Source organism: Symphalangus syndactylus, chromosome 15 (assembly GCF_028878055.3).
Source record: "Symphalangus syndactylus isolate Jambi chromosome 15, NHGRI_mSymSyn1-v2.1_pri, whole genome shotgun sequence".
Taxonomy (NCBI): domain Eukaryota; kingdom Metazoa; phylum Chordata; class Mammalia; order Primates; family Hylobatidae; genus Symphalangus; species Symphalangus syndactylus.
This window is the reverse complement of record NC_072437.2, coordinates 86368828-86513006: the sequence shown is the minus strand read 5'-3', so window position 1 is coordinate 86513006 and position 144179 is coordinate 86368828. Positions and strand designations below refer to the sequence as shown.

The 144179-nt window shown below is 40.0% G+C and overlaps 2 protein-coding genes across 13 annotated transcripts; both read right to left on the bottom strand.

The window, feature by feature from the left end:
• Positions 1 to 22347: 22347 nt before the first annotated feature.
• LOC129463657 (proteasome activator complex subunit 2-like) lies at positions 22348 to 23124 on the bottom strand. The gene is given in 2 exon segments (XM_055244370.2): positions 22348 to 22708; positions 22711 to 23124. Coding segments are annotated over 2 exon segments (729 nt in total). The 5' UTR covers positions 23102 to 23124; the 3' UTR covers positions 22348 to 22370.
• Positions 23125 to 83432: 60308 nt separating this feature from the next.
• Positions 83433 to 143753, bottom strand: CYSLTR2 (cysteinyl leukotriene receptor 2). Of its 12 annotated transcripts, XM_063619177.1 has the most exons (8): positions 143630 to 143753; positions 119038 to 119840; positions 108525 to 108722; positions 103357 to 103446; positions 101146 to 101218; positions 99858 to 99986; positions 98025 to 98125; positions 83433 to 87898 (listed from the first exon to the last, which is right to left on the bottom strand). In XM_063619177.1, exon 8 carries the CDS (start codon positions 87895 to 87897, stop codon positions 86854 to 86856), a length of 1044 nt encoding a protein of 347 aa, XP_063475247.1. In that variant the 5' UTR covers position 87898; positions 98025 to 98125; positions 99858 to 99986; positions 101146 to 101218; positions 103357 to 103446; positions 108525 to 108722; positions 119038 to 119840; positions 143630 to 143753; the 3' UTR covers positions 83433 to 86853. The 12 variants fall into 12 exon arrangements, with proteins under 12 accessions (XP_063475247.1, XP_063475248.1, XP_055100328.1 ...); XM_063619178.1 differs by lacking the exon at positions 99858 to 99986; XM_055244353.2 differs by lacking the exons at positions 98025 to 98125; positions 99858 to 99986 and having other exon boundaries at positions 143630 to 143752.
• Between the last annotated feature and the right edge of the window lie 426 nt (positions 143754 to 144179).

Genomic DNA, 144179 nt, shown 5'->3' with positions numbered 1-144179 from the left:
TCTATGCAAAGAAAATCGTAGAAAATTATTGGCAAATTATGATATAAGAGCTCCAAATGGGAGAGTCACATCATACATGTATTCAACTTGAGCAAATTCAATTATACCCTTTGGAAGGTGGGAAGGGGGAAAATGAGAGAGAAAAATAGCTATATTTAAATCTATAGTGTTTTTTTTCCTCACCATCCCACTCAATGAATGTATGCTTGTTAGAGATGGAAAGTTGAACTGCTTTTCCTTAGCTGGTCTGACTTTTAGTGTGACTTTTCTGGTGTGAATGTCTCATGCTGATTGTGGTGCTAGGTTTTAGCATGATTTTCTTTCTTTTTTTTTTTTTTTGTGAGACAGAATCTTGCTCTGTTGCCCAGGCTGGAGTGCAGTGGCACAATCTCGGCTCACTGCAACCTCTGCCTCCCAGGTTCAAGCAATTCTCCAGCCTTAGCTTCTTGAGTAGCTGGGATTACAGGCTTGTGCCACCACACCCAGCTAATTTTTGTATTTTTAGTAGAGATGGGATTTCACCATGTTGGCCAGGCTGGTCTTGAACTCTCAACCTCAAGTGATCCACCCTCCTTGGCCTCCCAAAGTGCTGGGATTACAGGCATGTGCCACAGCAACTGGCCTGTTTTAGCATGATTTTCATACTTGATGTCTCCTAGACCCAAGACAACACTGATACTGTGGGCCATTATGAGAGCTGTTAGATCTGCATTTATAAGTGATGTTCAAGGATGATTTCGGTCATGTGTGAGATTGCCTTCCTATCCAAAAGTTTGTGGAGAAAAATGACCACATCAAGTTTGGTCTGAGATAGCGTCAAATGATATTGTCCAAATTTTTTTCTGTTGAGGCTTGTGGTGTTGCTATTAATTAAATGGTTTTCACTGATACTGCACATGGTGCTGTCTCTGATCAGGACACCTTTCCTTCTGTTTGCCTGGCAAATGTAGGCCCCTCCTTCAATGCTGAGCTCAAACCTGAAGGCTTCCCAGATTCTTGTTGGCACATTAGGCCATGGTGTCCAAACCACAGTTGTACAGGTCTCTACCTCAGCAGTTATTGAGGTTTGTATGTCTGTCTCCCTACTGGACTGTGAGCTCCTGTAAGTAGATGCTGTGATTATTAATTTTTGTAAGCCCAGTGCCTAGTAAAATTCTAGGCATATAGCCAACACTTCATAAATACTGTTGAATGGATGAATGAGGGATGGAAAATGAGGTAGAAAGAGTAGTATGGCATAGATGTGTCACAATATACCAAAAAAATAATTTAAGAATGAAAACTGGCTGGGAAGAGTGGCTCACACCTGTAATCCCAGCACTTTGGGAGGTCAAGGCGGGCGGATCATTTGAGCTCAGGAGTTCAAAACCAGCCTGGCCAACATGGTGAAACCTCCTCTCTACTTGGCTGACTGGTGCAAGAGGCCTAGCTTTTGGCCTATGTCAGCTTTCAACATGCCTTCCTCACTAAGCTTAATCATTTCTAGCTCTTGATTTTAAGTGAAAGGCATGCAACTCTTCCTTTCACTTGAACACTTAGAGGCCATTGTAGGGTTATTAACTGGCCTAACTTTAACATTTTTGGGTCTCTTAAGATAGGGAGGTGTGACCAGGAGCGGTGGCTCATGCCTGTAATTCTAGCACTTTGGGAGGCCGAGGTGGGCGGATCACCTGAGGTCAGGAGTTCGAAACCAGCCTGGCCAACATGGTGAAACCCTGCCTCTACTAAAAATACAAAACAATTAGCCGAGTGTGGTTGCAGATGCCTGTAATCCCAGCTAGTTGGGAGGCTGAGGCAGGAAAATCACTTGGACCCAGGAGGCAAGGTTGCAGTGAGCTGAGATCATGCCACTTCACTCCAGCCTGGTCAATAGAGCAAGACTCCAGCTCAAAGAAAAAAAAAAAAGAAAAAGAAAAAGAAAGAAAACTGGTAAATAAGAAAAACGAAAAACTATTAGTTATTGAAGACCCACTATATTCCAATAGCTTTGTATATGTTATAATCCTCAGAAATGCATAAGAGATCTTATGCATCATTTTACTTAATTTACTGAAGAGGAAAAGTTAGGCTCAGCAAAGTTTAATAACTTGCCCAGGGTCCCATGGCAAGTAAGATGAGAACAAAGGTTTGAACTCAATTTGTATATTTCCACTACTCTCTCCTGCTTCCCTGATTCAACCCTGCCAGAGGTAGAAGAGAGATCGAACGGGAAAATTAAGAAGCATCCCCTGATTTTGGCTCTTAGGAGGTTATTGTGAACCATGCAGATTTCGAGGGGGTGCATCCCTGTGTGTCCAGTTTATCTCTAATCCTGGTGGCAAAATTCCTGATCACAAAGTGTTTTGTCGGAACATATCTCTTCGTTAAGAGAAGTGCCAGTGAGTATCCTTTAAAAAGACCACCAGGACCCCTGAAGAAAGTCCATTTTCACTACGGAGAAGCAGGTCGCAGTGTTGTTATGGGCATTCAGGCCCGGGACTCATTATTGGGAGAGCTTGGGGACATGTCCTCATGTCAGACTGAATATGAACCTCTAGAGCCAGGCCCCTGAACAGAACTTTTGGTGTGTGGGGCAGGTGTGGAAGAAGAATGTGTATGTCATCTTTTGAGATGAGCTCCCAAGGATTGATGAGAGCAGGAAAAACTGATCTCTGAGCTAGCGAGGATGCATCTATTTATGTAGCATTGGAACAATGACTAAAGTCCACTTCCTTGCTATATTAAAATATTATGCTGATGCGGTGCTAAATGGAGGCTTGCTAAGTGTGAGTCATGATGACAAACCACTGTAACAAGATATATTGAAATACCTTCCCATCCTCAAAGTCATTGTTGACCACATTGGTTCCAAAATTTAAACCTCTCCAGTTCCTTTATTTATAACTTCACTAAATCAAATGTAGCAGGTGGTCTTGGCCAAACCGGCATGGTAATTGAACCTGTGGAAACAGAGAGTGCCTCCCTGGATGCCCACTCAGCCATAGGATGATAGGATGAAGACTTCCTTCCTGGCTGAGGAGGAGAAGGAAAGGCTGGAGATGGGCAAGTTCCCCATTTCTTTCTATGGGGAAAGAAATGGAGAGAAGAGACCACAAAAGGTAGTTGGTGTTCAGGTCCCAGACCAGCCCACACCAGGGACCATGTTTCATCCTCCAAAAGAGGGTCTCCAGGCAGAAACCAAGGAAGCTTGATCGAAGGATCTTTGCGTAACTTGGGGCCCTTACAGTTCTCCTTCAGGGACCAGATGATAAAGAACAATGCACAGCTGGGGAGAAGGGCACCAATGCCACAAAGCTCAGTTATCCTGAGGCTCTGTGCAGCCTCCATAGAGAGGTGCAGTGCCCAGGGAGGCAGAGGGAGATGCCAGGGCACTGAGTCCTGTTCTCCTGAAGACCCAGCAGCTGTGATGGGGGAAGGAGGCCCCATTGCAGGCAGCAGATTCTGATGAGGAGGCTGGATGGAACAGCATAAAGGACTGTCATTGAGCACACGTAAGATACACTGGAAGAATCCCAAATTGATGGGAAGACTGTGTGGGACGCAGTGAGGGGAAAGAGAGCCTACAGTTATGCAATGGATGTTAATGTAATTCCATTTGAAGGCATAAGCTAGTGAGATCTGGAAACACTGGGTGGCATCAATATGGAGAGGAGGGCTTCAGAATATTTATGAGCCCTTCAGTGAACACTGGAGCTATTCTAGTAGATAAAAATAATAGTAAGACCCTATATTTCTGTAGCGCTATGTATTTTAGAATGAACTTGCCCATGCTTACTCTTATTTGAGCCCCTTACAAGAGGTAGACGAGATTTCCATTTTGCAGATGAAGAAACTGAGGCATAAAGTAATGAAAGGATGTGTCTAAATCCACCCAGGTGGCATGCACCAGTGCTTGGGCTCAAACCTCAGTCTATATGCCTCCACATCCAGTGCTCTTTCCACTAGATGAAGCCGTTGCACTGCACAACTGAAATGGCGCCCCTGGAGTTGTGCAGTGCCCAGATGCTGTGCCTAAACAAGAAAGCCCTGCCACCGGGCTGCACGATGCAATAAGAATGGAATAACTAGAGTGTGCTTTGAGAAAGGCCTCCCACTGATACAGACTTTGTGAATGTAGGTTGAAGCCCTTTATCTTTTCACGTTAGAATTCACATTTATTGAAGTAGGAAAATCAGTGATTCCTTCTGGCTTGTATCAGTTTCCTGGCTACAACATAACACCTCATCTGATATATTTTGGATATTTGTGCCTGCCAAATCTTATGTTGAAATGTAACACTCATTGTTGGAGGTGGGTCCTGGTGGGAGGTGTTTGGGTCATGGGGGCAGATTCTTCACAGCTTGGTATCCTCACACCTTGTGAGACACTGGCTTCTCCCTTCACCTTCTGCCATGACTGAGAGCTCCCTGACGTTTCAGCAGAAGCCAAGCAGATGCCAGCACCATGCTTCCTGGAAAGCCTGCAGAACCATAAGCCAACTAAACCTCTCTTCTTTATAAATTACCCAGCCTCTGGTACTTCTTTACAGCAAGCTTTTCCAACCTACAGCTCACATGCTGCATGCGGCCCAGGACAGATTTGAATGCAGCCTGACACAAATTCTTAAACTTTCTTACAACATTATGAGATTTTTTTTGCCATTTTTTCTTTAGCACATCAGCTATTGTTAGTGTTAGTGTATTTTATGCATGGCCCAAGACATACTTCTTCCAATGTGGCCTAGGGAAGCTGAAAGATTGGACACCCCTGCTTTACAGCAATGCAAGAACGGCATAACACTTCATCTTATTTTCAGAGCAGGAGAATATGTGTTTCAGAAGACAAGCTTGGTCACTGGTTCTTTAACTTGAGTGCTTAGCATGCAGGCAGGAATTTAGGTAACACCTTCCCTTCCTAGCAGAATTCTGCCTTTCAGCCTACCCTAGATGGAAATGTGTTCCTTCCTCCTTCGTCCTGCCCTCCCTGGTGCTCCATGGTGATTTGTGCCTTTGGGATGATGCTTTCTGTTGTATCTGAGAGACATCTGCATGCTTGCCAACTCTTTCCTGGATCCCAACTTTTTGGGGATGCATCTCATTCATCTGAATCCCCCACAGTCTGTGCAATCCCCATAGCAGGTGCTCATTCAATCAGTGTGAGTTGACCTGAACAGGGATGTGGAATCCACAGCACAGATATCACTTCAGCCTGACCCTCATCACTGGGAGGCAGGTGACAGCAACTGAGGTTCCTGCCCTGCCAGGGAAAGAGCTGGGCTTCTACTGAATCCTACCTCTCCCATGCTTCCATCCAGCCCGCTGCTCTCCATACTGGGGAAAATGACTGGGTTTGTGAGGATTGACTTCTGCTTTCCTGCCCCCTTTAGGACTCTTGCAGTTTTTGTATTGCTGCCTTCTCCTCCCCTTCAATCCCCCTCAGCTTATAGGGTTCTGGGACCTTCTGAGGATACTCTCTGCAGGCCCAGGTCAGCTTTTCCCCTCTGGTACATGTACTGCACTTTGGGCCCCTGGTTCTCTGTTTACCATTCCCCCTTAACATGCAGAATCTCTCCAAGGTCGCACCTCAGCAAGACTAGACTAGCGCTTCTCAACCTTGACACCACTGACATTTTGGGCTAGATAATTCTTTATTGTGGGGTTGTCCTGTGCATTGTAGTATGCTCAACAGCATCCCTGGCCTCTACCCAGTAGGGTCTGCACCATACCCTAGCCCCCCGCCAATTTAAGACAACTAAAATTGTCTTCAGACATTGACAATTTTCCCCTTGGCAGAAATATCGTACCCAGTTGAGAACTGCTGGATCAGATAATCCTCCTGGACTTTTAAGATGACAACTTCCTACTCTGTTGAACTAATTTGTGCTGACATCCTAGTCAAGGAAACTAGAGGACATCCCCAAGGCCGAATGTAGTAGACATCACTGCAGGGAAGACATAGGGTTGAGCTTGAGGCAACCTGGGAGGCCGAAGAAATAAAATCAATACTTGATAGGTAAGACTGCGTGTCTGTAGAACTCATCTACAAGGATCGATTGCATTCCAAAGCCCAAAACAGGAAGAGAAGGGCTTCTTTCTAGCCCAGAATTTCTCAACTTTAGCATCACTGACATTTGGGGACTGGATAATTCTGTATTGTAGGGTGCTCTCCTATTCATTGCAGGATATGAAGCAGTATCCCTGGCCTCTATTCACTAGATGCCAGTAGCACTTACCCCTGCCACTTATGACAACCAAAAACATGGCCAAATATCCCCAGGGCAGTATAGTTGCCCCCAGGTGAGAAGCAATCCAGTGTAATCGATGTTTCATTAAAGACAGATGAATAGCACAAAGCCTGGAAATGGAAAGTCCAAAATGCAGCACTCGTAGTTTTGGTCCAGCATCGGGCAGAATGAACTTGCAAAGTTCATCCATCTCTACTCTCAGATTACTACAGTGAGAATCAGAACAGGAGATACCCTGAGGCATAAAGTAATGAAAGAATGTGTCTAAATCCACCCAGGTTGCATGCACCAGTGCTTGGGCTCAAACCTCAGTCTGTATCCCTCCACATCCAGTTCTCTTTCCACTGGATGAAGCTGTTGCACTGCACAACTGAAATGGCACCCCTGGAGTTGTGCAGTGCCCAGCTGCTGTGCCTAAACAAGAAAGCCCTGCCACCAGGCCGCATGATGCAATAAGAATGGAATAACTAGAGTGTGCTTTAAGAAAGGCCTCCCAGGGCATCAGGAGATGCCCTGATCCTCACTGTAGTAATCTGAGAGTGAGACGTATGCTTCAGACATCACAGTCCACTATCATTCGCTATTGTTACCTTCTTGCTCTTTTGTTATTGGCTATTGTTATCCTTGCGGCTCACTGTAGTGGACATTTACATTCATTTTGGCTGTCTAGGATCTGAAACCCCTTTCTGGGGGTGAATTGGAGAAATTCATCTATTTGATGAATGTGTCTTTCCCTGAAGAGCTGAAAATACTAGACACCTACTTTTCCAGCCTCCCTTACAGCTAGGGACCAGGTATATGACCTAGGCTCAGCAGACTAGATGCATCTGCAAGTCATGAACATCACAGGGAACTCTCTTTGGGGACAGAGCAGCAGTAGCATTTTCAGAAAAATCAAGTTTCTCAGGCAGCAGTGGCATGACAAGAGTGACAGCATGTCATACAGAGGGACAGCAATGTGGAAGGTACAAGTGCCAGCAGCTAGTGCTCAGCAGTGTTGGCCATGTGAACTCACAGGGCCCCCTCTGAAGTGTGATTTGGGGTATTATTCTTGCCTGAGTAGTTCTGAACCTTGTTTTCCAGCCCTCTTGATAAGTTAGAGAGTTGCCAAATAACTTTTTAATAAATTATTTGTTTGCTCCAATTAGCTAGAGTTGGATTATGTTGCTTGCAATCAAGAACTCTGAATGGTATGAAAATCAGCACTAGGAATGGGAGGCTTGTTTCCCATGGTCTGGACACTTACAAAGAGAAACTAACAAGTTCCAATTCCTGATCTTCAGTCCATGCTTTAAGCCAATAATTTAGAATGACAACAACAAACAAAGAATAAAAGCAAAAGGAATAAACCAACCAACCAAATCAATGAACAAAGAAAAGCCCTCAAAATTTGACACGAAAGGGTTTTTGAATTATAACATGAGTTGAAGTCACAGTTTTGCCAGGTTTCTTGTATGAGAATTCAGGCATCATTTGGGAAAGACTGGAACCCAGAAAGCTGGAATGAAGGAACGTTGGAGCACACTGTAAAAAATGAGTATGTTCCCCCATATTTAGAGTACACTCCACACCAAAACCCCACTGACACTCTCTCGTCAGCGGAAGCAGGCTCTCTTTACACCGTTATGAGACTATGGCTATTTTGCTTGAAACTTTAAAATGACCTTATCTAAGGTAATTACCTGGAAAGGGTTGACTAATTCTCCTCAAACCCCATCTTCCCTCCTCATTATTTCTACACTTCAAACCAGGGTCAGAACCCAGAGTGACCAGGAATCCGATTACAAAGTCAAACCCAGAAGGAAAAGACTTCATAACTAAACAATTGCAAAAGATTACCAATTTATATCAGCAAATATTTTGAATATTTGTGGAAATAGATGTGGAGGTACTAAACCAAAGAGTAAAGAATATAACTTCAGATCAAGCTGAATTGATCTATACATTTCGTTTGGCAGAAACACTGGATTCAATCTACCGGTTAAAAAACACACACACAGGGAGCAACAAAAAGCCAGACAGAGGAAAGGGGAGAAAGAATAAGAGAGAGAGAGAGAGAGAGAGAGAGAGTCTTCCTTTTCTTATAAGGCCACAGTTCTACAGCATTAGGACTCTATTTTTTGGACCTCACTTAACCTTAATAATCTGCTAAAGACTCTATCACCAAATGCAATCACATCGGGAGTTATGGCTTTAACATATGGATTTTGGGGGAACACAATTCAATCCATAGTACTTGGTAAAATTAAAGACATAAATTCCATCATTATGGACCTGAAAAGATACACAGTCAGCCCTCTATATCTGTGGGTTCTGTATCCATGGATTCAACCGGCCACAAATCAAAAATATTTGAGAAAAACTGCATCTGTATCGAACATGTACAGATGTTTTTTCTTGTCATTATTCTCTAAACAATACAGTATAACAACTATTTACATGGCACTTATATTGTATTAGGTATTATAAGTAATCTAGAGATGATTTAAAGTATATGGGAGGATGTGTATACATTATATGCAAATACTATGCCATTTTATATCAGGGACTTGAAGATTCAGGGATTTGGTATCTGCAGGAGGTTCTGGAAAAAGTCCCTCACAGATACCAAGGGATGACTGTACTTTTACATACCCTTTTGACATTTTGGCCAGTATTAAAAATGAAGAGATTTGGATAATGACAGAAAGTTATTGTAACCTCAATCAGGGAGTGATTCCAGTTGCAACTACTCTTGTAGATATGGTCTCTTTACTGAGACACATATAGACATCTCATGGCATGTGGTATGTAGCTATTGATCTCTACCCCCAAAAGCAGAAAACACTGGAGGTAATCTGCTTTTACTTAGTGGGAAGACAGCATACCTTCAGTGTATTGCCTCTGGGTTACATCAATTTTCTCACCTTGTGCCACAAGTTAGTTTGCAGGGAACTTGATTATCTCATCATCTCATAGAAAAGCATCGTGTCCCACGACATGGATGAGATAGATGTCGGGCGAGCAAAGAGTTGCTGTAACCCAATATATATTGCTATGACTGAGGATGCCAGCTGTTGGGAGATAAAACCTATAAAACATTAGGCTTGATACCTCAGAGAAGTTTTTTGAGGCTAAGTAGTCTGAGGCACATTGAGATAACCTTCAAAGTCAAAGACTAGTTGCTACATCTTGTAACTACTACCAATGGGACAAAAGAAACTACTTGGTGGAAATGTTTGGGAATTTTATTGTAAACGTATACCATGTTTGGGGATTTTGCTTCTACCTATTACTAGTTGAAAGATAAGCACTTTGAGTGGAACCTGGAACAAGAGAATTGTCACTGGTCAAGGATGTAATGACAGAGTAACAGTGCCCAAAGTATCTGTGACAGATTGTGATGTCCATTGAGGCCTGTAGAAAGTTGCAGTGGTGTTTTTACAGGGGATTCCCCTAAGGTTTTGAAGCAAGGAAAGGAGCAATTGACCTTTGAAAAATATCTCTTGGCTTGCTAGGAGGCCCTCTTAGAGACTGATGGTGGGACCCCCAAGTAAGCATCCATACTGAACTTTTTGGGGTAATTATGCATTATCTGCTCATTCTAGCTGTGAAACAAAGAACAGGAAGCTGACCTAACTTGTGCATGTCATCAGCCCCTTTTTCAGCCATCCTAAATTTTGTTCACTGGGCTCATAAACATAGTGGTTGGGGGTGGGGGTGCACTCCCATACTCCAGTAAGGATAAAGGGAAGCCATTCCTGATCCTACCTCACAGGTGACCTCATGGAAGTCTGCCAGCTAACTTGAGCTGCAGTCTCAGGTTGAGAGATGCTCCCAAATGATATTTGTGAAATTATCTTGGGTGAGGACTAACCCTGTTGGCCAGAACCAAGGGGCGAGTGGGAAGTATGCTATCATCATGGGCATAAAAGCTGGATGCCCCACTTCATGGGTGGACCAGGAGGGCATGGCCTGACAGTTGCAGTTTCTGTCTTTATGGGGAAGGCTTATGGCCTGGGGTAATTTTGAGTTCTGAGTGCAGGCTGCCTGGAACCCAGCTAGCTGCTGTAAGCAGAACACTGTGTGTAACCTGCCTTGCCAAGTGCGTGGGAGCTGAGTGGGGCTTACTGTACCCTGCTACCCCTTGCTCCCTTTGTAGATATTTTTGTGGAACAGAGGCAGCTGCGCTCCTCCCTGGAACATTACCCTAGCTGCTAGAGAATGCCACCTGACCCCCTTTGGGGCTGCATCTTGTGCCTGCATGTGGGGAGCCAGAGGAGTGTTGACTTATCTAACCCAGCCTCAAGCTAGCTTTGCCCCTCCACCCCTCCCCCTAGCTCCCCAATAATGTAACCCCATGGACAGGTACATTTGGGAGCTCCATGGCCCCACCCTTTACCTGAGACACCAGAGTACCTTCACTGGCTAACATAAGGCAAACACAAATTCCACCACTACCACTGCAGATGGTGCTGTTTTGCAAACACTACTTCCCGGCTGGAGGCCAACTGGTATAGCCCATTACAACATCTGCAGGCACAATAACATAGCACTCAGGAAGGAGAAAACTTTTGCGCAACTTCAGCTATCGTCATTGCCTGCATCACCCTGGCTAACCAGGAGGTCTTGAGTTGGTTCACGTGTCCAGTACATTACTGTTGCAGCTGGCATTTGAGAAAGCTAACACACCAGAGCTATTTATAACCAAGGAAATATCAGAGTCTGCGTCACTCACCTATCACTCTTATCAGAGCTGCTGCTGGTACCCACCGCTGGAAGACTAGAGGACAGGTCACATCACTAGATCCCTTGCAAACATTCTCCAGCACCAGCCTGGAGTGTGGCAGCTCCATTGGGTAACCAGATCCAGAAAAGCAGCAGGATTCACAGTAGTCTGGCCCTGAGGGACTGCCATTCCTAGGGAAAGCGGGAGTGTACCACATTAAGGGAGCACCCTGTGAGACAAAAGAAACCAAAGTACAGGCCTTGAGTCCCTGAACTTTCCACTCATGGGAAGTTTCTTTCAGTAGAGACACAGGTACGGTTTTGGGCTCAGTGAGGAAAGTGTGTGGCTTTAACTCAACAGTCAGGTAGCCCTGGTACTTGTAAAGGGTATTGGAGAAGGGGACTCCTCCCCCTCACCCACCACTGCAGACAAAGCTCAGGCTTCTCCCGTGGGAGCTCTGCCTGGGTGCGTCTGTAGACAGCCTTTCTGGAACACTGTATCCCCACAGGATGGGTGCTCTCCAGGTTCAGGCTTGCATAAGAGGTAAAGTCACAATCCCTCTCTACACAGAACATCAGAATTCTTGGAGAGGAAAAGAGGTGACTGTCCAATGAAAATAGCCAGGACGCTGTCAGGAGTGTGACTGGGAAGCAGATTGTTTTCCTGCTAGCCTGGAGGGAGAACTGTGGTGGCTTCCTCCCTTCCCTCAGAAAAGACCTCAGTGCATTTCGCTGAGAGCTCCTCCAACCACCTCTGTCAAGGCTTGGACCTCTGCCAACCACTGGAGTATTGCATTTACCCATTTACTTTAGCCATAGCTAGTTTTTACCCATGGGCACTTTCTACGGTCCTGAAGCCTGAATTGTTCAACCCAGTTAATAAAAGACAGAGGGAAAAAAATTTTTAAAGTGCACACCACTGGGGTATGAAATAAGCTTCTTGAGATTTCTGCCTTTCCAGCCTCACAGGAGATGTGAAACTGCTCACACACCTAGCACATCACTACTACAACCAGCATGTGAGAAAGCTGTCACATAAAGATTTTTTTTTTTTTGAAACAGAATCTCACTCTGTCACCCAGGCTGGAGTGCAGTGGCATAATCTCAGCTCACTGCAACCTGTGCCTCCTGGGTTCAAGTGATTCTCCTGCCTCAGCCTTCCAAGTAGCTGGGATTACAGGTATGTGCTACCATGCTCAGCTAATTTTTGTATTTTTAGTAGACATGGGGTTTCACCATGTTAGCTAGGCTCGTCTTGAACTCCTGACCTGAGGTAATCCACCTGCCTTGATCTCCCAAAGTGCTGGGATTGCAGGTGTGAGCCACTGCACTTGGCCAAGATTCTTTATAACTAAGGAACTCATCCAGAGTCTTCATCACTGAAAGCACTCAGAGCTGAAGCTAGGTGTCAATAAACTATAAACATTGAAGTCATGTCTTCAAGGGGGAAAAAAAGCAATTAAAGTCTAATAAAAAATAAATTAAAAATAATTAGAAGAAAGAGTCCACCAAATGAGAAAGAGCCAGAAAAATAATCCTGGAACTATGAAAAAATGAGATTCTATAAAACCCCCAAAAGATCACACTAACTCTCCAGCAGTGGATCCAAAACAAGATGAAATGTTTGAAATACTAGATAAAGCATTCAAAAGATTATTAAGTTACTCAAGGAGATACAAGAGATAGGTGAAAACTAACATAAAGAAATTAAAAAAAAAATTCAGAATATCAATGAAAATTTCTCTAAAAGATAGATATTTTAAAGAAAAACCAATCAGAATATCTGGAAATGAAATATACATATAGGGAACTACAAAATGCAGTGGAAAGTTTTTAAAATAGACTAGACCAAATAGAAGAAAGAATTTCAGAACTTAAAGACAAGGCTTTTGATTTAACTAATCAGACAAAAATAAAGAAAAAGAATGAAAAAAAATCCAAGAAATATGGGATTATATAAAACAGCCAAATATAATAATTATAAGTATTCTTTGTTCTTTAGTACAAACTAAATAGCTACTGCTTAAATAAATTTGGATTTATTTGAATAGTTTGGAAAAGCAAACAGTTTGAACAGTTTGGAAAACCTATTTGAGGGAATAATGGATGAAAATTTCCTGGCCCTGCTAGAGATTTAGACATTCAAGTACAAGAAGCTCAAAGAACTCCTGGGATTCATTGCAAAAAGGACATCATCAAGGCATATAGTCATCAGGTTACCTAAAGTCAACATGAAGGAAATAATTCTAAGAAGAGTTAGACAAAAACATCAGGTAACCTATAAAGGAAAACCTATCAGACTAACGGCAGGCTTCCCAGCAGAAACCTTATAAGCCTGAAGGGATTGGGGTCCTATCTTTAGTCTCCTTAAACAGAATTACTGTCAGCCAAGAATTTTGTATCCAGTGAAACTACATTTCAGAAATGAAGCAGAAATAAAGTCTTTCTCAGACAAGCAAGTGCTGAGGGAATTTACCAATATTGGACCAGCCCTATAGGAAATGCTAAAAGGACCTCTAAATCTTGAAACAAAAAGTTAATACAAACCAGAATAGAAACTCCTGAAAGCATAAAATTCACATGTATTATAAAAACTAACACAATGAAGATAACAAATTCACTAGGTAACAATCAACATAATGACTGGAACAGTACCTCACATCTCAATATTAATGTTGACTGTAAATGGTCTAAATGCTCCACTTAAAAGATGCAGATTGGCAGAATGGATTAAAAAAATCACAAACTAAATAGCTACTGTTTAAATAAATTTGGATTTATTTTTCCATATCTGCCATTGTTTCTCCATTACCCCATCCATGGTCTTACTGAGTGTCTTTTTGTCCATCATGATATCCCATACAACCTTGATTTGGAGAAAGGAACTCATTTTACAACAAAAGAAAAAAGATTAAGTGGTTGAATTCCATGTGGTTTTGTTTTTGTGTTACTTATTTTTACCATGTATCTAATTGCTTAGAAGTACCTAGATTTAGAGAAAGGGAGAAAGATCTATCAAAGACTTGGTTATTTTGGCAGCAGGGAGGCAACACTTTGCAAGGATGTAGTACTTTCTTACAGGATGCACTATATGTTCTGGCCATTTATCCCAGGCAGAAATAAATATGGAACAATATGTGTGTTCATAAATCTCACTACTATGCCCACTGACTAACTAACAGATTTTTGCTTCTTGTCCCAACAAGTCTGGGCTTTTCTGGTTTAGAAGTATTGACCTCCAAAACAGGAATATTTACACAGAATAACACAATAGCTCCTTTGAACTGAAAACAGATTGCCACATGGTCGTTGCAGGTGTCTCATATCACTGGATGAGTAAGTAAAAAAGGAGGATTGATATGTTAGCTGGGGTGATTGATCCTGACTATAAAGAGGAAATTGGTTGCTACTACACAATGGGACAAGGATCAATATTACTAGGATGCATCAACCCAATGACTATCTCTTAGAACTGCCATGTTCAATGGTAAAAGGTAAAGAAAGCGTTTATCTATGCCATATATACAGGACCACCAAGGAATCAGATCTTTCAGGAAAGCAGGTTTGCATAACACCATGGCAAAGAGAAGGTGGAGTGGATAGTAGAGAAAAGCCATAAATACCTATTATACTTTGGGACAAATTATATGAAAAAAAGGGCAACAACATCTACATGTTTTCTTATAGTGTCATGTTTATATTTTAATAATTTTCCTCTTTTCTTTTCCTCCCATTTTTATACACAGAATGAGTTAATAGTAGTTTCAAGTTTAAGTATAGAATGTTATAGAAATTGTAGAACGTGAAGGCAAGAAGACATACAAATGGATAAAAAATATACGAAAAAATGCTGAACATCACTAATCATTAGGAAAATGCAAATTAAAAGCTCAGTGAGAGATCATTTCACATTTGTCGGAATGGCTATTATACAGAAGATGAAAGATCTTATCTTTTTATTAAACACTTACTTTTATTTCCTTGCTAAGTGTTGGTGAGGATGTGGAGAAAAGGGAACTCTTGTATGCTGTTGGTAGGAATGTACATTATAACAGCCTCTATTGAAATCTGTATGGAGGGTCCTCAAAAAACTAAAACTAGAATTCCATATGATTTGGCCATCCCACTTCTGGGTATTCGCCCCAAAGATTTGAAATCAGTTTCTTGAAGAGAGGTCTGCACTCCAATGTTTATTGCAGCACTATTCACAATAGCCAAGACATGGAATCAATCTATGAGTCCATGAACAGATGAATGAGTAAAGAAAATGTGGCATGTGTACACAATGGAATACTATTCAGTCTCTTAAAAAAGAAATATATTTTGTGATTTGTAACAACATGTGGCAACATAGATTGGAGAACATTATGCTAAGTGAAATAAGCCAGGCACAGAAAGACAAACACCACATGTTATCACTTCTATGTGGAATCTAAAATAGTCAAACTAAAATAAGCCAAAGAGTAGAGTGATGATTACAGAGGGAAGGGCGGGGGTGGTGGTGGTGGGAGAATGAGATGAGAGCCAAAGGATACAAAGCCTCATTTAGACAGGAGGAATAAGGTTTTTCTTTGAGCTCTATTGCATGGCATGGTGACCATAGTAAATAATAAATATATTGTGCATTTCAAAATCACTCAGAGTAAATGTCCGATGGTCTCACCACAAAAATGATAAGTATTTGAGGTAATGAATGTGTCAATTAGCTTCATTTAACTATTACACATTGTATTCATAAATCATATCACTTTGTGTCTCATAAATATATGCAAATATAATTTGTCAGTTTATAATTTTATGTTTTTGTTTTTTAGTTCATAATTTTAAAAATTAAAAAAAAGAATATGAAGACCCTTATAGGAAGAGAAAAGGGGCTCATTGAGAGATCTAGGACATGAAGCTGGGTGCAGTTATCTGATGAGATTTGGGGTTGTTGCCTTTTTGAGAAGGGGGTGAGAAATTGCATAATTTTAGGAGGGTTGATTGCATTTTGTTAGGCAGGAGCATTTACAGTATGAAGAAGAGTGTTAATGCTGCACAGAAAAGGGGGTGGACTGTGGTGGGCATTCACCATCTGTACTGACCAGACAGTATTGCAGACTCCTCACACATTTTGGTGCACTTGCAGTACCTAATGTCCAGTGGCTGAAGCACAGCGTCTTCACCACACCAGTCCTGAGGCGTGATGTGGGGACTTGCTCTTGGCTAAGTTCTCAAACTTGACTCTATAGCCATTCATGATTCCAAATATTGTAAATATAATTTTAATGAATTCATTTTCTACTTAAATCCACCATAGTTGTTTTCTACTGTATGTAACAAAGAATCCTAGCCAATCATCTCATTAAAACTATTACCTTCCGGCCACCATCATAAAGGAAGAGGATTCCTTGGGTAGTAGATACAAGCATTCATATCATTGTAAAGAGATATCTTCCACTATATATTAATAAATTGACATTCTGATTCAAGCACCTCTTGTAAGTTTTGTTAGCATGAATCCATCCCTGCCAAGACTAGTGCCCCCTGGTTACACTAATACAATTCAGTAACTCTTTAACAGCTACCTATGAGGTTCTGGCTTAGTGGTTATCATTGATCCTCCATCTCTTCCCTCCTCATCTCAAAAATCTTGCCATTGTCCACCTCAAGGACTTCATATCTCTATAGGATATTCACATGCATTTCCTCATTTATTTTCCTACAAAAAACGAGGTAGGCAGGCATTTTTGTCTTCAACCCAAAAATAAAAGAACTAAAGAGAGAAGATACAGTCAACTAGCTAGTAAGAAGTGAATGAGAAACCAAAACCCGGGTCTGTGGCTCTGCCTCATTACCTAATCCAGAGGAACCACCTACACCGGGGATGCCTGTGTGTGAAGCCTGGTGCAACTGCACCCATCAGCAAACACCTGTGGAAATCCTGGGAGAGACCCAAGTGGGTGAAATTCATTTCTAGAATTGAGGGTTGAGGGTTTCTACACTTTGTGTCTTCTGCTTGTTCGTGTTTGTGAACATTGTGTTTACTCTGGTGTCTGGTGTCTGGTATCTTTAATTCTCGTTCTCATGTAACTTCAGGGCTGTCCTCCTCTTAGCCAGATTCAGACATATGTGAATGCAGTGTTCACACTGAGCCTATGTGTAATATGGGCGATTTAACTCTTTCCAGAACATGGGGTAGTGAGGCACACGGCCAGTTGGTTCAATGGGGTCTGTGTCAGCTAGTGAGAAAATTTTATTTGTTCACATATATAATGTATATTGCCAAGTAGATATTAGCAAGTTTTGCAGATCACTACAGGGACAAAATTCTCTCGAAAATAAACGTTTTATTGAAAGGCTCATTTTCTGAGAGGTACACAGAAAAGGAGCCTCAACCTTTTAGGCTGTTCATTTGTATGTTGTGCACATATGTGGTTTCATCCCTTTTAAGTCTGCTTTTTAATTCCTACTCTATGACTTTGTTCTGGGACCCAATTTGGTCTTCTAACTTGAAATTATCACTTAATTTACCTTTCCACCTCATCTGGAATTTACTGACAGACCCTACTGCTGATGGTGCCCTTTCAGAAACTTAGAAATCCAAAATATTTCTTTCCTTATTTTGCTCTTTTCACAGCAAGTAAAAATCATTTCCAGGGTTTTGTATATTGTTGATACTTCAAAACCAAAATAAATAGGCTTCTATGATGCCTGAACTGTTAGTCATCCACTAAAGAGGACAAACCAAGGAATTGTAGTAACTTTTAACCCTTGTCACTCCCCTCACAATGGCAATGCTATTTATTCACTCATTCATTCATTCATTCATTGAATATGCATATATTAATCTACCGTCAAGTACTCAATCTCATATAAATGCCATTAATTATGTTCAAAAAGTAGACAACATGACCCCTTCTAATCAGGAGGTTGTGAGAGACAGCTAGAGTTTATACATAATATAATGTAATTATAGAAACGTGTCCGTATGTGTCCGGAGAAATACAAATTATCTGTGGATGCTGTTTTATTATTTATTAGGTACGCACTTTTTTAGAAAAATGTAGAATTTCCTTACTTAGCAGAATTCTTGAAAGTCTAGAATAGGCTCAATTCTCTGAGCTGCATGCTGATCACTGACAACGCTTGTAGTTATCATGGCCGTGAATTCTCTATCTACATGCCTGGGGATCCAGGACTTCTTACTCAGCGGGTGATCTCTTCACATTCCTGCTAACTGCTCTGTCTCTTTTCTCTTCAACTCGAATTAGTTGGGCAAACTTCCCAATGATGCAGATGACAGAAGAGCAAACCACAGAACCTCATCCCCATGAAATGCAACAAAACCACATGGCTGTCTTGTTTCCAATCAGAGGGGAGTAATTTTATTTTTCCAAAAAGGAAAGGAATCATCTTTGTGAAGGAATGTACTAAAGATCTTTTTGATATCTTCTGGATGAACTATTTTTCTCATTTACATTAAATATTAGCGTTTCTCTTAGCAGCAAAAGTTACAACCTGCATTTTAGATGAACTTGATTGAGGAACACACTCTATTAATTTGAAATCTCTGAAATCGACATGGGTGGAAGTGGAAAAACTGTGTATTCACATCTGAGGATTTTATACCACACACTTTAGGCAGAAAATTTACTAGCTTAAACAGAGCCTTAAAGAGCCCTAGCACATTCTCCTCTAATATTACGGGTAATATATTACTTTTATTTATGAACTCATCAACCCATCTTTCCTCTCCTTAAAGTAAAAGTCAAACCACGGGGTATGTAAATGGCCTGCGGTTTACCACCTGAGTCTGTTTCTTTCCAAGGTTTGACTCATGTAGGAAGATTGAATTGTTTCAGACTTGGAATCTATGTTTTTCAAGTAAGAAAGTCTTCTGTTCATTTTTATAGTCTCCCTAAAAATGATGATCGAAGCCAGAAATCCTGGGCCTCTGCTACCAGGTTTTCCATGCGGCTGTTAGAGGCTGTTATATACTACCTAGGAGGATCTCACATACATGCCTCAGTTCCAGCAAAGGTGAAGTCTGTCTGTCTCTATCTATCTATCTATCTATCTATCTATCTATCTATCTATCTATCCATCCATCCATCTCCTTCTTTTCATTCTCCGCTCAAACACGTATTGATCACTCACTTGCCAAGCATAGTGCTAGGCACAAAGCTACATAGACGAAAACAGACGTAATAGTGTCATGTGGGAGAAAGTGGTTTAAGTAGACTAATTACAATATGGCATAGGTGTATGTTTTTGGTTATATCTTCACCATTATATTTCTAGTCCTGAGAGTGGTGCCTAGCACAGAATAGACACTCAAATACTTACTGAATGAATAAACCACAGAGGCCAGTGTGGCTGGAGCAGAGTGAGTGAGAGGGAGAGCAGTGGATGAGGTCAACGAGATTTCAGAGTTGGGGCTGGGCAGGTGGGGTATGGACGGTGTGAGGCCCCGTGAGGACTGTGGCTTTTACTCTGAGAAAGATGGGAAGCCACAGGAGAGTTTGGGCAGGGAAGCGTCATGATCTGACCGAAATTTGAAAAGGATCCCCTGGCTGTGTTGGGGAGAGAGCCAGCAGGGGGTACAGGCAGAAGCAGCGAGAAGTTAGGAGGCTACTGCAATCACCCAGAGGGAGATGATGAGGCTTGGACCAGAGGTGGAGGAGGAGGCAGTGAGCAGTGGTCAAATCGGGACCATTATAAAGGTCTAGCCAATGGGATTTGCTGATGGGTTGTATATGGGTTGTGAAAGGCAGAGAAAGCGTCAAGGATGACCCTAAGCTGTTTGGGATGGGAAGCCAGAGAAATGAGTCCCATCCTCTATCTACCAGCTAGCTCCTCACTCTCTTGAGGTTTCTGTTCAAATGTCTCTTTATCAGAAAGGACTTCCTTGATTATGTGTATAGCAATCATTAGGGCTATTCATACATGTTTGGTTCTCTTGCCTCTCGGGCAAATAGAATTGCTCTTCCATGTCCTGTTGAATGCAGGTGTGGCCGTGTGACTCATTTTGGCTAAAGAAATGTGAGCAGATATGATGTGCCATTTTCAGGTAAAACCTTTAACAGCTGGTGCATGCTTTGCTTCATTTTCTTTAGTCTCTGCTGGGGCAACTAGAAATGTTTGCTTAGGCCTATTTCTGGAGTGGGGCTAAGCCTCAGCTGACCTTCAGTGGTCATGAAGCATGAGCTAGAGGCAAATCTTTGTTGTTATAAACTACTTAGATTTTAGAGAATTGTTTGCTATTGCAAACTATTCTGCTGATACATCATAGTTTACATAAATAAGATGGCTCCCTCATCCTCTTCCCCAGATTTCCATCCTCTTCATTTTTGCCATTCCCTAACATAGTATATATTGTCTTTCTTTCATTTTTAGTCCCCGCCATTAGAATAAATACTCCATGAGGGCAGAGAGTCTGATTTGTTCACTGCTATGTCCAGGACCTACAACAGGGTCTAATTCATAGTGGGTGCAAAGGAAATACTTGTTCTATGAATAAATGCCTGGGGACATCAGGGAACACTTTCACAGCAGGAAGCATTGATGCTATACCCTGAAAGATGCATAGAACTTTTCCAGGGAGAGGAAACAGCTAGTGAAAAGACCTAGCATATCTCAGGGACTCTAAGAAGTTCAGCACCATTAGAATATAGGATGAGTTAAGACAACTGTGGAAGAACTGGGGTTTGGGGAGATGGTGTAATGGGAGATGAGACCAGAGAGATAGGTTGGATCCAGCTTATGAAGGACTTTCTATGCCCTACTAATGTGCTTGGGTTTTATTTTTGAGCAATGAAGAGCCTCAGAGTTTTAAAATCAGGAAGTGCCAAGATGAGTTTTGATTCTGCCTGAACAAATTACTTCCAGAGAACAATCTCTGCTCAACTAATATTCTTGTTTTTCTCTGGCTGCTGTAGCTCTGTCACCCTTCATCAAATCATTCATTCATTTTTTTCCCCCAACAAATGTTTACTGCTTGCTGTAAACAATATACTATGTAGTGTGTGTGTGGGGAAAAAAAGCAAAAGACAGTCCTTGCCTTAGATGGGCTTCTCTAATCTGCAGTTCAAAACTAACACACATAAAGGGTGACTAATTACACAAGCCACGTGAGCAAAATCCTGCTTTGGGGCCTCTCTTCTGTGCACCCTTTTTTCCTGTCAGCACAGATACCCCTGTTCCACAGCTGAACATATGTAAAGTTCACTCACCATTTCAAACCACTTTTTCTAAAAGAAACCCGTCATTATCATTGTTATCTTTGTCATCACCATCATCAAAAAAACAGCAAAGGCTAACATTTATTATAGCACTTCACAGTTTACAGATCACTTCAATATATATTATCTCATTTAATCTTTTCAAGAACCAGATAAGTATAATCTTCACCTTTCAGATGAAAACAAAACTAAATAAAATGAAAACCAAAAAAAAAAAAAAAAAGTTCTGAGAAGTTGTAAATTATCCAAAGTCACATACTCAGAAAGGCTTGGAATCTGGATCACACAGAATAGACGTAAGTAAGACGTGGTCCATGCTCACTTGCAGATTTTCTACCCTGTAGTTTTCCACTCCATTTGTTTCTCCCGCAGGACAACTAATATTTTCTGAGTATCTATAATGTTTCAGATACTGTCTTGGGACTGCAGACACAGTGGTTAAACACACACACACACACACACACACACTCACACACACACACTCTCTGCTTTCTGGGAACTTAATAGCAGGCAGTAGAGCTTTTAGTCTAGTCTGTACCACAAGTGAGCCCTTCCTCTCAAATGTTTCATGGACAGAAGGGGTGCCTGCCACAGTGACTCTACCTCTGCTGCAGCCCCTTCTTGAGCTGATGTGTTTTCTTCTGGTTGAGCACAAACATGTTGGGCTCAGTTATTCCTGCCCAGGTCCTGCAGTTGGCCTGCCTCACTAGCTGCTGGATAGTAGCCCTTCCTTGCTGGCAGCGGACATTAAGCTGACAACCTTCAGATGTCCTGACTGTTCCAGGCAACAGACAGAAGCTCCTCAGAAATTCTGTATTAATTCTCCCTTTCTTCAACACAGCTTCCTCTCTGTGGTCTTGGCAACCTCCAGGGCTAATATGCAGCTAGTTAAGGTGCTAAGCTCAGACAGGGACTAGAAGCACCACAGGCAGCCGATAGGCTTACTATTCACACTGGGCACCCACCTGAATGCATGTTGCAGTTTTTACCTTACAAGTGCCTCCCTGTCAGGGCTCAACGCTTCATGTGTTCTCATTTATAAACTCAATATCTCTTGTTCCTTAGCGTGCCTGTCCTCCTGCTCTTTCCCTCTGGGCCTAGGCTTCCAGAGGGTGCTACATTCTGTAGTTGCCCAATCAACAATTCCTTGTCACTAACAGGGGTATTCTTTTTTCTTTTTTTTTTCCCACACAACATAGAGATCATTTATTTTCCTTCTAGTCCTGGGTTCGGTACATAGATGGCTTCTCGTCACCCTTTGGGTTGACAGTTTTCTCCAGGTTGCTGTTGATGATATGATAAAGCTCAGCATAGAAGGCCCTCAGGTCCAGTACCATGGCCCTGAGCTCCCCATAGGCTGCCCCTTCTCGCTCATGCACCAAGGCCCAGTAATCCATTACATGAGTCTCCTCGGAGGCCTTGGCCACAGCATCCCCATGTTCTGAGAAGTATTTGGAAATGGTTGTCTGGAAAGCTTCCACTTTGGTCTTGACGGCATTCACCCTCTCCAGCACCTTCTCCTGGATTGCTACCCCAAAATCATTTCCATCTTCAATTTGGGGATTAAGTGCTAGATCCATGTGATCACCAGAATGAATTTCTCTTTGAGAGTCCAGACTTCTGGCTTAACCAGGGCAAGCAGGGACAGGACTTTCTCATTCCCAGGGAGAAATCCACACTTAGGGACTTCTTTCTTCTCCTGCTTATCTGTTTCCATCTCATCATCCTTGGGTGGAGGGTCTGGGATGGGGATGTCCAGTGGGGCCCGGAGGGAAGTCAGGTCAGCCACATTGAGGGAGCCCTCTCGCAAGAGCTGATTCAGGTATATGATTTTCTGTGTCAAGAACCTGTAGAGGAATTCCTCAGTCTCCTGGAAAAGATTCTGCCTGAAGACCTCCACCTGTTTGCGGGCTTCCCCACTCAGGTGCGCCCCACACGGCTTGGCCATGCTGCTTCAGTCGGTAGATCTCTGGTCTCTAACGGGGGTATTCTTGATACCCCTGGAGATTTCTGCCAGTGACAACACAGCCTTATGACACTAGTTTGCAAGGAGCTCACTGCTCTGGTACTAGGATACTGTAATATTTGTATTCATCAGGGTTCTCCAGAAAAACAGAACCAATAAAATATATACCTATAGATATATAGATAGATAGAGATAAATATAAGAGGAGATTTATCATAGGAATAGGCTCACATAGTTATGGAGGCCAAGAAGTCCTACAATCTATTGTCTGCAAGCTAGAGAACCAGGAAAGCCAGTGTGTAATTCAGTCTGGGTTCAAAGGCCTGAGAACCAGTTGGAAGTGGGGTGATGATGTAAATCCTAACCTGAATCCAAAAACTCGAGAACCAGGAGCACTGACAGGAGAAGACAGATGTCTCAGCTCAAGCAGAGGGTGATTTTTTTTCCTCCTTCCACTCTTCTGATTATTCAGGCCCTCAGTGGAGCGGATCTGCTTTACTTGGTTCATCAGTTCAAATATGAAACTCTTCTGGAAATACCCTCACACATATACCCAGAAATAATGTTTACCAGCTCTCTCGGCATCCCTTAGCTCAGTCAAGTTAATACCTAAAATTAATTGTCAAACTATGTAAACTCAAAATAGGAACACAAAATGTCTAACTATGAACTGGGATTTTGATTCAGAAAGGTCAAATTCACAATGACCAAGTAGGCATGAATTCCAAGATTGCAGTGGATCTGTCCTAGTGACCTTAAATGATAGTAGCAGAGTAGTCCTGTGGGTAACAGGTGGATCCATGAGTATCCTTGAGGGGAGGCAGTCTCATAGTGATCCCAGCTCCTACCATCTCACTGTCTATTTGATCTACTTAATGACTCTTGGGTGGCCTTTGAAGCTAGGAATTGGGAACTCAGCTGGATAGCACTGGATATCTCCCGACAAGGAAGGTGACATAGGTATCTGTGGGGTTCAGACCATGCCTCTGCATAGAGTTCATCTCCAAATATGCCCTCCCACCACCCACCCATGGCCTTTGGCAGTGGGGTTAACGTTGAGCACCTGAAAGCCTTCCATCTCGAAGTCCTAATGGCCTGATCATCCCCTGGTGCCGGGGTGAGGAGTGGGAGAGAAGAATCGAGCTACCCTCAACAGAAGCAAAATGACTTCAGATGTGAAGAACAAGATGGAAACAGGTAGTTGATAACATAACTTTTTGTCTTGAGAAAGAAATCAAACTCAAACCATTGGCATCAAAAGTAGTGGAAGATGAGGATCATGAGAAAGAAAAAGTGTGTGTGTTTCTTTTTTTTTGTTTAATGCATATTACTGTGCTTCTGATTATAAAAGTTAGAGGAGAAACATCAGGAAGAGGGCAGGACAGAAAGCCTTAGTCTCTTCTTCTCCCACGGGACACAAAATTAGCAACAACAATCAGACCAAATGCCTCTGTAAGAAAACCAAAAGTCAATTAAAAGGTTCTTATACTGATCATGAAGCCAACCACATTGAAGCCCAGTAGAAAAACCTGTGGCATTCTCCATTCTTTCTCACCAGAACATCCCTCCCACTCCAACATGTGATTGGGAGGAAACCCTCAACTCTTGTCTTCTCCTTGAGGTGAGAAAGGAGTGGAAGGGGTATCAGACCTCCTGATTTTTAGAGATGCTGCTCAAGGGACTTTTGTATGCCTAAGACTGCACTGACTGGAATAGGGCACCTAAGGATTGCCAAGAGCAATGATCAACTATGCACCAGAGTCAGTAGTACCAAAGATAGACACTGGGTGGAGCTCCAGTACCACGATTTACTACAGCACCAGAGAGGCTGCAGTATCACAGACAAACACCAGGGAGAGCTCCTGAATAGATGTTGGGAAACCTCTTCAAACAGATTACACCCACAAGCCGAGGAAAGACACCCAGAAAATGCTTGAGAAGTTTCCAGAATTTCTAGCCTGGCTGACTGCAGAAATTCCTGTATGTATAAAACCAGATCATAGGAGAGTTGGCTGATTCTTAAAATGCTGAAACCCCAACAGCAAAACAACAAAACATGCAAAGACGAGAACCATGACACTTTTAAAGGAACAGGTTAAATCTCCAGAAACTGACTTTAAAGAAATAGAGATATGTAAATTGCCAGACAATTCAAAATTACTATCTTCAGGATGCTCAATGAATAAAAAGAGCACAGACTGACAACTAAACAAACTTAGAAAAGAAATGCATGAACAATGTGAAAATATCAATAAAGAGAATTTATGAAGAAGAATAAAACAGAAATCCTGGAATACAATAATTGAATTGAAAAATTTACTAGATGGTCTCAACAGCAGGCTTGACTAGGCAGAAGAAACAATCAACAAACTTGAAGATAGAAAACTTTTAAAAGGCAGAACAACAACAACAACAACAACAGAACAATGAAGAGAGTCTAAGAGATTTCTGAGATACCATCAGGTAGAATAACATATGCATTATGGGAGTTCCAAAAGGATAAGAAAAAGAAAAAGGGGTAGAGAATCTATTTGAAAAAATAGTGGCCCCCTGTTTTCCAAATCTATGAGAGAAATGAATACGCAAATTCAAGAAGCTCAAAGAACTCCAAACAGAATAAATCTACACTGACATGCATCACAATCAAATTTTCAAAAGTCACAGATAGAGAATTTTGAAAGCATCAGGAGAAAAGCACTCATGATGTACAAGGGAGCACCAATATTATCAGCAGATTTCCCAGTGGAAACCTTGCAAACTAGAAGAGAATGGGGTAATATATTCAACGTACCAAAAGAAAAAACCCTGCCAACTAAAAATACTATGTCTGGCAAAGCTGTCCTTCAAAACTGAAGGAGAAATAAAGACCTTCTCAGATAAACAAAAGCTGAGGGAATCCATAACCACTTGCCTTGCCCTGTAAAAAATGCAAAAGGAAGTCCTACAAATTGATACAAAAGAGTGATAAACAGCTGCAAAAAGCCCTATGAAAATGTTAAATTCCCTGGTAATGGTAAATATATAGAGATATATAGAATCCCATAGTATTATTATACAGTTGAGTAAACCACTTATAAATCTGGTGTGAAAGCAAACTAAATATAGCCTGAGAAGGTCTCTGTACTTTTACATTTGAGTCCTTGTGGATGAAATATAACCTAGCTTAATAGACAGACACAATTGTAAACCTAAGTTAGTGGTATGCAGTTGTAACAATAGCTAAGTCTTGGCCAATCCCAGTGGCCATACTTCAGCCATTCATATACTACTGAGTGTTCAAACTGTGTTCAAATAAGGCATATGCTGCGCTGTAACAAATCCAGCCACTCTGTACCTCACTGCCAATTTCTGTACATCATTTCCTTTTTTTTTTTGTCTATAAATCTTCTTCCACCACATGGCTGCACTGGAGTCTCTGTGAATCTGCTATGATTCTGAAAGCTGCCCAATTCACGAAGTGTTCATTGCTCAATTAAACTCCTTTAAATTTAATTTGGCTGAAGTTTTTCTTTTATCACTGGCATAGAATAATTTTTAGCAAGCAAAAATATAATTATAAATATGTTAATGGATATATAATATAAAAAGGTATTTTGTGTCATCCACAACATAAAAGGGGACAGAAATGTAATGCAGTAATGTTTCTTTACATGATCATATATGCAAATGAGTTTATCAATGTAAAATAGATTGTTATAACTTTAAGATGTTTTATGTAATTGCATTGTAACCACAAAGAATATATTTATAGAGTAACACAAAAGGTAATGAGAAGGGACTCAAACAAGACACTACAATGTGAAAGGAAAATAAATCTTAAGACCCCAAAAATCACTAAGCCAAGGGAAAAGTCAAGCTGGGAATTATGTCAGGCAAACCTGCCTCCTATTTTATTTCTAAATAAGATAGCTACAAAGATAAGAAGCTACATACCTCTCTCACAATTTGCCCATAAGGAAATTCCTTATGGACAAAGGACAGACAGAAATCAAAGTCATCCCTCCAAGGCTCACCTGAGGCAAACGCATATCCAATTGCTTCCTCTGCCCTATTGTTTATGTAAAAATGCAGATTCACTGAGCCAGACTAAATTGGATATTCAGTGGAAGGCTGATCAAGGACTCAAAAGAATGCAACCTTTTGTCTCTTATCTACATGTGACCTAGAAGCTCCCACTTCTAGTTGTCCTGCCCTAGTGGAATGAACCAATGTACATCTTATACATATTGATTGATGTCTCATGTCTCCCTGAAATGTATAAAAGCAAGTTTTACCCTGAACGCCTTGGGCACATGTCATTAGGACCTCCTGAGGCTGTGTCACAGGCACATCCTTAAGCTTGACAAAATACACTTTCTAAATTGACTGAGACCTGTCTCAGATATTTTAGGTTAACAACAACAACAAATCAACAAAATGCAAAGGAAATAAGCAAGAGACAAAAAGAAGTACAAAAAAGCTATAAGAGAGACAGAAAATGATTTAACAAAATGGTAATAGTATATCCTTCCCTATCAGTAATTACTTTAAATGTAAGCAGATTAAATGCACCGATTAAAAGACATCGACAGGCTTAATGGATAAAAAACAAGATCCCACCATATGCGGTCTACAAGAGGCTCACTTTAGATCTAAGAACACACATAGGCTAAAAGAGTGGGAAAAGATATTCCATATAACGAGAACCTAGAGAGAGTAGAGTTGGCCATACTTACACTAGACAAAATAGACTTTAAGAAAAAGCTCACAAGAGATGAAGAAGGACATTATATAAAGATTAAAGGGCTGATTCACCAGGAAGATATAGCATTTATTAATGTATGCCCACCTAGCAGCAGAGAACCCACATGAAGCAAACAGCCACAGAAATAAAGACATAAAATTATACAAAGTATTTTTCTCTTACCACAATGAAATAAAATTAATCAATAACAGAAGGAAAACAGAAAAATATACAAATGTGGAAATTTGGCAATACACTGTCAAACAACCAATAGATCAAAGAAGAAATCAGAAGAGAATTTAGAAAATATCCGGAGCCAAATAAAAATGAAAATACAACATGCCAAAACTTATAGGATGCAGCAAAAGCTCTACTAAGAAGGGAGTTTATAGTGATAAATGTTTACATTAAAAAAAAGAGTTCAAGTCAATAACCTAAACTTCCACCTCATGAAACTAGAAAAAGAACAAACTAAACCTAAGTTAGAAGAAAAGAGACAATAAGATTAAAGTAGAGATAAATGAGATAGAGAATAGCAAAACAATAGAAAAACCAATGAAACTGAGTTTTTTTAAGATCAACAAAATTGACAAACCATTAGTTGACTAAGAAAAAAGAAAAGACTCAAATAGATACAACTAGAAATGAAAGAGAAGGCATTACAACTGATATTGCAAAAGTTAAAAGGATTACAAAAGACTACTATGAACAATTACACCCAATAAGTTGTATAACCTAGCAGAAATGGATAAATTGCTAGACACAACCAACCAAGAGTGAATCCTGAAGAAATAAAATATCTGGACAGGCTTATAACTAGTAAGGAGATTGAAGCACTAGTCAAAAACCTCCAAACCTCCAAACAAACAAACCCAGGACCAATGGCTTCACTGAAGAATTTTACCATACATTCTTTAAAACTTATCAATCCTTCTCAAACTCTTCTAAAGAATTGGAGAGGAGGTAACACTTCCAAACTCATTATATTAGGCTAGTATTACTCTGACACCGTGGACAAAGATATTAAAAACAAGAAAAGAAAATTACAGACTAACATTCTTGATGAATATCAGTGCAAAAATTGTCAACAAAATACTGGTAAACTGAATTCAACAGCACATTAAAAGGGTCATGCACCATGACTAAGTGGCACTTATACCTGGAATGCAAGGATGGTTCACCATATAAAAATCAATCAATGAAATATACCACATTAACAAATTGAAGGACAAAATCACATTATCATCTCAATCAATTCAGAAAAAGCATGTGACAAAATTCAATGCCCTTTTATGATAACACTGAACAAACTAGGAAGAGAAGAAAACTACCTTCAATATATATAATAAACAATATAATAAAATCCATATATGAAAAGCCCACAGCTAACATCATACTCCCATCCAAGTACTAACCAGGCCTGACCCTTCTTAGCTTCTGAGATCAGACGAGATTGGGCGTGTTCAGGGTGGTATGGCTGTAGACCATCATACTCAATAGGAAAAGACTGAAGGCTTTTCATCTAAGATAAAGAATAAGACAAGGATACCCACTCTCACCATTACTATTCAATGTAATACTGGGAGTTCTAGTCAGAGCAATTAGACAAAAACTAAATCAAACTGAAGGCATACAAATTGGAAAGGAAGAAGTCACATGATCTCTCTTCACAGATGATATAATTTTATCTGTAGAAATCCCAAAAGATTCCACCAAAAAACTGCTAGGGCTAATAAACAATTTCAAGAAAGTGGCAGGATACAAAGCTGATGCACAAAAATCAGTTGCATTTCTGGATACATTTTTAAATAACTTAAACGAATTATGAAAACAATTCACTTATAATAGCACCAAATAGATGCTTCTTTCATGGGGCTGTCTTTCAACAGGTTAGATAGAGGAGTAGCACCCTGGGGAGGATAACAGAAATGTCAGAGTTCATAAAAGTTCAAGATTTTTGCATGGCTTCTTTCTCTTGTGTGCTTATACCATTGCATTTTCAAATTATAGTTGACTTCATAGAGAAAGAAGTTATATAAAAATCCATGTGATTCACAATTCTATCATTTTCCTTTAACCTGATTTTATTTGGAAATTTGGCCAAAGTGTTTATTGCCTGAATTATTATTGTGTGTATTGAGAGCTCAGCATGCAGCCCAACCCTTTTCTATCATAGCAAGGGGAGGGTAGAAAGCTAAAACTGACATTTCCAGACTTCCTTATAGTTAAGCTTCTGGATATGGGTTAGAGTCTGCCAATCAGATATGCTCATGGTAGAATGAGGTTTGAAACTGAACCAGCAGGAAGAGAGGGAGAAAAGGAGGAAGTAAGCATTCATTTTGCATTACAAATAAGGCTCAAATTCACTTTGCCCACTCCCTGCAATCCTGGTCCATTTCCCACTCCAACAATGAAGGTAACCACTGCTATTAGATTGGTCTGTATCCTTCCATTCTCTTTCCATCAATTTTGCAAATATACATATATGCATATATGATAATGTTTGAAGATGTGGATTTTGTGTAGTATTTTATTGTGTCATACTACCATCTGGTACCTCTACAGCAACATTATGTCTTTGAGAACTTGACAGGTATGCACTATTCCGTAGCATGGATACAGTATCACTTTTTAAAGTGATTTTCCTTTGGAAGGACATAAACCTAAAAATTGTTTCCAGTTTTCTGCTATCACAAACAATTTTGTACACATGTGCAAGAATTTTTCTTGGGCTAATACTAAGAAGTAGAATTTTTGAGTTGTAGGGTAGGCACATTTAAATTTTCATAGATGCTGACAATGTCTTTTAAAAGGGCTGTCATAGTTAGCACCCCCACTATTTTTACTGGCTTTTGGTGTTAGTAGAGAAGCTTAAATTTTGGAGTCAGTCTGACTGCAAGAGTCATTTACAAGCAGTGGGCCTAAAAGAAGTCATTTAACCTCCCTAAACCCCTGCTTCTTTATACTCAAAATGAGGATAAGTGTCTATGTCATGGAGTTCTTGCAGGTAATCGAGCTGAGGCCAGTAATACTTAGCACAGTCCCTGGCACATAGTAAGTGCTGATGAAAGGTGACTCCTACTCCTCCTCATCTTCCTTCTCTAAGATCTAAGCTTATCTATAAATGGGGCTATTCTATTATAATCTTTGCTAGGTTGAGATCGTTTTGTTATTATTACTGTAGGATGTTTCTCCTTTTGAGAGGTGCTGACATGTTCTGGGCTGCATTTCTAAAGTGGTCCTCTGAAAGAAACTTACCGTGACATGGATTCCTATCTAATGAAACCACTTAATACTTTTAATTTAATGATGACACTGAATATGTGCATGGGCCATACTCAAATTTTTCCTGAAAGAACCACTTCCCTGTGCACTTAAGGATACTTACACTCTTCAAAAGTTTTGCATATGAGAGACTAAAATTAAGTTAATATCTTCAGAATGGCAATTTCGAAATGAAGTGATTTGTGCTTGTTAGCATGTTCTATTTAAGGCAAATGAATATATTGTTCTCTTTTACAGGAAGCTTTTAAGGTAACTCAGCTTATCATGGAGTGGAGAGAGAATGTGATTGGGAGTCAAATAGATCCAGGTTTGACTTTGAGCCCTGTCTCTTATTACCTAAGCGTCGTATTAAGATCCTTACTACTTCTGAGTCCCAATACTCATATTTATATTTACCTTGGAAGGTTGTTGAGAAGATTTAATGAGATATGTGCAAGTGCTGGGCACATGGGGCATCCTTAAGAAATGCTGATTCCTGTCTATCCCCCCAGTGTTATTTACACAGGTTTCTGAATTCACCATCTATTGATTGAGTACAAGCTATGTGCCATCAGGAACTTCTATAGGCTGTGAGAGAGGGACAGATAAGAGAGACAGTCTCACCTTAAGGGGTTTTTAGTCTAGTGAGAAAGCTAGGCCATGGCTAAGAGACCTCAAGAGAACAATAAAAACAATAACATTATGTCCAGGGCTCACATCTCCTGATATGAGAAGTCAGAGGAACCTTCACAGAAGTATCTCTTGAGCTGGACCTTGAAGGATGAGGATGAGTTCACCAGGCAGGGAAGAAGAGCAGGTGGAAAAGCAAAGATAGAAAGAGCAAGGAGTGTTCTAACACTGATGCGCATTTCTCTTTCATCTCTAAAATGTTTGGCCCGGCATTCTCACAGACTTTCCTGTGGCTGACATCTCCTGTGGTTCAAATGGACATTGGACTCACTAAAGAAGGGCACTGTGCTCACTAAAGAAATCAAGAATTATTAATGTTCATTGCAGACTGGAACTTGGAATGATGTAAATAAGCCCAGCTCTACAAATCTGTCTGGAAAATGCTTAGTTCATGTTTGCTGTTTGTTACTCCCAAGGGAGGACTGAGGAAATCACAATGGTGGTTTCTGGCTGGAAATAGGTCCTATCTGTCACTATTGATCCTAAACGATTTGTCTCTCTGGAATCAGATTAAAATAGGTCCTATCTGTCACTGTTGACCCTAAATGATTTGTCTCTCCAGAATCAGATTATTTAACCTCATTTCTAAAAGTTGTACTCAGGTGCTGGGTTAGGTGGATACTGCTAATAACAGCAGATGATCAATGATTCTTCCAGCAAACAGAGAAGTAAGTCGCCTAGTGGGCAGAAAAGCCTGTTCCTCTGTACCCATTTAATAATAAAAATTATCCAGAGCACAAATCAATTTGTCATTAAAAGTGGCCATTCTCAGATATAGTTCTTACATCTTTTGTACTGTTTTATAAACTACAGGCATCTGCCAGCAGCTGCTGGAACGGGAAAGTTTATAACCAGGCCGAGGGAAAAAAAACATGGTAGAAAATGAGCAGGCTGAAACCAATAGAAGAAATACCGGAAGAAAAAATGCACAGTCAACTTTTGTTGTGTATTTTAAAAGAAACTCTCCAGTCCAGTTGTAGCCGAGAATGACTCATCCCATCCACAGAAGCACCAAAGGGAACGGGGCAGGAAGGATGAACAGAAACAAGATTCTGTTTTACATAATTCTCATTTTCATGCAAAAAGTTATTCAAAGAGCACATGAAATTGGCCAGCAATGTACCTCACTATTTACCTCACTATTTACAATGTCAGACAAAGTGCAGGAGAGTTTGCTAGATAAGAATTACGACAGCTGGTCAATTAAAAGACTGTCATAGATCATATCCTACCATCCAGAACACCACAGTGTAAGGTTCTTGTATCGGTTTGAACCCCAAGAGCGTGCCAACAGATAACACGAGACGGTGTGGAGTAACATGCTGTTTTAACGAGCACTTGGGTGCAGGGGGGCTGAGGCCTAAAATGGCGTCAGCCCCAAGTGAGGACGGGACAAAGGTTTTAGAGTCTCCTGTAAACAGGAAGTGTCCTAGTCTGACATAACTGCTACGTTGTAGCCGGATGGCTTCTTTTTCCATCTTCAGGGGTACGTGTCTTCCCTCCTGGGTAGGTGTCTTCCAGCAGCTCTTTTCCTGCTTCTGCTATCTTGCTGGGGCACGATACTGGCAAAACTAGCCTTGCGGCTTGGGACTGGGCCTGAGAAGGGAGGAGTTATTTATCTCTTTAAGCTTTCAGGCTCCTGGGAAAATCTTACACATAGAAGTGTCAAAGTCCCTTTGGGACGAGTGATGCATAAGGATCTACTGGTTGCAACAGAGACCTGCTCAAATGACTTCCAAAAAGGGGGAAAGGACTATCAGTGATTTTCAAACTTGGTGACACATTGACCTCACCTGAGGAGTTTCTTAAAAAACTACTGAGATCTAGTTGTCACCCCAGAGATTCTGAATTAATCAGTCTGGAATGTGACTTGGAAATCAAGACTTTTGAAAACATTCTAATGCCCAGCAAAGTTTAGCCACTGATAGAGATATATAGCAATTGGAATTGGAACAGAAAGATGCCAGGAAGCAAGACAATCAGGGCTACTGCATTGCACTGCTTCAGGAGGCGCCAGTCACAGGTGTCCCATGTGAATGGCGCCCCCCTGCAGCACAACTCCAGATGTGCAACCCTGTGGCGCTGTCGATGACTGCTATTTTCTCCAACTCCTTCCATTGGGGGAACTCACAGATTGTTACTTAAATCTTAAATGCTGCCTCGTACCCTTTCATTATAGCTACGTTCCTAACCATCCAAGTGTCTTGATTTCCCAAGTTCAAATTCTCAAGAGAAGAATTTAATAGATCTAGCTCATCTTTTTGAGAGATATGAAAAAAATCATCTGTAGTTTATTATGAACGGGTATACCTGAGGTTGGTGGCCACTGGTGGGGGGACTGATGGTCTTGGCCATGGAGGGATAAGAGCTCTCAGCATGGCATATCCCCTCAGGAAGTGTGAGTAAGAAGGTGATATGGTTTGGATTTGTGTCCCTGCCCAAATCTCATGTTGAATTGTAATCCCCAGTGTTGGGGGAAGGGCCTGGTAGAAGGTGATTGGATCATGGGGGCAGACATCCCCCTTGCTGTTCTCATGATAGTGAGCGAGTTCTCATGAGATGTGGTTGTATAAAAGTGTATGGCCCCTCCCCCAACTCACTCTCTTTTCCTCCTGCTTTAGCCTTGTAAGAACTGCCTGCCTCCTCTTTGCCTTTCGCCATGATTGTAAGCTTCCTGAGGCCTCCACAGCCATGCCTCCTGTACACCCTGCAAAACTGTCAGCCAATTAAACCTCTTTTCCTTAAAAATTACCCAGTCTCAGGTATTTCTTTACAGCAATACAAGAACAAACTAATACAGAAGATGATGACTGACATCTTAAACACAGTGAGTTTGGCAAGAGGCTGACCAAATTCATTAACAGAAGTGACCATAGAATTAATTGTCCAAATCAGGACATTTATGATAGTGAGAAGCGGGCTATTAAGAAGAGCATTAGGACAGTAGTTGCAAACTGGAATAGTCCCAGGCCAAGCAGCACATCTGGCCACCCTGATCCAGCTTGAATTTTGATAGAAAAAGAGAGAAAAGAGCCTAGGTGAATTTCAAAACCTGATGACATGAAAATTAATCACGTGTTATAGATATGGATAGAAGAACCATAGTGAAAAGGGGCTTTGAAGAAATGCACTCAGGCAACTTCTCCTACGTAGGATAGAAGTCTGTGGAGATGAGAGTCCCCTTGTCCTGGCAGTTCTACATATGCAAATTGCCAGCCTAAGACAAGCGTATTTGTTTCCTAGGGTTTCTATAAAAAATTACCACAAACTTAGTGGCTTAAAACAATAGAAATTTATTCTATCACAGTTCTGGAAGCTAGAAGTCCAAAAATCAAGTTGTCCTTCAGGCCACACTGTCTCCAGAGGCCCTGGTGGAGAAACTTTCCTTACATCTCTTGCATCTTTTGGAGGCTGCAGGCTTCCTTGGAACATGGCTGCATAACTATAATATCTGCCTCCATTTTCATACAGATTTCCTCTCTTCTCATCCATGTCTTAACCTCTTCTGTCTCTTATAGGACATTCATCATTGGATTTAGGGTTCATCTGGTTAATTCCATATGATCTCATCTTAATTACTTAATTACCTCTGAAAGACCCTTTTTTCCAAAGAAGGTCATATCCACAGGTTTTGGGTGGACATATCTTTTGGTGAACACTATTCAACCCACTATAATAGGTAACGACCTTAGAGCCAGTTTCACTTAGAACAATATGACCTGAAAAAGAGGAGGTGCTCAAGAATCCACTTTCAGATCCTATGTGTTAGACTGTATGTTACAAATAACAGAAAATCTAAACTCTAAGTAATAGAGGAAATGGATAGGTTCATAAGAAGTTAAGATACTGATCTAGCTTTAGGTAAGGCTTGAGCCAGCAGCTCAAGCATGTCACCAAGGATCAGATCCACTCCAGCCTCCACTGTGACCTCCATAGAATTGTTTCACTTATGGTCCTACACTGGCAATCTGTGGGCTGCAAATATTCTTGATCATGACCTTCAGGGAAATAGTCTACTTGCCAATGATGCAAACTGAACCAACGAAATCAAAACTATTGTCTCTCATTGGTCTGACTTGGCTATGGGGATGGGATACTATGGTGAGTTTAAGTCACTTGGGACTCATTCTCAGAGCTGGTGTGGAGTCAATCCAACCCAAACCACATGCCTAGGATTTAAGATACTATTAAGAAACAAAGTGATAAGTATGCTAGAGACACAACCAACATGAGAGAACCACTACAGCTATCATCAAATAATGAAAATGAGAAACCAACACTAGAAGCAATATTAACAGAGAATGTCTATCGTGCACCTTGTACTATGCATGAATTATCTTACATGTTTGCAGCAGCTATAAGTGACACTGTGATTATCCCATTTTACAGACCAGGAAACAGAGACACAAGATGTTAAATAGTTTACCAAAGACACACAGCTAGTAAGTGGGATATCTGGGATTTAATTTAAACAATTTTTTTTGTACTCATAAGACTATACGGATGTGTGTGTGTGTCTGATGGAGGGGGCAGCAGTGTTTGGGGAGAAGGAGTTAGGAAGGTAGAAACATGGTTCATGAAATAGTGGATAGTTGAGTGTGATTAGAACAAAGAGGATGCTGAGAAACCAAGCTGAAACCTGGAGAGGTGAGCTGCAGTGGGGGAAGAGGGGAAAGAAAGACAAACATATTAACAAATCACTGTATTATTCTAAGGGCAATGAGGACTGTCACAATCACATTTATTTTAGAAATTTCATTCTGGCAATACCATGGAGAAGGAATCAGAAGAGAACAGGAGTACTGCTGGGAGGCCAGTAATCCAGATGAGCACTGAAGAGGACCTGAGCCCAGGCATGGGCAGCAGGGATGGGGAGAAATAACAGGAATGAGAAATATCAAGGAAGTAGAATCAGTGGGCTTGGTGACTGCATATGGAAGGATAATATAGAAATCAATGATGAGCCCCAGGTCTCCCACTTGAATGACTCAGCTCATTAACTGCTGTTAACTAAAATTGCCATAATAGCTTGCTTTTGTAGAGTACTTGCTTTCTACCAAGCACTTCACAAGGACATGGTAATTTAATCTGCACAATATCTTTATAATGCTACATAGGAAACAACTACAAAAATCTCAGTAGTACTCATCAATAAGGATTTATTTAGCTAGTGTACATGTGCAACTGGGAGGCAGAGGTCAGCTGAGGAGGGCTAGCTCTGTCCCACACATCTCTCATACTCCTCTTGAAACCAGTAGGAAGAAGAGACCTGCCTTACCAGATAACAACACTTCTTGCAAAGATGCATCTAATCTAAGAAAACGTGATATTGGCTGAGGGATAGATAAATAAATCAGTGGAATTTTTCCCCCAAAAGTGTTGGTGAGTGTATTAGTTCATTTTCATGCTGCTGAGAAGGACATACTCAAGACTGGATAATTTACAAGGAAAAAGAGGTTTAATGGGCTCACAGTTCCACATGGCTGGGAAGTCATCACAATCATGGTGGAAGGTGGAAGGCACATCTCACATGGTGGCAAACAAGAGAAGAGAATGTGTGCAGGGAAACTCCCCTTTATAAAACCATTGGATCTCATGAGATTTATTCACTATCATGAGAAAAGCATGAGAAAAACCTGCCCCCATGATTCAATTATCTCCCACTGGGTACCTCCCACAACACATGGGAATTATGGGAGTTACAATTCAAGTTGAGATTTGGGTGGGGACACAGCCAAACTATATCATTCTGCTCCTGGTCCCTCCCAAATCTCATGTCCTTACATTTCAAAACAAATCATGCCTTCTCAACAGTCCCCCAAAGTCTTAACTCATTTCAGCATTAACTCAAAAATCCACAGTCCAAAATCTCATCTTGGACAAGGCAAGTCCCTTCTGCCTATGAGCCTGTAAAATCAAAAGCAAGTTAGCTACTTCCTAGATACAATGGGGGTACAGATATTGGGTAAATACAGCCATTCCAAATGGGAAAAATTGGCCAAAACAATGGGGTTACAGGTCCCATGTAAGTCCAAAATACAGAAGGGCAGTCAAATCTTAAAGCTCCAAAATGATCTCCTGTGACTCCGTGTCTCACATCCAGGTCACACTGTTGTAAGAGGTGGGTTCCTATGGTCTTGGGCAGCTCCATCCCTGTGGGTTTGCAGGGTACAGCCTCCCTCCTGGCTGCTTTCATGGGCTGGCATTGAGTGTCTGGGGCTTTTCCAGGTGCATGGTGCAAGCTGTCGGTGGAGCTACCATTCTGGGGTTTGGAGGACAGTGGCCCTCTTCTCACAGCTCCACTAGGCAGTGCCCCAGTGGGGACTCTGTGTGGGGGCTTCAATCCCACATTTCCCTTCCACACTGCCTTAGCAGAGGCTCTCCATGCGCACCCCACCGCTGAAGCACACTTCTGCCTGAACATCAAAGCATTTCCATAAATCCTCTGAAATCTATGTGGAGGTTCCCAAACCTCAATTCTTGACTTCCATGCACCTGCAAGCTCAACACAATGTGGAAGTTGCCAAGGCTTGGGGCTTGCACCCTCTGAAGCCACAGCCTGAGCTGTACCTTGGCCCCTTTTAGTCACAGGTAGAGCAACTGGGACACAGGGTACCAAGTCCCTAGACTGCACACAGCAGAGGGACCCTAGGTCTGGCCCACAAAACCATTTTTTCCTCCTAGGCCCCAGGATCTGTGATGGGAGGGGCTGCTGTGAAGACCTGACATGCCCTGGGGACATTTTCCCCATTGTCTTGGGGATTAACATTTGGCTCTTTGTTACTTATGCAAATTTCTATAGCCGGCTTGAATTTCTCCTCAGAAAATGGGATTTTCCTTTCTATCCATTGTCAGGCTGCAAATTTTCTGAACTTTTACGCTCTGCTTCCCTTATAAAACTAAATGCTTTTAACAGCACCCAAGTCACCTCTTGAATGCTTTGCTGCTTAGAAATTTCTTCTGCCAGATATCCTAAATCATCTCTCTCAAGTTCAAAGTTCCACAAATCTCTAGAGCAGGGCCAAAATGCCACCAGTCTTTTTGCTAAAACATAACAAGAGTCAGCTTTGCTCCAGTTCCCAACAAGTTCCTCATTTCCATCTGAGACTACCTCAGCCTGGATTTTATTGTCCATATCATTATCAGCATTTTGGTCAAAGCCATTCGACAAGTCTCCAGGAAGTTCCAAACTTTCCCACATTTTCCTGTCTCCTTCTGAGCCCTCCAAACTGTTCCCACCTGTGCCTGTTACCCAGTTCTAAAGTCACTTCTGCATTTTCAGATATCTTTTCAGCAGCACCCCACTCTACTGGTACCAATTTACTGTATTAGTCCATTTTCATGCTGCTGATAAAGACATACCCAAGACTGGATAATTTATAAGGAAAAAGAGGTTTAATGGACTCACAGTTCCACATGGCTAGGGAGGCCTCACAAACATGGTAGAAGGTGAAAGGCACATCTTACATGGTGACAGACAAGAGAAGAAAACTTGTGCAGGGAAACTCCCCTTTATAAAACCATCAGATCTCATGAGACTTATTCACTATCATGAGAATAGCATGGGAAAGACCCGCCCCCCATGATTAAGTTATCTCCCGTTGGGTCCCTCCCACAACACATGGGAATTGTGGGAGCTACAATTCAAGGTGAGATTTGGGTGGGGACACAGCCAAACCATATCAGTGAAGGTATGAAGAAATGGAAACTTTGTTATTGTTATTGGCAGTATAAATAAATACAAGCACTTTTGAGAGCAATTTGGCAATATTTAGTAAAGTTAAAGATGTCTGTAAGCTATGACCCACCAATTCCACTCTTGAGTCGAATGAGCAGAATGCTAGAATAAATATAGAAACTCAATATATGACAGAGATGGCATTACGAATCAGTGGGGAAAGAACAAACTCTTGGATAAATGGCACTAGGATATTACATATGGAAAAAGCTTAACTAGATCCCTATCACACACTATCACAAAAATAGATCTCAAGTATATTCAAGATTTAAATTATATTTATCTTTATGAGAATATCTTATGACCTTGGGGTGGAGAAGGATTTCTTACAAAGATTACAAATTACTAAGGGAAAATTAGATATATTTGAATATCAAATTAAACACCTCTGCTGCATAGCCAAACGTTATAGCTAAAATTGCCTTTAACTGGCAATTGTTTAGTATCCAGAATATATCTAGAACTTGTATATACCTATAAAAATTGTAAACAATATAATAATAAATCAGGCAAAAGATATTAAAGAGAGAATTTTTAAGAAGGAAATTTTAATTGCCAATACGCATAGGAAAAACATCTCAACTTCACTAGTAATCAAAGGAAAACAAATTAAAGCCACGATGAGATGTTATTTCACCCTGATCAATTTGGCAAAGATTAAAATGTCTGACATTATCAAGAGTTGGCAAGGATAACAAATGTCAATGTTATGAAACATTCTTTTAAAAGATGGGAATTTTCTAGATTAAAGAAGATTAAAGGAGACTAAAGATACATGACAATGAAATGCAATACAGTATTTGATCCCTGATTGAATTCTGGACTAGGGGAAAAATCTATAAAAGGCATTATTAGGTCAGTGGAAAAATTTGAAACTGGCCTGCATAATAGTAGAATTGTATCAATATTCAGTTTCTGAGTGTGATGACTGCATTATTTTATGTAGGAGAATGTCCTTGTTTAAAGATATTTATATCTTTAAATATATGTTTTATTATATGTATACATGTTGAAATATGGGATACCAAAGGCCAAGAAAATTTTGGAGAGAATAAAAAAGCAAATGTAGCAAAATGTTAATAACATCGAATCTAGATGAAGTATATACATGTGTTCATTGTACCTTTCTGGCAACTTTTCTGTAAATTTGAAATGTTTCTCATAAAGAGGAGGCAAGAGCATGGAAAAATGAAAACTTTACCATTGTTACGGATGGTATAAATTGACACAGCCATGTTAGAGAACAATTTGACAGCGCCTAGTAAATTTCAAAGGTGTCTAATCCTGTAACCCACCAGGTCTACTCTTGAGACAGTTCTCCAAAGTGCACAAGTGGACATGTATAATTCTCTGTGGCATTGTTTCTACAGAGAAAAAATGGAGAATAACTAAATGTCTACCAACTACGAAACAAAGAAAGCATTTACTACCATAAAGTGAATGAACCAGATCTATGTGTATCAATATTTTAAAATCTCAAAAATAATACTATTGAGTGAGGAAAAACAATTAATGGAAGGATCAGTATAGTAGGATATCATCTCTATACTATTAAAATAGTTCAAAGCAATACCATATCTGTTGCTTGAGCCCGGAAGATGGAGGTTGCAGTAAGCTGAGATCATGCCACTGCACTCCAGCCTGGCAAACAGAGCAAGACTCTGTCTCAAAAAAAAAAAAAAAATTGGGGATGGTAAACATCAAAATTCAATAGAGTGAAGAGAAAGAGAGAGAGAGAAATGTGATTGTGGGCCCCTCCCTACCCCCAACTGCAGGCATCAACTGTGCCTATGATTTACCCCTTTAAAAAAGAATCGGAACAATAGAGCAAAATTTTCACACGTGACAAATCTGGGTGGAGAAGAACAGATGTTTGTGATATTATTCTCTCCACTTCGCTGTAAGCATAAAATATTGACAATATATATTTGAAATTTTTGGCAAGACAAGACCTGGAAATATGCATTTCACTTTAGTTTTACAAGAAGCATGCTTTAAAGTCAGGGGCTGCAGCTCTCAGCGGAGGCTGACTGCAGAAGGTATTTCTTGCAAAACAGCAAGAGCACTGCTGTGGTTTTGTGCCCAGGGAGGGCACTAAATTGACACTGTGAACATTGAGTTGACACTAAAATGCTACAGCTCTATAGTTTGAAAAATGTGTGCACCTATATCTGCAAGGGATTTAGGACAGTGAATGCAAGCTTTAGCCTTGTAGCTGCACAGCTAAAGGAAAACAGCCCAAAAGTTCATTGTGAAAAAAAATCAAATCTGCTGTGGCCTGGTGTCCTCTTGGGAAGAACCCCTTGCTATTAGGTTGCTGCAAAAGTAATTGTGGGTTTTGCCATTAAAAGTAATGGCAAAACCCACAATTACTTAGAACCAAAGGAAGCACCAAGGCAGGGTCTGGAGGGACTGCTCTCCTGGCTCCTTGCTGTAAACAGGGATCTCCAGTCGGGCACCCACAGGCTCTTGAGGAAGCCCATGGGTGATGTTTGAAGACTTCCTTTTATTTTCTATTTATTTATTTTTTAAGAGACAGGGTCTCACTCTGTTATCCAGGCTGGAGTGCAGTGCTGCAATCATGGCTCACTACAACCCCAAACTCCTGGGCTCAAGTGATCCCCCTGCCTTGGCCTCTCGAGCAACTAGAACTACAGGCCTGCCTAATTAAAAAAAATTTTCAGAGACCATGTCTCACTTTGTTGTCTAGGCTGGTCTCAACCTCCTGGCCTCAAGCGATCCTCCTGCCTCAGCCTCCCAAAGCACTGGGATCATGGGCAAGAGTCACCACACCAGGCCAGGGCCACAGACTGCCTTTTAATAGCCTCAGTAGTAGCGTGTCCCATACTCTTGTCTAGCCTTGGAACATAGCTGCTCAGATGCTGGCTCTAACTGGGAGTGCATAGAGCCTGCTCCTGCTTTTAAGTAGGAACTAATTTTATGGCCTAAGGTGTTGCACTGTGTAACCTGAGAGCAGACAGGGTATTTCAGAATCCATTCATTTGGTAAACATGCAATGGACCTCTCTTTCGTTCCAGGCACTGGGCTGGACTGAGCAGCTAAAGGTGAACAAGAGTGAGTCCGACCCTCAGGGAGCTCATAGTCTAGTGCTGAAGTCTGACAAATAGGTGAACAACAGTAAGAGGAGTGCTCCGTGCTGGCTTTTACAGAGCCCTCTGAGGGTGAAGAGAGCACATGGAACTCTGAGGGTGGCCGGTGTGGTTCTGCAAAGGAAGCAATGTCTGAGCTAAGTTTAAAAGGCACATCTGCCATGATAACACTGCCAAGAAGGCACGTGCCAGGCCTCAGAGTAAGAGAGAGTGTGGGGAACGCAGGGCCCTGCCCTTGAAAGAAGAAAGCTGGAGAAGAGAGATTCCCAAAGCTTTCAAGGCAAGCAGGACTGCATTTTATTAATAATGACCATCGGCTGAAGCCTGTTTAGGCTGGGAATTTCTAAATCTGGGGAGGCTTCTATCTTGGAATAGTGAAAGTCTTGGCTGGTATTCAGCCATGGAGGGCCCAGGGACGAATGCCTGTTTGATGGTGCTGTTTATCCTTTGGTCTCTTCTTGGTTCAGTGGAACCTCGCAGCTTCAGGAATGTTCAGCTCAACCCAGAAAGCTGCTTTTCTGCAGCTCTTTAGCTCACCAAGAGTCTAGCTGGGAGGAGTGAAGGCAAAAAGGAAGGAACGTACCAGAGCAGTCAGGAGTCTCGCCAAGCTCCTCGGATGTCCTCGTGATCGCTCCAATGTCAGACTGCTGAGGTCTGAATCCTGTCTCTGGATTCTAGCTATGTGCCTTCGGACAAACCATTTAATCTCTCTGAGCCTCAGTTTCCCTAGTTGTCAAGTGGGAATATTAATAATTCCTACCTCATGGGCTGATTGTAAGGACTAAATGAGATAAAGCCTATAAGGTAGATAGCACAGTGCATATCAGGTACTTAATACATGTTAATTAACATTATTGTTATTAATTATGCCCATGTTTCTGATGCCTTTTTGAAAATCCATGTCCTTTCCATGCCTTTTCACTCTATCATCTGCATATTAGCACCAGATAGAGTCCATCAAGCTTTACTCTCTGCAGTTTGTATTATGAAAATAGGAGGTGCATTAAATGTTTCTTTTTTTATGCTCCCCTGGAGAGTCTGACACCAGTCTTACCCCGCGTGCAACCCACACATGCAGTGATTGAGAAACCTGGTGGGGCCAGTGAAGGCTTTTAAGCAGGAGAGACACACGACTAGATGAGGCTGCTCGCAATATCACTTAATTATCTTGGGATCAAATTTATTACAAGCACCTAAAATGGTTTAGAAGTTTTTGTCTTCATTTGTCAACCGCCCTAATTCTTTTATTTCTGGGGAGATTACTCTTGGGCTTACTGGGTCTATTGTACTCCTCTGGGCATGGGGATGTGATATTTTACACGTTGTTGAATTAAGCCCTTGTCATTTTCTGGGCTAACACTCCCCAGATGAGTCAGATGTTCGCTTCTCAGCGGTGTGGCCTCTGGTAGCGGCTCTGCCTTCAAAGGTCAGTTCGCTCTTTCCTCTGAGGGCCCCTGGCTCGGCTGCCACCTAATGGTGAGTTTTGTGATGAGTAAGAAATGACTCAAGAAACAGTTCGAATGCGCCCTTGGACATGAGACCCTCTGCTGCTGTGAGTCATTCTGGATGACAGCGTGAGAGATATTACTCATTATTGTGAAAGATGATTTTCTTAAGTGCTTCTGCTGGATGGGAATCTGCCTTTGAAAAACAATTCCATTTTATTTTCATCAAATCTAATAATTTTTTCTCTTCAAAATGGACTCCAGCAGAAGAACCTGGCATCGGGGGAGGAGAGGTGTATTGCTAATATTCGCCCAGCCTTTGGAATGTGCTAAGGTCTATTTTAAGCACTTAGAATATCTCACTTAATCCTTATTTCAATCCTGAGGTAGGTATTGCAATCATAACAAAATTAATAAGCATTATCATTGTTGCGGTTGTTATTTTACGAATGAGAGAATTCAGCTTTGAGCTGGTCTAACAACACTTAGCTACTAAGTGGCAGAACTAGAATTGTAGCCCAGGCCTGTCTGACATCAGTAACTGTTCTTGAGCACACTGCTCCTGAATGATGCACGAGTCTGCACACCCGCTAGGTTCCAGCGTGAGCTCATCCCACAAGGCATTTGTTGAGCCCCAGAATTGGGCACTGGTTATCAGCCATGATCTAGACACGGTCCCTTTCCTCCGGAGTGTACAGTCTAGTTGGAGAGAAAATAAAAGTAAACAAGCAATTGCAATAGAGCTTGATAAATCCTATGGTGAAGTGAACAGGAGGTGCTGAGGGACCGCATATGTATAAATGGCCTATCCTGTAACCTTGAGGCAGGCAGTCAGACTTCCTAAAGAAGGTCACCAAGGTAATTCCTATGGGATGAATGGGAATCAGGCAGGTCCAAGGAAGGAGGGGGTTAGAGCAGAGAGCAGTATATGTCCCACAGAACAAGCAGCAGGTGTGAGGGGCCAGAGGTCCCAGGTGGGTGCTGAGTTCTGGGAAAACACTCTCATGACTGAATGGTGTCATGAACGGACCATGCAGTTGACTCATTTGGCTGCTGACTTTTGCACTCTATCCCTGGCAGGGCGCTGGCTATCCCATTTTGAAAAAAATACTGCTTTGCAGAGAAAAGGCTCTGAGAAGGAGGAGAGAAGACAGATTTTTTTTTCATCCTTTCTGTGGCCTGAAATGGGCGTATTACAGCTGTCCTGGGCCCTGGGGGGAAGCCTGGGAATGCAATCTGTTTTAGCTCCAGGCTCAGCCCTGCCTGGCCTGGTGAACTGGCCAGGGTGGCATGGTCAGGACATCGCAGCACCACATGTTAGATCCTGGTGCAATCTCAAAGCTAACATTTCAGAGGATACATCGCATTTTCCTATTAAACGTAACAGCAGTGAAGAAGGAACCCACTGTAATGGAACAGACTGAAGAGAAGGCTACCAGTTGTGTGCTTGCTAGTACCTTCCACAGGCGGTATGAAGGAATTAGGGGCTCTTCTCTAACCTCTATGACCTTGGGAGGGCCTCCTTTCCCTTCACTTCTCTGAGACATTGTCCCTCTAACGGTCTTCAGTACGACTCTGCTAGTTGGGTGCTTAATAGGCAAAGCCATTTTACCAAAGGAGTAAACCATGAAGAAGGTAACTCACAGGTATGCAGCATATTTTTGTTAACTGGACTTGGCTTCCTACCATGATTGGTCTATGGCCTGATCATTTTTGTTTCTTCTGTTCATTACCAGCCTAACAGGGTCACTTCACCTGGGCCCTTGGAGACACTTTGGACATTCTTGTTAGACTTTTCAGACCTAACCCTTTGGTTCAGGTTGAAATGATTGTTCCAGAGCTTGCTGAATCTCAGCCTGTTGTTTCTTCAGTATTTTGTTGTGCCCCTTAATCAAGTCTCCACCCCCAGGCTCTTTCTCTCCTCAGAAAAATTCTCCCTTAGTGATTGCATGCCTTTCTTTAGGTTTTTGTGACAAGTTAATACCATGGGAGTCTTCTAGTCTTGATGGCAGTGATGAGGACCATTTTGCAAGTCTAATACATGGGACATTCTTGTGGCAGTTGCTATGGAAAGTGGAAGGACTTAGCACCAATTTTTCTATTCCCTGCCTGATGTGTAGCATTTTATTAAACCTCTTTCATAGTGTGGTAGTTATCACCTGTAATCCCAGCCCCTTGGGAGGCCAAGGTGGGCAGATAACAAAATCAGGAGTTCCAGACCAGCCTGACCAACATGATGAAACCCCGTCTCTACTAAAAATACAAAAATTAGCCAGGCGTGATGGCATGTGCCTGTAATCTCAGCTACTCAGGAGGCTGAGGCAGGAGAATTGCTTGAACCCAGGAGGTGGAGCTTGCAGTGAGATGAGATCGCACCACTGCACTCCAGCCTGGCGACAGAGCTAGACTCCGTCTCAAAAAAAAAAAAAAGTGTAAGAACCTGGACTCTAGTCCTACCACTGGCTAATCTGAATAATATTAGATAGTTTATCTCACCTCCTTGTGCCTCATTTTCTTCATGTATAAAACGGCATCATGATAATAATTAGTTCATGGGATTGTCCTCAGGGTTAATGAGTTGGCACCTGTACAGCACTGAGACCTGTGACTGGCCCAGAGCAAGTACTATTGAGGATTTGCTTTCTTTGGTCAGCGGCTGTTCTCTTTGCAGACCACTTCCTGTGGTCCCCCCAACCATGATCAAATCACCATTCATTTCTCCCATGTCTTATTTAGATAAGATTTGCTTCAGAAATGAATTGCCAAGACATTCACAATGTTCATTTGGGAAGTGGCATTTCTTCACAGTGACTTCCCCAAGACTTGCGAAAGCCCATATGGAGTAGGAAAGACTCTGGGTACACCAGATCCCAGCTCATTCCTTTTACTCCACAAAATCACAGCTTTTTCCTATTGCTTCATTCCAAAAGCCCAACTGTGGACTGTTCTGGCTGCTGTGCCCATTTCTTCCTCTGGTATTAGTTCTGAATCCTCTCAAGTAGTCTCAAGTAATAGGTATAGTAAATTTATTTTCAATAACCTTCCATTAAAATTTGTAATGTATGCTTATGGAGACCAATGTTCTATTGCATGCTATTTTATACTTTTTAGTCTTGGAGTCTGCTCCGTCTATTTGAATGAGGTTTGGATAGTTGTTTGCCTTGATGTTTCTCAATATATTCATTAAGACTGAACAAAAGCCTGACATGACAATGCCCACTCATCATTTTCTTCTCTTCAGGAATTGTTTTGTGCAATAATAAAATGCTATTGCTTCTTAGTGATTTGTTTGTGGCAAAAGAGCCAAAAATTATATCTGCTGGATCTTGTTTGCCTTAAAAACAAAATTCTGTTTCTTTCAGGCATAATATAATTTGATTTGTCTTATTCTTCACGTATATTACATTTTCGTCTTTGTTTTTCTGAATTCTGACATAGTTGTCTGTGTTGCATCATGGGAAAGGTGAAAACTTACTTAAAACAAAAATTCTTACTATTTGAGTTCAGTTTTATCTTTGCAAACATTACAAGACATAAAATGACCTTTGCTGATACTGGCTCCTACGGCTCAATGCCCCATGGAAGGGACCACAATGTATTTAACTGGGAGACATGCCCTACTGACTTTGCAGTTGGAAAAATGGTAAATAATCAAATTCTCTCTTTGTCTTTGTTCACCATCATGATTTTCTGGCAGCAAGGAGAAGTCCTCTGAGTTGGTTAAGAAGAATATATTAACACAGTGGGTGTGATAGCTGAACAGATTGGGATGAGCACACTTTCTATGATTGAATTTCTAGTTGTTGGATAATTTTAAATTTATGTGCATCAACTTTCCATAGTTGAGTGGGAAACTAGGATCTCATATAGGGTCTTCTTGGTTAAAGGATTTGTGGGTTTCCTGCTTAGGAGATCACAAGCCTCTATTCCTCCCCTGAGCTGTTACTGGCTCTGGGTGTTCCTTGACAATACTATGAAGTAGGGGAAGACCATCTGGGATATCTCCCCTACATCCCTTTCATGGACCCTTCACCTCCTTCTGGGCTCCCTTCTCTGTGGAGTATCTGGCTGCCCAGAGCCCTGTGCTGTCAAACTTCACCCTTGGCAGCTCTCACTTCTTTCCCTTCTTGTTGCCCTGGGGCAGGGGGAAAGATAAAATGTGCACCATTTGCTTTCGGTACCTAGATCCATTTCAAATCATTTGTTTTTTGTACCTGGTTCCATTTAAAAAACTTACAGATATGTCTCTATACTTATCACCTATATCAATGACTTAAAATTACTGTATTCGATTTTTCAAGTAAAATGTGTACAAGATTTGTATACTGAAAACTGCAAAATGCTGATGAAAGACATCAAAGAAGCTCTAAATAAATGGAAAGACTTACCATATTCACAGATTGGAAGACTCAACATAATAAAGATGTCAGTTTTCCCCGTACTGATTTATAGATTTAATGCAGTTTCTATCAAAATCCCAGTGAGAATTTTTTTGTAGTTATAGACTAGTTTATTCTTAAATTCGTATGGAAAGACAAATGAATTAGCATAGCTAAAACAATTTTGAAAAAGAATAAATTGGAAAGAATCACTCTAGTTTATTTTAAGACCATGTATACTACAGTAATCTTGACAGTGTGGTGTAGGTGAAGGAATAGAAACGAACATAGATCAATGGAACAGAATAAAGATTCAAGAAATAAACTCGCATAAATATGCTCAACTTATTTTTTATTGTTCTAAGTAAAATACATATAACAGAAAATTTACTATATTAACCATTTTTAAATGTACATTTTAGCAGTATTAAATACATTCATAATGTTGTGCAAATATCACCACCATTCATCTCTATAACTATTTTCATAGTATAAAACTGGAACCCTATACCCATTAAATAATTAATAATTATTTAATAATAATTAGTTATTAAATAATAACTCCCTCCCCTCAGTCTGTAGCAACCACCCTTTTACTTTGTCTCTATGATTTTGACTACTCTAATTCCTTCATAGAAGTTGAATCATATAGTACTTGTATTTTTGTGACTGACTTATTTCGCTGAACACAAGGTTCATCCATGTTGCAGCATATTGCAGAATTTCTTTCCTTTTAAAGGGCAATATTCCATTGGATAGTGTTTTAGTCCAATTTATGCTACTATCACAAAATATCACAGACTAGGTAAATTATAATGAACTGAAATTTATTTGACTTACAGTTATGGAGGCTGGGAAGTCCCAGAACATGGCACTGGCATTTGGTGAAGGCCTTTGTGTTGTGTCATTCCATCACAGAAGGCAGAAGAACAAGAGAGGGTAAGAGCGAGGGAAAGAGGGCTCATACTTTACCTGGGAACCCTAACTGGATGATCATGCAATTACTCAATTGGTTATTGGATAATCCTGCAATAAGCCAATCCTTATTATAACAGCATAAATCTATTTATGATGGCAGAGTCTTCATGACCTAATCATCTCTTTAAAAGTCCCACCTTTCAACACCGTTGCATTGGGGATTAAATTCCCAACACATGAACTTTGGGGGACACAGTCAAACCGTAGCATATGGGTATACCACATTTTGCTTTTCCATTCATTCATTGATGTACATTTGGGTTACTTCAACATTTTAGCTATTGTAAATAATGCTGCTATGGGCATGGGTGTACAAATACCTCTTTGAGACCCTGCTTTCAGTTCTTTTTGGTATATACCAAGAAGTGGAATGCTGGATCATATGGCAATCCTATTTTTCACTTTTTGAGGAAATACTATACTATTTTTCATAGCGGCTGTGCCATTTTATGTTCCCACAAACAGTGCACAAGTGTTCCTATTTTTCCACATCCTCACCAATCCTTGCTATTTTTGATATTTTTGATAGGAGTTGTCCTACTGTGTGTGAGGTGGTATCTTATTGTAGTTTGATTTGCATCTCATATTGACCATTTGTACATGTACTTTGGTGAAATGTCTATTCAAGTCCTTTGCCCAATTTTGAATCAGTCTGTGTTATTGTTGCCGAGTTTTAGGAGTTCTCTATATATTCTGGATTTTTATCTCTTGTAAGCTATGTGATTTCCAAATGCTTTCTCCCATTCTGTGGTGTATTAAGCCGTTCTTGTATTGCTATAAAGAAATACCTGAGGCTGTGTAATTTATAAGGTAAAGAGGCTTAACTGGCTCATAGTTCTGCAGGCTGTACAGGAAGCATGACATCGGCAACTGGTCAGCTTCTGGGGAGGCCTCAGGAAGCTTACAATCATGGCAGAAGGTGACAGGGGAGCAGATAGTCACATGGTGAGAGTGGAAGCAAGAGGTGGGGAGGGGGGAGGTGTCACACACTTAAACAACCAGATCTTATAATTACTTGCTATCTTGACGACACCTCCAAACCATAAAGGATCTATCCCCATGACCCAAACACCCATCCCCATTTCCAACAGGGGATTATAATTAGACATGAGATTTAGAGGGGACAACATCAAAACTGTATCATGTAGGCTGCCTATTTATTCTGTTAGTAGTGTCTTTTGATGCACAAATTAACTGATTTTTGACAGGTGCAAAAGCAATTCAATGGAGGAAGAATAATCTTTTCAGCAAATGGTACTGAAGTAGTTGACACCCATAGGCCAATAAAAAGAACTTTAAACTAAACCTCACATTTTTAAATGAAAAATAACTCAGAATGGATTATATACTTAAACATAAAACACAAAATTATAAAAAGTTCAAAAGAAAACATAGGAGAAAATCTTCAGGACCTAGGGTTAGTGTAAAGTTCTTAAGTGTGATATGAAAAAACATGATTTATGGAAGAAAATCAATAAGTTGGACGTCATCAAAATGAAAAACTTTTGCTCTACAATGAACTTTATTAAAAAGATGAAAAGACAATATCTGGACTGGAAGAAAGTATTTTCAAACCAAATATCTGACAAAAGAGTTATATCTAAAATATATAAAGGACTCACAAAGCTCAACAATAAAAAATACCAAAGATCAAATTAGAAAATGGGCAAAAGATATAAACAGACATCTCACCAAAGGGTATACAGGTGGCAACAAAAGAACATGAAAATTTGTTCAACATCATTAGCCATCAGGGAAATGCAAATTAAATATCACTATACACCTATTAAAATAGCTACCATTTAAAAAATAGGAATAATATCAAATGTTGACAAGAACTGAGGAACTGGCACATCCATACATTGCTGATAGGAATGGAAAATGGTACTGTCTTCCTGGAAAATAGTCCGGCAGTTTCTTAAAAAAATTAAACATACACTTACCTTATAAGCCAGCAGTTGAACTCCTGGACATTTATATCAGAGAAATGAAAGGCTATGTCTACACAAAAATGTGTACACAAATGTTCACAGCAGCTTTACTTTTAATGGCCCAGAATTGGAAACAACCCACATGTCCTTCAATGGGTAAATGGTTAAACAAAGAGTGCTACCTCTGTGCCATGAAATACTACTCAGCAATAAAAAGAAATGAACTATTGATACATGCAAGAACTTGAATGGATCTCAAGGAAATTATGCTAAATGAAAAGAAAGCCAATTTCAAGAGGTCACATACTATATACTTTCATTTATGTAACATTCTTGAAATACAAAATTCTAGAAATGAAGAACAGATTACTAGTTGCCAGGGAACAGGAAGTAGGAGTGGGGAGGGGTGTGACTATAAAGGGGTAGCATGAGGGATCTTTGTGGTGATAGAACCATTGTGTATCTTGATAGTGGTGGAAGTTACATAAATCTACACATGTGATAGTTTTGCATTGAACTATATACGCACACAGGCACACACACATGAGTGGATATAAAACAAATGAGATCTGAACAATGTATATGAATTATACCAATGTTAATTTCCTAGCTTTTATCATCATGTAAGATGTTACCACTGGGGAAAGTGGATGAATAGAACACAGGATTCTCTGTACTATTTTTGCAACTTCTGGTGAATCTGGACTTATTCCTAACTAAAAAGTATAAAAGAAAAATACAGGCTCATAGTAACCACTTATAATATACAAAAGTCTCTCTTTAAAAATGTGGTAATTATCTACCCTCTTTTAATTCCTGTGCCTGAAGAAGCCAAAGTCTGGTGTGGAGCCCTTCTTATCTTTCATATCAACACATATGAAAATTCGTAGGATTCTTTTTCCTTTTTTTTTTTGTTTCACAAATATATGTATCATCTACATTATCCTGAAACTTGCTTCTGCCCTTTCCCAATATGACACAGACATCCTCTGACGTTAACTCAGCTTACATGCATAGATCTTGCTGATTATGTTTGCCAGCTGCACTGTTCACAGCAGCCATGCCATGGTTTATTCACATGTTCCTTTATGGATGGACTGTTGCCAATAATAATGCCTCTGCTTTTATTTCCGGTAGGCCAAATCTGCCATTCATTTTCAAACTTTATTTTAGTAGTGGAACCCTTGCTTCAAACTCAATCCTATCACATCACCAAGTTCAATAAGTAAAAACTTGTTAGGTTGAATGGGAGTGAGGGAGCTTGGAGCTCCTCTGCCCCTTCAGCAGCCCCAGATGCATCTTGGTGAACCATTAGGGTTTAGAGAACAACAGCAAAACCATTGCCCTCCACCTTCTGATGACTGCTCTTCTCCTGGTCTGAACTCTGATCCTGTCTGCTCCCTCTAGTTCTTTCTGGGATCCTGTTTTAGATGGACAGACCCTCAGAAGCCAAGATCCTTGAAGTCCAGCCTTCTGACTGCATGAGTTCTGCCCCAGCCCACCTGCTTAGACACCTCCATGTCAGTATCAATCTGAACCAGTCTTACATTTGCCACAACTCTAGGAGGCCAGCCTTAAGCCAAAATAGGTACCTAGCCTGTCCTTTCCTGGCTTACCGCCCTTTCTCCCTCACTCCCACCCCATCCTGCTACCAAGAGCCCAGTGTACCTTGTTAGGGAGTCCTCCTTTCCAAGATTAAAACCGCAGCCTGTTCTCTTCATCCCATTGCTCCTGGCTTTTCAACCTTGCTCTTTCCATTCTCCTTAATCTCTCTTAGGAGTGCAGTATCTCCCGCGGTCTTCCCCTTTGTTTTAAATCTCACACAGGCACACACAACTGGAGAAAAGCCATCACACCTGCAGCTATCCTTTCCAATCAAATCATGCCCAGATCACGTTTGCAGCCTGGAATTCAGTCCAGTGCTCTGCCTCAAATCTCAAGCAATTTACCAGCCATTTTGACCTTTCACTTGCTGACTGTCTCCACAGACCTCAGATTTGACTTGTTTAAGCAGACAATACATTGTCCTGCCAACAGGCTCCAGATTTTCTGCCTTTGACCTGTGATGTCGTTGCTTCTCCTGTCATTCCTTCAAGTCCATATCTGCTTGCTCTCCAATTTGTGTTGAACCCATCCCTTATTTCCCTTTTCCTCTGTTGTCATCCTAGTTAGAGTCCTAATGATTTCATATCAGTTCGTTGCAAGCCCTCTAACGATTCTTATTACCTGAAGTCTCTTCTTTTACTCCTTAATGTCACCCCCTCCAAACACCACTGCTGATAAAATTTTTCTGAAACACCACTTTCAGTGTCCCATTTGTCTTCTCAAAAACTTTCAGCGACTTCACTACCTAAAGGAGTAAGACCAAGCTCTTTAGCTTAGAAGTCGACCTCTCCAGTTGTCTTTACAAACTTGACTCCTACTATTCTCCTAAAATAAACAGACCAGTAGGCTGATAGCCTTTCAGTGCCTTAAAGATGCCAGGCCGATTTCCACCTCTGTCTTTGCTTGAGCTGTTTCTTTCGCCGAGAATGCTTCCCCATGTTACCCTGATTTTTTAATCCTTATAGATTTTTGAACACCCCTCACTTCATTCTCAGCTCTGAGAAACCTTCCACAGACTGCACACATGCTGACTGACCTCTCATTTGCCACATTGCAAACACTGACCAGGTTTACTGTCTCCATTTCAGGGCGTTATGTCATTGTGTGTGGCACTCCTGCAGGCTCCCTGCAGGCAGGGTGCATGCCATGTATACACTGCATGTATTTGCTACCTTACTTAGCCCAGGCTTCTGCATGTAGCCAGAACTCAGGATTTGGCTCAGGCTCACTTATGTGCTTGAATGATAGACATTATCTAGGGGCCAATTGCTTTATCATGTTTCCTTCTTTCTCTAACTTTGGGTCCATAGAGACTGTAACAACACCACAGAAAGCTGGAGATAAAGTCATGAACACTCATGCTGATGAGCTGGTGCTTTCAGGGAATTATTTAAACAGGAAGTGCTGTGGTTTGGCCAAATAGGGCCTGTATCCATCCAGACTGAGAAGGGAGCAACCCGTGTTCCCAGAGCATTGGCAAGAGAAGAAAAGCTTTTGGCAGAAATCGATTTGATAATGACGCAGGACTTAAAAGCTGCACTTTCAGCAATTGCATAAGCAAAGACTAAGAAGTCAGCATTCTCAGCTCTGAAACAGGGAGTGGACATTCCAGAAGAAGCAATGAGGGAAAATCGAACATAAGATGTAAGAGGGCCTGGAGGGCTTGCCAGACATTATGGTGTGGGCCTCTATATAGCTTCCACCACACCAGGGCAACCACTGGTCCTTAGTGAGGAGAGACAGGAGTTTGATACCAGAATCTTGCAGGGGTCACCAGACAGAAGTGTCTGAACATTGTTCTTTTTTATGCATTCAGGTTCAGCCATTTTTATCAAGTCACTTTGTCGTCTTCATCAGTTCCTGAGCTGAAGAACACGTGCGGGTGAGATTTCAGAACTGGGCGGACCCAGGGGACTCTTCCAGAGCAGGCAGAGCCCCTTGTTCTTGACAGAGCCTTTTTGACAGAATGCACCTCTGCCTGCATGTCTGTTACAGATGAACACCTCTAAATGTGGGCCTGAGGGAGAGAGGGCAGAAGAGAAACAGGAGAACTAACACTCACTGAATCCCCACTTTAGACCAGGTCCTTCATTAGTCATTTCATTAACATTATCTGCAATCTTTACAGGAGCCCTGAAATATGGACGTTGGTAACTGCATTATACGAATAAGGACATGGAGGCTTAGAGAGGTGAGGCCAACCTGGCCAATATCACAGCCAGGAAAGGATGAAGCTGGACTCCATCCACACCAGGTAGCCCCCTGTAAATCCTACAAAAGGAGCCCCAGAATCTGCAGTGACATGCTGGCTTCCTTCCACTGGTGCCATCGGGGCCTGTAGAGCAGGAGCTATTTCTGTGATTAGCAAAGTTGTTTCTTAACACAAACAATGGCCTTTTCATTTAAGGCAGCTTCTCCATGAAGAGCCTTGGAAGCGCCTGCAGGAAATGACAGGTGCATCTCTTGCAGCAAAAGACCTTCAGAACAGCAGGGCAGCACGGCAAAGCTGCTTGCTGTGTGCGTGCCCCGGCAGTCATTACTGTGTTCCTCAGAGCTATGGGGCTGAGAACGGGGAAGCAGGGGAGCCTTGACTCTCTGGAAGAGAACACAAAAGTGTACCTTCTTTTTCCTGGCCTTGCAGTCCACACACACATTATCTCATTTAATCCCTGTTTTTCAAGGAAGATAGCAGAGTCCCTAAGATGGTCAGGAAGTTGTCAAGGTCACACAACTCCTAAGGAGCAGGGCTCCTCAGACTCAGGTGTTCCGCCTCCAGAACTCATGGTTTCCCTGCTGTGTTGCTAATGCAGCACTCTCCAGATGAACCTGTTCAGTTCCCCAGAGGGTTGAAGTTGTGCTACCAGAAGCTCTATAGGCTGATTTTCAGAGACACTAAGGGGGCTACCCATTGCCCTCTAGACTCTCTCTCCCACTTATTTCTTGATGCTTGGAACTATTTTAAGACCAGAGAACAAGTCCTTTTATTCTATAATTAGAGACGTAGTAAAATGCAAATAGTATACAAAAGGTAGCAGCATTGACTTAAATTTTCACTAAAGTGAAAATGACTTATAGGTAGCCTAGCCAAATGAAAAGAACATGTGTTTAGAATTCAGAAAGAGCTGAGTCCAAAATTGGCTTCACCAGATGTGAGGCTTTGTGGCCTGGGCTTGTTTCCCCTTGCTGAGCCTCAGACTCCTCATCTATAAAATGAGAACTAAGCTACTTACCTCTAAGAGTAAAGAGTAAGCATAAAGATTACACAGAAGTGCACTTAAGCGCTCCAAACAGTGTTTGGCATAAGGTATATGCTGAAAAAATGATAATTATTCTTTTTATAACTATTATGATTTCTCAGTAGTTTTGAGCTACCAAGAGATGTAATCATACAAAAGAAATAGCAAATGTGGGGTTTTTCAACTGTTATTTTAAGTTCCGGAGTACATGTCCAGGATGTGCAGGTTCGTTACATAGGTAAACGTGTGCCATGGTGGTTTGCTGCACAGATCAACCCATCACCTTAGTATTAAGCCCAGCATCCATTAGCTATTCTTCCTGATGCTCTCCCTCCCCAAACAGGCCCCAGTGTGTGTTGTACCCCCCGCCATGTGTCCATGCAGTTCTCATCATTTAGCTCCCACTTATAAGTGAGAACATGCAGTGTTTGGTTTTCTGTTCCTGTGTTAGTTTGCTGAGGATAACAGCTTCCAGCTCCATCCGTGTCCCCACAAAGGACAAGATCTTGTTATGTTTTATGGCTGCATAGTATTCCATGGTGTATATGCACCACATTTTATTTATCCAGTCTGTCATTGATGGGTAGTTAGGTTGATTCCATGTCTTTGCTATTACAAATAGTGCTGCAATGAACATACACATGCATGTATCTTTATAATAGAATGATTTATGTTCCTTTGGATATATACCCAGTAATGGGATTGCAGGGTCAAATGGTATTTCTGCCTCTAGATCTTTGAAGAATCACCACACTGTCTTCCACAATGGTTGAGCTAATTTACACTCCCACCAACACTGTAGAAGCATTCTTTTTACTCTGCAACCTTGCCAGCATCTGTTTTTTTAAAAAAATTTTAAATAATCACCATTTCCACTGCCGTGAGATGGTATCTCATTGTGGTTTTGATTTGCAAGAAATAGCAAATGTCGATTGGGAAGAGCTGGCTGATGCCAGCTCCACCCAGTTGGGAACTCCCTAATCTTGGACACATTACACTCTTAGCCTTAGACTTTTCACTTTAAAACCAGGCTGTTGTGAGGATCAAGTGAAATAATGCATGTGAAAGTGCTTTGTAACCTGTGAAGGTATATATCAATATCCAGTTATGGTGGATGTTGAAAAATATAGGGTGAATACAAAGGCATTAGTCTCCAATTATAACGTTATTGACCAGAGTACTGATCACAGGTTATAAAGTGTTGAGGGTACAATCTTGCTGGAGCTGTAAAGAAATTGCACCTTAATGCTATGTCTCTATGGGTGTGTATATATGTAAATAGACACATAAATTTTATAGACACTTATGATCATATGTTGTATGATAGATATCACTCTAATTATGTATCACATAAACCCAACAATAGGCTTGTCCTTTTATTTTGAAGCACTTTCTAGAACAACCTTGGGCCAATCTGGGCATAAATGCTGCTGTCCATGTCAATGCATAAAAATAAAATATCAGACCCCCAAACACCCTGATGGGGGTCTAAGGAAGTTAACCCTGAAGGCAGCATTCAGGAGATCTGAAATGGTCGGGGTTGGCATGAAAGCATCCTCAGACATGGGCTTCCTCTAGGGCAATGGGGAAAGAAATATGGAGAGCCGTGTGCCAGGTTCCCCACACAAATAAGGCCAGACATAGGCTCTGCAAAGTGAAAGGCACCTTTAAAGTTGTTTGAGGGCAGATGCTGTGTGTAACTGTTTCTGCTCTGGGGTCTGGCAGCCCAGAACACTTCTCAGGATCTTAAGGGAAAGGCGCTGTCTCCTTCACAGATGCCTTCTCCCTTCCATTCTCTCCCATCAGCTAAAACAATGTTCTGAGTGTGCATCTGTTTATCTGTTTGCCACTAATTCGAATTCTTGAGCTGTGCTTTACTAGCGGGTTCTCTCCTCTCCAGCGAATTTGCCAATACGACCTGGCACACAGAGCAGTTTTACTCTAGAGAAGTAAGTGTAGCCTTTTAGGATGCAAATAAACGCAAGAGGGAAAAACACAGATTGTTTCACAGAACTATTGGCCAAGTGCATATGTGCTATGAAGCTCTTGAATTATGAAAATTAATTAAATTCAGTTTGATGAATGAGAATAATCACTTCAAATAGGATAATGTGATAAATAGCCCCTTCCATAAGGAAAACAATAATTTCAATGCCACAGGTGCTTCATTTTGAGGAATGCTAAAATGCAAAATTCCAAGTTTATGAAGCAAACAGTGCTAATGATAATGAAAAGCTGGCTTCTGGCTCTGATGCACTCTTGTGAGGGACAGGGGCCAAGATCTTCAGTTTGTCTCGGCACTGCTGCCCAAAATTACTGGGTCTAAAAATGGATGAGAAGGTGAAGCCTGGGGTTCCCACACAGCTCCCCATACGGTTGGCTTCTGGCACCTCAGCCCAGCCTCAGCCCTTTAGGAGCAATGGCTTCTGATTCTCTTTGTGACCCTCAGAGACCCTGCAGTCCCAGCCCTTCCCAGACATCTAACTGCACCCTCTTACCCCCAAAACACACAGAGATTTTCCCACTCCAACAGCCAGGACTTCAGTCTGGCCTCTTGCTGGGGCTGCTTCCCGCCTACCACAGATAAAAACAGCAGCAAGCACAGTCTGAACGCCTCCCATGTCCTGGGATTTCTCCAGGCCATTTCTATCCCCAACCTTGTCTGCTCAACCCTACTCTAAGTAGTACCCATTGGGGCTCCCTGTGAACCAGGTACTGTGCAAAGAGCTTTAGATACTATGCCATCTGACCCTTATAGCAACCCCACTCAGATAATAAAACACGATCCTCATCATACAGATGAATAAACTGAAGTATAGAAAGATTAAATATGTAGCTTCATGTCATATAGCTTATAAGAGGCTGAGTCAGGATTCAAATACAGAGTAGTTATTCTCCCAAACCTTCACTTTTAACTATCACTCTATTTCTTCTAAAGAGAAATATTATTTTCCCGATAGGACACATGAGAAACAAAGGCTTATAGGGGTTAAGTTACCAGGCTGAGGGTACAGAGTAGTAGGACTGGATGTGAACACAAGTCTTGCTCTCATCAAACCTCATGTTCTTTCTACAACAGTTGATTTAAAAAAATGGGGGAGGAGGAGGGATTGAGCACACAGAAGTCAAGATCTTTTACTTGCTAGTTTTTGCTCTTGGTCAAAATTAAACATGGAGAGTCTCAGTGTCTTCACCAGTAAGATTGGAATAATAATAGTGTCTACCTCTTAGAATCATTGTGAAGATTCTATGGGACAGGACGGGCACTGCTAGCACAACTCCCAGCACATAGAGGATGCTCAGCAAATGTCAGCCACCATTCCTATCAGTACCCTGTGTGGCCTCCATTGCACTCCTTTGGTAATGGCCTGTCTTCTCCTGAATCTTCACTCTGACCCTCTCTGTCACCTCTGAGAACTCCAGGGTCTCAGAACAGCCAAAGCCATTCCTCTGGCTTTATCGCCACATCGCTGCAGCATTCATTGCACCATCTGGGAGTCTCTGTGTGGCCCAAAGTTGCTGACAGCGTGGTTTCTCACTTGTGGTCATCACAGCTAATCAAACTGGCAGTAGCCATGAGTCACCTCACAGCCCAAGTGACCATGCTAAGGCTCCCAATGACCCACACAGAGTTCAGCCAACGTCTGCTACTGCTGCCCTGAAGGCCCCAGCTTCTCTCTTCTGGGTTTGCTCTCACATTCCAGCCAACCGGGAATGGTGTGAGCTCCAGAGGTGCATGCCTCTCTGAGCCTGTATTAGCTTCTTATTGCTGCTATAACAAATCACCACAAATCAGTACCTTAAAATAAAGCAAATTCATTCTCTTACATTTCTGGAGGGCAGAAGTCCAATCTGTATCTCACTGGGCTAAAATCAACATGCTGGCTGGACTGTGTTCCTTTGGGAGGCTCTCAAGGGGAATCCAATTTCTCTGCCTTTCCCAGCTCCTAGAGGCCACCTGCATTCCTGTCTCATGGTCCCCTTCTCCATTTTCAAAGCCAGCAGCCTGACAGCTTCAGATTTGTCTTTGACTCTGACCCTTCCTTCTGTCATCATCGAGCCTTCTCAGACTCTCCTGTATCCTAATGTCACTTGTAAGGACCCTGGTGATGACGTTGCCCACCCCCCACCTGGATAATCCAAGATAATCTCTGCATCTCAAACTCCTTAACTTCATCACATCTGCGAAGTTTCTCTTAACTTCATCACATCTGTGGAGTTTCTCTTGCCATGTAAGGTTCTGGAGATTAGGACATGGACATCCTTTTTGGAGGCTGGATTATTTTGCTTATGGAAGAGTCTCTCCTATGAAAGAGCTCCATGTAACCCACTTCCTGTATTAGAAATACATGTGGCTGAGAAGCGGGAGCCACCAAAATGACCACCAAAAGCAAGTTTTGTGCCAGGGAGTCCCTGGGATGAATCACCGGTCAGATGGCGCCATCAGGCTGAAGTGAGATTACCCACCCCCCAGCCCCATGAGCATTTATCTGGGCCAGACTAGTGGGTGCACCTCCAAGGAAAGACATACAATTTAGCATGTTCAATAGTCTTTTAATGGTGAACACATGTCATTATACATTTGTCCAAACCCATAGAATGAACAACACCAAGACTGAGCCTGAATGTAAACTATGGGCTCTGGATGATAAGGAGGTGATTTGAGGTCAGTGTCCCCTGTCTGCTTGGGGATGTTGAGAGTGGCTGTGTGGAGGGAGGGGGTAAATGGGAAATCTCTGTACTTTCCATTCAATTTTGCTGTGAACTTAAAACTGCTCTAAAAATAATATTGTTTAAAAAGTCTTTTAAGGGAAGAATGATCTGAGAAATGTTCTAGCAAAGTTTGGGTACCACCACATTAAACTGTAAGCCCCTTGAGAGAAGAAACCATAACATCCTTTATGTCCTGAGAGTCTCACAAGAGCCTGCCCTGTAGCGGGAGCTGAATGGCTGACGACCGGAAGGAAACCAGGCTTGTGGTGAGAATTCGTGCAGCTTAAGTGGCCCTCAGTGACAGTGACTCCATTTGCAGTGGAACGACGGTTCCTCCCGTAGCCCACAGCAGACATGGGAAACTGGAAACCGACACCATTCATTCCTGTGCCAAGTGCTTTAGGCGCCCAATAACCCTACAAGGTAAATACTAGCATTTCCATTCTAAAACTGAGAAGAGTGAGGCTCAGAAAGGTTAAGTCATTTGCAGGGCAGAGGGCCTGGATTCAAATCTAGGTTTGTGTAAGTCTGAAGCTCACACCAGGCTTCCTTCTCAATGACAAGAGTGGAGAGGGCGGTTCTCTGTGTGTGTTCTGAGTTCTGGATGTGAAAAATAACGCAGAAAACATAGAGCTGCAAACTAGGGGAGGCCCCCAGGGAGGGTTAGCTGCTGAAGGCAACCTTGTATATTTGTATAAAAGCCCGGTTGCCCCCAGAGGAATGCCCAAGCCCTTGTAAGATGCTGTGGTCCCTAGAGACGCTCACCAGGAAAGCATCTGAAGGGAGCATCTAAGCTAGACCAAGTGCCGGCTGGAGCAGAGAGGGGCCAGCAGAGGGCGCTGTGCGGACGTGGAGAGCCCAGACCCAGCGACGCCTGGAACCCCGGCACCCAGGGCTGAGCCGCGGACAGAGATCTCTCTTTTTGAACTAAATTAGTCTCCTTCCCTGGAGACCGAGGAGCACAGAGAATATTTTTCAGCAAGTATTGGAGAGTGAAGCTTGCCTCTTGCAAAATCTCTAATGGTTGCGGCTTGCTTTTTCTTCCATAAAACTTCCTTTTGCCACAATGGATGCTAAGAGACAGTGCAGCAAAATGGGTAGAGCAGAGAAAGTGATGTCCAATCCCAGCTTTATCCCTTATTAGAGGTGCGGCTTTACTCTGAGCCTCCTTTTCGCTTTCTGTACGCTGGAAATCTAGGCTCTTACAGGTCTGCTCTGAAGGCAAAAGAGAATGAACAGAAAAGGTGAGTACGTCATCTTGCCCAAAGTAGGTCAGCAGATTGCGATCATTTTGGTCTTAAGACCTCTTTGCACTCTTAAAAATGATTGGGGACTCAAAGAACTTCTGTTCATGTAGTTCTAACAATAGTTACCACACTTGAAACTAAAATTCATTTTTCAATTAAATTTCTAATTGAAATACGTGATTAGTAAAAAAATCAATATGTCATGCTAACACACACAAAAAGTTTCTTAAGAAAGATAACTATATTTTCAAACTAAAAAATATTTAGTTAGAGTGACAGTGACAGTGTTTTCCATTTTTGCAAATCTCTTTAATGTCTGGCTTAAGAAAAGACAGTTGGGTTTGTGTATCCGTCTCTGCATTCAGCCTGTTGTGATATCACACACCATGTAGCCTCTAGAAAACTCTGCTGTACACCGTAAAAGAATGGGAGTGAAAAATACCAATAACATCTTAGTATATTATCTAAATATTTTCATGTAGGCACTCCATAAGCTGTAGTGATTATGTTGTTTCCTGTGGACTTATAAGTGGGAAGTTGGGGGCAGGCTATAGCAGCATCTCATCCCAAATTTCTGGGTGGCAAGTCCAGCCTGGAAGCCAGGACACTCTAAGAGTTACCCTGGTCCTTGGGGAAAGTGTCTCACATGAGGATATGAGAGGTTTTACTCAGCTTTCAAATAACCTGATGACAAATCGCGTAAATGGTGAAGTGAATCACAGCTGGAACAAGCCTAGGACCACAGGCCTCCTAATGTACGTCAGGGTGATGTCTGTCTCCAAATACCAAATCAAGAAGTCTTCAGAGAGCAGTTGGTTAAGCAAACATTTTATTTCAAATTAACAAGAAACCTGCCTTTCAATGACTTCCAAAATGTTTCATTTCCTTCCTGTTTTTGATGATGAGATGTATTGACTGTGTTTCCATCTCCTCCCCAGCAGGTGCCCGAGCCTGATGAATTCCTGTGCTAACAAACTGCTGCCTCCTGCGGAGACCTGTGTGTCTCCAACAGGGCTGAATTGCCCTGTGTCTGCCCAGCACAGCTCTGGGCATCCAGGTGGCTCCTCCCTGGGCCTCAGCAGCAGCACAAGATGGGTTATATCCCTGCGTCTCTGTTAAGGGTCTGCATTATGTCGGTTGCTAGATTCTTCTTCTTCCTCTTCCTATGCTGCCCATCCTTGATTCTTTACAAAACTCCCTCTGCTTGATTCTTTGGACTCTCGCAGACCTCCGTTTAATCCTTTTTTTCCTCCACTAGTTTCCTCTGTCCACTCACCCTGCATCCTCCTCTCCACTGACTCAGTGCTTAATCCCGGTCTAAACCCACCTCTCCACTTAGATCCTTCTTTCTTCCATCTTTCTCCTCCATATGGTTTGTCATGTGTCAGGGCCATGATGCTAAATTGGTATGTAATTAAGATATAATCTATAAAGTAAGTAGCATTACACCCATTTTTCAGGTGAGAAAAATAAGGCACAAAAGAGTTAAGTTACTTGCCCGGGTTCCCCTAGCCAGTGATAAATGGAACCAGGGTGTGACCCCATTGTTGCCTGACTTTCCACCTCATCCCTGATGTCTCTTTTAAGTAGCCTTAAGCACCCTCTTTACTTGTCACTGTCCCAGTTCACTTGCTTTCCAGTGTGCCTCCTTTGCTGGTCTCAACCCCACATCCCCCTACAATGTGCCTCCCCATAGCCTGAGCACCTGCCCTGGGTGCTGGGCGAGAGCAGTGAGCAAGCCTTACTTCATGGGGCTTTCCATCTTGTCCTTTCTGCATTGATATTTGGGCTGGTTTGGGCTCTGCTGCTTTGTCTGTAGGCATCTGCCTTTTTCCCAGAAACAGTTTCATCTTGGGCAGATATGGCCTGGACAGAGTTTCACTTAATGTTTTGTCTTTGGCAACCCCTTCCTACCCTGTTCCCCTTCAAGGCCATGTTGCCTGCCATTCCCCATTGTGTTCCGAGCCTTTCAGAAGTGAGCTGGCCATAAGCCACTCTGTTTTTCCTCATCTATACTCTCCATGCTATTACATGAGGAAGCCACATCTCTTTAGAGAAGCTGACCTCTCTGGCATTGCTCACATACCCACACAGCCTCGCCCCTCACTATCTGCTGAACGCAGAGAACTGGCAAGGGTGTGCAAATAGCAAGGTGGTGGCACCTTGGGGCTCTGCCTGAGATACCAGGGCCCAGTGAGGCCAAGAGCAGGCCAGCGGCCCCTGAGGGATGGACCTGAGCAAGGGAAAGCCAGGTTATAGAAGGGGAAAATGAGGCCAAGTGCCCCATTCATTCTTAGTCATTCCTTCAGTTCATTCAAAATATTTATTGAGTGCTTTCTTTGCTTCAGGGACTATTCGCACGGGATGCAGCAATGAATGAAACTAATAAACCCGCCCTAATGAAGCCTGCAATATATTGGGAAAGACAAACTATAAACAAATAAATATATAAATGGTCCCCAAGTTAAGATAGTTCGGCTTATGACTTTTTCACTTTACAATGGTGTGAAAGCAATTAGCGTTCAGTAGAAACTATACTTCAAGTACCCATACAGCCATTCGGCTTTTCACTTTCAGTAAGGTGTTGAACAAATATATGTAAGATATTCAACATGTTACTGTGGAATAGGCTTTGTGTTAGATGATTGTGATTGGGCCCAACTGTACGGTAAGTTTCTGATCACATTTAAGATAGGCCAGGCTGAGCTGTGAGGTTCAGGGGGTTAACTGTATTCAAAGTATTTTTGACTTACAATATTTTAAACTTACAATAGGTTTATTGGGATGTAACCCCATCATAAATTGAGGAGCATCTGTATGCAGTAATGTCAGATAGTGGTAAATACTGTAAAGAAAAATAAAGCACTGTCTGGGATATTGAGGTGTCTAATGGAGGTGGAGGGTGAGCACTGTTGTAGATAGCATGGTCAGAGAAGAACTTTCTAGAGGGGTGGCATTTAATTAAAATATTAAATGCAATAAGGAATTAGTCCTAGTGGATATTTAAAGGAAAGCATTCCGGGCAGAGGTAGTAGCCTGCCAAGTCACTGGGATGGGAGCCTGCTTGCTGGTTTCGAGTAGAGGCAGGAAGCCGGCATTGCCGGAGGGAGTAAGAGACATACATCATGGGGTTGGGGAACAGAGTCCCAGTCACATGGGAATGTATGAGCCATGGAAAACAGTTAGGATTTGAATCTAGGACTTCTGAGTCCACGTATACTGCTCTTTTCATTGCACTATGCTGTCTCTTCAAAAGGTTATCATACAAGAGAGTCCACTTTTGAAGGTGGGCAAAAATGGTGGCTTGGACTCTCGATGTTTGTGTTTACTTCCGTTTACTTGCAACCAACAAGCAGAGCCAAAATTATTCATAAGATCAAGAATAGAGACAAAGCCAAGTTTGAGTCAGTGTAACCCATGGGGAGTGAGGGATCTGCCATCAAGAGGAGCCCCCAACCACGAGGCAGAGGAGGGCCCTGTTGCCCCCTGGGGCTCAGCCTCTCAGGTATTGGTGCACTCTCTTTTGGGCTGAGTTGTGTTCCCCCAATTCACGTTGAAACCCTAATTCCCAGTGTGACTGTATTTGGAGATAGAGACTTTAGGGAGGTAATTAAGGTGAAATGAAGTCACAGGGGTGAGACCCTAAAATGATAGGACTGATGTCCTTATAAGAAGAGGAAGAGATACCAGAGAATGCTCTCTGTTGCCAAGTGTTCCCACAGAGAAAAGGTCATGCAAGGACACAGCGAGAAGCTGCCATCTAAGAGTCAGGCTGAGGCCTCACCAGAAACCAACCCTGTCAGTGCCTTGATCTTGGACTTCTAGCCACCAAAACTGTGAGAAAATAAATGTCTGCTATTTAAGCCACCTAGTTGTGTTATGATGTTGTAGCAACCTGACGAGAGTGATATATGCTCCAGTGAGTCCCTTCTGAGGTCCATTTCTTATTGCACCCTTGGGCCTCTAGCAAGCCTGGCCTTGGCCTACCTCACCATCAAATTGCAGGGGGGGTTCCCTCTGACTTCTAAGAGGGGTAGTCTTGTCTGCAGCAGTACTGGGTGGGGGTTGGTTTGGAATCCAAGATGCCTTAAATTGTTTATGCCTGAGCTTTTCATCTGCAATACAGGAAAGATAATATCAGTGCTTTTGAAGAAAGTTCTAAATATAGAATTATATTCAATAAATAATTGCTGACATCATCTATGCACAAAATATTTACTGGGAAGGATGCAATACAATTTATCCCCCAAGATAAGTTTTTCTCAGTAATAACGTATGTGTGTAAAATAGTTGTGAAAGCATTTAGGAATGTGCCATTTTAAAATGAGGAGTTTTAAAAATAATATTAACTGCTTCCCAGAACGCATAGCCTTACATACTTTATGTAAGCCATAGACTTGTCCTCACAATTCGGTGGCTTTCTGTTTCCTGCATCTTTGTGGCAAAATGGAAACAAACCAACATAAAATAAAATTCCAAACCTTTCATTAAAGGTAAGCGGATTTCAACCATCCATAAAGAGCGGGAGGTCAGGACAGAATTCAACCAAGTTTGAGTTACTCATTATTTCTAGCACACAGTTTTGATAGTCTAATCATTCTCTTTTGAGATTATGGCATTATTCCCATATTTCTAAAAGTGACAAATATATTTATGGAAGAAGTTGTTTATAAATGTCTGCATTTGAGAGGAGGTTAAGGAGACCCAGAGTCAAAGCAACTCTGGGTCTCCTTAACCTGCTTTGAGTCATAAGAAGTTTGGTTTCCATGACATCACTTTTTACACAGAGAGGATTAAAGTCATTTGTTGCATGAGCCCCAAGGGGCCATCTGGAGGGGTTTCAGGAGGCCCGCTTCTCCCTCATCACAAAGGCAGTTCTGACTTCTGAGCTTCCTTCTGTCCAGGGCTGCATTATGCTCAGCATAATGAGTGCAAATCTTTTAAATAGGAACATGAGTATGCCCTATTTTCAGAACAGTCAAAATAGCAAAACTCAAACACAAAGAACAGACAAATTAGAGAACTACCTTAAACACAAAATAATAATTTGCTTAAAATAATGATTCACTGATTACTTCATTTGTGTGGCAAACTCCCCAAGGGCATTTAAAATATAGTTTGAATAATAAAAATCTTATTTGTATGACATGTCAAGTAGTATATGATAGTTTGCATTTGTGTAGAGTTTTGTTGATGTGTTTCATAATTTATTTTGTCCTCATGACACTTTGCAAGATGGGGCCTGTAGTGTTATTTCTATGTGACATGGTTGAGAGACTAAGACAAGTCCTTTGCCCAAGGTCACACAGCTGGAAAGCGTCAGAGACAAGGCTAGACTTCAGTCCTTTGACTCCTTGTCAAATCACACTTTCCTCTAGATGCATACTTCTTTTTCAATTGTATGTTTTGGCTTGAAACAGAAGTCAGATATTTAAAAACTATTTTGGAGTATATTCAAATTTGAAATGAAAAACTGTGTATAAAAATAATTTGACTTCCAAAGAGAGAAATTGGAGATCTATAATGTTCTAAGAAGAGGATATAAAATATACTTCATCAGAATCACCAGTGACGTCTTTTGTAATAGTCAGGATTCTCTAGAAAAGCAGAATCAATAGGATATATATCTGTTTCAGTATTTATATCTATATTTATCTATGCACATAAAGAGATTTATTATGAGGAATTGGTTCATGCGATTATGAGGGCTGAGAAGTCCCACAGTACACCGTTTGCAAGCTAGAGATCCAGAAAAGCTGGTAGGATAGTTTTAGTGAGTCTGATGGCCTGAGAACCAGGAGAATGACAGTATAAGTTTCAGTCTGAGGGCAGGAGAAGACCAGTGTTCCAGCTCAAGTAGTCAGATAAAGAGAGAGGGAATTCTCCCTTCCTCTGTCTTTTGGTTCTGTTCAGGCTGCCAACAGATTGGATGAAGGCCAATTACTTAGAAGTGGACCATGGGTTTTACTCAGTCCATTGATACAAATGTTAGTCTCTTCCAGAAACAACCTCATAGATACACTCAGAAATAATATTTAACCAGGTATCTGGGTATCCTGTGGCCCAGGGCCCAGTCAAGTTGACACACACAAAATCAACCATAACACTTAAAAAAACCAAACCAAAACAAAACAAAACAAAAAACCCCAAAACAGATGGCCAGGCCAGACTACAAATATATTCAATAAGAATTTCCAGGTGTAGCTTTTGCTGTTTGCTTTAAAAAAAATTTTTTTAATTTTTTATTTTTCCATAGGTTATTGGGGTACAGGTGGTATTTAGTTACATGAGTAAGTTCTTTAGTGGTGATTTGTGAGATTTTGGTGCACCCATCACCCGGGCAGTATACATTGCACCCTATTTGTAGCCTTTTATCCCTTGCTCCCCCATCCTTACCCTCAAGTCCTCAAAGTTCATTGTATCATTCTTATGCCTTTGCATCCTCATAGCTTAGCTCCCACATATCAGTGAGAACATATGGTGTTTGATTTTCCATTCCTGAGTTACTTCACTTAGAATAATAGTCTCCAATCTCATCCAGGTCACTGCAAATGCTATTAATTCATTCCTTTTTATTGCTGAGTGTATTCCATGTATATATATACCACAGTTTCTTTATCCACTTGTTGATTGATGGGCATTTGGGTTGGTTCCATGATTTTGTGTTGTTTGCTTTTTTCAAAACTAGTGAGTTGACAGCCCAAACTGAAAAGCATGAGCCCAAATGTGGCCAGACTAAGGCATGTTGAGAGAGTCATAGATTTTCAAAGTGAATGTCTTCTGTACTCAAAGATGTTCCATTTCCTTGCAAGCAACCCTTATAAAATTAATGTGTGCTTATCTCTTCTAACAGAGAAGAAAGAATGAATTACATGCAATTGAAGATAATCAAGAATAAATTCTGTTTAACTTCAGGGCATGGTTGTATATTTTTATTGAAAATATGGTCCATATGTTCCTTCCAGAGTCATGTTCCTTATACACAACTCTAGTCATTATACTATTCTCCTAGGAAGTCTCCCATGGTTCCCCATTGCCCCCTGAATTACAGTGTGTTCCTTAGCATGGCATTCACATCCTCCACGACCCTACCCAACCTACTCTTACGCATCTTTGTGCTGTGACTCTCCTTCTAGGGTCCTGCATGTCTGCCAGTCCACATCAGTGTGCTTACAACTTCCAAAAAGTACTAGATTTTATTTGTGTCTTTCTGTATGTCCCTCAACTGAAATATCTTTCTCTCTTTTTTTTCCTCATTCCTCAATCTCTGTCTGTTAACTTCTACCTCTTCTTTAGGGGTTAAGCCAAATAGTCCATTTTTTCACAAAGCCATCACTTGAGTGAGAATTCTTCCTTTTCTGTGCTCTGCTGGTACTTCGTCTTCACTTCCTGAGTTACATCTTGGTGTTTTATGTACATACTTTAAGTCTTTTGCTAGGCCATATGTTAGCCATCCTTACACCCCTAAGGTGGCCAGCACAGTGCCTGACACATAAATGGCAGGTACACAGTAAAATAACTTGTGGAATTGAATTGAATGGTAGTTCTTGTATTTTGGAAGTTCATTTCAAATAAAATTATGAAGTCTTTCCCTAGAAGTATGACTTGGGAGAAGACAAAATTCTTTTTAATTTCTCTATTTTGTAGTCACAAGAAGGCTGTGTCTAAACAGGCAAATGTGAAAAGTAGACTACTGTGAGTGACTTGGGAAACTGACTCAGCTGCTAAGGTTGGCAAAGAAAGAGGCAGCAGGGGAGACACAATCTTTGTTGTAACTACAGATCAGTTGATACCTAGATCTTCAAGTTTGCAGAGAGGACAAACCAGTGGTGGTGAAATTCTAAGAAAATATGTTCCTATTACTAGGATCCTTGGTTACTTGATGAGTGAAATTAGGCAAAATTGAGCTGCCAAAATGGGAGTTAGCAAAAAGTAAGCAAGGTATGGGATCTCAAAGAATAGACTCCAAACCAGCCTATGGTCCTCACTGATAAATGGGCTGAAAACACACACACACACATAAACACACACACACACACACACACACACACACACACACACACACACAGATGTATACGTCAGAGCCTGTTTGAAGGAGTAGATGAGGATATAGGAGAAAAACCAAGAGATTGTTGTGTCACAAAGCCCAAGAAAAGAAAGTGATATAAGAATAATTAGTGGTCAACTGTGTCTAATGCAATACAGATTGTGTAAATTGAGACTAGGGAAAAAACCATTAGATTTGACAACATGGTGATCATTGATGACTTTAGCAAGGCCAGTTTGAGCACAGTGTTAGAAACAAAAATCTGGATTAGAGGGGATTGAAGAGTGAATGGAGCTAGGCATTCTCACTAGGAAAGCATGCCACAGATTCATACCAAATTTATAATAAAATCCCAGATAACTCAGAACCTTACTTCCTTTTCTACAAAGAAGCTAAAAAGCTTTCATTTATGATCATATGGAGGACAATATTCTCTAAAATTCTGATCTTATAAAAGCTATGTAATCTTAATTTTTAAGTGCACTATGGAGTACAAAATAAAGGAAAAAATATAGAGAGGTGGAAAAAATATAGAGAGATGGAAAAACAAAGTAAAAGTTTGAACACTGAGAAATAGTGGAGGGCCAACAAATGCTTTCACTATGAAATTACTTTCTAAACCCTAGTGAACTTATGTGTTGTTATTTTTGATGATCTCATAGGATGAGAGAAACTGGAGATAAAGTTTAGATCCCACCCCAAATGGAAAGGCTAACAGAAGAGCTCTTGTTGTGTAACAAACCACCCCAAAATTTAGTAACCTAAATCAACAATGTGTTATTACATTCTATTGGTTCACTAGGCTCAGCTGGTAAGTTCTCACTTGGGGAGTATCATGGGGTTACAACCAGTGGAGGCTGAGGCAAGAGTCATCTGAAGACTTGACTGTCTACCCAGCAGGGCTCATTTACAGTTGAGCAGTTGATGGTGGCTGTTGGCTGGGAGCTCAGCAGGGGCTGCCAACCTAATCATCTTTACATTACTTATCCAGATAGCTTGATCTTCTTGCAGAATGATTGTTGAATTTCAAGAAGAAACATCTCAAGAGTTACTTTGAAGAGGTCCGGGCAGAAACCACAAGGCTCGATATGACCTAGCCATAGAAGTCCGAGAATGTCACTGCTGCTGTATCCCATTGGTTAAACGTACCATTAAGCCCAGCCCACATTCAAGAGGAGGGAAATTAGATTTCATTTCTTGATGTGATAAATAGCATGCACTTACAGGTAGAGGGGGAATCAATGGTAGCCATTTTTGGACAAGATCTACTATACCCCCTAAGTAAAGCTAGAATACTATAGGCTTCACTCTTAGTATAAGGGGATATGAGAAGCAAACCTATTGTACAGAAGAAAGCAACAATGCACCTTGCCTGTCTGGACCCCTTCACTAGGTAAGGGGAGAAAAATATCTATCTTGAAAATTTTGAATCACAGTCTGATTAGTGGAGAAGTTATGGCCAGAATTTACAATGCCTATGTGATATTAAAAAATCAAGTGGTGAATTTAATTTAATGTAGCCCCAGGATTTTAATGTATCTCAAAACCTGGCAGAAATGAATGCAAAACCTCTCTGGAGGAAAGTCAAGATAAGCCTTAAAAATTCCACCAATAGAGTTCCAAAGAACAGGGATTCATACTTTAAAATGGCGAAGTATACCAAGTCAGCATGGGCGACAGACAGCAAAAATGATATACAGCAGGATCAGATTGACAAAGACTTTAAGATGAAATTATTAGACATGATCATAAAGTTAGCATATTTCAATAAATGAAGATGAGGCATGAAAAGATTAACAAGTACAAGAAATGATGAATTACAACTATGCCATTTGGAAAAAAATTTATTTCCAGAAATGAAAAGTAAAATTATTGAAATTTAAAATGCAAAACATGGGTTTAACATTGGATTAGACACAGCTAAATCTAACTCAGGTTAATGGAAAAGAAATCTATACCTCCACACATCACAGAAATCTTTTAGAACACAAAAGACAAAGAGAAAATCTTAAGACCAATCAGAATAAGAAGCATCTCATCTATGAGGCAGTGTTGCACTAAAGTTTAGTGTAGCAGATAAGAGGATAAGGGAGTATAGTGTTAGGTGTGGTTGGTGAGAATGTGAGCTCTGGAACTGTACTGACTGGGTTTCCATACTGGCTCTATTATTTACAAGTACACCTTGGCAAGTTGCTTCACCTCTATATGACTCAGTTTCCTCATATGCAAACTATGATTAATTATATTTTCAATTTCTCTTAACGAAAAATGCACACATGTTTTTGGAAGAGTGTCTAGCATTAATAAATGCTAGCTACTATTATGGAAGTAATGGTACTTGAGTAGCTGACATCAGCAACAACAAAAAGCAGAAGATGGTTAATCTGGCTATCAACCTGAATCCTACATTTACACACATATTTATGCATATCTTTGTTCACTGTTTCTTCTTGCATTTCAGACTGTTAATCTATTAACAATTTTCTTTTGCCAAAAATACAACCTTTGTTATTTTCTTTTGTGAGGGTTTATTTTTGTTTAATTCCCCACATTTTATTTATATAAAGACCACAGTGAAAGTCACTTGAAACCCGCCAGGTTTCAACAAGCTAAATGTCTGGAGATCTCAAATGTTTCCAAACAGGTTGATCTAGGATTTTACATACATTGCTGGCAGAAGTATGAATTGGTGAAACCAATTTGAGAAAGATCTAGAAATGTTGATTGTGAACACATTCCTAACTGTATAATATGGAAAAGCTTTTACATGTGAGCATTGAGATACATGTGTTGAAAATATTCATAGCAGCATTGTTCCTAATAGCAAAAAGGGAAAATAACCTAAGTCATCATGAACAGACATATGGATAATTAAACTGTTACCGTCATACAGCCTGCAGTATCATGATGAAATCTCAAAAAGATAAAGCTGAATAGAAATATTATTCCGTTTATGGAAAGTGCAAAAGCAGGCAAAGCTGAATAATATTTTGCTTGCAAATACATTTATGCAGCAAAATTATAAATAAAAACAAAAGAATAATTAACATAAAATTCAGAATAATACCTATCTCTAAGATCAAGAGCACGTAAATGATTGTGGCATGTGAGACAAAGTAACAAGCACAAGAAGCCATGTTTGTTCATTTCTGCTTGCCAGCAGAATTTCACGAAGCCCCTGACTCTGTGATGACATGCAGCTCCCCAGAGGGATCTTTTGAAGACAAAATAGGATAGAGCACATCCACCCCAGCATGTCTTTTGTCTTAGTCACTATATTCCTTAAAGGATAAATGACCCTAATCCTTGCCTTTTCCTACACATCAGATAGCATCTGACAGGGTTAGTGATTATTACTGTAATCTATAACTAAATGTACTCTTACACTCAAACTTTGATGTGATTCTGCTTTAATGTAACATCTGGGCAAGTTTGATGTGATTTTGCATGCACTAAACCTCCACAATCCATATGTAAACTGTGAGCTAAAACACTGTTCTGGAGCACTCTGTCAGAACCTTTCTGAAAGACTTCTCCCAGGCTTTAATTCTCAGGCTATAGTTCTCAGCAAGATTTCTGAATGAAACAAACTTTAATTCCTTAAAAGCTTGATTTTTTTTTAAGTCAACTATCATGGCAACCATGAAGCGACTCAGAGAGTAGACTTTCCAGGGTCCATTGAAAGGACCTGGCACCTCAGTACTGGCATGAACCCTCTGAGCCCCTCCAGCTCCTCCATGTTTGCAAAAAACTGAGTGAGCCTCTCCTGAGTCTCAGAACTTCTATTTGATTGGTGGTTCTAAGTTTTATTCAGCAAGTTGCTTTTACCCCTTGAGGAAGGGGCAAATTCTTTCTTGAGACTTTTTATTTCGCAAGGAGGGGAATTCTTCCAGTTAAAAAATACTAGGAAGAAATAGATATGTGAGGCTGTCTGATTGGCTAGGTTAAGCCAGTGTTTTCCCTTTCAATTTGATTCTATAAACAAGGCTCAGCAGGGAAGAAATTACTAAAAATCTTGAAGGTTTGACCTGAGTTAACTCCAAAGACAAAAAACACTTGCTCTTTCTAGCTGGGTTCAGATTTGGCATCTCTGGGTGACTGGAGATCTCATGGAAATGTCAGAGTACAGTCTTCATGACATGCAGTGGTCCCATAGGAAATTCTTCATCACAAGTAATTAAAAATTGGCTCATTCAGGGACACAGACATAAGAGTCTGTCACCCAGTGCTCCTAGCCCCCACAATTGCTTTAGGCAACCAGAAGAAACAACCAAGACACATAAGACGAGTAACAGCATTGGCAATGCTTGAAGCAGCACACTTGACTCATTACACTTACCACTAGTGTTTCTGCTTTGCTGAGCTCTCACAATGGGAGATAAATAATCCCAGAGTGAAAGAACAGGGGAACTAAGCACCCAAGATCCAGCAGGCTTCATGTCTAATACATACAGAGCCTATATATGCAAGCATCTCCTTAGATGGGAGGCTTTACTAAAGGGAACTTAACATTGAAATGTCAAAAAATGAGACTTTTACACACAAAGGTATAGTAGGTTTTCTGGGACTCGTATTATGGCCCATTCTCATGCACATTTTAAATGGATGGGCAAATTGCATCAAGAAAAATTCAGAACTCAAATGTTAATTATCCCTGCAACTATAGAGTTAACATGTAAAGCCTTCTAAATTATCTCTCTCTCTATTTTTTTCCTGCCTACTTTGAATCTGCTGACTTTTCTACTGATGTTGAAATAAAACACACTGTTTATGTTATTACTAATTCAAAGTTACTTGGAGATTTTTTCTTATACAATTCAGCCATGTAAACATTGAAAATTTAACCATAAACTCATTTGACATTGAAAAAAAAAAGGTGTGAAGAGGTTTTAAAAATCAAACTACCGGCCGGGCGCGGTGGCTCAAGCCTGTAATCCCAGCACTTTGGGAGGCCGAGGCGGGCGGATCACTAGGTCAGGAGATCGAGACCATCCTGGCTAACACGGTGAAACCCCGTCTCTACTAAAAATACAAAAAATTAGCCGGGTGTGTTGGCGGGCGCCTGTAGTCCCAGCTACTCGGGAGGCTGAGGCAGGAGAATGGCGTGAACCCGGGAGGCGGAGCTTGCAGTGAGCCGAGTTTGCGCCACTGCACTCCAGCCTGGGGGATAAAGAAAGACTCCGTCTCAAAAAAAAAAAAAAAAAAAAAATCAAACTACCATGAAAACTGCTTTACTCAAAATTTTGTCCACAGCCCTCATCAGATTACTCACTGGAGCAAATAAAATTTAGCCATGTGAAAAGGTCCCAAATATAATTTGGACCCAACCATCTTTTATAATCCAGTGAGTTTGTATTACCACCTCATGGCTCAAATTCTAAAATGAAAGCAATGATCTTTATTTGTGTGTGTGTATGTTTAGATGTGTTTATGTATGCATACATGTATTATCTTATAGGTTGTGTCTACATGGTACCAATTTGATTTGTAAATAAATGAGCTAATAAATTAGTAAGCCCAAATATTTTCAAAGTTCATTGATTTAAGTAAAACTTTAATAAATAAGCTGGTTTTAAAATTATTGAGAAAAGTAAAATAGAAATGTCTTCAAAATTTTCAGCATACTTTTTTGCCTGGGTTTCCTGACAGACAATTTTATATTTGTTCTTCTATATATTTTAAAGTGCCACGGTTTGGCATGAAGTTTATAAACCCAGCCAAAACCAGAATGACATTTGTTTGTGTAATTTTTTTATAAATAAGAAACTAATATAATATTGTTGGTTTTGTGGAACTAAAAAAGAGTTCAAATAGCTGAAGCAACCCTAAGCAAAAGGACAAAGTTGGAGGCATCATGTTACCTGATATCAAATTATAAGTTTACAATAATCAAAACAGCATGGTACTGGTATAAAAATAGACACATAGATCAATGGAACAGAAAAGAGAACCCAGAAATAAAGCCACATATTTGCAGCCAATGGATCTTTGACAAAGCCAGCAGGAACATACATTGGGAAAAGGACACCTTTTACAATAAATGGTGCTGGGATAATTGGATTGTCATATACAGAAGAATGAAACTGGATTCATATCTCTCATCGTATACAAAAATAAACTCAAGATGGAGTAAAGACTTAAACATTAAATGCCAAACTATACAAATACCAGAAAAAAAAACTAGGGGAAACTCTTCTGCACATTGGTCTAGGCAAAAAATTTATGACTAAGACCTCAAAAATACAGGCAAGAAAAACAAAAATAGACAAATGAGACTTAATTAAACTAAAAAGCTTCCGTACAGCAAGAGAAATAATCAGCAGAGTGAACAGATAACCTGTGGAATGGGAGAAAACATTTGCAAACTATGCATCCAGCAGGGGACTAATATCCAAACTGTACAAGAATTCAACTCAACAAAAACAAAAGATCAAATAATTTTACTAAAAAGTGGTCAAAGATCATGAATAGACATTTTTCCAAAGAAGACATAGAAATAGCCAAGTATATGAAAAAATACTCAACACCACTAATCATCATCAAATGCAAATTAAAACCACAATTAGGTCAGGTGTGGAGGCTTACACCTGTAATCCCAGCACTTTGGGAGGCTGATGGAAAAAGATTGCTTGAGCGCAGGAGTTCAGGACCAGCTTGGGCAACACAGCAATAACTCATGGCCACAAAAAAGAAAAATAGTAATTTGAGCTTCCCTCATTACTACCTGCCCCTTAAAAAAAAGCACACACAACAAAGATATCATCTTATCCCAGTCAGAATTGCTATTATTAAAAAAGCAAAAAAATAACAATTGTTGGCGAGGATGTGGATAAAAGAAAACTCTTATACACTGTTGGTGGGAATTTAAATTAGTACAACATCTATGGAAAACAGTATAAAGTTTCTGCAAAGAACTAAAATAGAATTATCATTCAATCTAACAATCCCACTACTGGGTATCTACCAAAAGGAAAATATATCAGCATATAAAAAACATATCCACATTCATATGTTTATCACAGTGCTATTTACAATAGCAAAAATATGGAATCAACCTGTGTCCACCAATGGTTGATTGGATAAAGAAGATGTGATATATGTATACAATGGAATACTATTCAGTCATAAAAAGAATGAAATCATGTCTTTTGCAGCAACATGGATGGAACTAGATTTCACTATCTTAAGTGAAACAAGGTAGACACAGGAAGTCAAATATTGCATATTCTCAGTCATAAGTAGGTGCTAAAAATGTGTATACATGGACAGAAGAGAGTGGAGATAGACAATGGAGACTCAGAAGGGTGAGAGGGTGGAGGGGGTTGGATGATTAGAAATTACTTAATAAGTTCAATGCATGTTATTTGTGTGATGGATAACCTAAAAGCCCTGACTTGACCACTATGCAATCTATGTATGTAACAAAATTGCACATGTACCCCATAAATGTATATAAATTAATAATAATGATAATATTGGTTTAGTGAAAACAGCCAAATCTTCTGAGTTACCAGGAAAATACCCATATATTTCACTTTAAGGTTCTTGCTTAGGTAAACACCTGATATTCACAGACTATAAAATGATTAACAGGGGAATATCTTGTAATGATGACTAGCTTTGTCTAATATTTCAGTTTTTATAAGTAATCCAGGTAAACTATTAAAAACTAAGTAAATTAAATAAATGTAAATGAGATAAATGCTTATAATGACCTTTTCATGTAGTTTAAAATCTTAATGTTATATTAAATTAAATAATAGATACTCATTAAATGTTTGGGTCATTTCCAGTTAAGAAAAACTTATAAGGAAAGGTGTTTTAAAAAAACTATAAAATGTTTCTCATCTATAAAATACTGACATGTGCCAGACAATTCAAGCTTGCTTGGTTTCTAGTTTTATACTAAACTTTAAGGTTACTAAGAACAAAAATTCTAATTAATATATATATTTCTATACATAAAATGTACCCCCAAAATATGATGTGTTTTTAAGAAGAAAAGTTATAAGAAAGGCATCAAAATGTGCTCTTTATTGAGAAAAATAAAAATTTTGTCTAATTCATAGATTATTTATGAAACAAGATAGAAAGGAAGCAGTCGCTAGGGGAGAGATATGGGAAAAAAGTTATGGATATGAAGATGTAATTTTGGTAAGGAAGGTAAAAAATAAGAGAATAATATTTTATGAGAAAGGATCTTGTATGGTAAATTTTTGTTCGTAAATGAAATGACTGGTTATTTAAGAAAGAGAAAGGATTAGACAAAGCAGAAAGTCCAAGCATGTTATACATGGTTTGCATAAGTCATAACAAAGTTTGTGAAAAGAGAATTTATAAAATGAATTTTGTATGTGATTAAGTTGGCTGTAATTAAAAAAACATTTTTCTAAATATTGAGTTTTAATATTAAAAATACATCAAGACAAAACTAAAAATTTTGATCTCGTATGTTAGAACAAGGTTTTCTTAAAGTATTGATTTGCTCTTTGTAAAATTACAAGAGATTTTGGTTTTTAATCCTGAAATTTGTTTCTTTTTGAAACTTCTCAAACTTGTACCTCAGAAGTTTTAACTTTTATTGTACCTCACTGCACATGATTTGCAGGTCATATATAATTGCCTTCTATTTTTGTCCCCCCTTGAGAAGGTATGTCTTTTTGCTTGGCTGGAATAATAACCCTCTCTTTTAACATTCTCATCAACTCCTGTAACACTTTTTCCTACCATTCTACCTTTGCTGCTGTGGCCTGATGCTGAAATGTTTATCTTGAAGGTCTAGAAAAACAAGGTTTTCCTCTGGTATAACTTGATTTTGGGCTTTTGACTTTTTTTGATATGTCTAAATTGTTCCATGTAACCGGGGAAATTTCCATGCTGTTACTAAGAGCATGTATTCCCTTGCTCAAGGTACTAGTTTACTTGTTTACATTCTTCTAAAATATAGTGTTTACTCATGACCCTGGACACACTCTTCCTGTGTCTGATTAAATTCAAATACTCTTTTCATCAGATTTGACTTTCAGGGTTTCTAAATGGGCTTGCCATAAGGGGAAGCAATCACACTGCAGGAGATTTTTCTTTATCTTTTTGGGAACTGGCCTAAAAAACAAAGAGTTTATATTCTATCAAGATAATTCCTACATTGTTTTTATTAGGTGTTTGGTTACATAAGAAAACACAGCTTTAAAAGGATTAAGGCTTTTACATCCATGAAACTTTACGTATTACTTTTGAAGCCTTTTGATTATTACTCTGGTTAAAAGAATAACTTATTTTACAATGCCTCAGATTCTGTTTTGATTAAATGTTTTAAATCTTTTGACATCTGAGTCAGGTTCCCCAGGATTAAAATCATAAATTAAGTCTTTTTTGGATGAAATAATAATAATTATTTGGTAAACTGTATGAAAGGCATTATCAAATGATGATACTAGATTTTCTTTCAGTTACATTTATGAGTGTGTTATTGAAATAAATGTTCCAACAATTATATAAATTCATAAAAGTCTGTTTTCAGTCATACATTTGGTTATCTTGTTAAATCTGTTCTAAAGTTATATTTTTATGAATATATTATTAAAGTGATAAGCTCTAGTCCAAAATTGTTTTTGTGAAAAAAAGCTTTAATAAATATGGGTACAAAAAGAGAGAAAATAGTACAATTAATTTAAAGAATTCAAACATATGCTCCAGTGTTGTTAAATGGTTGTCATATTTTTTTCTGTCTGTAACTCACTTTAATGCTATTAAATATACACTGCTATGCATAATTCGTAGTATTCTTGTAATAGTCCTATTGAGGTGTTGTGTTAGGCACAGGAAAGGCAATGCCAGAAAAAAACAAGGATCATACTCATTAGAAAAATGGATGCAACCCAAAGTGTTTTCCAATAAATAGGCAAGTATGCATGTTGGGCCTCATGCTCATTCCTTACAACTGCAACTGAGAGATTAGTGACCTTCTCAGGAAAGAGGCTTTCTAGCTATGTGGGACAGTTGATATTGGTCCTGTAAATGTAACCAGACAGTTGATTTATGAACAAAAGCAGAAACTTGTGGGATCAAATAGCAAATGTAAGAAGCCATGTTTGCTCATTTCTGCTTGCTAGCATAATTTCATAAAGTCCATGGCTCTGTGACAACATGCAGGTCTCTGGATGGATGCTTTGAAGACAAAACAGCTTAGAGGACACAACCTCCCATGTCTCCTGCCTGAGTCACTACATTCCTTAAAACATAAATGACCCTAGTCCTTGCCTTTTCCTACACATAAGATAATGTCTAACAAGGTCATATGGTTTGGCTGTGTCCCTACCAAAATCTCATCTTGATTTGAAACTCCCACAATTCCCACATGTTGTGGGAGGAATCTGGTGGGAAGTAATTGAATCGTGGGGCAGGTCTTTCCAGTGCTGTTCTCATGATAGTGAATAAGTCTCAGGAGATCTGATGGTTTTAAAAATGGAAGTTTCCCCGCACAAGCTCTCTTCTCTTGTCTGCTGCCATGTGAGACGTGCCTTTCACCTTTCACCTTTCACCATGATTGTGAGGCCTCCCCAGTTATGTGGAACTGTAAGTCCCATAAACCTTTTTCTTTTGTAAATTGCCCAGTCTTGGGTATGTCTTTATTAGCAGCATGAAAATGGACTGGCCAGGCACGGTGGCTCATGCCTGTAATCCCGGCACTTTGGAAGCCTGAGCTGGGTAGATCACCTAAGGTCAGGAGTTTAAGACCATCCTGGCCAATGTGGTGAAACCCTGTCTCTACTAAAAATACAAAAACTAGCTGGGCATAGTGGCAGGCACCTGTAATCCCAGCTACTCAGGAGGCTGAGGCAGGGGAATTGCTTGAACCTATGAGGTGGAGGTTGCGGTGAGCCAAGATCACGCCATTGCACTCCAGCCTGGGTGACAACAGCAAAACTCCATCTCAAAAAATGAAAAAATAAATAAAAGAAAATGGACTAATACACAGGGTTAATAATTACGACTATCATCTATAACCAGGTGCTCTTACACCTAAACATTCATGTGATTCTGCTTCGATATAACTTCTGAGCAAGTCTGACTGGGCTGGGGCAGTCAGACAGAATCTCTCTGAAAAACTTCTCCAGGGTCATAGGCACAGAATAAATAGAAACTTCTCACCCAGATGGCTCCAAGGCATCATACTTAATATTAAGAACATTAGTTTACATTAATTTATATCAAACTTTAAGCACCTGTCCCATTAAGCTAATGGGAAATTCAGTCTTGGTTTGTTACAATGGCTCTCCAATTTGAGAGTAACATGATGGTTTGTTTTCCCCTAACTTGAAGGTTATGCAAAGATCCTGAGGACATACATGAGCCAGCTCATTAGGGAGACTCCTCTGATAATCAACTACTGGTCCACACTGGTCCACCGACCTAAGCGGCAGGTTCTCCCTGCTGTCACCCCACACTTGGGATGTAGCCGTCTTCAGGGATTGGGGATGGAGGTTCTTGGATTTAGAATTTAGCCTCCTCAGCACATCATGCAGCTACCCCTTCTGAGGCTTTTCAAACTCCCCAGATAAATTAGCATCTGTGTCCAAGCTATTTATTTAATCTCTCTGTGGATTCTTATGCCAATGCTATACTTTAAGGAAACTTATTAGAGCTTTCAAATATATATTAACATTCTAACAAGTTTTTTCTCATTATATTTCTCTTGGTGGCTTTTATTAGCCCCAAGCAGCTGCCTTCATCTGCTTGGGGATGAGATGTCTTCAGAGTAAGGATCTTCCATCACCACATCCTTAGAGTTACCCCTGTGCCCACTCCCCACTCTCATTTTCCCCTGATTGGGTCTCTATTTTCAAATTCTTTTCCAAACAGAAAAATAAATTCTCTACAGAAAGCCATGTCCTCTCCTAACCCATCTTTGGCCAGTTTGACATAATCTCTACTTCAGAATAAACTGAAAATCAGCTTAATCAAATCCAAAATAAAGAATTTAACACAGTTACAAAATATAATGGCATTTGCTTCTTAGGTCCCCAATGAGAAAGCACAGTTCCAGTCTCATGATTCCACCAAAGTTTACACAACAAAAATCCTTTCTCCCAGTTGAACAATGTATGTAGCTGCTTGAGGAAATACCCATTCTCTCAAACAAAAAGAGCTGTGTCCAAAACCCCAGGACACTTTTGGCTTTTGCTATGGTAAATAAAGACTTCCATTTTGTTTCCTCTCCAAGGACATATTTCAACAAATAGGAGGCTTCACTCCGGCTGGAAAAAGGAAAAGTAAGCCATTACTTCTCTGTCTGTCTCTCTCACACACACACACGCCATAGACACTAATAATTCACAACCCCTCCCTTATTGCTCATCCTAAGGACCTCGGTTGCTCTGTTACTCCCAGCTTTATTTGGGCCATTTTGCCCTTGGAAAATTGTTAAGGTTTCTCATTGACAATTGAAAATCCCTATGACTTCACAACTGAAATTCAAAATTTAACTTCTGCCCTTCTTCCTAGAGCCCGCATTTCTCCCCACCCTCCAAAGCTGCCCAGCTGCCTGCTCAGGTACAGGCCATACCCAGCATGGATGCCTGGCTGGTTGACAGCTCTCTCTCCACCTCATTTGCAGTACATATGTGGCCTCTGCAAACCCCATTTCACCCCTTTCCCAGCTGAGATTTCAGTGGGTTTGACCTCAACTACTTTAGGTGTGTACTGTCATCATCTTCATTCAGAGTAATCCATTCTTCATTAGTTTGCTTTAGAAACAAATAAGGAAGTATGTAGTCTCAGGCTGCTTGCAGTCAGCTCGTTTCCCTGAGAGGATTCACCCATGTGGCAGAGCCAACATCTGGGGAGGAAGGCCCACAGATGCCCTGGTTGAACAAGGCCTGAAGTCCAACTTCCCTTGGTATATTTCAGTTATATGAGATAATCAAATCCCTTTATTATATAAGCCACTTGGGGTTGGGTTTTCTGTTACTTGCAACTAAAAATATCCTAAGTAACATATCAAATCTCTTAAACCCCAGAAAGTGACTTTCCTCACCCCAAGAGAGGACTTGCCTCCCATGGCAGGACTAGATGGGCTTCTCTCAAGAACCCAGGTCCAACTCTGGTCCTTTCCTGCTTTCATTTCTTCTGTCAATGTTCAGTTTCCATTTCTGATGGGCTTTCTTGTCTTTTTTTGTTTTTGTTTTAAAAAACAACTCAGAATTAGTTTGAATTTTAAAATTTAATTTTAACTTAATTTTTATTTTACTTCAGAAATACATATTCACAAGTTAGGCAATTATACAGTTTTTAAAATGAGAAGTCCCCACCCTATCCTCCCACCCCAGCTTCTCCATAGAGGTAACCCCTGCTCATTCTTTCTTCTGCTTCTACCTGTATTTATCTCCTATTGCTAAATAATATGGTTGTACAGCTATTCATCATTTTTCAGATTTAGTTATTATGCATTTTCTGTAATGGAATATGGCAACATAGGTCTCTTATACCTCTCCCACACACGTGCACATCTTCTCCCTTCATTTCCTGAAAAAAAGGTTATATCACAGTATTTCACCCCAGCAGCACCCCCTTATCTGTGGGAGTTGCATTCCAAGACTCTGAATACGAATAATACCAAACCCAAATAGTACAAAACCCTATTGCTGTCAATTGGAAAACATTTCTGTTCATGTCTTCCACCCATAAATTTAATACCTTTTCATCTTAACTAAGCATTTATCACACACTGTGGGGTGTAATAAATAATTTTTGCAGCTTGAGGTGCAATGGCAAAACTAGCACAAATTTCTTTTGCCTTCTTCACAATTTTACAGATGGATTTGTTCTTACTGTAGATCTTAGCAACTTCAGCATGTGTTTTTTTTCTTTCCTTATTAAGTCAAGAACTTCCACCTTTTCTGTTAGAGGAAGAACTTTACAGCTTCTCTTTGGTGTATCTTATTTGCCAGCATCACTATTCTCATGCTTTGGGGACATTAGTAAGTAAAATAAGGGTGATTTTAACACAAACACTGTTATACCACAACAGTTGGTCTGAGCAACTGGATAATGACTAAGTGACTCATGGGTGGGTAGCATATACATTGTGGATCCACTGGAGAAATCTCACACCATCCCACTTTGCCCTGCCCAGAACATGGGTGGAGGAGGATAGTGTGAGATTTCAACATGCTACTCAAAACAGCACATGTTTTAAAACTTAATAATTATTTCTTGAATTTTCCATTTAATATTTTCAGACTGGTTGGCCATAACTGAACTGCAGAAAGCAAAACCACAGATAAAGGAGACTATTATATTTACATTATCCTCTATGTAAATATTATTCACAGCTGAGCCATGTAGTGTACTGTGGTTATACTTCCTCTCTAATACAAAAGTTTCTTTTCCTCTAGCACTTAAAAACTCTATTGTGTTTTTACTTGCTTATTTTTCTATGTATTTGTGACTAGTTTATCTCAATCTCTGCAAGAGAAATCTAAATCCCTCTCAATGTGTATGAATCAATTTCTTCTTTTTCTGAGAGACATCTCTCCTAGAGTCCTTTAAGAGTCCTGCTCCAGACAGAGCGAGACTCGATCTCAAAAAAAAAAAAAAAAAAGTCCTGCTCCAACATGAATGAGTTGCTTTCTAAGCCTGCTACACACCAACATCCTGGGAATTCCCTTCACTTTCTCCTATGTTGGATTCCTTGTTTCCTAGCTACTGTGTTTTCCTCTATCTTGGTTTAATCTCTTATTTTGGAGGACCTTTTATACTCAAAAGATCTCTATCTACTCTCACATTTATTTGTTGGTGCCTTTCATGTTATGGCCTTTCCCTCAAATGTATTGTGTTCATTGACTATTGTTCATAATTAAGAAGGAGGCTCTGACAGGTTGACCAAATGCTGTGAGTGGAAGGGATTTGTTGCACTGTGGGCTTCATCATCAGGTGAGTAACAGGGCAGACACCCAGCTTTTGTGTTGAAGGATCCTCAACTATTTGTATCTGTCAGCATTTTTTTCAGATTATGCAGTTTCCCCATAGGAGAATCCTCCAGGGTCCTGTCTTGACAGGGATTGTGTCTGTTTGTCATCATTCTGGAAGCTAAATAAGGAAAGGGTACTGGGATTTGTGTTTAGTATGATGACTTACTTAGTCCCTCCCTACTTTCAGAATGCCATATCACCTACACCCTTTACTGTACTACGAGTCAACAACTCGTAGTAAAGAGAAACTCTTGGTTTTCTTGTGACAGTGAGGAGGGGGAGGAAATTGGTAGGAAAGGACAGCTTTTATTCAGACTTTCAACCAATCTTCCTGGAAGTTTACAAGGGTAGTGGTGGGGAGAGCACCCAGCCAACACTTCTGCACAGAGATTTTTTAAACTCTTACTAGCTGTGTAAACGTAAACAAGCTTCTTAATTTCTCTATGCTTCAATTACTTCAGCTGTAAAATGGAACTCAGAGCTTTGGTGTGAATGTCAAATGGGATCAATGAATGTAAAGTGCCTGGCATAATCTGCCCTGCACGGAGACTGCATTCAATTGTTGTCACTACAATGGTCATTGTGGTAGTAGTTGGTAGTATCCTTAGCCTTGTTTCAGTGGACAGAAAGGAACCTCTCACACTATTTAGCGTTTTCCTACGCTATTTCAAAAGGGAAGGCAGCATCTCCCTACTCATATTCTGCCAAAATGTTAATAGAATTTCAGGAGTGCAACAACGTTTGCAATTTGCCCTCTACTCCATCTTTCCCTGGAGTGCCCAACTCTAACCCTCAGAGGCACCTCTTTTATTTTTGGCTTCCATCCCAATGAATTAATGGGAAGGAGAACTGCAGCAAGGTCAACTAACCTGCATCTCAAAGAAAATTTGAGATACATGTCCTTGATGCTCCCTCTTCCATTCTATACACAATTCTTTCATTTCCTAGGGCAATGCCCCAGATCCTCCTCCTACTTTTCCTGTCCTTCCTAATACCCTGGCAAGAGAGAAACAGTAGAAATAGTGTTGCCTTCAGTGTGTTAGAACCTCTCTCCGAATGCAAAATGAAATTCTTCCTTCCCCTACTTATCGCCAGTTCTCTTTTGCTCCAATCCTTCTCCCCTCTTTTCTCTCATTGTCCTTACTTGGGACTTGATGCTGCTTTGTTATAGGACAGCCTTCCTCTTCACAGTTAGTCTTTCCCTGAATCTTAGGATGTGCTTCTTTTCTGCTCTGCGGCTTCCAGTAGCGTCATTAGTTGGCTATACCTCAGGGGATTGAAGAGGACAGGGGAGCTGGAAAAGCTGGGGAAGTTGTGGCTGTTTTGAATAATTTAGAAAGCCTGATGGGCCAGAGATTTGGTTCAATATCTGAAGAAAAGTAGGATCCAATGTGCTTTGCATTTTTTCCCAATCTGATATTTTAGCCCACAGGACTCTAGTAGGGATTTTTCCTCCTGTATCCCTCATTAAGACTCAACAACTGAAAATACACTGAATAAAATTTTTGAAGTAGGTCTTGTTAACAAAAGTAATGGTCAACTAAATATTAAGAATCAGCATTTGTTGGGAATGATGTAAATACAAAGTCATTTGGAGACTATGAGTGAATGAAGATGGACACAAGGATACAAGAACAGGTCTCATCTAAGAACTCCTTATACTCTTGTTTCCTTTCTCAACCACACACTAACAGGGAAACCACACTTTGTCTTTGCCTTCTGTGGATGGCCTTTTCTGAGTGCAGACCTTAGTCTGTCCTTAAAATTCTCCCCAGCAAAGTAATAGAGTAGAGGATTGAAGCAGGTATTGGCTGCTGCCAAGGACAGTGTGATAACCACAGCTTTATGCAGCCAGTCTCTGCATATATCCACTTTCCATGTCACCAAGTGGAGGGTCCTCAGTGTGTGATAGGGCAGGAAACACAAGAAGAAGATGATCAAGGTGATGATGATGGTGGTCAGTGCCTTCCTGTGAGAAACCCGCAGCCTTGATTCTGGGGCTTCCACTTTTAACAGAACCCGAATGATCAGCAGATAACAGATGCTGAGTGTGAAAAATGGCAGCAGGAAGCCCACCACCAAGGCAATATAGTTCATGGTCTGCAGCTTAGCAATTTTATAGAGATTCAGCTCTAAGCATGATGTGACACTGCCCTTCTGCTCAGAGCCACTGTCCAGGAGCATTATTGAGGAAGCCATGATAAGGATCCATATCATCCCACAGAGGATCCAGGCACTCCTGATGCTGGTGACATGCAGAAACCGAAAGGGGTGAACCGTTGCCAGGAAACGCACAACACTTAGCACAGTCAGGAAATAAATACTGCTGTACATGTTGACATACAAGGAATAAGACATAATCCTGCAGGCCAAGTCTCCAAATATCCAATTGGAGCCTCTAAGGTAATAGTCAGCCCTGAAGGGAAGCGTGCTTATGAACAGGAGATCTGAAATGGCCAGATTTAGCATGAAAACATTCACAGATGTGGACTTCTTATAAGGCTGCAGGAAAACATATATGGATAAACCATTTCCCAAAACTCCCCAGATAAATATTATCAGATATACAATTGGGAAAAATTCTTTCTTGAAGTTTTCAATTGTGCAGTTCCTGCTGTTGTTGTTATTGCTGAAGGTGCCATTTGGTTCCATTTCTGATATGGAGATGGATGGATGCAAGGACATAAAATTTCTCTTCATGCTGGGTTAAAAATAAACAGACACAGAAAGTTACTTTGTGAATTTCCCTTTTTCCTTCTTGCTTACTGATTACATATCTCTAGGTTTTAATGAAACAGGGAGCAATACTATCTTTTCTTTGAAAGTTGAGTTTTAAAACACTGGTTAAGTCTTTACTATATGCTGCATTACATTTCATAATAAATTTAAATTTCCTGATTTTTGAATGTAGAATAGCCATTAATTTGTTTGGTTGAAGCTGACGCTTCAAACTTAGGGAACTTGTGACCTAGTGCCCATGTTGACATGAATACCTTCCTTAGATATTGCAGCCTAAAACTACTGAATAGCAGATTTCTCATCAGAAACTATGAAGGACAGAAGGAAATGGCACATTTCTCAAATGTTGAAAGAAAAGACCTGCCAACCTAGTATTCTATGTCCAGCAAAAATATCTTTCAAGTACAAAGAGAAAATCAAGACTTTTTCAGACAGAAAACTAAGACTTTGTTGCCAGCAGACCTATCTTAAAAGAACGACTAGGCCGGGTGTGGTGGCTCACGCCTGTAATCCCAGCAGTTTGGGAAGCTGAGGCCAGTGGATCACTTGAGGTCAGAAGTTCAAGACCAGTCTGGCCAACATTGTGAAACTCCATCTCTACTAAAAATACAAAAATTAGCTGGGCCCAGTGGCAGGCACCTGTAATCTCAGCTACCTGGGAGGCTGAGGCAGGAGAATCGCTTGAACCCGGAGGCAGAAGTTGCAATGAGCCGAGATCATGCCATTGCACTCCAGCTTGGGCAACAAGAGTGAAACTCCATCTCCAGAAAAACAAAACAAAACAAAAAACAAACAAACAACAAAGAATGACTAAAGGAAGTTCTCTAAACAGAAAGGAATTCATAAAAGAAGGAACCTTAGAATATTAGAAAATAAGAAAGAACATGGTAAGCCAAAATATATGCAAATACAATAGGCTGTCCTCTTTTAGAGTCTAAGTTACGTTTAATGTTTTGAAACAAAAACATTAATGCTGCCTGATGTGGTTTTAAATGGATGTAGAGGAATTATTAAGATAATTATATTATAAATGAGGGAAGGCAAAGAGACATAAGAGGAAATAAGTTTTCTATACTTCACTCGAACTGGTAGAATGATGATGCTAATAGACTATCATAAGATATATATATAGAGAGAGAGAGGGAGAGAGAGAGAGAAATACCTAGAGCATCCACTAAAATGATATGCAAAGGGATACACTCAAAAACATGACAGATAAATAAAAATGGAATTCTAAAAAGTGTTCAGATAACCAACAACAAGGCAGGAAAAAGAAAACAGATAATAAAAACAGAAAACAAAAAATAAAATGGCAGACATCCCTGATTCATCAATAATTACATTAAATATAAGTAGTCTAAATATACCAATTAAAAGATAGAGGAAAGGAATATATTTTTTAAATGACCCAATTATGTACTGCCTATAACAAACACTTCAAATAGCAATATTGGCTGGTTGAAAGTAAAAGGATGGAAAAATGCATGCTATTCAAATCAAAGGAAATAAGGAATGGCTCTTTTAGTATCAACTAAAATGGACTTCAAAGCAAATGACATTGCCAGAGACAGTGAGGGACACTATATAATAATAACAGGGTTTAACCACTAAGAAGACATACCAATTCTAAATGGGTATGCACCAAACAACAGAGTTGCAAAACTGAAGTAAAACTGATAAAACTGAAAGAAGAGATATTTGGTGACTTCAAGGACCTCTCTCAGCAATTGATGAAGCAAATAGACAAAAACTCAGCAAAGGTATAGAAAAACTAAAAACACCATCAACCAACAGGATCAAATTGACATGTATAAAACACTTCACCCAACAAAAGCAGAATACTTATGCTTTTAAGTGTTCACAAAACTTATACCAAGATAAACCACATCCTGGGACATAAAACAAACCTCGATAGATTTCAAATAATTGAAATAATATAGAATGTGTTCTCTAACTACAAGGGAATCAAACTAGAAATCAACATCAGCAAGATAACAGGAAACCCTCAAAACACTTGAAAACTAAACAACACACTTCTAAATAATCCATGGGTCAAAAAGGAAATCTCAAGGGAAACAAAAAATATATTAAACTGAATAAAAGTGAAAATATAAATTTGTGAGATGTAGCAAATGCAGTATTAGGACGAAACTGTATAACACTAAATGCATACATTACAAAAAGGAAAAGTCATGAAATAAGAATCTAAACTCCATCCTCAAGAAAAAAAAAATCAAGCAAAAGGAAGGAAATAGTAAAGAGCAGAAATCAAGAAATTGAAAACAGAAAAAAACAGAGAAAAAAATGAAATGAAAAACTGGTTATTTGAAAAAAGTCAGTACAATCGATTACAGGTGCATGCCACCATGCCCAGCTATTTTTTCTTTTTCGTAGAGATGCTGTATCTCCATGTTGCGCAGGCTGGTTTTGAACTCCTGAGCTCAAGTGATCCTCCCACCTTGGCCTTCCACCTGTGAGATTATAGGCGTGGACCACCATGCCTGGCCAGGTAACTTTCTTATAGTAGCAGAACAGACAAAGACAATAATGAACTAAAATTTGAATATATTAAGTAAAATATTACATCTCCTGATACAATTGACAAATCTCTAGCAAGAGGTACCAAAAAAAAGTAGAACAGACATAAATTTCCATTGTCAGGAATAAAACAGGAGATAAGACTATTGATAGATACATGAGGCATCAAAAGAATAATGAGAAAATACTTTGAATAACCCTACAAACATAAATTTCACAACTTAGAGGACCTAGACTAATTCCTCATAAAATGAAAAATATCTCAACTCACCCAACATTAAATAGATAATTTGAATATCCCCATAACGATTAAGGAAATTAAATTCTTAATTGAAAAACTCTCAAAAAAGAAACCTCCAGATCCAGATGGCTTCACTGGAGAATTCTACCAACTATTTAAATAAGAATCAACACCAATTCCATACAGTGTCTTCCAGAAAATAGAAGAGAAGGGTATTTCCCAATTTATTTTATTGAAGCTAAGTATTACTCTGATACCAAAACGAGGCAAAGATAATACAGAACAAAACAAAAGACTATGGATGAATATCCCCTGTGAATGTAGGTGCAAAATACCCTTAGGAAAATACCATCAAATAAAATTTACCAATATATGAAAAGAATTATACACCATGACCAAGTAATCATATCAATTAATATTTTAAAAAGTGCATGACAAAATTCAATATCCATTCACAATCAAAACTCTTAGAAATATAGGAGTAAAGAGGAACTTCCTCAACTTGATAAAGATCATATACAAAAAATCTACAGAGAACATTATACTTCATAGTAAAAGACTGAGTGTCTCCCCTATAAGATCAGGAGCAATGCAAGGATGCCCATTCTCACTATCTTATTCAACATAGTGCTGTAAGTTCTAACCAGCGAAATGAGGCAAAAACACAAAAAGGAAATAAATATCGTATAGATTAGAAAGAAATAAATAAAATGCTTCCTTCTGTAGATGACATAGTTACATAGAAAACCCCAAGAGACGTACAAACATACACATACATGCACACACACAAAGAAAACAAAAATCTCATAGAGCTAATAAATGAATTTAGCACAGTGGCAGAATACAAAATAAACATAGAAAATACATTATATTTTATAAACTAGTAATACACATATGAGCACACTGAAGTTAAAAATGCAATACTATTTATATTCATTCAAAATTAAAATGGAAGACAGGTGTAAATCTCACAAGACATGTACAAGACTTGCATGCTGAAAACTACAAATTATTGGTGAAAGAAATTAAAGTTTTAAAGAAATGGAGAAACATGCCATGTCATAGATTAGAAGACAATGGAATAAAGATGTCAATTCTCCCCAGATTTATATACAAAATTATGAAATTCCCAGTAAAATCCTTGTAAGTTTTTTTGTAGATATAGATAGGATTATTCTAAATCTTAAATGAAAAGGCAGGGGAACTAGAATAGCTACGACATTTTGAAAAAGAAGATTGAAGTGGGAAGAATCAATCCATCTAATTTCAAGACTTATTTTATAGCTAAAGTAATTAAGATTGCATGGTATTGGCTGAAGGACAAACACATAGATCAACAGAAAAGAATAGAAACCCAGAAACAGACCCACATAACTATGCCCAACTTAATTGTTTGCAAAAGTGCAAAAACAATACAGTGGAGGAAAGATAGGCTTTTCAGAGGCGCTGGAGCAATTGGATAGCCATAGGCAAAAAAACAAACCTTGAACTAAATCTCACACCCTATATAAAAATTAACTAAAATGCAGCATGGACTTCATGTAGAATGTAAAATTTTTATTATTATGATTATACTTTAAGTTCTAGGGTACATGTGCATAACATGCAGTTTTGTTACATATGTATACATGTGCCGTGTTGGTGTGCTGCCCCCATTAACTCCTCATTTACATTAGGTAATGTTATCCTTCCCCCTCCCCCCACCCCACACACAGGTGTGTGATGTTCCCCACCCTGTGTCCAGGTGTTCTCATTGTTCAATTCCCACCTATGAGTGAGAACATGCAGTGTTTGGTTTTCTGTCCTTGCGATAGTTTGCTCAGAATGATGGTTTCCAGCTTCATTCATGTCCCTACAAAGGACATGAACTCATCCTTTGTTATGGCTGCACAGTATTCCATGGTGTATATGTGCCACATTTTCTTAATCCAGTCTATCAGCGATGGACATATGGGTTGGTTCCAAGTCTTTGCTATTGTGAATAGTGCCACAATAAACATATGTGTGCATGTGTCTTTATAGTAGCGTGATTTATAATCCTTTGGGTATATGCCCAGTAACGCAATGGCTGGGTCAAATGGAATTTCTAGTTCTAGATCCTTGAGGAATCAACACACTCTCTTCCACAATGGTTGAACTAGTTTACACTCCCACCAACAGTGTAAAAGAATTCCTATTTCTCCACATCCTCTCCAGCACCTGTTGTTTCCTGACTTTTTAATGATCGCCATTCTAACTGGTGTGAGATGGTATCTCATTGTGGTTTTGATTTGCATTTCTCTGATGGCCAGGGATGATCAGCATTTTTTCATGTGTCTCTTGGTTGCATAAATGTCTTCTTTTGAGAAGTGTCTGTTCATATCCTTTCCCCACTTTTTGATGGGGTTGTTTGATTTTTTCTTGTAAATTTGTTTCTTTGTAGATTCTGGATATTAGCCAGAGTTTAGGTTTTACATTTAAGTCTTTAATCTATCTTGAATTAATTTTTGTATAAGGTGCAAGGAAGGGATCCAGTTTCAGCTTTCTACATATGGCTAGCCAGTTTTCCCAGCACCATTTATTAAATAGGGAATCCTTTCTCCATTTCTTGTTTTTGTCAGGTTTGCCAAAGATCAGATGGTTGTAGATGTGTGGTATTACTTCCGGAGTCACTATTCTGTTCCGTTGGTCTATATCTCTGTTTTGGTACCAGTACCATGATGTTTTGGTTACTGTAGCCTTGTAGCATAGTTTGAAGTCAGGTAGCATGATGCTTCCAGCTTTGTTCTTTTGGCTTACGATTGTCTTGGCAATGCAGGCTCTTTTTTGGTTCCATTTGAACTTTAAAGTAGTTTTTTCCAATTCTGTGAAGAAAGTCATTGGTATCTTGATGGGGATGGCATTGAATCTATAAATTACCTTGGGCAGTATGGCCATTTTCACAATATTGAATGTTCTCCCATTTGTTTGTGTCCTCTTTTATTTCGTTGAGTAGTGGTTTGTAATTCTCCTTGAAGAGGTCCTTCACATCCCTTGTAAGTTGGATTCCTAGGTATTTTATTCTCTTTGAAGCAATTGTGAATGGGAATTCACTCATGATTTGGCTCTCTGTCTGTTATTGGTGTATATGAATGCTTGTAATTTTTGCACATTGATTTTGTATCCTGAGACTTTGCTGAAGTTGCTTATCAGCTTAAGGAGATTTGGGGCTCAGATGATGGGGTTTTCTAAATATACTATCATGTCATGTGCAGACAGTGACAATTTGACTTCCTCTTTTCCTAATTGAATACCCTTTATTTCTTTCTCTTGCCTGATTGCCCTGGCCAGAACTTCCAACACTATGTTGAATAGGAGTGGTGAGAGAGGGCATCCCTATCTTGTGCCAGTTTTCAAAGGGAATGCTTCCAGTTTTTGCCCATTCAGTATGATATTGGCTGTGGGTTTGTCATAAATAGCTCTTATTATTTTGAGATATATCCCATCAATACCTGGTTTATTGAGAGTTTTTAGCATGAAGTGCTGTTGAATTTTGTTGAAGGCCTTTTCTGCATCTATTGAGATAATCATGTGGTTTTTGTCTTTGGTTCTGTTTACATGATGGATTATGCTTATTGATTTGCATATGTTGAACCAGCCTTGCATCCCAGGGATGAAGCCAACTTGATCATGGTGGATAAGCTTTTTGATGTGCTGCTGGATTTGGTTTGCCAGTATTTTACTGAGGATTTTTGCATCGATGTTCATCAGGGACATCAGTCTAAAATTCTCTTTTTTTGTTGTGTCTCTGCCAGGGTTTGGTATCAGGATGATGTTGGCCTCATAAAATGAATTAGGGAGGATTCCCTCTTTTTCTATTGATTGGAATAGTTTCAGGAGGAATGGTACCAGTTTCTCTTTGTACCTCTGGTAGAATTCGGCTGTGAATCCGTCTGGTTCTGGACTTTTTTTGATTGGTAGGATATTAATTATTGCCTCAATTTCAGAACCTGTTATTGGTCTATTCAGGGATTCAACTTCTTCCTGATTTAATCTTGGGAGGCTGTATGTGTCCAGGAATTTATCCATTTCTTCTAGATTTTCTAGTTTATTTGCATATGTGTGTGTATAGTATTCTCTAATGGTAGTTTGTATTTCTGTGGGATCAGTGGTAATATCCCCTTTGTCATTTTTTATTGCGTCTATTTGATTCTTCTCTATTTTCTTCTTTATTAGTCTTGCTAGCAGTCTGTCAATTTTATTGATCCTTTCAAAAAACCCGCTCCTGGATTCTTTGATTTTTTGTAGGGTTTTTTGTGTCTCTATCTCCTTCAGTTGTGCTGTGATCTTAGTTATTTCTTGCCTTCTGCTAGCTTTTGAATGTGTTTGCTCTTGCTTCTCTAGTTCTTTTAATTGTGATGTTAGGGTGTCAATTTTAGATCTTTCCTGCATTCTTTTGTGGGCATTTAGTGCTACAAATTTCCCTCTACACACTGCTTTAAATTGTCCCAGAGATTCTGGTATGTTGTGTCTTTGCTCTCATTGGTTTCAAAGAACATCTTTATTTCTACCTCCATTTTGTTACGTACCCAGCAGTCATTCAGGAGCAGATTGTTCAGTTTCCATGTAGTTGAGAACTTTTGAGTGAGTTTCTTAACCCTGAGTCCTAGTTTGATTGCACTGTTGTCTGAGAGACAGTTTGTTATAATTTCTGTTCTTTTACATTTGCTGAGGAGTGCTTTACTTCCAACTATGTGGTCAATTTTGGAATAAGTGTGATGTGGTGCTGAGAAGAATGTATATTCTGTTGACTTGGGGTGGAGAGTTCTGTAGATGTCTATTAGGTCCACTTGGCGCAGAGCTGAGTTCAATTCCTGGATATCCTCGTTAACTTTCTGTCTTGTTGAACTGTCTAATGTTGACAGTGGGGTGTTAATGTCTCCCATTATTATTGTGTGGGAGTCTAAGTCTCTTTGTAGGTCTCTAAGGACTTGCTTTATGAATCTGGATGTTCCTGTATTGGGTGCATATATATTTAGGTAGTTAGCTCTTCTTGTTGAATTGATCCCTTTACCATTACGTAATGGCCTTCTTTGTCTCTTTTGATCTTTGTTGTTTTAAAGTCTGTTTTATCAGAGACTAGGATTGCAACCTCTGCTTTTTTTGTTTTCCATTTGCTTGGTAGATCTTCCTCCACCCCTTTATTTTGAGCCTATGTGTGTCTCTGCATGTGAGATGGGTCTCCTGAATACAGCACACTGATAGGTCTTGACTGTTTATCCAATTTGCCAGTCTATGTCTTTTAATTGGAGCACTTAGCCCATTTACATTTAAGGTTAGTATTGTTATGTGTGAATTTGATCGTGCCATTATGATGCCAGCTGGTTATTTTGCTCATTAGTTAATGCAATTTCTTTCTAGCATTGACGGTCTTTACAATTTGGCATGTTTTTGCAATGGCTGGTACCAGTTGTTCCTTTCCATGTTTAGTGCTTCCTTCAGGAGCTCTTGTAAGGCAGGCCTGGTGGTGACAAAATCTCTCAGCATTTGCTTGTCTGTGAAGGATTTTATTTCTCCTTCACTTATGAAGCTTAGTTTGGCTGGATATGAAATTCTGGGTTGAAAATTCTTTTCTTGAAGAATGTTGAATATTGGCTCCACTCTCTTCTGGCTTGTAGAGTTTCTGCTGAGAGATCCACAGTTAGTCTGATGGGCTTCCCTTTGTGGGTAACCCTACCTTTCTCTCTGGGTGCCCTTAACATTTTTTCCTTCATTTCAACTTTGCTGAATCTGACAATTACGTGTCTTGGGGTTGCTCTTCTTGAGGAGTATCTTTGTAGTGTTCTCTGTATTTCCTGAATTTGAATGTTGGCCTGCCTCGCTAGGTTGGGGAAGTTCTCCTGGATAATATCCTGAAGAGTGTTTTCCAACTTGGTTCCATTCTCCCCGTCACTGTCAGGTACACCAATCAGATGTAGATTTGGTCTTTTCACATAGTCCCATATTTCTTGGAGGCTTTGTTCATTTCTTTTTACTTTTTTTTCTCTAAACTTCTGTTCTCACTTCATTTCATTCATTTGATCTTAAATCACTGATAACCTTTCTTCCACGTGATCAAACTGGCTACTGAAGCTTGTGCATGCATCACTTAGTTCTTGTGCCATGGCTTTCAGCTCCATCAGGTCATTTAAGGACTTCTCTACACCATTTATTCTAGTTAGCCATTTGTCTAATCTTTTTTCAAGGTTTTTAGCTTCTTTGCGATGGGTTAGAACATCCTCCTTTAGCTCGGAGAAGCTTGTTATTACCAATGATCTGAAGTCTTCTTCTCTCAACTCTTCGAAGTCATTCTCTGTCCAGCTTTGTTCCGTTGCTGGCAAGGAGCTGTGTTCCTTTGAAGGAGAAGAGGCGCTCTGATTTTTAGAATTTTCAGCTTTTCTGCTCTCCTTTCTCCCCATCTTTGTGGTTTTATTTACCTTTGGTCTTTGATGATGGTGACGTACAGATGGGGTATTGGTGTGGATGTCCTTTCTGTTTGTTAGTTTTCCTTCTAACAATCAGGACCCTCAGCTGCGGGTCTGTTGGAGTTTGCTGGAGGTCCACTCCAGACCCTGTTTGCCTGAGTATCACCAGTGGAGGCTGCAGAACAGCAAATATAGAAGAACGGCAAATGTTGCTGCCTAATCCTTCCTCTGGAAGCTTCATCTCAGAGGGGCACCCAGCTGTATGAGGTGTCAGTCGGCCCCTACTGGGAGGTGTCTCCCAGTTAGGCTACTTGGGGGTCAGGGACCCACTTGAGGAGGCAGTCTGTCCGTTCTCAGATCTCAAACTCCGTGCTGGGAGAAGCACTACTCTCTTCAAAGCTGTCAGACAGGGACGTTTAAGTCTGTAGAAGTTTCTGCTGCCTTTTGTTCAGCTATGCCCTATCCCCAGAGGTGGAGTCTACAGAGGCAGATAGGCCTCCTTGAGCAGCGGTGGGCTCCACCCAGTTTGAGCTTTGTTTACCTACTCAAGCCTCAGCAATGGTGGATGCCCCTACCCCAGCCTGGCTGCCACCTTGCAGTTCAATCTCAGACTGTTGTGCTAGCAGTGAGCAAGGCTCCATGGGTGTGGGACCCTCCGAGCCAGGTGCGGGATATAATCTCCTGGTGTGCCATTTGCTAAGGCCGTTGGAAAAGCACAGTATTAGGGTGAGAGTGTCCCAATTTTCCAGGTACCGTCTGTCACGGCTTCCCTTTGCTAGGAAAGGGAATTCCCTGACCCCTTGCACTTCCCAGGTGAGGTGATGCTCCACCCTGCTCCATGGGCTGCACCCACTGTCTGACAAGCCCCAGTGAGAGTAACCCGGTACCTCAGTTGGAAATGCAGAAATCACCTGTCTTCTGCATTGCTCACACTGGGATCTGCAGACTGGAGCTGTTCCTATTCTGCCATCTTGGAAACTAGTTTTCCCTAGAATGTAAAATTATAAAATTTTTAGGAAAAAAATTTTTGGGATCTAGGACTGGCAAAGAGTTCTTAGACTTGACATGAAAAACATGATCCTAAAAGAAAAAATTGATAAATTGGAGCTCATCAAGATGATAAACTTTTGTTCCACAAAATACTCTGCTAAGAGGATGAAAATACAAGCTGCAGACTGGGAGAGAATATTTGCAAATCACTTATTAAAACAGGATTATTTAGAATATATAAAGAACTCTTGAATATCAACAGTAAAACAAGCAAACAAATAAAAACTCCAATTAGAAAATGTGCAAAAGATAGAAACAAACATTTCAGGAGATATACAGATAGCATATAAGCACATAAAAAATTGTTCAACATTATTGGCCATTAGGGAAATGCAAATTAAAACCACAATGAGGTATTACTACATACTTATTAGAGTGGCTAAATAAAAAATAGTGACTACACCAAATACAGAGAAACTGGATCACTCAGACATTGCTGGTGAGAGTGTAAAAATGATACGGTCATTCTGGAAAACAACTTGGCTGTTTCCTAAAAAACTAAACATGCAACTACCATGCATTCCAGTAATTATACTCCTGGGCATTTATCCCAGGGAAATGAAAACTTATGGTTACATAAAAACCTATAAGTCAGTGATTACTGCAGTTTTATTTGTAACAGCCCCAGACTGGAAGTAACTCAGATAGCCTTCAATAGTTAAACAGTGGTACATGCATACCATGGAATTCTGCTCAGCAATGAAAGGAGTGAACCATTAATACATTTGGTAACTTGAATAAATCTCTAGGGAGCTATGCTATGTGAAAATAAAAACTAATCATACAGTGTGATCCCATTTATATAACATCCTTGAACTGACAAAATTATAGAAATGGAGAACAAAGATTTGTAATTGCCAGGGATTAAGAAGGTGGTGGGGGTGGGAGGGAAGTAGAGGTAACTAAAAAGTGGAGTTTGAGGCATCCTTGTGGTGACAGAAATGTTCTACATCATAACTGTATTAATGTCAATATTTGGGCTGTGCAGGAGTTTGAGATGAGCCTAGGCAACATAGTAAGACCTGAGACCCTATCTCTATGAGAGAGAGAGAGAGAGAGAGAAAAGAAAGAAAGAAGAAAGAAAGAAAGAAAAAGAAAGGATAAAGAAAGAGAAAGAAAGGAAAAAGAAAGGGAAAGAAAGAGAAAAAAGAAAAAGAAAAGAAAAAGAAAAAGAGAGAGAAAGAAAGAGAGAAGAAAGAAAGAAAGAAGGAAAGAAAGAAAAGAAAAGAAAATGAAAAAGATTAGCTGGGCATGGTGGCGCATGCCTGTAGTCCCAGCTCCTCAGCAGGCTGAGATGAGAGGATCACTTGAACCCGGGAAATCAAGGCTGAAGTGAACTGTGATCACACAGTTGCACTCCGGCCTGGGTGATGGAGTGAGACTCTGACAAAAAAAATAAAAAAGCCAGGTTCTGATATATCATGGTCTTGCGAGATGTTACCATTGGGGGAAAGGGTATAAGAGATTTTTCTATTTTTTTTTTACATCTACATGGGAATTTTTAATCATCTCAAAATGAAGGGAAAAAAAAGGTGTGCTTGAACAGAATACCCTGCAATTTTGATTGCAAAATTCCATCTACAAACTGCTCAATGGTGCTTGTGTTTAGGAAAACACTTAGGTTTTCACTCAGGGAAGCTCCCCTTCCCCTCCATTCCCCCACAACCTACCTACGCTGTCTCTGTACACCTGGAGAGATGATCCCCAGGAAGATGAGAGAAGGCTTTCAAAAGCCTTGTTGCAATTAGTAAGAAAGCCAACTTGTTCCATTACAGGAGTGTTTCTGATGGTCTTGGGCTCTGAAGGATTGATGAAAATGGAGTTTCATGAGATTCTTCAAAAGTCCTTGCTGCCTTAAGCAAGTACCCTTGACTCAGTAATGATGCATACATGTGGGACCCTGTTCATAGCTAGGCTCCCCTATTTTGTTGAGAACTGTCAGCAATGTGTTTATTTTGTTTTCCTAGGAATAGATGCTTGGAGTCTTTCTAGTCTGTAAAACTTGTTGCAAATCTAGTCAGTTGGAAATATTGTTTTCTAGCTTCTAACACCTGTTCTATGATCTGTCTATTGTCCTGAGTGTTGTTTGTCTATACAAGGAAAAGTCCATAAGGAAAGGACAAGCCAAGTCCCCATAAGTCTGTCCTCTGGCTCCAGGGACTGAGAATTCAGTACTGACATGCTTTAGACAAACTTTGGCCTTTGGATAAACTTTGTGTTAGATCACCATTTCAAAACTTGTAAGGACTTCCTCTGTCTTATCTTTGTGAGCTTGAGAACTACTTTTTTTTTTTCGTTTCTCAGCCCTCATTGTAGACAATTGACCTTTGCCCAAATTCTGGAGACTCAAGATTGGAGCATCAAGGTCAGACAAGTGCCACTCTTACAGACCATTGCATCTCTGATGGGCTCCACTCAACCTAAAACTGCACTTCTTCCAGGCCAGATACCTGTTTCTTTGAGATTTCCGCAATGTAACACAAACGTGCATGTTTATCTCTACAGTGGGCACAGTTTCACCAAGGACAATCTGGAATTGCAATGGCCACCTTGAGGAACTTTTAATACAAACATGATGTTTTACTTTAGAGGCACTTTAGAAAAGTGAAGAAACCTTCAAGAGGAGATTGTTCTGTTTGTCTAACAGTTATTCTTTTGTTTAAAGTTGGTGATAGCCCCTCCTTTTATTTCCATACTTTAGGAATTAGTAAGTGCTAGTTAATTGATAAAATCGCCAGGGGCTTAAACCAATTTTAATGTCACTCTTTTTATATTTCAAAATCTATTGTTTTACATATAAACCTTCCTCCCTCTCTTTTCAGAGGGAACATATAATTATGTTTTTTTGGTGTTGATTTCATATTCATCTGCAGCAGGCTCCCTTTTCTTTCTTTTTTTCCCTCTATTCCCCCTCCTCTCTTTCTCTATTTTCCCCTTTCTTCGGAAATTAATCGTTACCTTATCAAATGACCCATTCACTTTTTGTGTGCACATTCAAGGGATCTCTAGTTCAGATAAATAGTCAAAATGTCTGAAAAAAAGGGGAAAAAATGTTATTAAACTGTTTCTTTCTGTGGGCACTAACAGTATATTTACATAGTAGCCTTTATTATAATTATGAGAAAAGAAGAAAAGGCATTATATATGTTAAAAGATTACATGTTTGGCGTGATTCAGAGTCTTCAAAAAATTACTTTAATACAAAAACTAGTGTCAGCCCAATATTTTGGTTTCTACAAGGCCAGAATTAAATTTTTTTTATTAAACTGAATTTTCTACATTAGTTATGAGTTCAACAAGATTCCACTATTTCTATAACTTGTCTAAATTTAGAATTTTAGTTTAATATATATAAAATTGTATTAAACTAAAGCAAATGATAATAATAAATGCCTTTATAATTTTTATAAAATTCTTACAATGCTACAAATCAAAAGTTTCATTTGTTAACTAAAATTGTAATTTCCAGATCCTTAACAAACTTTGAGCACTTAGGCAAATGGTTAATTGATAATAATCCTTTGGATGCCTGCACAATTTCTAAATAAACACAAAAACACTGGTCATTAAATACAATTATGTTTATTTCTTAAAATGATAATAGATTAACAAAACATGCAAATTCCTTTGAATGACATCCTATATTTATATCTTGAAACTGTTTAAATTGTATGAAATAAATGCTAGTAGACCAAAAAATATCTAAGTAAATTATGTTTTCTCTCCTTTTTCTTTCGTGCCTAAAGAAAAGGAAGGTTGATTACTTTGGTTAAAGATGAGAATTAATATAAATGTTTAATACAGAGAAACACAAATATGTATACAGAATAAATATCCTGTTGATTTTCTGTTTATTAGGAAAGTTGAAACCATTTATTCAGAGGGTAAATTTTATTTTGACATACATATTATTTTATCTAATAGATTTAATTTTAAAGCTATAGTTAAAATGTAAAATTTAAAATGTAGTATCTATTTGTATATTTACATATCTGTGTATGCCTAAATGCATACATGTAAAGCCATATTAATAAATTCTCTCCTGTAGAATGTTACATGAATCATGTACAAAAAGAGTAAAATTAGAATTGGAGTCTTTTTAATATACAAAAATTAAGTTATGCTATGCCCATATTAGTAAATATTTCTTTTTGTCAATAAAATATTCTGTTAACTTTCAGTGCTTTTGACACTTTTAAATCATTTTTTAAAAGACTCCTTGCTTTAATAAAATGTTGTTTCTAGTGACTATTGTTAACTGCTAACACATAGCAATTATTTTACAATGTCGTCTATAATTATTTCTGGACCCTAGATACTTATGACTTACATCTTGTCTCCTGGAACAACTATTCTTGATTCTTTCCAAAATTCAGGCCCCAAATTCAGAATAATCAAGCTATTAATATGTCTTTTGTGCCTAAACTATCTTTGGGTTTACTGTAATGGCTATTAGGTAACACAAGATTTGTTTTGTCATCTGTGAAAGGAAAGACAATGGGAATAATTAGATTTTCAAATATCCTTTGAATTTAAATTAATTTAAAATTATTATGAGAGCTCTTTTATTTACCAAACTTACTAATAAAAAGCTAATAAAAATATTTTTATTTTTTCTAAGTTAATTATATTTAAGTAAAATATGCTAATATAAATATCTTTCAAGGATTATACCCTTTTTTTGAGTTAAAAAAAGAATGCTCATGTTTAAGCACAAAGATAACTGTAATAACTGTGTATCAAAATATCTTTTTCCAAGATTCTCAATTAGCAACCCCACTTTTCTTTTTTGTCATGAGAAGTCTCAACAAACACTAGGGGCTTTGACTCAAGGATGTGGGACTCATCAAAAATCTATTGTTTATTTCAGTCTTTCATCAGCTCCAGTAGTCACAGCATAGTTGTCTTGTTTAAGAGTTCTAGCAGCTGCAGCAAAGCTTGTGGAAGCTGGAGTGACTTTGTCAAATTAGTTCTAGTGTCTACACTAAACTTAATAATTCCCCTGATGTTTTATTGATAGTCATAACTCAAGATTTTTCAGCTAGTCACTTAATCTCCTAGGAAATATTGTTGGTTTCCCTTCAAATATTACCATTCATCACTGTAACACTCTAAACCCAGTGACCCTCTTTCCTTCATCTGTAGAAAAAGAAGCTGATGATTGATTACCTCTGTTGAGGAACTCTCCATATCTTGCATGGACCTTCTATAGACTCCCTTGGATATCCATAATTTAACTTTGCTTGTTGTTGGTTCAGACTGAGAAAACAAACAAACGAACAAAAAGTAAAATTTGCCTAGTAGGATATGCTATCACTGACTTTGTGATAGCAAGTCTAGGTAAAGTTTATATTTCAAAAGTAATATAAGCTTTACCTAGACATAAAATAAGTTCAGATGGCAAAATAAATTGCCCTCATCCAGACCTGCAAGCTGACAAAAGAAAAAAGAATACTTATACACTGGTATAGGCATTTGATTTGGGATTAGTCTTGAGTTCCAAATGCATTGAAAAAGAGGAGGTCTCCAATAACAAGTTCTGAAATTGAGACAGTAATTAATAGCCTACCAATCAAAAAAGCCCAGGAGCAGATGGATTTACAGCCAATTTCTACCAGAGATACAAAGAGGAGATGGTACCATTCTTTCTGAACCTATTCCAAACAATAGAAAAAGAGGGACTCCTCCATAACTCATTTTATGAGGCCAGCATCTTCCTGATACCAAAACCTGACAGAGACACAACAAAAAAAGAAAATTTCAGGACAATTTTCCTGATGAACATCAATGTAAAAATCCTCAATAAAATACTGGCAAACTGAATCCAGCAGCACATCAAAAAGCTTATACATTACAATCCAGTTGGCTTCAGCCCTGGCATGCAAGGCTGGTTCAACATACACAAATCAATAAACATAATCCATCACAGAAACAGAACCAATGACAAAAACCACATGAATATCTTAATAGATGCAGAAAAGGCCTTTGATATAATTCAACACCCCTTTATGCTAAAAACTCTGCATAAACTAGATATTGATGAAACATAATCTCAAAATAATAAGAGCTATTTATGACAAACCCACAGCCAATATCATACTGAATGGGCAAAAACTGGAAGCATTCCCTTTGAAAATACACATAAGACAAGGATGCCCTCTCTCACCACTCCTATTCAATATAGTATTGGAAGTTCTGGCCAGGGCAACCAGGCAAGAGAAAGAAATAAAGCGTATTCTAATAGGAAGAGAGGAATTCAAATTGTCTCTGTTTGCAGATGACATGACTATATATTTACAAAACCCCATCATCTCAGCCCAAAAACTCCTTCAGCAAAGCAACTTCAGCAAAGTCTCAGGATACAAAATGAATGTGCAAAAATTACAAGCATTCCTATACACCAATAATAAACAAGCAGAGAGCTAAATCATGCATGAACTCCCATTCACAATTGCTACAAAGGGAATAAAATACCTAGGAATACAACTTATAAGGGATGTGAAGGACCTCTTCAAGGAGAACTACAAACTACTGCTCAAGGAAATAAGAGAGGACACAAACAAATGGAAAAACATTCCATGCTCATGGATAGGAAGAATCAATATCATGAAAATGGCCATACTGCCCAAAGTAATTTATACATTCAGTGCTATCCCCATCAAGCTACTATTGAGTTTCTTCACAGAATTAGAAAAAAAACTACTTTAAATTTCATATGAAACCAAAAAAGAGCCTGTATAGCCAAGACAATCCTAAGCAAAAAGAACAAAGCTGGAGGCATCATGCTATCTGACTTCAAAATATACTACAAGGCTACAGTAACCAAAACAGTGTGGTACTGGCACAAAAACAGATATATAGACCAATGGAACAGAACAGAGACCACAGAAATAACACCACACATCTACAACCATCTGATCTTTGACAACTTGACAAAAACAAGCAATAGGGAAAAGATTCCCTATTTAATAAATGGTGTTGGAAAAACTGGCTAGCCATATACAGAAAACTGAACCTGGACTCCTTCCTTACACATTATACAAAAATTAACTCAAGATAGATTAAAGATTTAAATGTAAAACCTAAAATCATAAAAACCCTAGAAGAAAACCTAGGCAATATCATTCAGGACACAGGCATGGACAAAGACTTCATGACTGAAATACCAAAGCAAGGGCAACAAAAGCCAAAATTGACAAATGGAATCTAATTAAACTAAAGAGCTTCTGCACAGCAAAAGAAACTATCATCAGAGTGAACAGGCAACTTACAGAATGGGAGAAAATTTTTGCAATTTATCCATCTGACAAAGGGCTAATATCCAGAATCTACAAGGAACTTAAACAAATTTACAAGAATAAACAAACAACCCCATTAAAAGTGGGCAAAGGATATGAAGAGACACTTCTCAAAAGAAGACATTTATGCGGCCAACAAACACATGAAGAAAAGCTCATCATCACTGGTCATTAGAAAAATGTAAATGAAAACCACAATGAGGTACCATCTCGTGCCAGTTAGAATGATGATCATTAAAAAGTCAGGAAACAACAGATGCTGGAGAGGATGTGGAGAAATAGGAATGCTTTTACACTGCTGGTGGGAGTGTAAATTAGTTTAGCCATTGTGGAAGGCAGTATGGGGATTCCTCAATGATTTAGAACCAGAAATACCTTTTGACCCAGCAATCCCTTTACTGGGTATATACCCAAAGTATTATAAATCATTGTACTATAAAGACATTCACAAATATGTTTATTGCAGCACTACTCAAAATAGCAAAGACTTGGAACCAACCCAAATGGCCATCAATGACAGACTGGATAAAGAAAATGTGGCACATATACACCATGGAATACTATGCAGCCATAAGAAAGGATGAGTTCATGACATTTGCAGGGATGTGGATGAAGCTGGAAAACATCATTCTCAGCAAACTAACACAGGAACAGAAAAGCAAACACCACGTGTTCTCACTTATAAGTGGGAGTTGAACAAGGAGAACACATGGACACAGGGAGGGGAACATCACACACCAGGGCCTATTGGCTGGTGGGCAGCTAGAGGACGGATAGCCTTAGGAGAAATACCTAATGTAGATGACGGGTTGATAGGCGCAGCAAACCACCATGGCCTTTGCATACCTATGTAACAAGCCTGCACATGTATCCCATAACTTAAAGTATAATAAAAAAAAAAAAGAAGAGGTCTCTTGACACTACAAGAACCCCTATAAAAAAGATGAAATCTCAGATACTTGGGAAGTTGAGGCAGGAGGATTGCTTGAACCCAGGAATTTGAGGCTACTGTGAGCCATTATTGCACCACTGCACTCCAGAAAAATATGTCTGCTGAGGTCCTCACAAGCCTATCAGCAAACTCTAATCCTTGAGGAGTGAGAACAAAGATTGGGCCGATCCTGGGTAAGAACAGTTACTTCAGAGACACTCCGGCCTGCTTAGCAGAACTTGTTTGACTTCACTGAAGGAATTTTCCCACCTCTAGTGACACACCCCCACAACCATGACCAAATAAAGAAAAAGGCGAATTCCTGTTGTAATTAATGATTTTTAAATTGCCAATATTAATACAGTTTCTGCTTCATCAGGGCAGTCCTTCTTACGTGGACATAAAGCTTATGGCCACCTGCCACACACTAACTTTACTGTATATTCAGGAAAATTGTTAGAGAATTTCAGTTGTTTAAAACTACCACCCCTCCAGTGGATCATGTTTCCCTAAAAAGAATGCAAAGAAATCTCCAAAAAACTCAAGCACAGGCTACTTGAGAGAACTCTTCAGATGGAGGGCTGCATTCTTGTGTTGCATACTATGTGTTTTAGTTAGGGTTCTCCAGACAGACAGAACCAATAGGATACTATAGAATTATAGATGATAGACAGATGATAGATAATTGATAGATGATAAATAATTGATAGATAATAGATGACTGATAGATAGATGATAGATAGATTATAGATAATTGGTACATGATAGATATTTCATAGATGATGGATAACTGATAGATGATAATCAATAGATAATACATAGATGATTGATAGATGATAATCTACCAATTATCATCTATCAATCATCTACATAATAAGTAGATAGGTGATAATAGATAGATAGATAGATAGATATAGATAGATAGATGATAGATAGATAGATAGATAGATAGATAGATAGATAGATGATAGATGAGAGGAGATTTATTAGGGGAATTTGCTCACACAATTATGGAGGCTGAGAAGTCCCACAACAGGCCGTCTGCAAGATAGAGACCCTGGAATGCTAACAGTGTGGCTCAGTCCAAGTTCGAAGGCCTCAGAACCAGGTGTAATTCTCAGGCTGAGTTTGAAGGCCTGAGAACCCGGGGGCCCACTGGTGAAAGTCCTGGAGTCCTAAGGCCAGAGAGCCTGGAGTTCTAATGTCAAAGGGCAGAAGGAGAAGAATGTCCCAGCTACAGGAGCAAGAGAGCAAATCTCTTTTTCTTTTTTCTTATTTTTTGCTCTATTCTGGCCCCAAGCCAATTAGACAGTGCCCACCCATTTAGAGCAGAGGTTCCCCACACAGTCCACTGATTTACACAATAATCTCCTCTGGAAACACCCTCACAGACATACGCAGAAATCATGCTTTACAAGTTCTCCAGGTATTCCTTAATCCAGTCGACACTTAAAAATGACACTATGCAAGCAATGACTACTACAGCTGGAAAGTATCAACTAAAACTTTTCTCTGAGCCTGAAAAAAGTCATAAATTATACTACTTCTGCTCTGGAAGCCTAGGTTTACATTCAAATTTGTAAGGCAAAGTTGTCACAGATAATCACATAGCCTTAAATCTCTTCTTAGCCAGCCAAAGAGAAATTTGTGCTAACCACTTCTTGCTGCACCTGTATAAATACCACAGAGCAGCCCATGACTGTGGGAGGAAAGCCTATTGGACATCTAGAAAAGAACACACAGATTTTGGGGGACATATTTTCATTGCTTGGGTATGATAATCTGGGTCCCTGTTTTCAGAGTCTATTAGAAGAACTAAAAACCACATTTGCTTCTGCAAAGTCCTACTTCCTGGAATCTTATCCTCAAATTACCTAACATGAGCACAAATCTTATAATATATATAATTCCTGACTAACACCCTTTCCTGAGACACCGCAATTTCCAATGGTGTGCATTTTCTCTGGATACAAGAAGTCCATGAACCCAATTATGTTAACTACAGCCATGTCCCTAATGGCCTTTGACTAGAAGACCTTGACCCTGAGAATCCATATAATGATCTAAAGAATAAGAGGTATGGTAAAGCAGTAGTTAATTTAACCTACCCCAAAAGGTGGTTTGTCAACATATTTCTGATGCAGCAATAATATTTTTCAATTCTTCTTTAGACATCTATGTGAAGATAATACTCAAAAAACATGGTTGGCGTGTAAATGATGTCAAAAAAAAAGAAAAGAGTTATTAATCCTTCAAGTTAGCACTTCCCACAGTATCTTCCACTAAACACGAATCCACGAGATGCTCTGTAAAAGAAAAGGCTTTCTTGGTCAAATTAGCCTGAGAAACATGGCAAGCTCTAATATGCCCCTCTTGGAGATTCACAATACATTTTGAAGTTTCTATGAGGTCCCACAGAAAACAAACAAACAAAAAGCCTGATTTACACAGAATTTCTCTCTCTCTTTTTTTTTAACTTTGAAAACATTTTGCATGCTAACACATCTTATAGAACTAATGTTCTGCACAATCAGACTTGGGGGAATGATTATGTTGTTATGTAATTTATCTCAAAGATGTTGTCATTTATCTAGAATATGACGTTAACAGAAAAGAAAGGGAACTATCACCTAATAGGCTAGATCAACCAGCAAGGGAGTAAAGGAGCATTAGTTCAAGAGTTTGTAGTCAGGGAGCTCTAAGAAATTGCAATTGGGTAAATCAGCATTTCCAAGCATACCTTACTTCATTTGGAAAATGGCGGTTGTACTAGTTTCCTAGGGCTATCTTAACAAAGTATCACGAACAGGCGTAGCTTAAAACAACAGAAATTTATTCTCTCACAGTTCTGGAGGCCAGAAGTCTGTAATCAAGGTGTCAGCAGGGGATATGGTTTGGATCTCTGTTCACCCAAATCTTATGTTCAATTGTAATCTCCAGTGTTGGAGGTGGGGTCTGGTGGGAGGTGATTGAATCATGGGAACAATTTCACATGATTGGTTTAGCACCATCTCCTCGGTGCTGTTCTGGTGATAGTGAGTTCTCGTGAGTGAGTTCTCATGAGTGTTTAAAAGTGTATAGCACCTCCTCCTTCTCTCTTTCTCCTTCTCCTGCCATGTAAGACAACTGCTCCTGCTTCACCTTCCGCCATGAGTAAAAGCTCCCGGAGGCCTCCCCAGAAGCAGATGCTGCCATGCTTCCTGTACAGCCTATGGAACCATGAGCCAATTAAACCTCTTTTCTTTATAAATTACCCAGTCTCAGGTATTTCTTTATAGCAGTGCAGGAGTGGACTAATACAGCAGGGCTGTGCTTCCTTCGAAGGCTCTGGGGAAGAATCCCTCCTTGTCTCTTCTAGCTTTGGGTATTTACCAGCAATCCTTGGCATTTCTTGCCTTACAGAATGTGACTCCAATCTCTTGACTCTGTCATTATTGGCATTTTCCTTCTGTCTCTTCACATCGTCTTTTCTCTGTGTTTCTGTGTCTTCTCCTTTTCTTATAAGGACACCAGTCATATTGGGCTTAGGGTCCACCATATTCAGTATGACTTCATCTTAACATTACATCTGCAAAGAACTTATTTCCAAATAAGGCCACTTTCACAGGTACCTGGGGTTAGGACTTGGACATATGGTTTGGGGGTACATAACTCAACCACAACAAGGATACGTAACATCTATTTCATGGAGTTGTTGTATTATATGAGAGGTTGAGACACTGTGTATGCTTCACAGGGTACTTGGCACTAAGTGCTCCCTCATTGTTCCACCTTTGTGAATGAATGTACGGATGATCTAACCTCAACATCTGTCATCCCATTAGCTACCAAGGATGAGCTGATGACATAAACTCTCACATTCACATAAGGTATAAAAAGTAAAATCCTCTTGATGCTTGCTAGGAAGACATCAAGAGGAGTTTACTTTTTATACCTTATGTGAATGTGAGAGTTGATGCCATCTCGCTATAGAAACACGGATTACTCTGATTATTCTGACATGTTCATAATGAGAATCTTTCAAGATTACCCCATTCCTTTACTCAAAGCCTATTTCTTCCATGGAAACCCCAATAACTCATCCACTCAGTGAAGTTTCTCTGGAAGAGGGACTATGGTCCTGTCATCCCAGCATTTTGGGAGGCCAAGGTGGGAGGATCACTTGAGGCCCAGAGTTCAAGATCAGCCTGGCCAACATAGTGAGACACCCCCTCCATCTCTACAAAAAGTAATTTTAAAAAATTAGCCAGGTATGGTGGTGTGCACCTATAGTCCTGGCTACTCAGGAGGCTGAGGCAAGAGGATTGCTTGAGCCCAGGAGTTTGAGGTTGCAATGAGCTATGATCATGCCACTATACTTCAGTCTGGATGACAAAGTGAGACTCTGTCTGTAAAATAATTTTTTTAAAAAAGTGACTATGGATTGTGAACTGGAAGAATGCAATAAAAGGAATGTTGAATACCCCATTATAATCCTCATTCTAAATTTACAAAACAGAATTCTGGGTTAAAAAGTAGTTCCCTGTCTGGCAAAGATTTCATGATGAAAATGCCAAAAGCAATTGCAACGAAAGCAAAAATTGATAAATAGGATGTAATTAAACTTAAAAGCTTCTGCACAGCAAAAGAAACTATCAACAGAGTAAACAGACAACCTACAGAACAGGAGAAAATTTTTGCAAATTATGCATCTGACAAAGGTCTAATATCCAGCATCTATAAAGAACTTAAACCAACCTATAAGAAAAGAAACTCCATTAAAAAGTAGACAAAGGACATGAACAGAAACTTTTCAAAAGAAGACATATTATTCATGTGGCCAATAAGCATATAAAAAAAAGCTCAATATCACTGATCATTAGATAAATGCAAATCAAAAACACAATGAGATAACATTTCACACCAGTCAGAATGGCTATTATTAAAAAGTCAAAGAAAAACAGATGCTGGTGAGGTTGCAGAGAAAAGAAAATACTTATACACTATTTGTGAGAGTGTAAATTAGTTCAGACATTGTGGAAAGCTGTCTGAGGATTCTTCAAAGAGCTAAAAACAGAACTACCATTTGACCCAGCAATTCCACTACTGGGTATATACCCAAAGGAATATAAATCATTTTATCATAAAGACACATGCACGCATATGTTCATTGAAGCACTATTCACAATAGCAAAGACATGGAATCAACTTAAATGCCCATCAATGGTAGACTGGATAAAGAAAATGTGGTACATATACACCATGGAATACTATGTAACCATAAAAAAGAATGAGATCATGTCCTTTGCAGGACTACAGATGGAGCTGGGGGCCATTATCCTTAGCAAACTTACATAGGAAGAGAAAACCAAATACCACAAGTTCTCACTTATAAGTGGGAGCTAAATTATGAGAACAGATGGACACAAAGAGAAGAACAACAGACACTGGGATCTGCTTGAGGGTGGATGGTGGGAGAAGGGAGAGAATCAGAAAAAATAGTTATTGGGTACTAAGCTTAGTACTTGAGTGACAAAATAATCTATACAAGAAGTCCCTGTGACACGAATTTACCTATCTAACAAACCTGCACATGTACCCCTGAATCTACAATAAAAGGTAAAAAAAATTAGTTCCCTATTAGTTCTGTGGGTGTAGTTCCCTATGAGTTCTATGGGTGTAAGTTGATTTCTTGAGAACTGATATGAAATTTCTCATGTGCAGAGCTAAGCATCCAATCTTATTTCTGAGTTTACTGCTGGGGCCTTAGTTCTGATTACATGGATAATGGCTCTCTCATTCTTATGTATCTCAACAGCAAATCTGAGGTTCCTAGCTTAGATTGTAAGGCGAATTGTGAGGCCATTAGCTGGAATGGGGAGCACATACTTTAGAGCTAAGGAGACAGGTCAAGGTGGCAGATATAATTCAGGGAAATAGTCACATAGAGGCCGGAACTCTGTGAGCCTGACTCAGGAAAGTGAATATAACAAAGCTAGAAGCTTGGAGATAGTGTCTTTACTCAATCTTACAGTGAATTATACTTTCTGTCAGTTGGCAGGGCCAGGACAGCAGGACTAAATGCACAATCAGAAGGTACTCTGATGGAATACTAGAGGTGGTACAGGCAGCTTGCACAAGCCAGGTCAATAAAGCAAATGTGGAGAGGGACCAATGTCACAATTATGTGTCAGCTCTGGATGGGCAGGGCACTAGAACCAGAGTGAACACACAGAGCCTAGGGGACAAGGAGAGAGAACTAAGACTGATATGGAATCAGTCAGCGGAATTTTTATATAAAGCTTTCATTACAAATGGCCTTTTATTGAAAAGGACAGTCTTGTCCATCCACATGGCCATATAGAACCTATTTTAGTCTTAAAGAACCTAACTTTAGAGCCAAGATTCTGATAGAATCTTAGGGAAAGCTCACAGTTTAAGAAGTTAGAGAAGGGGATGAAAAAGTAGAAATAGATTTGAAAGCAATCAAGTCTTTAACTCTTTGACCATGAAGACCACCGCTTGTTCCGTCTCAAGATCAGGAGGGCTGTGAATTGCAGGGAAAGGGCAGCTTGAGAGAGGCAGGACCAAGCCCTGGACTCCTCACTTGCTGGGATATAGCAGGCCCTCAGGGACACTGTCAGCTACAGATGCTGGAGTAAGTTCCTTGTCAAAGGCAGGGCATGAAATCCAGCAGGCATGACCACAGACAACAGATCACCAAAAACAATAGTAATAGGTGGTCCAACAAGGATTTGCGGGGAGCAGGTTGACCAAAAACAGACCCCAGCAATAACAACTTCTTAAGCAACTGGGGAGGTAGGCAGACCTCAATGGGGAAGTCCATCTGTAAGCAGCAAGGCACTTACTACCAGGCCACAGTGCAAGGAGAGAACTTTAGACTTAGGAGGAGGCATGGCTAGTGCAGGTGGGCCGTGAGTCCTGAATTCTGAATTAGACAAAGCCTTGAGTGCAGAGACTCAGACCATGAATGCCAAGACAGGGGTCCATTTCCCCTAATGAACCGGGAACAATATCTCAGGAACAAAAGAGAAGTTTAGTGTTAGAACTGAAGCACAAGATCAAGATCAGAGCAACACCAAGGGCAACACTGAGTTCTAGAATTGTTTCAGTTCCTCTGCTTGAGGTTGGGGTTGGTTTTAGGCCCCACAGGGGGCTAGATGGGAATGGGAAATGGGCATCATAGATGGTTGTCAAGCAGCCGCAGTTGTAGGGAGAGTATGATCACAGAAGCCGGGGGCATTGGTACTAAGAGCATCTTATTCCCAGAAAGCTAAAGAAAAAAAATTATACAAACATCCTTCCTAGAAACCTCATATAGCTAAAGGCTACCGGCAAAAAGCAGGGCCAGCCCACGTTCAAAATTCCAGTTAGCTCAACACTTTCTCTTGAGAAACCTTTAAAATATTTTGATTGTGCTTTCCTGCCCATATAAAATACATTTGACTACATCACACTGCAACATTTCACTAGACTGCAAAAAAAAAAAAAAAAAAAAAGAAAAGAAAAAAAACGAAAGAAAGAAAAGAAAATCGTCTGCTAGATGCGACTGTAAAAATTAGCCAGACCAATGAAATATGTGACAGGAAGCTGAGAAATATATGAAGAGGCAAATTCAAGGGAAACTGGGAACTTATTTGGCAGCATAATTTCCACGGCCTTAATGGGAGAGGAGTGAGCATGTGCACAGCTTACTGTACTGAAAGGGGATTCAGAACAAAGACAGAATTAAGACTTCATCTCCTGCAGCTTTGCTGGTAATTAAACAACAAAGAAGGGACAGGGAGCAGCAGCAGCAGATGGAGATTCCATATTTGAGTTAGGAAGAAAACCAAACATGCTGTGTGACCAGTTAAAGTCTGATGAGGGTGAACAGCTTACGTCGATGCTTAGAATGTTGTCACAGTGATAGCAAAGCTGCAACTGTTCTTGATTTCACAGATGTTATTTTCATTTATACTTAGAAAAATACATCTTTTGATAGATTCTCATGGGATCATTAGACACTGGCACAGACTCCTCCCCCACTAACCCCTCTCCATCAACACTGACTATGGGCAGATGGGTTTGCCCACCTTTGGTTCCCAGATTTGAATCTGCGTCCTGCCCACAGAGTCTGAAGATGCATTGACTCAAACAAACCCAGAATAGCCGTGAGCAGTGTGCAATTAGACAATGAGCTGCCCTGACCTTGTGGCAAATTGCTACAGTGCAAATAACCTGGAGAACAGAGGTTGGTGCACTTTGCATCATCTTTACAAGGAAATAATGATAGGCTTCTGTGTAGAGCAGCCCTGAGACAGAGGGGGAAAACTGGTAGACCTGCCACGTGGAAGCCTCCCTAGTTGCTATTCAGTGACCTTCTGAGTATACTGTTTGCCCACTGTCTCTGCCACCTGTAACTCCCACATTGGAAACCCTTCTGGTAAATTGGCATCAGGGTTCTTGACTTTCTGATTGCTACGCTCATGGCTCCTCACTTCAAGCCATCTGTCTTGGCCAAGCCTGCCCAAGGGCTCTGGGGAAATGCATTTCCTTTATCAACCCACCACACCTCAAGCCACAGATGCTCCTTCATCCAACAAGGGGCAGCAACAGTGAGTTGTACTGCAGTTACTCTGTGCCGTGCACTCTGCCATCTCCTTATGCTATTAACTCAATTAGTCCTCAAACAATCCTTGCTACTCTTACTTGATAACAGCTCTAGGTACTCTGATTTGATCATTTTATAGATGAGAAGACCAAAGTGCACAGGCATGGAATAGCTTGTGTGCCCAAATTCCCTTGTAAGTTAGTGGTAGGATGTGGCTTGAACCCAGTTGTCTGCTCAATCAAAACACTGTCCTGCTTCTCTGCACCACATATACTCAGCCCTGTGTATATGACAGTGAAGAAAACATAATCTCAGACCAAAAGGAACCTCTGGGGTGATGAATGGGTCAAACAAGTCAACAGGACAAAGCTCTATGAGGAAGAAGGGCCCACAGAAAGAAACCTCAAGAGTGCTATGAGAATGCAGGGGAGGGGCCACACCAGCCTTGGGGAATGAGGGGAGTTTTTTTAAGGTTCTTGGGGAGACAAATTGACTAAGGAGAGAGGGACAGGGACTCTGGGCAGTGGAAAACGGTGTACAAAGGCCCCAAGTTGAGAGCACATGCCAAGTTTGGGGAAGTGTAAGTAATATAGTAGAGCCTAGGTGAAGCATGCAAGGAGGATGGGTGGGCAAAGAATGGTTCCAGAGGGGCCTTTCTCCATACCAAGGAATTTGGGTTTCATCCTGAGGGCAGTGACAGCCTCTGAAAGGTGGAGAGCAGATCTGCATTTTAGAGAGGTGACACTGGCAGCAGATGAGTACAGTTTGGTGGAGGCAAGCCCAAGTACAGAGAGGTGAGTAGGGGTGCTCTTGTGATTGGGCAGAACAGAGAGGCTGCACAGACCTGGATGGGACTGAGTGAGAAGAGTGAGAACTGACCAGACTGTGGATGGACTAAATATAGAGGGTCAGGGAAAAGGGAAGTCAAGGTTCCTCTCAGGTATTAGGAGAAGGAAGTGGTGCCTTTCATTAATAAAAGGATCTTACGAAGGGAACTTACAAAGAAGATGCTGATTGGGCTGAAGAAATGGGGAGTTTAATTTGGGGCATTTTGGATTTGAGGCGTTCAAGAAATAGGCAAATGGAGCTGTCCTGTTGCTCTATATACCTGGGGAGGAGGAACTAGGCAAACCTGATAAATGTAAGGCTGTCAGCACTTGATGGTAACTGAAGCCAGAGGAGTGGAGAGGCTCACACAGGGGGGGTGTGAGAACAAAGGAGAATAGAACCCTGGGGAACACTAACAATTAAGGGACAGGCAGAGAGAAGAGGCTGGAATGATGATTGGGAAAGACTGGCCAAATGATACGAGGAGAGTCAAGAACACAATGCCAAGACTTGCTTTAAGGAGAAAAAGACTGCTTTAAGGAGAAGTGAGTGTTCAATGGGAATAAGAAGTAACAGGTGGACCCAGTGAGGTGGCTCATGCCTCTAATCCCAGCACTTTGGGAGGCTGAGGTGGGCAGATCACTTGAGGCCAGGAGTTCGAGACCAGCCTTGCCAACATGGTGAAACCTCAACTCTACTAAAAATATAAAAATTAGCCTCTCTGTACGTGGGCTTGTCTCCACCAAACTGTCCTCATCTACTGCCAGTGTCACCTCTCTAAAATGCAGATCTCCTCTCCACATTTCAGAGGCTCTCACCGCCCTCAAGATGAAACCCAAATTCCTTGGTATGGAGAAATGTGGTGGTGCTTGCCTGTAATCCCAGATACTCAGGAAGCTGAGGCACAAGAATAGCTTGAACTTTGAAGGTGGAGGTTGCAGCAGTGAGCTGAGATTGTGCCACTGTACTCCAGCCTGGGTGATGGAGTGAGACTCTGTCTCAAAAAAAAAAAAAAAAAAAAAGTACCAGGCGATTCAGTAACAGGAAGGTTATCAGTGATCAGAGGGGTGGTGTAGAAAGCTGAAGGCAGGAAGCTAATTAAAAAAAAAAAAAAGCAGCAGTTGAAACAGTGACCTCAGGAAGGAGAGAGGACGCTTTTGAGTTCTGCAGCTACTGCAAAAGCTTTGTTGCCGGAGAAAGACTTTGAGTCAGGGAGGGAGGATATGTACTTCTCTCTGGGTCACCTTGACTCTTACTCTCAGTGCATCTTTCTCATGTAACTTTAGTTTCTTCCTCTGTTCATCTCTCTTCCTCTCTGAACATCATACACTTGAGCCATAGTATGGTAGAATGTACAGTCCACCAGAAATCCAGGAGACCAGGCTTGACTCTCAACCTTCCCACTCTGTAGCTGTGTAACCTTTGCTCTCTGAGTATCAAACGCTAGTGAGTCCTCCTACCAAACTCTGTGACCAACTGAAATTCTGTACCATTTCTTCTTGTTCTTTTGCACCTAGACACCCTGAACCAGAGGACTCTGGTGTCATTTCTTTGTCATTATCTTCTTCCTAATCTACAGCAATATGCCTTCCCTGCCCCATGCCCTCCACCTCAGAGGAGACCCTCCTTAGAATTTTACATGGCCAAGATTAAGATCATTCATTCCTGCTCAGCAGCCTGTTCTACTGGTCTTTTCTCAAACTTCCTTTTCAGTCACTCTGTAGACTTCAATTCTCACGTCTTTGAAACCTCCACTCATCTGACTTCTGTAGCCCTGAGGCTTCATGGTTTTCCATTTCCTGACTGCTCACCCTTCTGACCCCCAGTCACTTCATCTTTACCCTATTGTGGACACCCACTGGAGCCCCATCTTTGTCCTCGGCTCACCTCTGCCTATATTTCCTCAAAGGATTTACTCACCATGGAAACTTTGCACTGTTTCTTTGCCTCTGCCTCCCAGATATGCCTTTTAACAGCCCATATTTTTGTCTTATAGTTTGCAAAGAATTTTCTTTTCAGAGATCTCATTTGCCCCACTGGCTATCCTTGAGACAGGCTAAATTGGCATTGTTATCTCTATTTTACAAATAAAGAAACAAATCTGGGACTAGGAGAGCTCAAATGGCTTTTCCTAAATTCTAACCTGAGCTATAGTTCCAACATTTTTAGTTGCCTACAGGATAGTCTTACTTGGAGATTCTGCCTCTACCTCAAACGCTGCCTGAATTTATCCATCTCCTCAAACTGATCTCACTCAGTTGGTAACCACTATTGGGATGTTTTCTTTAATTCTTTTCTCTTCTATACTTCACATGCAATCTATTGGCTGAGTTATCTCCATTGTTTTTATATCATATTTCTTATACGTTGTCCCTACTCTATATGTACAGTATCACTATCCTAACCTCAGACTTTGTTAGCTGATGTGTAGAAACCATAGCATCATCTGTTTTTAGAGATTTAACCAGTAAAATCTATATACCATTGCTAGATGTAACCAATGAAAATGCAATTTTCATTTCACTCGGAGAGTGTAATTGCCTATCAGACCAAATGGAAATTCCTCAACCACAAATATGACTTTCCACCACTTGGTCCCAATCGTATCTGTATTCTCATATATGAGAGTCAGCACCAACTAGTGGAGCTGTACAGTCAGGGAACAGACGGCAAAAAGAGCACAGAGGCCTGGATTCTGGTCTGCCTTTTCTAACTAGGTGACCTTGGATAGACAAATTACTTAGCTTCTTTGAGGGAAGCTTATCTATAAAATGAGGATAGGGTGACTGGCAAGATGGCTGAATAGGAACAGCTCAGGTCTGCAGCTCCCAGTAAGACCAATGCAGAAAGTGGGTGATTTGTGTATTTCCAACTGAAGTACCCAGCTCATCTCATTGGGACTGGTTAGACAGTGGGCACAGCCCATGGAGGGTAAGCAGAAGCAGAGTGGGAAGTGCCTCACCTGGGAAGTGCAAGGGGTTGGGGAACTCCCTCCCCTAGCCAAGGGAAGCCTTGAGGGACTGTGCCATGGGGGATGATGCTATCTGGCCCAGATACTCTGCTTTTTCCATGGTTTTTGCAACCTGCGGACTAGGAGAATCCCTTGGATGCCTATACCACCAGGGCCCTGGGTTTCAAGCACAAAACTTGGCTGCTGTTTGGGCAGACACTGAGCTAGCTGCAGAGTTTTTTTTCCATACCTTGGTGGAGCCTGGAACGCCAGCAAGACAGAACCATTCACTCTTCTGGAAAGGAGGCTGAAGCCAGGGAGCCAAGTGATCTTGCAGATCACTTGCAGATGCACCCCCACAGAGCCCAGCAAGCTAAGATCCACTGGCTTGAAATTCTTGCTGCCAGCACAGCAGCAGTCTGAAGTCAATCTGAGATGTGTGAGCTTGGTGGGGGAGGGGTATCCGCCATTACTGAGGCTTGGATAGGCGGTTTTCCCCTCACAGTGTAAACAAAGCTGCCAGGAAGTTCGAACTGGGCAGAGCCCACCATAGCACAGCAAAGTTGCTATAGCCAGACTGCCTGTCTAGATTCCTCATCTCTGGGCAGGGCATCTCTGAAAGAGAGGCAGAAACCCCAGTTAGGGGCTTATAGATAAAGCTCCCATCTCCCTGGGACAGAGGACCTGGGGGAAGGGGCGGCTGTGGGCACAACTTCAGCAGACTTAAACGTTCCTGCCTGCCAGCTCTGAAGAGAGCAGCGGATCTTTCAGCACAGCACTTGAGCTCTGCTAAGGGACAGACTGCCTCCTCAAGTGGATCCCCAAACCCTGTTGGTCCTTAAACTCCATGCCCCCTGACTGGGAGACACCTCCCAGCAGGGGTCAACAGAGACACCTCATACAGGAGAGCTCTGGCTGGCTTCTGGCAGGTGCCCTCTGGGATGAAGCTTCCAGAGGAAGGAGGAGGCAGCAATCTTTGCTGTTCTGCAGCCTCTGCTGGTGATACCCAGGCAAACAGGGTATGGAGTAGACCTCCAGCAAACTCCAGCAGACCTGCAAAAGATGAGCCTGACTGTTAGAAGGAAAACTAACAAACAGAAAGTAATAACTTCAACATCAACAAAAAGGACACCCATGCAAAAATCCCATCCAAAGGTCACCAGCATCAAAGATCAAAGGTACATAAATCCATGAAGATGAGGAAAAACCAGTGCAAAAATGCCCCAAATTCCAAAAGCCAGAATGACTCTTCACCTCCAAAGGATCACAGCTCCTCACCAGCAAGGGAACAAAACTGAATGGTGAATGGGTTTGACGAATTGACAGAAGTAGGCTTCAGAAGGTGGGTAATAACAAACTCTTCCTAGCTAAAGGATCATGTTCTAGCCCAATGCAAGAAAGCTAAGAACATTGATAAGAGGTTACAGAAACTGCTAACTAGAATAGCCAGTTTAGAGAAGAACATAAAAGACCTGATGGAGCTGAAGAACACAGCATGAGAACTTTGTGAGGCATACACAAGTATCAATAGCAGAATTGATCAAATGGAAGAAAGGATATCAGAGATTGAAAGATCTACTTAATGAAATAAAGCATGAAGACAAGATTAAAGAAAAAAGAATGAAAAGGAACAAACAAAGCCTCCAAATATGGGACTATATGAAAAGACCAAACCTATGTCTGATTGGTGTACCTGAAAGTGACGGGGAGAATGGATCTAAGTTGGAAAACACACTTCCAGATATTATCCAGGAGAACTTTCCCAACCTAGCAAGACAGGCCAACATTCAAATTCAGGAAATACAGAGAACACCACTAAGATACTCCTCAATAAGAGCAACCCCAAGACACATAATCATCAGATTCACCAGGGTTGAAATGAAGGAAAAAATGTTGAGGGCAGTCAGAGAGAAAGGTCGGGTTACCCACAAAAGGAAGCCCATCAGACTAACAGCAGATCTCTCTGCAGAAACTCTACAAGCCAGAAAAGAGTGGGGGCCAATATTCAACATTCTTAAAGAAAAGAATTTTCAACCCAGAATTTCATATCCTGCTAAAATAAGCTTCATAGGTGAAGAAGAAATAAAATCCTTTACAGACAATCAAATTGTGAGGGATTTTGTCACCACCAGGCCTGCCTTACAAGAGCTCCAAAGGAAGCAGTAAATATGGAAAAGAAAAACCAGTACAGATACTGCAAAACATACCAAAATGTAAAGACCATCTACACTATAAAGAAACTGCATCAACTAATGTGCAAAATAATCAGCTGGCATCATAATAACAGGATCAAATTCACACATAACGATATTAACCTTAAATGTAAATGGGCTAAGTGCCCCAATTAAAAGACAAAGACTGGCAAATTGGATAGAGTCAAGACCCATAGGTGTGCTGTATTCAGGAAACCAATCCCACATGCAAAGACACACATAGGCTCAAACTAAAGGGATGAAGGAATATTTACCAAGCAAATGGAAAGAAAAAGCAAAAAAAAAAAAAAAAAAAAAAAGCAGGGGTTGCAATCCTAGTCTCTGATAAGACAGACTTTAAACCAACAAAGATCAAAAAAGGCAAAGAAGGGAATCACATAATGATAAAGCAGTCAATGCAACAAGAATAGCTAACTATCCTAAATATATATGCACCCTGTGGGGAAAAGAAAGAGAGATCAGATTGTTACTGTGTCTGTGTAGAAAGAAGTAGACATAGGAGACTCCATTTTGTTCTGTACTAAGAAAAATTCTTCTGCCTTGAGATGCTGTTAATTTGTAACCTTACCCCCAACCCTGTGCTCCCTGAAACATGTGCTGTGTCAACTCAGGGTTAAATGGATTAAGGGCTGTGCAAGATGTGCTTTGTTAAACAAATGCTTGAAGGCAGCATGCTCGTTAAGAGTCATCACCGCTCCCTAATCTCAAGTACCCAGAGAGACAAACACTGTCGAAGGCCACAGGGACCTCTGCCTAGGAAAGCCAGGTATTGTCCAAGGCTTCTCCCCATGTGATAGTCTGAAATATGGCCTCGTGGGAAGGGAAAGACCTGACTGTACCCTAGCCTGACACCCATAAAGGGTCTGTGCTGAGGAGGATTAGTAAAAGAGGAAGGAATGCCTCTTTGCAGTTGAAACAAGAGGAAGGCATCTGTCTCCTGCCTGACCCTGGGCAATGGAATGTCTCAGTGTAAAACCCGATTGTATATTCCATCTACTGAGATAGGGGAAAACTGCCTTAGGGCTGGAAGTGGGACATGCGGGCAGCAATACTGCTCTTTAAGGCATTGAGATATTTATATGTATACATATCTAAAACACAGCACTTAATTCTTTACCTTGTCTATGATGCAGAGACCTTTGTTCATGTGCTTATCTGCTGACCTTCTCTCCACTATTATCCTATGACCCTGCCACATCCCCCTCTCTGAGAAACACCCAAGAACGATGAATAAATACTAAGGGAACTCAGAGGCTGGCAGGATCCTCTGTATGCTGAACGCCGGTCCCCTGGGCCCCCTTTTTTCTTTCTCTATACTTTGTCTCTGTGTCTCTTTCTTTTCCAAGTCTCTTGTTCCACCTAACAAGAAATACCCACAGGTGTGGAGGGGCAACCCACTCCTTCACACCCAATACAGGAGCACCCGGATTCATAAAGCAAGTTCTTAGAGGCCTACAAAGAGACTTTGACTCCCACACAATAATAGTGGGAGAATTTAACAACCCACTGTCAATATTAGAAAGAAAAATGAGACAGAAAATTAACAATGATATTCAGGACTTGAACTCAGCTCTGGACCAAGTGGACCTAATAGACATCTACAGAACTCTCCACCCCAAATCAACAGAATAGACATTCTTCTCAGCACCACATTGCACTTATTCTAAAATTGACCACATAATTGGAAGTAAAACACTCCTCAGCAAATGCAAAAGAACAGAAATAATAACAAACTGTCTCTCAGACCACAGTGCAATCTACTATAACTCAGGATTGAGAAACTCACTCAAGGCCAGGTGCAGTGGCTCATGCCTATAATCCCAGCAATTTGGGAGGCTGAGGCAGGTGGGTCACAAGGTCAGGAGATCAAGACCATCCTGGCTAATACAGTGAAACCCCGCCTCTACTAAAAATACAAAAAATTAGCCGGGCGTGGTGGCAGGCGTCTGTGGTCCCAACTACTTAGGAGGCTGAGGCAGGAGAATGGCATGAACCCAGGAGCTGGAGGTTGCAGTGAGTTGAAATTGTGCCACTGCACTCCAACCTGAGTGACAGAGCAAGATTCTGTCTCAAAAAAAAAAAAAAAAAAAAAGAAAGAAAGAAACTCACTCAAAACCACACAACTACATGGAAACTGAACAACCTCCTCCTGAATGACTACTGGGTAAATAATGAAATTAAGGCAGATATAAATAAATTCTTTGAAACCAATGAGAACAAAGACACAATGTACCAGAACCTCTGGGACACAGTTAAAGCAATGTTTAGAAGGAAATTTATAGCACTAAATGTCCACAGGAGAAAGCAGGAAAGGTCTAAAATAGAAATCCTAACATCACAATTATAAGAACTAGAGAAGCAAGAGCAAACAAATTCAAACGCTAGCAGAAGACAAGAAATAACTAAGATCAGAGCAGAACTGAAAGAGATAGAGACACAAAAAACCCTTCAAAAAATCAATGAATTCAAAAGCTGTTTTTTGTGAAAAGACTAACAAAATAGATAGACCACTAGCCAGAAAAATAAAGAAGAAAATAGAGAAGAATCAAATAGACACGATAAAAAATAATAAAGAGGATATCACCACAGAAATACAAACTACCATCAGAGAATACTATACACACCTCTATGCAAATAAACTAGAAAATCTAGAAGAAATGGATAAATTCCTGGACACATACACCCTCCCAAGACTAAACCAGGAAGAAGTGGAATCCCTGAATAGACCAATAACAAGTTCTGAAATTGAGTCAGTATAATTGATAGCCTACGAACCAAAAAAACCCAGGACCAGATGGATTCACCGCCGAATTCTACCAGAGGTACAAAGAGGAGCTAGTACCATTCCTTCTGAAACTATTCCAAAAAATAGAAAAAGAAGGACTCCTCCCTAACTCATTTTATGAGTCCAGCATCATCCTGATACTAAAACCTGGCAGAGACACAACAAAAAAAGAAAATTTCAGGCCAATATACCTGGTGGACCTTGATGTGAAAATCCTCAATAAAACACTGGCAAACCAACTTCAGCAGCACATTAAAAAGCTTATCCACCACGATCAAGTTGGCTTCATCCCTGGAATGCAAGGCTGGTTCAACATATGCAAATCAATAAACATAATTCATCACATAAACAGGACCAATGACAAAAACCACATGAATATCTCAATAGATGCGGAAAAGGCCTTTGATAAAATTCAACAGCCTTTCATGCTAAAAGCACTCAATAAACTAGATGTTGAAGGAGCATATCTCAAAATAATAACAGCTATTTATGACAAACCCACAGCCAATACCATACTGAATGGGCAAAAGCTGGAAGCATTCCCTTTGAAAATACACACAAGAAAAGGATGCCCTCTCTCACCACTCCTATTCAACATAGTATTGGAAATTCTGGCCAGGGCAATCAGGCAAGAGACAGAAACAGTGTATTCAAATAGGAAGAGAGGAAGTCAAATTGTTTCTGTTTGCAGATGACATGATTGTATATTTATAAAACCCCATAATCTCAGCCAAAAACTCTTTAAGCTGATAAGCAACTTCAGCAAAGTCTCAGGAAACAAATCAATATGCAAAAATCACAAGCATTCCTATACCCAAATAATAGACAAACAGAGAGCCAAATCATAAGTGAACTCCCATTCACAATCGCTACAAAGAGAATAAGATACCTAGGAATACACCTTACAAGAGATGTGAAAGACCTCCTCAAGGAGAACTACAAACCACTGCTCAAGGAAATAAGAGAGGACACAAACAAATGGAAGAACACTCCATGCTCATGGATAGGAAGAATCAATTTATACATTCAATCCTATTCCCATCAAGCTACCATTGGCATTTTTCAAATAATTAGAAAAAACTACTTTAAATTTCAGATGGAGCCATAAAGGAGGCTATGCAGCCAAGAGAATCCTAAGCAAAAAGAACAAAGCTGGAGGCATAACACTATCTGACTTCAAACTATATTACAAGGCTACAGTAACCAAAACAGCATGGTATTGGTACCAAGACAGATGTATAGACCAATGGAACAGAACATAGGCCTCAGAAATAACACCACACATCTGCAACTATCTGATCTTTGACAAACCTGACAAAAACAAGCAATGGGGAAAGGATTTCCTATTTAATAAATGGTGTTGAGAAAACTGGTTAGCCATATGCAGAAAACTGAAACTGAACCCCTGCCTTACACCTTATACAAAAATTAACTCAAGATAGATTAAAAACTTAAACATAAGACCTAAAACCATAAAAACCCTAAAAGAAAACCTAGGCAATATCATTCAGGACATAGGCATGGGCAAAGACTTCATGACTAAACCACCAAAAGCAATGGCAACAAAAGCCAAAATTGACAAATGGGATCTAATTAAACTAAAGAGCTGCTGCACAGCAAAAGAAACTACCATCAGAGTGAACAGGCAACCTACAGAATGGGAGAAAATTTTTGCAATTTATCCATCTGACAACAGGCTAACATCTAGAATCTACAAGGAACTTAAACAAGTTTACAAGAAAAAACAAACAACCCCATCAAAAAGTGGGCAAAGCGTATGAACAGACACTTCTCAAAAGAAGACATTTATGCAGCCAACAAACATATGAAGAAAAGCTCATCATCACTGGTCATTAGAGAAATGCAAATCAAAACCACAATGAGATATTATCTCACACCAGTTAGAATGGCAATCATTAAAAAGTCAGGAAACAACAGATGCTGGAGAGGATGTGGAGAAATAAGAATGCTTTTACACTGTTGGTGGGAGTGTAAATTAGTTCAACCATGGTGGAAGACAGTGTGGCAATTCCTCAAGGATCTAGAACCACAAATACCATTCAATCCAGCAATCCCATTACTGGATATATACCCAAAGGATTATACATCATTGTACTATAAAGACACATACACACGTATGTTTATTGCAGCTTATTTACAATAGCAAAAACTTGGAACAAACCCCAATGCCCATCAATGATAGACTTGATAAAGAAAATGTGGTACATATACACCATGGGATACTATGCAGCCATAAAAAAGAATGAGTTCATGTCCTTTGCAGGGACATGGATGAAGCTGGACACCATCATTCTCAGCAGACTAACACAGGAACAGAAAACCAAACACCATATGTTATCACTCATAAGTGGGAGTTGAACAATGAGAACGCATAGACACAGAGAGGGGAACATCACACACTGGGGCCTTTCAGGGGGTGGGAGGCAAGGGGAGGGATAGCATTAGGAGAAATATCTAATGTAGAGGATGGGTTGATGAGTGCAGCAAACAACCATGGCATGTGTATGCCTTTGTGAAAAATCTGCACGTTCTGCACATGTATCCCTGAACTTACATTTAAAAAAAAAAGTCAGGAAACAACAGATGCTGGAGAGGATGTGGAGAAATAGGAATGCTCTTACACTGTTGGTGGGAGTGTAAATTAGTTTAACCATTGTGGAAGACAGTGTGGCAATTCCTCAAGTATATAGAACCAGAAATACCATTTGACCCAGTAATCCCATTACTGGGTATATACCCAAGGATTATAAATTATTCTACTATAAAGACACATTCACACACATGTTTATTGCAGCATTATTCACAATAGGAAAGACTTGGAACAAACCCAAATGCCCATCAATGATAGACTGGATAAAGAAAATGTGACACATGTACACCATGGAATACTATGCAGCCATAAAAAAGAATGAGTTCATGTCCTTTGCAGGAGATAGATGAAGCTGGAAACTATCATTCTCAGCAAACTAACACAGGAACAGAAAAGCAAACACCACATGTTCTCACTCAGAAGTGGGAGTTGAACAATGAGAACACATGGACACAAGGGAGTGGGAACATCACACATCAGGGCCTGTCAGGGGGTGGGGGACAAGGGGAGGGATAGCATTAGGAGAAATTCCTAATGTAGATGACAGGTTGATGGGTGCAGCAAACCACCATGGCACATGTATACCTGTGTATAAAACCTGTACATTCTGCACATGTATCCCAGAACTTAAAGTATAATAAAACAAATAAATAAAAAAAAATAAAATAAAATGAGAATGATGCCCCCCAACCCCATATCTGATGAGGGCTCCAAAAGAAGCAAATATAATAATGCATGTAAAGACATTTTGAAACTATGACACTGGTATTATTTTTATTAATTTACTGTTCTTCAAGACCAGGCAGCCAAGACCTGGGCTTGCACTTCTTCATGCGTGTTCCTGTGCCTTTCATGCCACTCTCTTTGGTCTCTAACCTGCCCCTCTTCCTAATCCCCCCCCTTCCTCAACCTGCAATGTGCCTAACTCTTGCCAATCCAAATAATCTTCTTCAACATCTACATGGCCTTCTGCAGATCACCTTAGCAACTGACATTTCCCAAGGGTCTCTCTATTTTTTTTTTATTCCTATGGCACTTGTATAAAAACTACTGCAGCCTAAGATTAGTTCTCCTTGCTCTTTGGAGGATATATGTCAGGCAGACACATCATGTCTGCCTCTCCAGATAATCAGATTTTCATGTGGAATGGACAGTCTTCCACTGATTTTGCATACCCTATTCTGACAAGCACATATTTGAGGGAACTTGGTAAACATCATCACTAGGCAAACAAGTGTTACTGCAATGTGCTCTTAAAGCGCAAGTATTAGACATGGACCCATAGGATTTGATGGTCTAGGCAAATTTGCAGCCACATTAGGCTTCCCCTTCTCCTCCTCACTTTCATCTAACCACTCTTTTGCGGTTTTTAATTCTCCACACTAAGAGGCTCCTACTTTAATACCCCACCCTGCAATCTACAGCTCTTCCCACAATAGTACTGTATGTTTTATCTAATAACTTTAGAGCTTGTCTTGAATGTTAGCTCCAAGAGCTACCACATACTGTGCAAGGGCAAATAGGACACTTTTTATAGATCATAGAAATGTCCACAGGAAACATGCTCCCAGGCCAAGTGAGCAGCTGTGCAGTTGAGTCTTGGCCCTGAGAAACATCCCCAGAGGTCACGCCCAGCAAACCAGTCTTAGGCTAGCTTTGCAATTGTGCACCTATACAACAGTCCTGAAAAACAGCCCTGTGGGGCACCCCTGGAGGGCATGTCCCCAGGCAAGCCAAGCAGACTTGTGTCCACATTCTGAGCCAGAGAAACAGCCTAATGGGTTGCCCCAGCAAATGTTCCCTCAGGCCATCCAAGCAGCTATGTACCTGCATCCTGAGACTGAGAAATATCCCTGCAAGCCACTCCTGGCAGGCATGCCCTCTACCCCCCAGGCTGACTGAGCAATTGCATTCACATACTCCCAGCCAGGGTAACAGCCCCATAGCCTTAACCCTAGCAAACTTAACCTGTAGTTCATTGACCCATCATGTGTACACACATGCCCTTTATCTGAGAAACAGCCCAGGAAGCCCACATCTGGCAATCACTACAAATTCTTACAGCCTAGGCCACTGAGAGACTTGCAAATGCCACTAATGTGGATTACAGCCAAAGAAACCACATGAAGACTACACTAAAATGTCTATATAGAACCAAGATCTACTCACCTCACTGAACTGATACTCCAGGACACATTTATATGAATAAGCTTTGCCCTGTGAAACCTACTCCATAAAATTGAAAGAGAAAACTTTTCCACCAGATGTGTAGAAATCAGCATAGGAACACATCAAATATTTAAAAGCATGGAAACATGACACCTCATAAGGAAAATAATAATTCTAGTAACAGACCCAAATCATAAGGAAATACATGAAATGCAAATAAAGGAATTCAAAATAACAATCTGAAGGTGACTCAGTGAGATATAAGAGAATACAGACAGACAATTCAATGAAATCAGGAAAATGATTCACAATTTGAATGAGAAATTCAACGAAAAAGATAGTCATCATAAAAAAGAACCAAAAAGAAATCCTAGAGATGAAGAATTCAATGAATGAAATAAAAATACAATAGAGAACTTCAACAACAGAATGGCCAAGAAGAAAGAATTTCTAAGCACGAAGACAGGTCTTTTGAAATAACCCAGGCAGACAAAAAAAAGGCATAAAAAAGAAATGAAAAAAGCTTACAGGATTTATGGGACACCATTCAGGAAAGAAATGCTCATATTATGGGTGTTTCAGAAGGCAAAGAGAGGAGAAAAGCGTAGGAAAACATGTTTAATAAAATTATAGCAGAGAACTTCCCAAGTCTTGAGAGAGAGATGGGCATCCAGGTCCGAGAAGCTAAAAAAATTCCAAATAAATTCAGTGCAAAAAGATCCTCCCCAAGTCACATTATACTTACACTGTCAAAAGTCAAAGACAAAGAAAAAATTTTAAAAGCAGCAAGAGAAGAGCATCAAGCCACATATAAGGGAATCTTCATTGGCCTAAGGGTGGATTTCTCAGCAGAAACCTTAGAGGTCGAGAGAGAATTGGGATAATAAATTCAACATACCAAAAGAAAAAAACCTGTCCATGAAGCATATCATACCAAGCAAAGCTATCTTTCAGAAATGAAGGAGAGATAAAATCTTTCCCAGACAAGCAAAAATTAAGAGAATGTATCACCACTAGACCAGCCTTAAAAGAAATGCTCAAAGGAGCCATATCTGGAAGTGAAAAGATGATAACTATTTTCATGAAAACATGCGAAACTATAAAACTTACTAGTAAAGCTGATACACAAAGGAGAATCAGAAAGGAATCAAGCCTTATCACCACAGGAAACCATTCAATTGCAAAGATAAACAATAAGAGAAGAAGTAAGGAACAAAAGATACACAAAACAATCAGAAAAGAATCAATACAATAATAGAAGTAAGTCCTCACCTCCCAAGAAATAATAACGTTGAATGTAAATGGATTAAATTCCCCCTTTAAAAGACATAGACTAGCCTAATAGATTTTAAAAACACAAGACCCAACTATATGCTGCCTATAAGAAAATCATCTAACCTGTAAAGACATACATAGACTGAATGTGAAGGGACGAAAAACGATATTCCATGCAAACGGAAATCAAAAGTGAGCAGAAATAGCTATGCTTATATCAGACAAAACAGACTTCAGGTTAAGCTCTAAAAAGAGAAAAGAAGGACATTATATAATAATAAAAAGATGAAAAGATGAATTCACCAAAAAGTAACAGTTTTAAGTATATATGCACCCAACACTAGACCACCCAAATATATAAAGCAAATATTAAATCTAAAGGAAGAGATAGACCCCAATACAACAATATCTGGGGACTCAGCAGCCAATTCTTGGCACTGGACAGATCATCTAATCGGGAAACCAACATAGAAACATCAGATTTAAATGGCCCCATGCACCAGATGGACCTAACAGACATTTACAGAACATTTCACCCAGCAGCTGCAGAATACATATTTATTTTTCATCAGCATGTGAAACATTCTCCATGATTTACAATATATTAGGACAGAAAACAAGTCTCAAAAAAAATTTTTTAAGAATTAAAATTTTATCGAGTAACTTATTTGACCACAAGGGAACAAAAATAGATAGCAATAACAAGGGGAACATCCAAAACTATACAAATACATGAAAATTAAGCAACATGCTTCTGAATAACCAGTGGGTAAAGAAAGAAATTAAGAATATAATTTTAAAATTCCTTGAAACAAACTAAAATAGAAACACAATATACCAAAAACTATGGGACACAGCAAAAGCAGTGTTAAGAGGCAAATTTATAGCAATAAATGCCTACATTAGAAATCAAAAAGATTTCAAATAAGCAACCTAAAAATGCCCCTCAAGGAACTAGAAAAGCAAGAGCAAACTAAGCCCAAAATTGGTAGAAGAAGTAATAGCAGAATAGAAATATAAAATTGATACTTAAAAAAATACAAAAGGTGAACAGCTGGTTTTTTGAAAAGGTAAACAAAATGGACAAACCACTAGCTAAACTGAGAAAAAAAGAGAGAAGAACCAAATAAATAGAATCAGAAATGAAAAAGGAAACATCACATCAGATCCCACAGAAATACAAAGGATCATTAGAGACTACCATACTACCATGAACAATTATATGCCAATATATTTGAAAACCTACGGGAAATGGGTAAATTCCTAGACACATACAACCTACCAAGATTGAACCATGAAGAAAACAGAACCTGGATAAACCAAAAACACATAGTAAGATCGAATCAGTAATAAAGAGTCTCCCAAAAAGAAACATCAGATGGCTTCACTGATGAATTTTACTTAATCTTTAAAGAAGAATTCATATCAGTTCATCTCAAACTATTCCAAAAAATTGAAGCAGAAGGAATTAATTCTTCCTAATTCATTCTATGAAGCCAGCATAACCCTGATACCAAAACTGAATGGGACATGAGAAAAAAAAAATAAAACTACAGGCTAATATCCCTGATACATATAGAAGCAAAAATGCCAAACAAAATACTAGCAAACCAAATCAAACAACATATCAAAAACACAATACACCATGATCAAGTGGGATTTATCTCAGGATGCAAGGATGGTTCAACATATGCAAATAAATAAACATCATACATCACATCAATAGAGTGAAAGACAAAAGCCATATGATCCTCAATAGATGCAGAAAAATCTTTTGATAAAATTCAAGCTCCCTTCATGACAGAAACTTCTTACAATTAGGTATAGAAGGAAAGTACTTCAATATAAAAAGGCCATATGTGACAAACTCACAACAAACATCTTACTAAATTAGAAAAAGCTGGAAGTTTCTCTTCTAAGAACTGGGACAAGACAATGATGTTAACTCTCACCACTCTTATTCAATATAGCACTGGAAATCCTAGTCAGAGTCATTAGGCAAGAGAAATAAATAAATGGCATTCATATTCAAGAGAAAGAAGTCGAATTGTTCCTGTTTACAGATGATAATCTTATATATAGAAAGACTCTACCAAAAACTCTTAGAACTAATAAACCATTCAATAAAGTTGCAGGAAACAAAATTAATATACAAACATCAGTAGTGTTTTCTACACAATGAACTAGTTGAAAAAAAAATCAAGAGGGCAATCCCATTACAACAGCTACAAACAAACAAAAAAACAACCTTAGGAAGAAATGTAACCAAGGAGGTGAAAGACCTCTACAAGGAAAACTACAAGACACTGATGAAATAAATGGAAGAGGATACAAACAAATGGAAAGACAACCCATGCTCATAGAGGAGAACTAATATTGTCAAAATGACAGCCCTACTCAAAGCAACCTACAGATTCAATGCAATTCCTATCAAAATACCCATGACATTCTTCACAGAAATAGAAAAAAGTTCTAAACTTTGTATGGAGCCACAAAAGAACCCAAATAGCTAAAGCAAACCTGAGCAAAAAGAACAAAGCTGGAGGTATCACACTACCAAACCTCAAAATATACTACAGAGTTATAGTAACCAAAACAGCATGTTACTAACAAAAGCAGACACAAAGACCAATGGAACAGAATAGAGAATCAAGAAACTAATCCAAATATCTAGAGCAAACTGATTTTTGACAAAGGTGCCAAGAATACTCTTTGGGGAAAAGACAGTCTCCTCAATAAATGGTTCTGGGAAAACTGGATATCTCTAGAAGAAAGAAACTAGGCCCAAACCTCTCACTCTACAAAATTTAACTCAAAATGGATCAAAGACTTAAATATAAGACCCAAAATGATAAAAACTACTAGAAGAAAACATGGGACACACATTTCAGAACACTGGTCTGGGAAATGATTTCATGAATAAAACCTCAAAAGCACAGGCAACAAAAGCAAAAATAAACAAATGGGATTATCAAACTAGAAAGTTTCTGCACAGCAAAGGAAGCAATCAACAGAGTGAAAAGACAACCTACAGAATTTGAGAAAATATTTGCAAACTACTAATCTGACAGGTGACTAATATTCAGAATATACAAGGTACTCAAACAACTCAACAGCAGCAAAAAAAATTCAATTTTAAAATGGGCAAATGATTTAAACAGACATTTTACAAAGAAGACATTCAAATGGTCAACAGGTATATGAAAAAATGTTCAACATCACTAATCATCAGTGATGATTTTGCAACTGAAAACCATGATGAGGTATCATCTCACCCCAGTTAGGATGGCTATTATCAAAAAGATGAAAAAACAAATGTTGGCAAGGATGTGGAGTAAAGGGAACTCATGTGTTGTTGGTGGGACTGTAAACTAGTATAGCCACCATGGAGAACTATGTGGAGGTTCCTCAAGAAACTAAAAATAGAATTACCATAAGATCCATCAGTCTCACTTCTGGGTACTTGCCCAAAAGCTTTGAAACCAGTTTGCCTAAGAGATGTCTGCACTCACATGTTTACTGCAGCACTATTCACAATAGCCAAGTTATGGAATCAACCTAAGTGTTCAACAACAGATGAACGGATAAAGAAAATGTGGTATATATACACAATGGAATACTATTCAGCCATAAAACGGAATGAAATCTTGTCATCTGTGGCAACAAGGGTGGAACTGGAGGACATTATGTTAAGTCCATTATATTTCCTAAACCAGAAACAGAAAGTCAAACACCATATGTTCTCACTCATATGTGGAATAGTAAAAAAAGTTGATCTCATAGAAGTAAAAAGTAGAACAGAGGAAACCAGAGGCCTGGAAGAGTGGGGGAAAGGGAGAGATTTGGTAAAGGATACAAAATTACCACTAGATGAGAGGAGTAAGTTCTAACGTTCTGTACCACTGTAAGATGGCTCTAATTAACAATAATGAATTAAATAGTTTCAACTAGTTCAAAGGAGGATATTGAATGATCCCAACAAAAGGAAATGATAAATATTTGACATTATGGATATGCTAATTACCCTAATCTGATCAATAAACATTATATGTATAGAAACATCAATATATACCCCATGAATATGCAGTTATTATTTGTCAATTTGACAAATAAATTAAAACAAATAGAAGTGTTCACAGGAGACAGTTGGTGTAAGGTAGCAGGCCACATCTGCCACTTACTGGCTGTGAGATCTTGCAGAAGTGACCTATCTTCTCTGAGCCTCAGTTATGCTGTCTATAAATGGCATAATGAAGGTGAGTTGTCTCATACAGAGTGAGGAGCGCTCAGTGATGTTAACTATTATTATTAAACCTCGGAATTGGGACCTAGAACAAGCATTAAGGAGGCAAAATTTTCCCAGGGAACTAGTAAATATATAAAAGCAAGGCTGAGAAATGATTTAATGATAAAAAATGGTGAGAAGCATGACAGGTGTTGCTCTTAGCTGCAGGGAAGCAGTAGCAGAGCAGCAACCTCAGGATTTAAATCCTGATTCATTAATGGACTACCTCTATGACCATGGGAAAATTACTTTATCTCCCTGGGCCTCAGCTCCTTATCAGTAAAAGGGGATAACGCGGCCAGGCAAAGTGGCTCATGCCTGTAATCCTAGCACTTTGGGAGGCTGAGGCAGGAAGATCGCTTGAGCCCAGGAGTTCAAGAGCAACCTGGGCAATAGAGCAAGACACTGTCTCAATAAAAAAGAAAAATTAAAAAAAAAAGATTAATTTAAAAAATAAAAGAAAGAGGATAATGCTAATAATAGTTCTTACTTCATAGGGTTGTAAGGATGAAGTGAGATAATACATGAATGGCACTTAGGTCAGGGCCTGGAACAGAGAAAGTGCCATATTAAGTGTTAGCTGTTGTTATTGCAAAGGCTGACAGAATAAGCTCTCTGAAGTTGTGCAGAGAGGATTCTACAACACATTTGTTCCTCAGAATCCCAGAGGCCCCAGAGTGCTGAATTAACACGGTCCTCCAGAACAGGGAAGTATCACTGAGAGTCTACTCTGGAGACCCAAGCTGACAACTCAAGAGTTTATTTGTAACAGGCTCCAAATGTCACGTCAGAAATGCCAAGCTTTCTAGACCTTTCTGGCCTTCCAAGAATGGTCTTGTGCTTTCAGAAGTTTTTTTTTCAAAAAGTCAAGGTGAATTAAGTTCTTGGAGATCAAAACAGAAACACAGATAAAAGGATCTGAAATTGTGACATATTTTGAATGTGAAACGGATCTGGTCTCTGAGCTTCCAGAGGAAGTGGGATGGAGGGGAGTGAATCTCACAGGGCCTTGTTTTCATGGACTCAGTGCCTTGGAGAATTTTGCTGCACTGATTTTTCCTCTACCCTGTCACCCACAAAGTGCCTCAAGGAGCCCCCAAAGTATGAGTCACTTCACTGGCCACCAGGCTAGTGACACTTTGCTTTCTGAATGCCACTTAACCATGAAGTCAGCACTTTGGGCCATTGGTGAAGAGTTTGCTGGCAGATCTACTGTAAACTGGTACAGTTAATAAGGATTTATGGCTCTGGAAGTCCCCTGAGGAGGAAATTCTCCAATTCACTTTCTCTGTATTGCAGAGGTTCTCTTCAACAGCTCTGGGACAGGGAAGGACTTTTCAGCCAGAGTCCAGGGGCCTGATAATTCACCCTGCAGGGAGACTAAAGTTTCCCCTCTGGGACCTGTGCAGCTTTACTTGTCTCATTTTTACCCTCCTCTTGGCAGTTCCTTTAGTTAAGATGCCACATTTGGAAGTCTCAAAGCTCACAGAGTCTTCTCCCCTTGGATCCCAACTAAACAGAGCCTGACTTGCCCTGAAGCTCAGTAGACAGAAAATTTGGTGAGTTGGTCATAGGATTCTACAGATTCCTAAGAACAGCTTGAAGCCCCTGAGGAGCAGTCTCTGAAACTGTTCCGCTCTCCATTGTGGGTAGATCTGGGTCAACTCTTGTGTCAAGAGTGGGTTGGCTTTAATATGCAATTGCCACAACAGGGAAGGGTCCCCTTGGGGAAGCAAATGCGTTCAGGTAATAATATCCTCTGCCACAACTACTCCCTTGTAGTTGCCTTATCAAATTGGCTTCTTATATAAGCAAATGTTCCAGCCTCCCTTCTCCATCTCTCCTCAGATTCTCAGGAATCCACCAGGATTTGTGTGTGGGTGAGGAGGATATCAGGGATGTTGGGAATGTTGGCTATTGGTTCATCTCTCCAACCTACCTCCTGACTAAATCCCAGAATGCACAGAGAAAGTTTAGAAACCCCTCAAATAACTTCTGAATTTTAAAATCTTGGTTTCTTATTTTAATTCTGAAGTTCAGATACACTGTCTTGTATGATATTTAGTTTTCTAATTAGAACATTTTTTTTGAAATCATGTTAGTTGGGTTGCCAACTTTTCAGTAACCCCTCCCAGCTACTGATCCACTCTTCAGCTTGTGTCTACCTCTTACTCTTTCTAGAATGTTCTTTGGCTCTTGAGATCTTATAGGAGCCACCTTCCTTGCCTGAACTCTCCCTGGGGCTGCTGGTCTTGTTGAAGCACTGACTCTTGGGCCTAGCTTGGAGTGGGTGGAAGTACAATGTGAACTGGCTGTGGCCTTCTTCCACTGAAAGGAGAACTTTGCCCAGACCACCAAATGTGTGGTAATAATATCCTCTGCCACAAATGCACACAGACAGGTGGAGGAAGAGACACCTCAAAAAGATGTGTACTGTCAGACTGTCATTAGGGCAAAGATTTGCATGGCTGAAAAATGACAGCTTGGAAAGTGTCTGTGTGGCCAAAATGTCAGATCCTGTAAGCATCAGCATTGTCTTGACAGTTTAGCAATAGATGCTTTTTTCTCTATCTTTTGCTGACAAGTTTTTTCCCTCTGTCATTTTGATTGGTCAATTTGTACATTATCCAATGAAGCAAGCTTGCTTTCTTTCTTTCTTTCTTTCTTTCTTTCTTTCTTTCTTTCTTTCTTTCTTTCTTTCTTTCTCTTTCTTTCTTTTCTTTCTTTCTTTCTTTTTCTTTTTCTTTCTTTCTCTTTTTTTTCTTTCTCTCTTTTTCTTCCTTTCTTTTTCTCTCTTTCTCTTTCTTTCTTTTTTTCTTTCTTTCTTTTTATTTTTTTGACAGGATCTCGCTCTATCACCCGGCTACACTGCAGTGGTGCGATCATGGCTCACTGCAGCCTCGACCTCCCAGGCTCAAGCGATCCTCCCATCTCAGCCTCCCAAGTAGCCAGGACTACACGTGCATGCCACCATGCCCAGCTAACTTTCTGTACTTTTTAGTAGAGACAGGGCTTTGCCATGTTGCCCGGGCTGGTCTCAAAATCCTGGGCTCCAGCCACCCGGCTGCCTGGACCTCCCAAAGTGCTGATATTACAGGTATGAACCACCATACTCAGCCTCACTGAAGTTTCTTTGTTGAGAATTTCCCTGTGCAGAAACGGTGCCTATTGATTATGAACACATTTGCAGACAATTACTCCCTTAAAATGGGAGTTCTTGTACAATTTCATTCTTTCTTGTTTTATTTTGAAGAGATAATGCTCCCAGAGAACAACTTATCCCCAGGGATGTAGCAGGGATTGAAACCTAGCAGAAGTTTGGCATCCAAGCATGCCAGGGGACACCTCTGCCCTCAAGAACAAGATGTATGGCATTACCTCAGACCTCTTTCTTCCCACCTCTGTCTTTACTAATTCTCCTTGTTTCCTTCTTTAATAGACTCCAAAAGCTAGCTTCTCTTGCACATTCATCCTACCACTAACATTCACCAAATAAACAAAAATTCAACTCAACAAAAACATCATATATGAAGAGCTCTGAGCTCCTTAGAGATACGGCTTCATTTTGTTTAAAAACATTATTTTGACTAAATGTTGCCCTCTCTCTGGCTCTCAAAACTTTCCTCAGCTCTCCTTGGTTAATATAACACATGAGTCTATGATGCTGATTATGAATTTAATTTTGTGTAAAAATCTCAATAATATATTTTTCATTTTCTAATACACTTCATCCTTGTATTTAGAAAGGTTGGAGGTATCTGTTATTCACCAAATGTCTGATCTAAGGAAGACCACAGAATCACAGAATTGTTTTCTATCTGGGTCTCTGATTTCCAAGACAGAAGAACAGCAAGTGTTATCATAGAGACATTGTCCTGTTTATTCCAATAAATTGCTACGGATTGATCAACATTAGGGTCCTCCCTGTCCATAATCAAGGTAACTAAATGACATGACTCAGGGGCTCCTCACAAGCCCATTTATTCAAATTAAAACTCCCTCTCTTTCTCATTTCTCTGAGACAGAATTTCATATTCCACTATTAAATTCACTTCTTAGAGAAATTATTTACAAAGGTAGTTTGTTAAACATCATGTGTATTTCCTAAAATGACATAGAGACATTGCGATATCATGGAAAACCTCTGGAATAAATCCCAACTGAACCCAAATCCTAGCTCTTCCTTTTGCAAACTGTGCGACCATCAGCAAGTACTCAACCTCTCAGAGTTATTGAGAGGACCCCAGGAGGCAGCACAGGTGACAGCCAGGGACACAGCTGCACTTTGCCTGGCACCATGCATTGTCATTCCTGTTGCCACCCCACCTGCTGCCAGTGGCATGGGGGCAGTGGGTATCTGAAACCTAAAGAAGAGAGGGCCAGGAGCAAAAGTAAACCATGGGCTCTCCTCAACTCCTGCTTGTCCTGCTGCCCAGTGTCTCCTCTGTGGCAGACCTGGCCTGTTTACCCAGCAGGCTCCACCAACTCCCTCCTTTCATCTCAGGGGTCAGCTCAAGACCGGTCTAGTACAGGCTGTCCTCTTTCACCTGGACAATGGGCACAGCCTCCTCAATGGCTCCCTATCTCCACTCTGGCTGTTGTCAATTCATTTTTCACACAGTGGCCAGAGTGACCTTTCCAAAATGCATATCTGACCACATTACTCTTCCACTTAAAACCCATTATCATCTCAGAGTCAAGTTCATCTCCAGGCTTTTCATAGTATCGATCTTGTTATCCAGCATATTCTCTCCCCACCATCCTCTCAGTAAAGGATATTCAGTCTCATGAAGCTTATTTCAAGGCCCCCAACACTGCAGGCTCTCTCTTGCCCATTTCTTCTGAGCTCCAGCTCATTTCCTGGCTATTGCTTACCCAGTCTCCTGTTTCTTTCTAAACATCACTTTCTTCAGAAAAAGCCTTCTCTGATCCCTCCACGACTTGGCTGTTTGCAGACCCTTGGGTTTCCCATCCAGCATTTACTCCAGGGGCAGCAGTTGTCTCCTGTCTATCCCTACCCACCAGACTGTTTGCCCACGGAAGGCAAACACGTGTCTACTGCTGTACCCCAGGCCCCAGCGTGAAGCACATGAATGTGCTCAGATCAATAAATGAGCTAATGAAGCTGTTATCCAACGCCCTCATTTTATGCCTTACAATTAATATGTTCTGGAGGGGTGGGAAAGAACTCATATGGTTTTTACAATGAAATGATGTTAATGTGTTTTTCCTTGAAAATTTTCCTTTCCTGAAATTCAAATCTAAAGTCTGGGAACAGGAATATAGGGTCAATTGTCAATGGCATGGCATGGGAGCAGAAGGCAGCCACAGAGGGTACCCAAATGGTGCTCTGTTCTAAACACTGTAGGAAGCAGCACCTTTTATATCTTGGAGGGTAGCAAACTGTTTCTCTGACTCTGTGCCAACAAGTTCCCAATAGGGATTTGTGCCTCTTACAACTAACAAAGGGAGTCACCTTCATATCTCTCAGTGAATTTACAAGATAACAGTGAATTTACAAAAGATTTACATATCTCTCAGTGAATTTACCTTATTTTTAAGGTAAGACTCAAAATAAAAAGAAACCAACTTACTTAAAAGAATCTGCGATACAATGTTATTCAGGTGATGGTTACCCTAAAAGCCTTGACTTGACCACTACACAATTTATGCAATCTATATGTGTAATAAAATTGCATGTGTAATCCATAAATTTATACAAATTTAAAATACTTTAAAAATAATAATTTGACAAAAGAGAAAAAAGAATCTAGGATGCCTTCAAATACTCTTTAGATGATTGTTTTTCTGTACTAGAGGTACAAACAAGGTAGGATGCTGTTTCTACAGCCTTATGGGAGGAGACTTATATGGGAAATTATCTTTTTTATAATAAATTCTTATTTATATAATATAAAATATAGGTAATAATGGCAGACTAAATTATTTTAATTTCTCCCAGCTTAATCAATATTTAAACTTCCAGAGTAAACTGGCTCCCTCCCCCTCTTTTCCTCTCTCCTTTTCCATCTCTTTCCCTCCTCTCCCCTCTCCTCTACTCCCCTCCTTTCTCTCCTTTCTTCTGTTCTTTCTATAGTCTGCTTCCTGTACTTTTTTGAAACCTCTCCCTTAAGGACTTTACACCAGAGAGGCAAAAAAAACTCTGCCTCTGGTCCCAGCTCTTCCTAAGGACCTTTCCGACTTCGGAATTTCTTGACTCTAACTCACTGCTTAGACCCTTATCCTGGGCCTCTTGAATAATAATTAGATTTCTTTGTCAAAAGACTGACCATACTGCCACAAAGTCATCAATCCATTGGAAGAGGTTTTCCTTTAAATTCTGTCAAGATTATATTTTCTCCATGGGTCAATTAATATAAAGAGGTTAATAAAGTTCAACAGAGATAAACATTAGCTGTAACTAAAGTCTGCATTCATTGGGTGAAATGATTTATTTACACAATGCCTTTATTCTCAATGGAGTTTATGTGCTAGGTTCTATGCAAGGACTCCAATGTCAGAGTCTTGGTCCAATAGAACATACTGTACATAAGTAACTGCAGTACAAAGGAGGCAGTGGCCAATATCCTGAGAAATAAAGAAATACAGTGCTAGGGGTTTCTGACATGGATTTCAAAAAGCTCTCTAGCAACGCTGAGCACCCACAGCAAAATGCTTGCCTTTCTTTGTATTATCCAGTTTGGCTGCCGCATTAGCCAGAGTTCAATGGGTAATTGCACAATCCCTTGTGAGGCTTTTATCTTAAAGGCTTACCCTTGGGGAACTAGAGTGCCTCAGATATCTGGTGCACAGAGCAAACTATAGAAAAGCAGAAAGGATCTTTGATTCTGGAGTACACAGGAAATGCTAATGATGCCCAAGGTAACCATCATGTACTCATGTACACAGCAATGAGTACGCTGAAAAAATATATCATCTTTCCTCCAAAATGGAGGCTGCTCATGTGATCCCAGGTGGATAGGAGGCAGAGTGATATAATGAATGAAAGCATGTGCTTTTGAGTTAAAAGGGTCCTGGGTTTAAGTTTCAGCTCTGCCTTTTAGTCTCTTTTATTACTGCAGCCCTCTGAGCTTCAAACTCTCATCTGCCAAAGGAGAACTGGAGTGAGTATTGATGAAAAAAATGGATGTTAAGTGATTAACTTGGTGCCCAACACATGTGAAGAGTTCAGTCAGTACTAGCTAACAATCACAATAAGGTTTGTGACAATAATGTACAAAACTCAGATAATTAAATAGGAGCCTTCTTTATGGTCAAGTGAAAGAAGATGGGGCCATTTCATCTGGAGAAGAGCCAACCAGAAACACATGAACAATTCTATTTACTTTCCTTTATTTTTATTACACAAGTAGTACATGTTCATGGTAAAAAAAATTACAATGTAATACAAGCTGAAATAAACTTAAATAATGAACTTTACCACCAACCAGACATAGCTAAAATTTTGCATGTATGTTTTTTCATCTTTCTTGAAATATATACAAGTATTTTTAAACAAAAATGAGCACACTTACAATGCTGTTTTGTATCTTGCTTTTTTCTTATTTCGTGTCATGATCACCTTTCTTTGCCAACTAACAACATCAATGTCATCATTTAACTGGATACAGAATAGCCAATTATATAAACATTATGAAATTTGTTTAACCAATTTCCCACAATAGCTATTATTTAAGTTGTAAGAAAGGACCATGTGCCCTGGGCTCAACCAGATTGGACCAGTTCTGGTTCCACCTGGGAAAGATCCTATGTTCTCTTGGTCTCATCTTAACCATCTTTAAAATAAGAATTACATCCTCCAGTTCTTAAGGCTAGTATGTGGATCAAATGAACTGATGCCTGTAAACATGTTTTGTAAATAGTAAAGTACTATGTGAATGTTTACATTCATTAAAGAAGATACTAAACAGGTGTTCTCCACTGAGTCAACACAAGAAATTTAATTAACATGCTGCTGGTCTCATTGGGATGATTCCTGGCCTGCAGCAGGCTAAGAGTGCGACAGCAAATGCTTCAGTGTGGTTTAGGGGCTCTGGCTCTGTTTCCAGTCCCTGATGGGAGAAACCAGAACACAGCCCTGGCATAAACTCTGTCCACTTCCCTCCTGAGGATATGAGGTCCAGACAAGGTAAGTGCCATGTCTATGGGGCTCCTGAAAGCCAGAGTGAGCCACCTTCTGCCTCCAAATCCAATCCCATCGATCTTTGCTGTGCTCACAGTGTGTTAGTGAACTGGCCAGCTATTAAATATCCACCTTGTGTTTAATCTTGAAGAGTTTGCAAAAGAAAGGAAGCCTGGCTGCCTTGGCAGATTCTAGCAGATATGGGCATGATTCAGATACATTTAGAACATAGTAGAGCCTCAAATTCTCTAACTTTTAACCACCGAAGCACTGGAAACAAATCCATCTCTTTAAAACATTAGTAAATAGAAACACAAGTAGATTCTCATCTCAAGATTTTATGTGGCTGAGTAGATGATAGAAATTTCTAGAAGTCTTATGTTTCCCACAAATTATTTTATAATTTGCATTATTTATGTAGTGTTGAAAGGGAGATTTGGTTGGCTTGCCTGAAATTATACCTCCCTTTGTCCTAATACATATTACTCTCAGGTATATTTCAGAGACAGAAAAATATTTTGAATGACCTAGGTTATCTGTTTTTATGCTGACCACCCATTAGAACCACCTGAGAAGTTTCTGGAAAACAAGACAAAATACTGCAGATGACTCACTGATCTCCAAAAGTCAAGCTTCAATTATTCTAGGGGTAATTTTCTAATCTCCTCAGAGTCGGGTGATTCTGGCTAGATGTGCAGCCAGAGTTGAGAAACACTGAGTAGGGTCCCAGTGGGGTAAGGAACAGATTATATGCTCATGATCTCACATACTCTTTCACTCTCACTGTGCCTCTGAGCAAAACCATTGAAATATATGTGCTCAGATTTAACTTCTTCTGCCCCTAAAACAAGACACTGAATGGAAAAAATATATCTCATATAATAAAAGGACCCAAACTATGAAAAATAGAATCACAGCCAAAAATGGAGGAAGTATAGTAAAGTTCCTCAATGCAATAATATGCAGCAGCTTTAATTTATGATTACAAAGAATTCACAGCAACATGGAAAAACCATAGACTGAAATGGAGGAAATGAATATAAACTTGTCCATAGTGCGGGGATGCAACTATGAAAACTAAAGTTATACGTGCATACACACACACACACACACACACACACACACACAAAGGGAAAATCCCCAAATATCAATAGAGGCTATTTTGGTGGAGAATTTGGCTTCCTTCAACATTTTTGTACTTCCACAGTATTTTTTAAACTACCATGTACATGATAGGAAAATAACATTTATAGTAGAACAAAACAAATTTACTTTTAAAAAATTACTCCTCTGACCATTATGTGATCATCAAGTCACGATTCTCAACACTGAATTAACAAAACAAAGATTAAAATGCCCACCTGAAGGTCTCTGTCTTTCAGCTGCCCTGGCTTCTGCTGCCTCTATCTCTCCTGCCTTTCTCCTCTGAGTAATTCACGTTGCTCATTTCAAAGAAAAGTGAAACAGCAAATTATATTTATGAACAGTGCCAACCAATAGCAAGAAAGTCAGGAAGTGTAGCAGGTCATCTGTGCTTTTTAGAAGCCAGTGTAGATGTTAGTGCAAGCTCCCTTCTCAAGAGGGGGGAAACTTTCCATTTAGGGGCTATGTCTAAAAAGAAGAAACCTAAAATTGCCCTGCCCCTCTAATAACTGGTTTTTGTCATTATCTTTCTCAAGAGATCAAGCGGATATCATGGATTAGAATCGGGGATTTTAAGTGGCTTTTAGTTCTCCTAAATGGTTTCTGTTTCCATGGCAACAGAAATAGCAACACTGCCTTACACACATAGCACTTTAGACTTGTTTAAAGCACGTCCCTCACTCACTTGCATCTTCAGCTCACTTGCACTCAGGCAGAGACCTTATCCACTCTGCTGAAAATGTTCTGTCAGAGGTCACCAAAAACCTC

Excerpts from the sequence above, each read along its gene's own strand:
- CYSLTR2 (XM_055244352.2), bottom strand. The coding sequence starts at position 108,547 with ATGTTGACAAACCACCTTTTGGG. Across the intron at positions 87,899-108,524 it reads TTGACAAACCACCTTTTGGG|CATGAAGAGAAATTTTATGT; the intron begins GTAGGTTAAATT and ends TTTTTAACCCAG.